Source organism: Carcharodon carcharias, chromosome 28 (genome assembly GCF_017639515.1).
Source record: "Carcharodon carcharias isolate sCarCar2 chromosome 28, sCarCar2.pri, whole genome shotgun sequence".
NCBI lineage: Eukaryota > Metazoa > Chordata > Chondrichthyes > Lamniformes > Lamnidae > Carcharodon > Carcharodon carcharias.
Genome location: NC_054494.1, coordinates 21525170 through 21655257, shown reverse-complemented (window position 1 = coordinate 21655257; position 130088 = coordinate 21525170). Strand labels below are relative to the sequence as shown.

General features: G+C 41.1%; 4 protein-coding genes and 1 pseudogene across 7 annotated transcripts; 1 reads left to right on the top strand and 4 right to left on the bottom strand.

Annotated features, from left to right (window-relative positions):
* Positions 1-10770: 10770 nt before the first annotated feature.
* LOC121270784 (dual specificity phosphatase 29-like) lies at positions 10771-17199 on the bottom strand. The gene is made up of 3 exons (XM_041176224.1): positions 17021-17199; positions 13195-13415; positions 10771-11015 (listed from the first exon to the last, which is right to left on the bottom strand). Exons 1-3 carry the CDS (start codon positions 17197-17199, stop codon positions 10771-10773), a joined length of 645 nt encoding a protein of 214 aa, XP_041032158.1.
* A 9935-nt stretch (positions 17200-27134) lies between these two features.
* LOC121270845 (dual specificity protein phosphatase 13-like) lies at positions 27135-38144 on the bottom strand. Its single transcript, XM_041176374.1, has 4 exons — positions 38010-38144; positions 33945-34112; positions 31504-31724; positions 27135-27720 (listed from the first exon to the last, which is right to left on the bottom strand). The coding sequence occupies exons 2-4, from the start codon at positions 34109-34111 to the stop codon at positions 27521-27523; spliced, it is 588 nt and encodes a 195-aa protein (XP_041032308.1). The 5' UTR covers position 34112; positions 38010-38144; the 3' UTR covers positions 27135-27520.
* A 1233-nt stretch (positions 38145-39377) lies between these two features.
* Positions 39378-67475, bottom strand: LOC121270783 (probable rhodanese domain-containing dual specificity protein phosphatase). Its single transcript, XM_041176223.1, has 6 exons — positions 67306-67475; positions 63625-63842; positions 52271-52464; positions 44042-44223; positions 41708-41925; positions 39378-39613 (listed from the first exon to the last, which is right to left on the bottom strand). Exons 1-6 carry the CDS (start codon positions 67473-67475, stop codon positions 39378-39380), a joined length of 1218 nt encoding a protein of 405 aa, XP_041032157.1.
* Positions 67476-78333: 10858 nt separating this feature from the next.
* Positions 78334-124407, top strand: samd8 (sterile alpha motif domain containing 8). Of its 4 annotated transcripts, XM_041176355.1 has the most exons (7): positions 78334-78673; positions 93254-93466; positions 98921-99505; positions 111530-111625; positions 115294-115411; positions 115892-116042; positions 119142-124407. In XM_041176355.1, the coding sequence occupies exons 3-7, from the start codon at positions 98928-98930 to the stop codon at positions 119444-119446; spliced, it is 1248 nt and encodes a 415-aa protein (XP_041032289.1). In that variant the 5' UTR covers positions 78334-78673; positions 93254-93466; positions 98921-98927; the 3' UTR covers positions 119447-124407. The 4 variants fall into 4 exon arrangements, with proteins under 4 accessions (XP_041032289.1, XP_041032288.1, XP_041032291.1 ...); XM_041176354.1 differs by lacking the exon at positions 93254-93466; XM_041176357.1 differs by lacking the exons at positions 78334-78673; positions 93254-93466 and adding an exon at positions 78800-78889.
* Positions 90877-90995, bottom strand: LOC121270952 (annotated as a pseudogene).
* Positions 124408-130088: the final 5681 nt, after the last annotated feature.

Here is a 130088-nt window from a genome sequence, read left to right as displayed (position 1 = left end):
TCCTCACACTTCGCTTCCTGTAAGGACTCCATCCCATTCTCTCAGTTCCTTCACCTCCGTCGCATCTGTTCTGATGATGCTACCTTCAAAAACAGTTCCTCTGACATGTCCTCCTTCCTTAACCGAGGTTTTCCACCCACGGTCGTTGACAGGACCCTCAACCGTATCCGGCCCATCTTCCGCGCATCCGCCCTCACGCCTTCTCCTCCCTCCCAGAAACATGATAGTGTCCCCCTTGTCCTCACTTATCACCCGCATTCAAAGAATCATCCTCCGCCATTTCCGCCAACTCCAGCATGATGCCACCACCAAACACATCTTCCCCTCACCGAGCCCCCCCCAACCCCGGGCGGCATTCCATAGGGATCGTTCCCTCCAGGACACCCTGGTCCACTCCTTCATCACCCCCTACTCTTCAACCCCTACCTATGTCACTTCCCCATGCCCACGCAAAAAATGCAATACCTGCCCCTTCACTTCCTTTCTCCTCACTGTCCAAGGGCCCAAACACTCCTTTCAAGTGAAGCAGCATTTCACTTGCATTTCCCCCAACTTCGTCTACTGTATTCTTTGCTCCCAATGCGGTCTCCTCTACATTGGAGAGACCAAACGTAAACTGGGTGACCGCTTTGCAGAACACCTGCAGTCTGTCCACAAGAAAGACCCAAACCTCCCCGTTGCTTGCCATTTTAACACTCCTCCCTGCTCTCTTGCCCATATGTCTGTCCGTGGCTTGCTGCATTGTTCCAGTGAAGCCCAACGCAAACTGGAGGAACAGCACCTCATCTTCCAACTAGGCACTTTACAGCCTTCCGGACTGGATATTGAATTCAACAACTTTAGTTCTTGAACTCCCTCCTCCATCCCCACCCCCTTTCCATTTCTTCCCCCTTTTGTTTTTTCCAATAATTTATATAGATTTTTCTTTTCCCACCTATTTCCATTATTTTTAAATCTTGTATGCTGGGCTAGTCTTTCCACTCTACTAGAGCTGTACCTTGAGTGCCCTGCCATCCATTCTTAATTAGCACATTCGTTTAGATAATATCACGACCTTCAACACTTCTTTGTTCCATTGTCTGTGACATCTTTTGATTATCTGCTCCTATCACTGCTTGCTTGTACCTACAACCACACCACCACCACCACCCCCAATTCTCTCCCCACCCCCGCACCTTAAACCAGCTTATATTCACCCCTCTTCTAAACATTCAATCAGTTCTGTTGAAGGGTCATGAGGACTCGAAACGTCAACTCTTTTCTTCTCCGCCGATGCTGCCAGACCTGCTGAGTTTTTCCAGGTAATTCTGTTAGGGACAATGATAATGGAGCCATGCTAATATCAGTCGTTATTTTAAACCCCATTTGTGAAACAAAAAGTGCCATTTAATTCTTATCTATGTTGCGTTAGTGCTGCTGATAATTATGAAAATAGAATTGAGAAAGGACTATCTCCATTGGAGCAGATAAGGATATTTAATGCAGATGATTAAAATTATTGAGGGTTTTGATGGGTGAGTAAGGAAAGACTATTTTCCCTGGTTGGGGAGTCAGCAAGAGCTTGTCAATTTAAAATCTCTTTACACACAAGCACTGAATGCTTTACAAAAACGAATAATTGAGGATGAGACCATTGCAAATTTTAGGAAAAAAATTGGCAAATATTTGAAACAAAGTGAACAAATGGGCTGTGAGATAAAGCAGGTCAATGGGACCAGATTTAATTGAGCTAAATATGCTAAAGCAAGCGTGAGTTACTTGGCATCCTCCACTGTGCCCCTTCCTGGCTTTGTAAACGTGAGGAAGAAAATTTGAGCTTAAACAGGTTAACCAAGTTTCTACATCTCCAAATTTAACCAAGAAGGTAATGAATGGAGTCAAAGTCAGAGACATGCAAATACTGGTGGAAACTGACGAGGATGACTTCTTTTTGCCATTAATACCCTGAAGAAATTTCAGCTCATCTAGGTGTTAGTACTGGTCAGGCAGTTTGAAAAGTATAGCAACAGCCGGTGATCAATGGAGCAGGCAGAAAATAGACAAACTGTTTTCAGGTGATATTGCCAAGAGCTTTTGTATGACAAGGAGAAGGCCAAAAATGGAGCTCAAAGGTATACTAGAAGTAACGCGAATGCAGGAGAAAAAGCAATTAGAGCTGTAGTGTACTTTCATTACAGTGCACACAAGTCGGACTGAAATAGAATAGTGCCACTGAGATGAACTGTGGAAGAGATATGTGGGAAGTGGATGGAGTGGTCAGTGATGCCAAAAGCAATGAAAATCAAGGAGACTTAGGAACAAACTACGATCTATGGTCCCATACATAAATGACATTATTTCTTTCACCAGATTAGTCTTTGTGTTGTGGATAGGACTGGGCTATTGGGACAGTGGGGGTATAGCTTACCGTATAATCATTAAAATTTTAATGAAATTAGCACTAGATAACTAGCTCCCAAAATAAGCAGCTGAATGCTTCAATTATCTTCTGCGTACTGTAGGTACAAGTTATGAAACCAGTACATTTATTGGATGTCTTTTTCTTTAAGAGAATCCCAGGCTTTACAAAGACCACACTTCCAACAATTCCTCCTCTTCTCTGACTAAGTCACTTACACTCCTATTCCTGCTCAAATGGTACACAAACTATAGCATTACATTTGTTTGTTATATGAAAAAATCTTTCATTTCATTCATTACCATTGCTAAAGAACAAAGATTGATCTGAAGATTAATATCCAAACACCTAACTATGGCCAAACATAAGCTCAATAAGTGTAATTATGGTTAACCATGAACTCAATAACCAATTTATCATCCGCAGTATTTTGCTTTTAACCTATTTATCAATGAAGCAAAAATCTACCTTTTTCTTAATTAACAACAATGTAAAACATGCCCTTTTCCATGGCAGCCCAATATAGTTCCTGTGTATGTGGGATATACCTTTTATTTAAATTGTACATCAATCAAGATTCTGAGCATATAATATGTGTACTGTGCCATCAATAATTACAGTTGCCGTAATCTGAAATCTTGTTCTCTTAAACTCCACTTGTGAAACAAAATACCATTTATTTCTCTTTGTGATTGCTTAGTGTATTGCATCAATGCTGCTGGATAATGGACTATTTTTAGGTGTTTGAATAATCCAGAGAAATAATTAGTAACATGTTCTTAGGCTGGATGTATATAACAAAAGACAAAATCCTAAATGGTGTTTGACATCATTAGTAAGGGGTGAGTCTATTGCTCAGCAGTTTATTTAGAACTATGGTTGACTGCATTTGTAGGGCATGTCCATTTGTTGTGCTTTTAAACTGATTTAATAGCATCTGTACATGCTGCCAAAGCAAATTATAAACATATTTGATAATTCAAACATCTGTAGGCTTTTTTCCCCCATTTCTGCAGAAGAGGATGTACACTGGTAAATAATTAGTTATACAAAAATGGTGAGAAAATCCAAAATTAATTTGAAAGATATTCAAATATCATATCGAACCAGGTTTACTTCAATAAATGTAATTAATTATGTAATTAGATGAGTTATATCGCTGCATGTGAAATATCTGTAAGTTTCAGAACCTCACTTTTTGTATCTTGCAGCTGCTGTGGATATTAACATGACTCTATTGTGGAGCATATCCACGTTTCTCTCCACTTCTAACCAATAAAAATGCATATATTAGAAAGGGGATAGACTTTCTGCCAGAATTTTTCAATGTGGCTCATGTTGGCTCAGGCAAGCTATGGCTATGGATCCTTTGAGGCCTCTGCAATACAGCCTGTAAAATTTGGTAATTTTCTTTTGTTTGCTGTACATCTCAATTCAGAGGCTTTGCCTGTAGTAGTTCTTGTTCATTGGAACTCAAGTGGCAAAACCTGCAGCAAAATATGAATTACATGGGCAGTGATTCAGGAAATCTGCCCCCACCATAATTTTGTTTCCATCATCTCTGCCCATGGCAGCTCTACAAGCTAAGGACACAGTTTCATTTAGGCCTGTTTAGTGGTTTGGGAAAATTAAAGCGTGTGAGTAAACAAGTATTTTCTGCATTTCTCATGGAACTATTTCCTGCACATTTTGTTTGAAGACATTTTCGCAAATTTCCTGATAAGTTGCCAATTGAGAAATGCATTGCAGGGCGATCTTGATTGCCTGCTTTTTGTTAATACCAGTTCCTGAAACTTTGGCCTGGATTTTCGCTAGTAAGGATGACTTGGGAGCCCTTTAATAATAGCAGGCGGGTCCTGATTCTGGGTTCCCAGGCTGTCTGATTTTTGGAAGTGCCTTTAAAGGGTGCGGGCTGAATCCTGCCAAAAGCCATCCAGCACTCCCGACCTGGCCGGCTCCACTGTGGGGACAGGCATGTCCTAGTACTCTGCAATTTTCATGGAGGCGGGCCAAGTTTCTAAAGATTCATGGTTCACAGCCCCTCGGGGCTGCAAGAGGGGACCTTTTAAAAGGTAAGTTCAAAAGGTCCTCCTCGTGTCCCCAGGCGAAGCTCTGCCCTTCCAAACGCTTACCCCCATGGCTCCTTATGCCCCCTATACCAAGCTCAGCTCTTCCACCCATCCCTCATGCCCCCATGCCAAGTTCTGCCCTTCCTTCCATCCACCCACCTCTCCATGGTTTCTTATGCTCCCTAAGCCAAACTCTGCCCTTCCACCCACCCCCATGACCTTCCGCCAAGCTATGGCACTTTTAAGCCCTTTGACCCACTGTACACTGTATAGAACCAATGAACCCTATAGTGACAGTAGTATGTGTCAAAACAAGGCTTTGAAGAAAAGTAATTCATTCATAACTCCTCATGTTGCAAGAAAAATAATTTCAGTAAAAGTGTGTCAATCATCCAGACACATTAAATTATAAGTAACAGAAACCACAAACCCTTGAAGCCACTTAACATTGTGAAATAGACAGCATAAATCAGAGAGCCTGAGCTGTTAGTCAAACAATGTTTTATCTGGGGCTTAGGTGTTTCAACAAGTTTAATGGATGTCTGGGCTCTCAGCCAAGCCTTATTTTGTATGCTTGGCTGAGGGCCCAGAGAACCATTGAAGTACTAAAACACCACTCCAGAGGAAACATTGTTTCATTGACAGTTCAGGCTGATCTCTGCTGTCCATTTCACAATGCTCGTCTAGGCAACCTTAAGTGATTTCAAGAGTTTGTGGATTTTGTTATTGAAGGTCCTGGATGATTGACACTTACATTAGCTTATGGTGAAATGACTTTCTTTTTCAACATAATAGGAAGTTATGAATTAATTTTTCCTGAAAGCTTTTGTCATGCATCCTACTGCCATTGCTGGGTTCATTGACCCACTCTGCACCATCTAGAACCAATGGGCATGGAAGTGCCATAGCTTAGCATGGGGGCCATAGGGAGTAGGTGGAAGGGCAGATCTTGGCATGGGGTGGGATGGGGCATGAGGTGGCTTGGAGAGTGTTGGGGGGTTGAGGGCTGCAGGGTCTTCCTATTTTTATTATAACTGGGACCAAGTCCTACAGCACCGAGGTGGGCCTTTTCAATAGCCCCGCTCTGCACCCGGCAGACTTGATGGCTTCCTCCAAAGTTCTTCCCGGGCCGGCTGGCTGACTCCAGCTTGCACCCACCGTCCGCCTGGCTATGAAGATCCCACCTTTGCAGGCATTTTCTCCCAAGGTGGGCAGGCTGAGCCAGGAATTTTCCTGACTCCCGCCAAACACCTCGAGGTTGAAATTCAGACCTTTGTTAGTAAAACGGATTGCACACACAATCTTGATTTGAGTTTGTTAGTTTCTGCCATATAAGGTCAATTGGTTTTTTTTGTGATATCAAATAAAATTATGTCTTTCACCATCATTCAGGCATTCCTCACAAATAGGAACTTTTCCAATCTTGTTTTGATTTTGAGAATTTTTGAGTCCTGATGTCATTGCACCCATCTTTCATGTAACCCTTTCTCTTTCTTTATGTCAAGATCCAGGATGTGCACCATCATTTTCACCTCTCTCCCATGCCCCAGATTTTGAGAACACTCTCCAAGTTTCCAGCAACCCTTTCACTTGACTTCCAGCACAAAACCCTGCAGATTTAGTGAGCTTTAGGGGATAAAATGCAATTTTTTAAAGTTCTTTTAAGTGCTTGCAGTGCTTTTAACCTGGTTTTCCTAGTTGATTTCTTGTGTGTAAACTCCTCAGGTACCATGATTATGATTTTATGCCTTAAATTTCTGCAGGGTGTTCTGCTGAAAATCCAGTTACACTGTTCCTGTGGGATTTCCACCAAGTGAAAGCGTCCCTATCGGACTTCACCCCATTGTTTTTTTTAAGATCTGTTTGGGTGTAGTTAGCTGTATGAGAACTGAAGACTGCTGTGTCCATATGCATTTAACATGGATCTGACCCATTGGATTTCTATTTATCACGGATGCTGAAACTGGCTATGAAATTAACTGTATCCCACTTCAATCTAAATGTAGATACCTCATTGATTCCAATCAAATCTATCCAGGCCTTATGAACCAAATTCAAGTTAACTTATTACAGAATCAAAATAGTAACATTTTTTGTGTACTTTTTAAATAGGTGATGAATTTGAATCCTTTTAGTTACTGAGTATGGAGGAATTTGGAAGAATGTACTGAAGCACCAATGGGCAGGAAGAGATTTTCCATACCCCAAATATCTGCTCTATAAACTTAATGGGTTAAACTTCATGGGCTTGAACAGCTCTTATCATTTTTATATTCTTAAGCACAATTGAGTTTGTCTGGTCTATCTGTAGAACTTTATGAATTGTATCTATCCGTGTATTTATTAGAATGAGAACAGAATATTACTCTGAAGGGAATGTTCAGTACAAATACTTGATCAATATTTCACCATAAACAAGAGGATTCAAGGAGACATATCCTTCAAATGAACCAGTCGCACAGAGAGCACGTGCACAGGCACCAAGTGACATTGTTTATTCAGCATTGACAGAGATTCATGTTGCAGCAAAACAAATTGCTGTTATCTTTTGGGACTGTATAATGCTAAAATTAGCAACTACAAGTCATTACAGACAAAGTTTGCAGACAAAATGGGAAATTGTAAAATTGTAACTAATTTTTTTAATCTGTTGTGCCATGTGTGACAAATCAAAAGCAACTTTTAATTATGTTCAATTTTAGTCTAAGATCATTGGTATACACTGACATAGCTCCTCTCCCCTGGCACAATTTCTCTTAGATCTGTGGTAGCAGAGAGTGGTCCCATCAAGGTACACTACATATAAAAATGGCCATATCTCTCCCCACCATTTTTCTCTTTAAATACAGGAGTTTATGTGTTCAGCCTATCAGTCCAGCATTCAAATTTCTGCAAAAGAGGATTTCATCCAGGAAGATAAGATGTGTTTTTCTAAATGCTTTTAAGCGTGGTCATGCACTGGTTCAACCAGGAAAGACTAAAATTTTCACACATGTTTTTCCCTCACCATGCTTTATTTCAGCCTTTTTTTCCCTCTGGGATCTGTGACAGCGATTTTCTGCCCTGTCACTATTCCTTGGCAGAGGCTAGCAATCCCATTTCCTGTAAATGGGAATATGCCTAGAGGCAAGTGGTTATACCCAGAAGTAACAGAGCTCCACCCCATCAGAGATGTGCTCCAAATAAGAGGAGTCAGAATACCTAAGCTGAAAGTGTCAGCAGCTCATGCATTTTATTGAAGCTGGATCTCGCTTACTAACAGTTAACCACAGGTGCTGTCTCCAGCGCATAGGCAGTATGCTGGTTTACCGTGGCAGTGTTATACAATTTCTCCCTGCTATGGCCTCAGCTAGGTTGCTGGTGGTGGTGAGATTATGGCCAATGACACAGCTGTGTTGACAGAGATCATGGCTTCGACAGTGTATGAAGGAGATGGTAGATAGGTATGCTCTGTGTAGAGGGACAACATCAGATACCCTGGAGCTTAGTGACCAACCAATCATAGACTCTATCTATCTTCCGATGAGTGATTTGTAAATGTTGTCTTGACCAGCCTCTCTCATTGCACCCTCCATAAACTTAAGCTCGCCTAAAACTCTGCCATATATATCCTGACTCTCCACCACCCACTAAGCCATGGCTCCTGATCTGGCAATGTCTTGATTTTAAAATTCTCATTCTTCTTTTCAAATCCCTGCATGGCCTTACCCTGCCCCCAGCTCTCCAAGATCTCTGTGCTCCTTCAATTCTTGCACAATCTCCTAGGGACACAATTAGACCAAGGCCAGGATTTTTAGGATGGCGGGGTTTCCCTTCCCACCATCTGAAGAGTCAGCGGGGATGTATCTGCCTGGTAGCAATTTCAAGCTCCAATGAGCATTAGTTGGCTGGAGAAGGGAATTCTGTCCTTCACTCAGGAGGAAGTACAGCCTTTGAGAGCTCAGATTGGCCAGCAGCTCTCTAGTCCCTGCAATGCAATCAGTCCCTGGAGCCTAAGTCCTAGGTGTCCAGGCAGAGATAAGTTTGAGGGTTGCAGGGCAGGGAGGGTAGGGAAGGTCTTTGGGGGTGGACTGGTCAGTGGTGGATTGAGGTGTCAGGGGAGAGGTCGAGGGTGGGAGAGGCTAATGGAACATAATGGGGGTGGGGCTGCCTGAGGTCAAAGGGGGATGCTGATAGAGGCAACTCCCACTTCCCACCCGAAGCCTGAACCTAATTATTTTTGGGCTTCCTCCATAACTGGGATGATCTCCTGCCAGCCTGAAAATTGAGGCTGGGTGGGAAATGGACCTTAAGTGGTCAGTAATTGGCCACTTAAGGGCTTCAATTGGGACAAGGGTGGGCCATCCAAGGGCCTTGCCTGCTCTAGCTTAAAATTACAGAGAGGTCAGGGCGAGCAGGAACCCAATGGGAAGGCCATCCGACAAATTTTACGCTCAATCCCCACCTACAAACCCACCGGAAGGGGAGTGTTAAATTCAGGCCCTGGTGTGAAGCAAAAAACAAATCTCCTTGTTCACACCTTACGATATACAGTGTCCCCACTTAAAGTTGTGGTCGCATTCCTGAAAAGTGTGACTTTAAGTGAATCAGATTTTTGCATTAAAAGCAATGTAAAAGCTGTCATTAGGTTCTGAAGGAACTTTCTCATCAGAAAAAAATATTATACACTTTATGAAACACTTTACTTTGCTAAATTCTTATATTGGTAAATGAATTAGCTTTTAAAATAAAATACATTTTAAAATATTAAAGAAATATCCTAACTTTCTACTTCCCTCCAACTCACTGCCCATCCTGCTTCCCAAACCTCCCACTCATCACACGTCCCACTTCCTGACCCCTGCTGCGACCATCTGGTTTGTGGCCCTGCTGACCCCCCCTTTCACTGCCGACCCTTGTGGCTCACAGCCTCTGTCACTTCCTGTCCCATCTCTCACTGCCAACCCTCCAGGCTCTTGGCCTCTGTCACTCCCTGACCACCACCTCTTGCCAATCCTCTCTCTTGCCAAATTTCCTGCTCCCCAACTCCCCTGCTCGCAGCTTCCTTCTCCTGAACCCTTACCGCGAGCAACAGACAAGGGGACCAGCTTTGACTTGTAGGAGGAAACCATGAACCGGAGGATCGGGTGTGAGAGGGAGGATCAGGAAGCAGCAGAGGCTGCTCCAAGATGCTGCTGATTGGGCCATGTGGCCCTATGTCAGAGCCACGCGCAATGACTTTAAAACAGAACTCAGGATGCTAAACAAGAATACAGGCCCTACTAAATGGCTGAAAATAAAGTGTAACAGCTTCAAACGGGGCAACTCAAAATGGGGAGTTACTGTACAACTTTGGTCTCCTTGCCTAAGGAATGAAATGCTTGCTTTGGAGGGAGGGCAACAGAGTGTCACAAGATTGATTTTTAGGATGACAGGATTGAGCTGTGAAGTAGGCTAGGCCTATGTACCCCAAAGCTTAGAAAAATGGATAGTGATCCCATTGGAAAATATAAAATTCTTGAGGGACTTGATAGGGTAATTGCTAGGAGGATGTTTCCCCTGGCAGGGGAGTCTGCAACTAGTGGTTACAGTCTCAGAGTAAGGGGTCAACCATTTTAGACTGAGATGAGGAGACATTTCTTCAATTAAATGGTTGGATCCTTTAAATTCTCTATCCCAGAGGGCTGTAGATGCTCAGTCATTGAGTTATATTAAGACAGAGACTGAATAGATTGTTGGATGCTCATGGAATTAAGGGATATGCATAAAGTGTGGGAAGGTAGAGCTGAGAAGGAAGATCATATTGAATGATGCAGTAGGTCCAAAGAGCTCAATAGCCTATTCCTACTCCTATTTCTTACCACCTTATGTAAAATTTAATTTATTTGCACAGCTACACAAAAATATTACAAACTCTACTGTACATTACATATATAATTCTAATTTTGGCAGTTTAGACATCATTTTGAAGCCTACGAGTTACTCTAGATTTTCTTTTGATTACTGCTTGAGTATATTTGGAACTTCAAAGTATAGACTTCTATATTTTTGTGGATGCTTGAGGACTTTGGATTAAGATAGTCAAAACATGGTCAAAAGTAAGAATTTGCACTCTCAGATTACTTGTCACTTGTTCAGGATTTTCTCAAATTCTTTCATATTATAAAATCGTGTCCACCTTTGGTATGCTGTATCAAGAACTATAAACCTGCTTAACTTGTTGAAGCTTTTTGTGCATCAGAAAATAACTCTTTTATTTACAGCTGTCTGCGCTTCTCTATTTTTAAAAAAAAGTTATATTGCGTACTTGTAATGAAAAAATTGTCAACTATTTTCTTTTTCATCACCATTTGTGCTGGTGCCATTATTTGCAACACCTCTCTCCTTCGCCAACTCTATATCAAGTGCTCTCAGTTGCTTCAGGAAGCCATGATTTGGTAAAATGCACCGGTGTTTAATTACTTGCTGAACTGCATCCACCACTGTCATGTTCTTGTAGATCATCAGGTAAGCCAGGACAAGTGAGGCCGACCGGCTCCGACCCATTGCACAATGGACTAAGAGCTTAGCTGGAAAAGCAAAGCAATATATATTACTTATAGGACAAACTGTTTTGAGTTATTACAAGCTATGGGGAAGGTACTTCTATAACATCAGAGCCACTGGACCTGCATGTACCACAGATCCCAGGCGACCAGCTGGAACTGGACAAAATTCATGTTTTTTTTAATGTCCAACTATAATATAGAATTTTAAAAATCTGCTTTTTAAGCATTCAAACTGAAACATAACACAAAACTGCCTCTGATAAGTGGCTTACAATTGCTGACAGTCCAAGCTAACCAATGATGAATAGCCACTGGATCAAGGTCCTGATGGTTGTTTGTACCCAGAACCACCATAGTATCTGACACACCTGGTGCATCATCCAAAAAATGGGCTTACTTATCATGAGCAAGACAGGTTGGTAAAATGCAAAAAAAATGAAAGAACCAGTTCTTTTGAAAGGTCACCAACCTAAAATGTTAACTGGTTTTCCCTTTCCAATTACGCTTCCTGACCTTCAGTCTTTACGGCATTTTCTGGTTTTATTTCAGATTGTGAGGAGCTGTAGTATTTTGCTTTGATGCAAAACACTTTGAGATCCTAGATAATTAGGTCCTGCCAGACCCAAGGCAAAAAATTGAGCTTTGTGAGCAATTTTAGGTGGATAGTTATGTAAAATCTACACCGGGTAGATTTAAAACACATACGCAGTGAATGGGAAGTGCTTGGTTTAAGTAAGCAGACAGCAAAAAATAATGAAACATTACAGGTAACAAAAGCACACCTTTCAAATGTTGGCAAGAATAATCTTGAATTAAACTTAAAGCTGAGTCTAAATTACAATACTGTGGAAAAATTGATATGAAACCCAGTGAACAGGAAGGAAATACAGTCTTTAAAAAAAAGACATGTTCTTGACCTTAAAATGTCAATCTGTGTGCCTGCAACTAATGAAAGATATCTTAACATTATCAGTAATAAAGCTACCATTGAACTTAGAACCAAAAACCCTGTTGAAATATCTTTCACCAGGGTTGACAGTGATATACTGAATGGTTTATTGCTGCTATTAATCAGATTATGCATCTTTTGGCTTTTAATCACTTGCATGGATTTCATATTTTGTCAATGGGTTGACAGGACTTGTCTCAGGGGAGTATCATTTTCTCATGTAAATAAAACCCATAAATGATCAGTATTTATAGATTGCATGACTAATTCTATGATCCACAGTGGTGTAATGTTACATCAGATCACTGTAATGACATAAAGTTGCACCTAATTTTAGAAACAATTTAAAACCACTTTACTGCAAACAGTCCCAAGTTGGTGGTGTTGGTTCCTGAGCACTACACATATGGCCTGTGAAATAGAAGCTTGAAACACAAAATCATACAGCACAGGAAGTGATTTGGCCCATCAAGCTATCCAATTCATGTCAATCCCTTACTCCATAGCCCTACAAATCTTCTCTTTTCAACTACTGATCTAATTCCCATTTGAAATTACTATTAAATCTGCTTCCACTGACTTCCAAGACAAGTCTTTTCCAGTTCAGAAGAACTTGCTTCATAAAAAAAAAATTCTCCTCACCTCCCCTTGAGTTCTTTTGCCAATTATCTTTAATCTGTCTTCCCCCTGTCATTGGAAATAACTTTTCCGTATTTACTCTATCAAAATCCTTCATCATTTTGAGCATCTCTACTAAGTCTCTCTGCTTAACCCTCTCTGCTCCAAGGAGAACCTTTTCCAGTTTACCCAAACATCAAAACAAAGAAAGGAAAGGCAAATGAAAACCAATAACGCTGACTTCTACCTGTAAAAAAAAAGATCTTTCCTCTTAACAAGAAATCATTTCTAGAAGTAGAGAATTCTGAAAATAGAGAATGTACATAACAGAATGAGCAGGAATCTTTGAGGAATTGGGGGAAAAAAGGCAGTATTTTTGACCTGTTCAGAGCAATATGTTCCACAAATTGAATTTTAGGTTGTGTGCAAGGTGTATCAATCACTTATTTAAATAACTTTGAAAATATTCATTTTTGTAATTTGTTACTTTTCAGACATGTTTGTGGAGTTGGTAAAGGTAAGTTGATGGAATTAATGAAAGAATATTCCTGAATATTTAATAAATATTTGCATCTCCATCTGTGGTATTTTAACCTGCAATGATTGTGGTCAAAGATGTCTGATATCACTTACATCCTGTTGTGCTTAGTGCACGGTCAATATATTGAGCAGCTGAGTAGAAGAATTCACTTAAATTAAATCTTGGCAGATCTTCAGCCTCTACACCATAGTAATCAATAGGCATGTCCCGATAGTATTCATCTCCTGTGTCCACGTTCAAGTGACCATGGGCTGCATTTAGTATGTGAGTGAAACCCATCTTTTCAATTGTATACCGGTCCAATGCTATTACTCTGTGATAAAATATACAGAAATTATTAATTTTAAGGAATATTTACTTAGTGGAAAGTGTTCAGATTTTGAAAACAAAGCACATTTCTCTTAGCTCCCTTGAACATTTTTTGGAAAAAGAAGTGCTCTTTCTTAACCATTTCTTTAGGATATACCATCTGAGCATGAGTCTGACCGCTGTCAGAGCCCCTGCTAATGTCACTGCATAATTAGACAATGGAAAGTGCAGCAGAGCAACCAAATTTGACTCTTCCCACATCAGGAGCTGCCTCGCCTACATTCTGTGCCTCCTTCCTGGCCCAGCTAACATGAAGAAAATCAAAGTGCTTTTGTGACCACAATTAATTTTTTTGAGAGAAGTAAGAAATATTTTGGGGTTGGGCCGGGTGGGGTTGGGGGGGAGAGTAAATAACTGTTAGGGGAGTGGCAATAAATAGGATCGCTCTTTCAAAGAGCCAGCACAGGCACAATGGAATGAGTGGCCTCCTTCTGAGCTTTGTAATTCTATGAAATGTAATGGGTGTGATTGCTAAGATTTAATTTTAGTCAGCAGAGTGTAGGTCTTTTTACTAAGAACTGGGAATATTCCTAATTAGATTCAATGTTCTGCATTTTATTCATTATTTCCTCTGAATACGTTTAACAATGAGAAGGGTTATTATTAGTCTGACAGGATCACCCACTCTAAAAGACAAAGCCACATTTTTAAAATTATTAATTCACTCTAGCTTGTGGTCATTTCAACACAGACTTACACTTTGAGATCAAATTGGCACTGCATTAGCAAGAAATGACTTTAATCTGTGCAAGCATCACTTTGCAATCAACGACAGCTAATTACAATGTCCTTATCCAGGAATGAGGACAACACCAGAACATGTTGTGTCCAGAGAGCTGGAATCTGAATCTGTTCTTTCCATGGACCTTGGCTTCCTACTCTCAGGCCAGATGCATAGGATGGGAGAACTGAAAGGCCAGTCATTCTGGGCTGTTTTGTCACTTCTAGCAGCTAGCAATACTCTGCAATTATAGAGTCTGAGAGCGAGGGTTGGAACAAATGGCAAAATGGCATTGCTCTCACACTAAAATTGTGCTTAGGGTTAGCCCAGTTGTTTCATATTGTGTCCATTACCCTTAACATCAACAATTGCTGCTTCCACTATAATAACAGCTGATACCGAACTTACCTAAAGAATCATCTGTCTTCCAACTAAGAGTGTAGCTTTTTAAAATAATTATTTTATATCTAAAATTGTCAGAAATATCTCTAAAATGATTAAACATACCTAATTAGATTTACCAATTAGAAATGAAGAATGGAAACTGTTTCATACAAACATAAGAACTAGGAGCAGGAGTAAGCCACTTGGCCCTTTGACCCTACTCCCCCATTCAATAAGATCATGGCTGAGCTGACTGGAACCTCCCGCCTCCTGCTGGTAACATTTCAACCCCTTGTTAATCAAGAATCTATCTACCTCGGCCTTGAAAGTATTCAATGTCTCTGCTTCCACTGCCTTTTGAGGAAGGGAGTTCCAAGGACTCAGAAAAAAAAATTCTTCTCCTCTGTGTTAAATGGGTGACCCCTTATTTTTAAACAGTGACCCCTATTTCTAGATGCTTCCACAAAATGAAACATCCTTTCCACATCAACCCTGTCAAGGCTACTCAGGATCTTTATATGTTTCAATCTAAGCCGCCTCTTACTCTTCTAAACTCCAACGGATACCAGCCTAGCCTGTCAAATCTTTCCTGCCCATTCCAGGAATTAGTTTAGTAAACCTTCTCTGAACTGCTTATAATGCATTTGCATCCTTCCTTAAATAAGGAGGCCAACAGTGTACATGGTATTCCAGATGTGGTCTTACCAATGTCCTGTACAACTGAAGCATGACTTCCCTACTTTTGTAATCAATTCCCCTCGCAATAAATGATAACATTCTAAGCTTTCCTAATTACCTGCTGTACCTGCAAAATAACCTTTTGCGATTCATGCAATAGGACAACCAGATCCCTCTGAATCTCTGAGCTCCGCAACCTCTCATAATTTAGATAATATTCTTCTTTTTTACTCTTCCTGCCAAAATGGACAATTTCACATTTGCCCACAGAAAATCTATTTGCCAGATCTTTGCCCAATCACTTAATCTATGTCCCTTTGTTAGCCTCCTTATGTTCTCTTCACAACTTATTTTCCTACCTATCCTTGTATCATCAAATTTCGCAACTATCCTTTCAATTCCTTCATCCAAATCATTTATATAAACTGTGAAATATTGTGGGTCCCAGCACTGATTCCTGTGGCACACCACTCATTACATTCTGCCAACCAGAAAATGATCCATTTATGGCTACCCTCTGCTTCCTGTTAACCAGCCAATCTTCTACCCATGCCAATATATTACCTCCTACACCATGAGCTTTTATTTTTCACATGGGAATGACTGTAATTCTAGTCAGTTTTTCTGTGCAGGGCTGTGAATTGAGCTTTGCTGGTAGTGACTGCATACTTTTGTAATGTGTTATATATTTTGAGGGTCAGCTAGCAGGACAAGACCACTTATTACTTCAGGATAGATAATCTGCATGCATTTAGTGTGTTGTAAGCAATTGTGCTGGGTAGGATGCTTCTAGCTAAAGATCAGTACCCTTAGAGTGCAAGCTATGGGTTCCCACTGGGAAAAACCATGTAGAAAGTATTTAAAAGAGATGGTGCACAGGAAGAAGAAAGTTAACTGACACCAACCTTAAGTGGCAGAGAGGATAGCACTGGAAAGCTTTACTTGTGCCTATAGCCAACCTAATTATTTGACGGGGTAACTATTTTGCTTTGTACATATAGCATAATATATTAGAACCACAGAAACAAACCATTGACTTTCAAGTTTGTGTATTTTTTCCATGAATCTGACTGCTCTAATCCACATCACTCTCCATCCACTATGCCTTAAAAGGCTTTGGCAACCATGGACTTCCATTGGATTGGTCCATGACTATGCTTGGAGTACTGCAGTGGTTTGCCGATGTCTTCAGCATAGCTGACCAGGAATCTCTCCTGCCCACCATCAGGCATATTGGAAAGATTCACAGGCTGATAATGAACCTGTTTGGTCATGTTTTGAATGTCCTTTCCATAGCAATCAAGTCCTGGAGGGGGACTTGAACCTGGAGTTCTAACCCAGAGGTATGGACACTACCACTGCACCACAAGACATCCTTCACGCCTCATACCATTTAGTATTCTTTTGATGACAACGTTCTAATTCCCTTTTGAAAGAATTTACAGATTAAGCTTCAACAGTAGTTTATGATGCCAAATTATATTCTAACCGCCCTCAGAGTAAAAGATTTTTTTTCTAATTTCCAGTTCATTGTTCTTTTGTATATTTAATTATTTCTTAAAATGTTCTGCCTATAGTGTTCACCCCAGCCCATTCAAACAGATGATTTAAGTCATATGATTTATAGCGATTCAAAATAGTCATGTTTAGATTTATTTTACTGCCCTGGTGCAAAGCAGGTATAATATATTTAATATACAAATATATATTTTACAGCCTTATCCGGCTACATACTACTGAGTTTTGCACTTTGATCTGCAACTTACTCATCTCCAATGTAAATGTCCGGCCAGACTTCATTGACATGAGCAAATTTTACAGAGCCTTTCCAGAAGAGACGCTCCAATTCAAATGCCCCTGGAGTAACGTAATCATTATTAGGATCCACTTTCACAGCCATATCGGCATTTTTCTTTCTACAGATCCCTGTATCTCCAGATGACATCCTGCTGCAGCAATGTTCCTGAACCAGAAATCTTCTCCAAGTATCACTGACCTGTGTATCTGATATTAAAAAAATCTACTTAGAAATCTTCACACAAAATGATGGGCCCAAAGTTATGACCTCCAGGATGGCCTAGCTGCTTACAAGCATCGTTTAAGGTGATATCCATAACTACTCTACTGATTACATTTAAAAAAAGAGCTTTATAAAAGGATTACACAATCAGTTTGAGAATAAACAATCCCATGCAACATGGAGAATATGTTGAATATTTAATTATATAAAAAGCACAGGAGGAATCTTTCCCTGCAGTTCACATCTGCCTTAAAAAGATTCAAAATATTTACATTGTGTTTAAAGCAATCTTGAAACATTCTCATCATAATTCTTCATGAACTACAGTAATGTTTGAGCAACGAAACAGTAAGGTGCAATGTATTCCACCACCTCCCCCCATCTGTGTTTTATTGATTAAACTCCTTTGTATTTATCTATATACCCCTGAGTTCATCTTGATAGATAACAATCCTGCAAGCACTATTCTCCAATTGGAAGTGTAGGTTGATGACCTGACCTTTTTTATTGCTCTGCTTTAACTGGTCACTAGGAGATGTGAGACAGGAACTGGGGTGACTGCACTTTACACCAAGCAGAGGAGGGCCAGGCTTCCATTCAGTTCTTTCCATTGATGACACAGCAGCAGCACTGAGATCAGAACGCGTGAGTAGCCAACAGTGTCAGCATTGGAAACAAAAACAGAATTACCTGGAAAAACTCAGCAGGTCTGGCAGCATCGCCGGAGAAGAAAAGAGTTGACGTTTCGAGTCCTCATGACCCTTCAACAGAACAGAGTGTCAGCATTGGCTCAGCAGTAACGATTTCATCTTTGAGACAGAACTTGAGGACCTAGTCTATTTTACACTTCATTGCAGGACTGAGGGAGTGCTGAAGTGTCAAAAGTGCTGCCTTTTGGATGTAACACTAAATCACAGCCCCAAATGCCTTCCAAGCTGGATGTAAGAGATCCTGAGGCTGTGTCAACATTTCTTCCTCAGCTAGCACATGTAAACAGTTATATCAATGCTATTTGTGATTAGGCTTCTACACTTGCCTATTTCAATGACTATACTTTTTTTAAAATTTGGTTATTAGATGTGGACATCGTAGGCTAGTCCAGAATTTATTGCCCACCCCTTCTTGCCCTATAAAAGGTGGTTGAGAGCTGCCTTCTTGAACTGCTGCAGTCTGTGTGGCGTAGGTACAACCACAGTGCTGTTAGGAAGGGAGACCCAGGATTTTGACCCAGTGACAGTGAAGGAACAGCGATATATTTCCAAGACAGGGTGGGAACTTGCAGGTGGTGGTGTTCCCATGCATCGACTGGCCTTGTCCATCTGGGTGGTTGAGGTTGTGAGTTTGGAAGGTGCTACTCGAAGGAGCCCTGGTGAGTTGCTACAAAGGCTATGGGCCCTGACAACAAGTACTTCAATGGCTGCAAAGTGTTTTGTGATATTTTGTGTATGAGGTCTTTGTTTTGTTTCTTTTTTATTCTTCCACTCGGTGCTTAGCGCCTCCATGCCAGCTTTGTTTCAGTTCAATATTCCACTGTTCAATATTAAGTGAATTTTAATTTATGGTTACATTACAGCAGAAGCTACAATTTTCATTATGTACTCAAATTCAATCTTCAAAGAGCTAATGAACATTGAATTCTGAATAATTCTTTGCAATTTAAAAGCTAAATTACATTCCAAAAATTCCTTTAGTTTAAAAAATGTTTTATCAACACAATTACTAGAGATTTTGTGTATCAAAGATACTTTTAAGTATCAGTTACAGGATGGCAGAGAATTGCTTGAGGTCAATATAATTTTTTTCTTCTTGATGTAGTGCCAAGCATGGTTTAGTTGGTAGCATTCTTTCCTCTCAGTCAGAAGATTGTTGGTTCAAATCTCACTCCAGGACTTTTTTTTAATGCATTTATGGAAAGTCGGTGTAGTTGGCTAGGCCAGCATTTATTGCCCATCCCTAATTACCCTTGAGCACAAAAAATCAAGAATGACACCCCATTGCATTACTGAGAGAGTGTTGCACACTCGGATGCAGCCTTTCAGATGCAACGTTAAAACCAAAGCCCTGCCTGCCGTCCCGGGTGGATGTGAAGATCCTATGGCACTAACCTGAAGAAAAATGGAGGAGTTAGTGGGCATCTTGGTCAATGTTTATCCCTCTATCAATATCACAAAAAATCGATTTTTTGGTCATTATCTTATTGCAGTTTATGGGAACTTGCTGTGCACAAATTGGCTGCCACATTTCCTGGATTACAGCTGAGAGTTCAAAACTACTTCAGTGGCTGTAAAGCATTTTAGGGTATTCTGTGGTCATGAACTGCACAAAGCTTCTGTCTTTTTTAGATGTCCAAAGGCCAAAACCAACATCAAATGCTCCCAGGGTACATCATTTTTCACCATGCTCTCAATAATGCATATTAATGTGATTTTTCAGGTCATTCACTGCTACAGATACCATCCTCCACATACAGATTTAACAAACAAAACTTGTTTGAGGTGTCACACAGGAGGTTTGTTGCAAAAATGAGGGTTTAATTGAGTAAAGGGAGCATGGCAACATAGAATCAATGTTGAAAAAAGGACAGAAAAGAGATCATGGTTAATGGATAGTTTTTGGGCAGAAGCAATATAAATATTTGTGGCTCCAAAGAATGTTTTGGGATCATTGATCCTTTCGTTATTTATATGATCTGGGCTTGGGCATAGAGAGTGCATCAAAATATGCAATGCAACATAGTAATAGGGGTATTGTTCACTGTGAAGAGGAGGATGAACTGCTTCAAGCCAAGACTGATGGATCAGTAGTTTGACCAGACTGACGTCAGATGAAATTTGATGTGAAAAAATGTGCAGATGATACATTTTTGGACGGAGAGGAAATATTCATTAAATGGTCAAATTTGATTACAAGGTGCAAATCTTTAAACATGGGAGGAGACGTTGATGAAGTTGCATTAAAAAGCATGCAAGATCCAGGTTACATAAATGATGATATGGAGTACAGAAACAGAGGTCATGTTCAACCTATTCAAGTAATCTGTTAGGCCACAGTCACAAGGTTGTGTCCAATTGTCAGTTACCTTTTTAGGAGGTGATGCCCATATCATTGAGAGTGTGCAGAAGAGATTCACAAGGACCATACTAGGAATGAGAAGGTTTGATTATGAGGAAACAGTAGAGAAAGTGAGACTCTTTTCATTAGAACAAAGAAGGTTAAGAGGAGATCTAATTGAGGTTTTAAAATAAAGTGTATTACAAATTTCAGCTTTACATTAAATATTCCCTTGCTTTCTGCATCCCTGGTTGCTCCCATTAAGTGAACTCAGCATTCTAATGCTGTAACTGACACGTAGATAAAGCAACCAGCTTCCATAAAATATCATACATTGATACTGATACATTGAGAGACACGATATTTGTTTAAAATTAAACCTGAAATAAATACATTCAAAAGAGCTAATTGTGACAATTTCATTTCATTTAAAAAGTGAATGTGCAGCCACTGACCCCCAATGAACTAATGGGTGATTACTTCCTTATTGCTACACATTAGTTTCAACAAAATAAACGAATATTAAAAAATAGTCAAACACAATCTGCCACTGTTACTTACAGATAGTTGCCGTACTTAGTGAGTTTGGATATATATGAGGTAAGGGGCAGGACCAACATCAGGATCAGAGTTCCCTTGTCTTTATATCTATTCCATTCTCTGTTCCTCAATCTCTTTAGTCTCTGTATATTTAGGATGTGAGCTGCTGACTTTGACCTTCACCGAGGCAGGATCATCATTGCACAGGTGCTTAGACTATTTTTAACCAGAGTCTGAAATCCTAACCTCAGTCCCGCATTCTGGCTCCTACTGGCACTGCACAAATCCACATGTAAGACAGCATTAGGCTAGTCGGAGGAGTTGTCAATGTGTAATACAGCCTGAGGCGCATTGGGAGGAATTAATATATAATACAGCATGAGGAATCATCAAATCATGGAAAATACAGCACAAATGGCAGCTCTTCAACCCACCATTAACCTGTGCTGGCTCTGTAAAAGCTACCCAAATAGTCCCACTCTCCTCTTCTCCAGAGACCTGCAAATGTTTCCTTTTCAAGTATTTATTCCCTTTTGAAAGTCACTTTTGAACCATTTTCCACCCATTCTTTCAGGCAGTGCGACACAGATCATTATAACATTCTACATGAAAAGATTCCCCTTGTATTGCCTCAGGATATTTTGCCAATTATCTTAAACCTATGTCCTCTAATTACCAACTGTTGTGGGGTGGCTGAGTTGTACCATTAATGATAGAGTTGATCCTTAGACACTTCTTGAGTGGAAACATTAAGTTTATTAAGTTTATTTATAATGTAGTCAGCAGCAACCAGACCTGTGCTTTCAACCCCAACTCTATCTCTACATTGACTGGTGAAGTAGCCTGGGCTACTTTCCTATTGGTTACTATAGATCATGTGATCTTCCTTGACAAGCATTATTCTTAAAGGTATATTGCACACTAAATAAAACCATAATTACTACACCAGACCTCACCAATTTATTTACTCCAACTAAACACTTTATAATTTTGAACTATTAAATCTCTCTTTAATCTTGTCTGATCATTGGGGAACAATATCTTTCATCTCTCTACATAACTGAATTCTTACATCTCTGATATAATTCTAGCAAAACTCCTCTGCACTATCTCCAAGGCTGTGGCATCCTTCCTAAGTGTGGTGCCCAGAACTGGGCATAATCTCTTGAGGGGGTCCCCAATAATACAGTCTGAAGTGTGTTGAGATGTGTTCTGCATGTAATGCATATTACTAACTCTGATCCATGACTCTTGGATGTGCTGATATTTGTTACTTATTTATTAATAACCAATTTATAAAGATACTTAATGTTATGACACAGCGGATGGTAAATGCTGAGCTGCTCAAATCCCAGAGGGAAACTTGAAACAACTGTCACAACTGATTTTCAATTTGTATAAATTTCGAGATGCATGCCACAAATTCAGCCTATTCAAGGTCTTATAGATTTTATAAAACCAGATTAAACATTTATCAATAAGAGAAATGATTTTAAGCACATACATAGATCCATAAATTACTACTATGATAACTTCTAAATCCTCTAATCAATCTAACTCCCAGTTACAATTTTGTTAAGGCAACACTAAGACACACAGATTTTGAAAGACCCAGGCAAAGAAGCATGACACCCTGAACAGGTGGAATTCCGAGTAGGTTTTCTTAATTTAAGTCCTTTGAAGACAGCAGCTTGAGGTATAGAGGCTGAAGGCATTTCACACATTTGTAAGATCTTAAAAATGCCTTCCCTTCCAAACAGTCTTCTCTTCTTTATACATATCTTCCTCTTTGAATGCAAATACCCATTGTTTCACTATGTCTTTGGACTTTATCTCCCTGATAATAAAACCCTCTCATAGCACCAAGTTTTACCAGTAATCTTTGGGGAAAATAAACACACTGTTTCTAAACTTCACCTGGCTAGCTGACATATTTCACCCTTCCTTTGAAAACAATCTAATCGGGTTTATTTCAAAATGCAAATGTTCCCTTGATGCCTACATTTTTAAACTTCCCCATGTTTACCTAATTAACATTTCAAACCCTTCAGACCAGCTGTCTTTAATCTAATTACGTCTTACACACACACAGGCACATAGACACATCCCACTATTACCCTATTTTACAATAACTTCCAATAACATTATGAGAATTATTATATCTTCTTGACACTTACTACCAAATTGCAAAGTGATTTAACAAAAATACAGTAGTATATTAACTAGAACTCGCTGGTATTGTCTCATTTCTACATTAAACTACCTATTGATTATTGACTTATGGGGATACAAAGAATGCCCGGCAATGAAGAGAAGTGCTCAATGCTGATTTATTCTTCCATTCAAATTAGAGCAGGAATTTGGCGCCAAGTCAGTACGTTGCAATGTGTGGAGATGACAAGTGGTATTTGTTTCCACAGTAACTGCAGACCATCATGTAGTTTTTTTACAATGATGTAATCAGTATTCCAGGAGCAACGCAGTAAGTGACATTCCCGGAGCTTTGCAAACAGTCATGTTTAGTGATGTGTCATTAATCTATAGCAAGCAAATCCCTGTTGCTGTTCAAATGCCTTGGCAGTGCTGACAGTGGCATGAGCTGACCCCAAAAACAACTCAAGATATCAGCTCCACAAGCTGAATGATCTCCACATCTCTTTCTCTTCATGTGCCCTTTTTTTCAAAGAGGATTCTGTCATTTATTTCGTAAGATCGTGAAGTGGAAAAAAATTTTAAAATATAAAAAAATCAAACATTCATTATATTCTGGGGTTATGGAAAAATCACATTGTGAGAATTCTACGATTTCCAGCCTTGAGAATGAAAGAATTGCATCTCTAGTTCCATCTCTGATGCTCTAGTTTTCATTATCACAAACACATGACTCTGTCACTTGGAATGACTTTTGTAAAGTTGCAACATTTAACTGAACTTCAATTGGATGAAAAAGGAGGGGTGCTGAACTGAATGGACTGTTACATTATACCTTTGATGTCTGGTGCAGACAGCAGTGAATAAAAATATTATTGAAATGTTCAGCCTAATCATGTTCTTTTAACAAAAAGCAGGACAACTCCAACCTGGCCAATTACTGCCTCATCAGTCTATTCTCAATCATCAACAATGTGATGGAAGGGGTCATTGACAGTGCTATGAAGCAACACTTACTCAGAAATAACCTGTTCACTGACGCTCAATTTGGGTTCCACCAGGGTCTCTCAGCTCCTGACCTCATTACAAGCTTGGTCTGAACAAGGATAAAAGAGCTGAACTCCAAAGGTGAAGTGAGAGTGACTGCCCTTGACATCTAGGCAGCATTTGATTGAATGTGGCATCAAGGAGCCCTAGCAAAACTGGAGTCAATGGGAATTAGGAGGAAAACTTTCCACTGGTTGGAGTCACACTGAGCACAAAGGAAGATGTGATTGTTGGAGGTCAGTTATCTCCGTTCCAGGACATCACTGCAGGAGTTCCTCAGGGTAATGTCCTCAGCCCAACCATCTTCAGCTGCTTCATCAATGACCTTCCTTTCATCATAAGGTCAGAAGTGGGGATGTTCGCTGATGATTGCACAATGTTCAGCACCATTTGCAACTTCTCAGATACTGAAGCAGTCTGTGTCCATACATAGCAATACCTGGATAACATTCAGAATTGGGCTGATAAGTAGCAAGTAATATTTGCACCACACAAATACTAGGCATCGAATCATCTCCCCATGACATTCGATGGCATTACTATTGCTGAATTCCCCCACTATCAACATTCCGGGGTTACCATTGATCAGAAACTGAATACAACCAGCCAAAAATACTGTGTTTACAAGAGCAGATCAGAGGCTGAGAATTCTGTGGCAACCTCCTGACTCCCCAGAGCCTGTCTACCATCTAGAATACACAAGTCAGGACTGTGATGGAATTCTCTCCACTTACCTGGATGAGTGCAGCTCCAACCACTCTCAAGAAGTTTGACACCATCCAGGACAAAGCGGCTGGCTTGATTGGCACCCCATCCACCACATACAACATTCCTTTCCTCCAACACTGACATGCTGTGGCAGCAGTGTGTACCACCTACAAAATACACTGCAGCAACTAGAGTAATCCACTTGGCCAAAGATGGAAAACCAACTTCACCTTCCACTAACCAACCTGCATGTCCATAAAAGCCCCAGCAAATGACAGGATGACCATTATGTAGCCTTTGTAAAGATAGAATCTTATCTTCACAACGAGAATCTAATGTGTAGTGTGGCACTACCGTAACCATGCAAAGTGGGACAAAGGACAAATCCAGCACCCAAATCTCTAAACTAATGAACTGTCCTAAGCCAACATCAACAATTGATAACCCTGTGGCCTGGCATATTCCTCATTGCACTCTCACCATCAAGCTGGGGGTCCAACCCTGGTTCAAGGGGCAATTCTAAGGGGATACCAGAAACAGTATGGGATCTTAGAATGAGGTTCCAATCTACAGAAGCTACAATGCATGAGAAACAGGCTGTAAATGGTTCTATGTAGCCCACAACAAATGGATGAGATAAATGTCTGTCGTCGTCCTTCATCTAAGTCGCTAATGGTGGTGGATCATCAGGCAACTGAAAACAAGAGGAAGTGGATCCAAGAGCATCCCCATCCTCAGTCAGCATGAAGCAGTTACTGATTTTTGTTGAAGATATTTGTAAGTAAACCATCACCTTAGCCCTCTTTTGTGGTCCCCACCATGACAGATGATGGTATTGAACAAACTCATAGCCTCAATTCACTCCACATAGCATTAAGAAGCATTGTGTGCACTGAACACGATGAAGCTATGAACCTAAAAAGTAGGCTAATGTCAAAGACATTTTGCATCAGAGCTGTCCCCTAGCCTGGCCAGTCCAGTGTATCTATCTGACAATGTGGAAAATGTTCTGGTTTTACCCTATGCACAACAAAGGACAAATCTAATTCTGCCAATTGCCAGCCTATATCAACTTTTCAGCTCCAGATCTTATCATTGTTTGATGCAGGCAAGGACTCTGAATGCCAGAGGAGAGGTGAAAGTTGCTGCCCTACACATCAAGGCAGCATCTTTCAGTGAGAGCTAAAGGGAAAACTCTGCAGTGGTTGGAAGGTAGCAGATACAAAGCAGGATGGCTGTGGTTGTCAGAGGTCAATTACCACAGCTACAGGTCAACAATTCAAATGTCCCTCAGGGAAGTTTTCTCAGCTCAACAATTTTTAGCTGTTTTATCAGTGATTTTTCCTTCAGTCAGAAGTGGAGATGTTTCATCATTTTATAATTTTGAACTCTATTCAAAAGTCCTCCAAGGCATGGGAATATTAGTATCCTTTCATCTTTGCTGGTTTAAAGCTATAAAATACCTATCTTTGTGGGAGAGCGCTCACACCTGTCCAAGGGGTGCACACCACAATAATCTAGAGAGCCTTGCCACATCATCTACATCCCAAAAGGCAAAAAAACTAATTAATTAATAGAAACAATATTTTGAAATGTTGACAATAAATTGGAACTATTAAACTTTTGACAATTGTTTATAGCTCATGGCAATTTATTAATACTTTTCTAGATAAACACATGCTGCAAACCAGTTAGAAATACTGAGGGAAAATGATTGTGGGCATCTTCATAAATGCTTGACATTCATAGGACACCATAAAAGCTCTCAAGCTTCTGTGACTCTTAGTGTAATGTCTACCTGTTGACATTCATGTTGTGTTGACAGAAAAACGGTTCTCTCTTGGAATGCTGAGTGGAGTTTCCTCACATTTCCAATCTAGTCAAAATTAACTTGAAACAAATATGGCCACCCACAAACAATTTCTGCTGTATTGGGTCAGCTGTGGCTCCGTTGTAGCACTCTTCCTTCTGAGTCACAAGGTTCTTGAGTTCAAATCCCAGTCCAGGACTTGAGCACAACAGGCAGGGCTAACACTCCAGTGTAGGTGTGTCTTCTGGATGAAGCATTAAACCAAGATACCCCTGCCCTCTCACGTGGATGTACAAAATCCCATGGCACTATTTTGAAGAAGAACAAGGAAGTCATCCCCCATTGTCCTGGCTGATACTTATCCCTCAATTAACATTACATAAACAGATTGTCTGGTCATTATCACCTTGCTGTTTGTGGGAGCTTGCTGTGTGCAAATAGGCTGTTGAATTTCCTACATTACAACAGTGACTACACTCTAAAAGTGTTTTGTTGACTTTAAAATGTTTGGGATGTGTGGTGGTTGTGAAAGGCACTATAGAAATGCAAGTTCTTTTGTTCTTATGTTAAGTTTTTATTAATTCTTCAAACACTTATAAACAAGACTGTCTTAGATGCATTACATCAAACCATCAATCTCTGAACTATTTACTCCACTACATTAGTGTTCAGGAATTCTGATTGAACTGTTGTTACTGCAAGTCCTCTACTGACCCAAGTGATAAAGAAAAACAGTAAGCCTTGGTGCTGATAAAACTATGTTAATCTAATTAATAACAGTTCATCAGTTTTCAGGTATCCAAGAAGGTGCTGAACTAAATTGAAAGTCTAGGGTTCATAAATCTCCATTTGTATTTGGTGCGTAGATTCCTTTCTATAGAGTTATTTTGTAAATGAAACCTCCATGGGGTAACCACATGTTTAGCATTCAATGTCCAGTCATCTTTTCCGTTCTCTCATTAGGGCTTTATCAAGCTCTCGGAGTTGACTGAGGAAGCCGTTGTTAGGTGAGATATTTCGATGAGTGCTCACGGTTTTAATAGCCTCAACAAGAGTCATCTTTTCACAGATCATTAAAAATGCAAGGACCAGAGTTGCTGCTCGGCTGATTCCCATAGCACAATGAACAAACACTTTTCCTGTAAAAGAGGATAAATACCCATATCAACACACACTGTGCACAGAACGTTGTATGTGAGAGTGACTGATTTTCTAAATTAGATGACCTATGATGTGAGATGGTTACTTTGCCAATTTGCTCACATTATGTCATAATAGTAACTCTTTAGTGGACCCAATTGAAATCTCTCAAAATTGTTTTTAAATTGTTAAATAGACAAAGGGGACCCGAGTGTGATAATGGGTTAGCTATGCTGGCCTTTCACTCCTGCAGTCTGCGTTTATATCCAGCCCAGACTGAGCAGTGACTGTTTCAATTTCACCAAATGACATTAATTTATACCGTCTCAATCCAGTTGCAAATTCTAACCAGAATTTGGCAGTGAATTGGTTACCTTACTCACAAAGGTGACAAGAATGGCTGGCGTGAAGAATGGATGTGTTCCAATGGTACAATAATGGATATTTATAGCTTGTGTGTGTTTGATTTTTAGGTCAATAATTACAGAAACTGAATGAATGGCTGCTGATTCCAACACACATTTTCAAACAGTCACTTCATTGCATGGTGCTGTGAAAGATGTTCATGTAGCTGTCTATATACATGTTGGAGAACAAATGAGAGAGCAACACACAAGCAGAATGGTATTATCTCCTCTTTATCCAAATTGTCAGGCACCATTCCTGGTCTTTCCTTCTTGGCTCATTATCTGTTTTTCCTCATACCTCTAAGAAGCAACTTGAGGTATTTTTCTATCTGAAAGGTGCTATAGTGCTTTATAAATGCAGGTTAGTGATGTAAGGTGCCCTTCTAGATCCTGTAATTTCTTAGGCATCCCTCCAATCTATCGTGTTCTCCTTGATGAGATGCTTTCTTGTTGAGCAAGTAAAGATGTTGTTTTGATATGTTGTAAATTGAATACATACTCAGTATTAGACATGTGCTGAGCCTCAAGACTATCCTGTCCGCCGGAAACTGAATATGGCTAAATTGTATTATCATTTTGAAGATTTCTTCGTAATTCCTTCATGGGATGTGGGTGTCGTTAGCAAGGCCCATTTTTATTGCCCATCCCTAATTGCCCTTGAGAAGGTGGTGGTGAGCCGCCTTCCCTAAAATGGTGCAGTCCATGCTGTGTAGGTACACCCGCAGTGCTGTTAGGAATGTTCAGGTTTTTGAAGTCTGTAGGCTAAAACTTTGAGCTGTAAGTTTGTAATTGTAGGTGTGCAGGTGTGAGAGGTGGGTCTGCATGGAAACAATGAAAGAGCAGTAGGATTGTGTGAGCTCATAAGCTGGACCAGCACAAAATTAGGTTGGCAAGTAGCATAATTTTGTCATCCACCTGACAAATGATGCTCTGGTGTAGCCATACATTGGGCAGTGCCCATAATGTGGGTCATCGTATTCTGCATCTGTACCCAGGTCCTACTGGTCAGTGGACATATTCACCCCATCCTCTGCTCCCCGCTGGAAATGTGACTCTGTTCCTCCTTGGGGAGGCCATCCTAGGTACTAAACAAGGAAACCCTCCTTGCATTGAACTCATGCAGAACACCCACTTTATCTGCCATTATATGAGGAACTTGGTTACTGTACAGTTCAAGTTCTGTCTCCTATTGCTGTATTCATTCAGCCACTCACGCTTTTCCCTGATAATCTTTTTAATTCATAGAGCCTTTGGCACATTAAATGCCAAAAGTTGTCCATTAACTTAAGCAGCTGCATTGATGTTGTAACATGCTGGTTCATTTGGTTTATTTAAGGATCAGTTGTGCCTGATATTTGTGAGATAGCTTCAGCTGTGCCACAGTTGGTATCACTTGGCTTCCAAGTCAGATGGTTATAGGTTTGAGCCCCACTCCAGAGACTTGAGCAATAAATCTCAGTTAACAGTCCCCAGGGAATGCTGCACTATCAGTGGTGCTGTCTTTTGGATAAGATGTTAAAACAATAGAACTTATGGCACCAGTTTGATGAAGACCTGTGACTGGTCAATATCTATCCCCCTATTAGCACCTAAAACAGATTATCCGGTCATTATGTTTGCTATGCACAATTTGGAGATTGTGTTTCCTACATTACAACAGTGGCTACACTTCAAAAGTACTTACTTCATTGGCCAAAAAGCACTTTGGGACATCCTGAGATTGTGAAAGGTGGTTTATAAACACAAGTCTTTCTTTATAGACTATCTGGGACGATACAATGATTATTCAAGAAATCCACATGGTTGAATAGCCCAGTAGAAGGACGTGGAGTGGTCACATCATATTATCCTAATCCTCCACACAGTAAATGGTCCTGTCTTCACCCTAACTCCATCTGTCAGACATTCCCTAGACTCCTGTGGGACAGACTCAGTCCTTACATTGTTTCCTCATTCTGGTCTCACATTCCCTGATACATCCTCTCATACCACGTGTCTCTCCCAGGTTTTATATCAAGAATCAGTCTCTCAGTCAATCTGTATTGGACTTGCAAAAAAGACAACACTGCATCAGTCAAGGAGTAACACTGCCCATCCCCTGATAAAACTTACCTTGTTGCTTGTGGCCAGGTTTTCCTGAGTGTAGTTGCCACTTGCAGCCTCAGGCTGTCCAACCTTGCAGTAGGAGTTTCAAATGGGTCATCGGCCCCTTATTTACATCTACAATGGGCCTAATGTTTGCTTCAGGTGCCAAGACCACACCAATTCTTTCACCATTATTAATAAAGTAGGCGACGAGCACACTTCCAATTCATAACGAATGTCTGCCTGCCATAGAGGGGAATTAGGAGGCCATTTAACACCCAGAAAATGAGTGCTGCCTGGCCAAATTTCCAGGCCTGTGACTCTCGTCAGCATGTAACATATACATTGAGACATACAAGATCCTGAGGGGACTCGACAGGGTGGATGCTGAAAGATGTTTCCCCCTGTGGAAGAGAGTAGAACGAGGGACATAATTTAAAAATAAGGGTGTCTCCCATTTAAGACAGAGATGAAGAGAAATGTTTTCTCTCAGAGGGCTGAGAGTCTGTGGAGCTCTCTTCCCCAGAGAGTGGTGAAGGCAGGGCCATTGAATATTTTTAAGGTTGAATTAAGATAGATTCTTGATTGACAAGGAAGTCAAAGGGTGTAGGGGATAGGCAGGAAAATGGTGTTGAGGCCACAATCAGATCAGTTGTTGTCTTATCGAATGGCAGAGCAGGCTTGATGGGCCGAATGGTCTACTCCTCCTAATTCATATGTTCGTTATATATGCATAAGTTCAGGAAGCAGAATGGTACAATCACTCATTCTATATTTCATAATTTATCCTGGACTTGAAGGATTAACAAATGAACAACTGTTAACGGTTATCCATGTGGACAGGAACATCAGGCTTACGTTTCCTTTTTTGATATAGGGTTAAGAAAGGACCTTGATGCACCTCAGCAACCATCCAGTTCAGATAAAAGCTGCTTTTACCTCCATCATCTCCTTTCATGTCAGTGTAAGAATTGGAGTCTGCGTTTCTCAGGTGCGCTTTTCATCCTAGTTCAGGCCCCATGGACTATCTTACCTCCCACTGGGACATCAGAAGAGTTAAAATAGCACAGTCAATAGATCTTCTTTCAATACACGTGGCAGGTGAAATTCCAATTTGTTTCTATGAGTTAAGAAGGACCTTTTCTGCCAAGGGGCCTGAAGTATTCCCTCATTATTTATTCCACCACAGATAGAAATGGGTTAAAAAAAAAACAGGCACGTCGGGAAGCAACCCATGTGAAAAGATAGACTCCTGATCTTACTTGCAAATTACACTGAATATCTACTTACCACCAACTGCATTTAGTCCAGCTCTGATGAATTTTGAAGCTGGGTAAAAAAAGGAACTAAGATTGAAATTTGGGTCATCAAATGCTTCTACTCCATAGTAATGTATTCCCATGTCTTTGTAAAATGTGGCTCCAGTGTTAATGTTGAACCTTCCATCAGCAGCATTGAGGATGTGTGTAATCCTCAATCTCTTTAGAGTTGCCTTATCTCGAGCTGTCCACCTGGAGAACATTAAATAATTACTTTAATCTTATTTAGAACATAAACAGCTTCCAGCGTCTTGTTTGAGTCTGATGATTGGCAATTTCAATTGCGGTGTATGAGCTGGATTTTCACCGATTCGGTGAAAATCCACCTTTAAAAATGGTGGGTGGGTCCCGATTCCGGAATTCCCAACCTCATTCCCAGGGCTTTGATTTTTAACAGGGCCCATAAATGGTGTAAACTTGTTCAGGTCAAAAGCCTGCCCTCTGCGCTCCTGACCTGGCCAGATCCATTGCAAGACAGGCACATCCTAGTCGTCCGCAATTTTCATCAAATTGGGTCAGGTTTTCAAAGGGTCATAGTCCATGGCACTTCAGAGGGGACCTTATCTTGTGTAAATAAACATTTGTGAAATGGGCAGCATAGATCAAAGCATCAGAGCTGTCAATCAAGCAATATTTTCCCTGGGGTTCAGGTGTTTCAACAGGCTAATAGCTTCCTGGGCTTTCAGTCAAGCATCAAGCTGAGAGCTCAGACATCCATTGGAGTACTAAAATACCCGACCCCAAGAGAAAACATTTACACAAGATTAAAAGGTCTCAAGTTCTTGCAGTTTCTGCTATTGATACTTTACAGGGTCTGGATGATAGCCCAATCATCTAGTGTCAATCATAAAAAGGAGGATTTTTGAAGGAAGTGGAAAGTTACCAATGAATGACTTTTCTTAAAAGCTTTTTTTACTCAAGCTACTGTCATTAGTTCATTGGTTCTATACAGTGTATAGTGGGTGAATAGGTGTGGAAGTGCCATAGCTTGGCATGAGGGGGGTGCCATAGGAAATGGGTGGGGGTCATCAGGTGACATAGATGGGGCATGGGGAGTGTGTGGGAGTGAGGGGGTGTGAGGGGTGAAGGTTGGAGGGCCTTTCTGTTTTTCTTTTATAGCATTGAGGTCGGCCTTTTAACCAGCCTGTCTCAGCACCTGGCAGCCCTGCGGCTGCCTTCAATCATTTTTCGGGGTCGGCTGACCCGACTGCGGCCCACATGTGCAAACCCTCACAATGAAAATCCTGTCCTTGCAGGTATTTTCTCCTGAGGAGGCGAGACCCCTGTTACTTGCCTCAAGGATAAAAATCCGGGCTCACGTTGACCCAGAATTTGCTGCGGTGGGTCATCTCACAGGTGTCAATTTTGTGTCTTCATGCGGCCCGCCAGTTGGGTCCATAGCATAATCATCTGGCTTTGATACAGGCAGTGGTCTTCAGATAAGCCCCTGGGGTAAGGCTTGTGGAAGTGAGTGGGGGGGGATTGGGGAATGTCATAGACTAACAACAGCCTGCATTCATCACTCCCAGTTCTCTATGCTCCACGTTAAGTTCAGTGGGGAAAAAAGACGTATTTGCCTTGTCTCCATTGGATAGGCTGTTGTGAAGCTTGAAAAGTTAATCTACTTTCTCACCAATTTCAGAACAGAGTTCTTAAACAGATGCTAGTGGCCTAACACCCATTTAAGGCAGCCCTGAATATTGCCTGAGTTAATATACAATCAGATGTATTTCAAGCACAATAGTTTGGATAGAACATGCTATTAACTCTTATGCACCTGAAACAAAAATAGACAAATTAAATTATAGATATGTAAAATATAAGTAAACCTTAAGATAATTGAAATTATCAGCAACATTTCAATGGACATCTCTACTGGTCCTAAAAACCAGGCAGGTGGGAGGCTAAAGACAAGCAGATGGTTCACCAACCAGATCCGGACTAGTTCCAATTTTAACAGGGAAAGTTGTGCAGGTGAGTGAGATGGCCACCTGAAGCTGGTGAGAACCTGATAATTTTATGCAGCATTAACCTGGCCTGTCATAAGGTATGAGGCCTGTAAAATAAGTTTTAAACATCTTTTTGGGGCTTGGAGGGGCATCAATGATCCTTTGGGTCCTACACTTGCCCTGGACTCCCTCCCCATTGCTCTGTCCTCCCAGTCACCACCCACCCCTCCCCCGTCATCCACGACTTACCTGGAAGTGGCTGACTTGGCTTGGCCAGCCGCTTGCCCCCTGCTGGCAAAGAATTGTAAATGAAGCCCGGCAGTTAAAATCACCAGACTGCCATTCACAGGAACCGTTTCCCATAGGAAACATGCTCCTTAATAAAATACCCTCCCCACTCCCCCCTATTTTGCACATAACAAAGGCAGATAATTGAGCAATCTTCTTTAGACTGTGTTCTTACGCATCTCCCAGGTGAAGGTTTGGCCAAACCTGATCCACATGTCCACTTCCACTTCCTGTTTTGGTCCACATAAGATGGTTGAGCTCTGATACACTTGGAGGCTCATAATCTTCACTTCTCCTCTTCAAAGCAGACAGCGATACAAAGTTCTTACTTAATGCTTCCATTCTGAAATGCAAGATCTTTTTTTTATTATTATTTCTTCAGAAATGTGTGTCAAACAGTTTGAGAGTCCTTACTTCTTCTCTTTCTACAATTCAGTTGTAAATTTGCAATGCAAGTTCTCCATCTGATACATGACTGCATATGAAGCTGGATTTCAGTTTTACTGTTGAGACATACCCTTGATGGTTAGGCCAAATAGTTAGGTTGTTGAATGCATTCTTTGACACCAAAAAAAACCCAAATACTTTTAGTTAATCTGTGGATATTTACCTTCTGAGCTTTTGGGTTTTCACTCCATGTAAACAGACTCAGGCATTGGGGCTGGATCTTATGTTCCTGTGCAGGGTGAGGGAGGTGTAACAGAAACTGAGGGCTCCGCTTGCTCCCATCCCCGCCCTTTCTGTGCATCTAATCAAGCACTGGATGGTCAATTAGTGGCCGTCTGGGGGGGAAGGAGACTAATCAAAGGTGCATAGGAAGCTTGCTACCTGCCCCAAACCCCCCTCCTTGCTCCCTTCTGGCCTTACAGTTATTATTAGGGCCAGTCTTTCATGCCACAATATAGTCAGCTCTTGTGACTTTGAGTTAATATGAAAAATAATATTGTGATAAATTTTTGTTGCAGCTACATTCACACTGAATCAGCGCTGCAGCACAGGATACCATGCGGCACTGGGGGTAATGCTGTGGTCATGGCTAGATTTCTGAAGGCCCCTGCTCTCAGAAACAGTCTATATTTTTTATGCCTTCAATGAATAATTAAAAAAAAGTAATTAAGAATCATACAGACACTGCCACCTTCCCCAGCAAAATCTGCAGCTACACTCAAACATGGTCCTGGTGACAAACCTTTTCTACCACCCCTGTACTGCCTCATTTTAGCCAGTGCTGCCTCAGGGAGATCGACTCCAATTCAACAGCCGTCAGAAAGGCAATAAATAAATTTCCCTGACATGTCCCCTCAGCTGACTCTGTCACATGAGTTGGGACATGTCCTTAACTTTTACTTAAAGATTTGATAAGCATTTAAAAGCCCTTATGAAACCTCATCCCATTCAGCCCGCCTGGGCTCACAGCCTGCCTGCCAACCCTGAGGTTGGACGGGCAGGTCCATCAATCAAGTTAATTAGGTTTTTTTAATGGCCTTAATAGGCTGTTGACAGTTTGGTGGGTGCACAGCTGATTCAGCTGCACGCCCGCCGAACTGAAAGCCTAAATGACGCGGGGTGATGTCGGGACGCACGCCCAGTGTATCCCCGAGTCAGTGAGCGGGCCCAGCACCCACTCACCAACTGGAAAAACCTGCCCTAAGTTTGCAAAGACTCAACACCTGTCTTTTGTCTGACCCTGTCAAATCTGACTCCCTTAAAGGATAAGTGGCTAGTCATAGGAAGAAACATTAGATCTGCAAATGGCTCATTCAGCCCCTCAACCTTGTTATGTCATTTTCTATTAGACCAGGGCTGATGTACACCTCAACTCTATTTCCATGTCTATGTTCCATAGCTTTTGATACCTTGTCTAATACGAATGGATCAATCTCAATCTAGTAAATTTTAGTTCACTCAGCATTCCCCAGCCTTTTGGGGGCAGGGTTCCAGATTTCCACTCCTAAATGGCATCAGCCTAATTTTGAGCTGCAAAACAAATCTAGTTTCTTTAAAAGGTTTTTTAACGTGTTTTGATGCCTATGTGTCATTGTGTCTTATTAGGATAGAGGGGAGTCCACGTTATGAAAGAGTATTTGATTCCCATGTGCCTCGTGGAAAAATCCGCATTGAGCTCCTTTGATTCAGCTCTACCTATATATATTTCTCTTTACTGATTTTCTTTCATTTTCCCCCTTTATCAGCCACTCAAACCCACAGCTGGGAGGCAAAGACAGACAGGGGTATATGGTACTCCATCATGTCTGCCATTGCTGCTCTGCCACTGGGCAGCAGTATCAGTAATTAAAGGAAGATGAGATAGAATCCATCTGTCTTGCCCATTCCCTGGTATGAGGATCAATGAGGACGTTAACCTATGTCCTTATGCCTAGACCTTCTGCCTGAGCAACAATTTGCCAGGAGTTAATGGAGCAAATTATCAATATCAGATTACTCAGTTCATGTGGCTTTTATATAAAAAAATATGTTAATTATTGTGTGAATCATTGCACAGACTTTTGTTGTTGATTGTTACCCTAGAAGTGTCTGTTGTTGGACATGGCATTCTAATAGTTAAAGTTACTCTAGATGCAGATATTAATTCTCTTGATGGAGGACACAAATGGAAATCTGGGTAGGTCCTTACTGTAACAGAACATCTACCCAGACGTAAGGATTTTTCAGAAAAGAGCAAAACCGCAAAAGTGTTTGAATGATAAATTTGTACCGTATTTCACAAGGGTGCATCTTAACCTGAACTTCAGAGAAGCAACTCTCAATCTACATTATTTTTCAAACCACCCATCCTTATAGGGACTCTGTCCCACTGCAGAGCTCCCTCTAGGCTAAGACACTAATGCAATGCTGAGGGACTATTGCATAGTTGGAGGTGTTGTCTTTTGGATGAAATGTTAAACTGAGGCCCCATCTGCCCCCTCAGGTGGGCACAAAACTGACACTATTCGAAAAGGAGCAGGACAGTTCTCCTGGTGTCCTGGCATTTATCCCTGAACTAACATCTAAAACAAGTTCCACAGAAGAGTCATAGTTGACTCGAAACATTAACTCTGTTTCTTGCTCCGCAGATGTTGCCAGACCTGCTGAGGTTTTCCATATTTTCTGTTTTTATTTCAGATCCCCAGCATCCACAGTATTTTGCTTTCATTAACCTTGAATAGATTATCTGGCATCCTGAAATTGTGAAAGGTTTATAATGTGTAAATATATAAAAGCAAGTCTTCTTTCTGAAAGAAAGCAACAGACAGTATTGTATCAAATTATGGGCTCTCTTGTAGGTAAAATTGGCCCCTTTCTGGGTCTGTGCTGAGCTTGGTCATCTCAGTTGGAGCTGGGGTCAGGGCCTACAACCGGCTTCTATTTATTGCATGTGCAACTTTAGAAGCTAGTTCAAAGATGCAGTAAGTGTAATTATAGCCAAATGCAGCATTCCCACCTTGATTTTCACCACGTCTAAAAATAAACCCATGATAAGAGACCAATGTGGATTTCTCCAGGCACTTCTGTTGAATAAGGTTTAAGCCATGTTTAAAAATTGTCAAAGAATAACTTGTGGAAACCATATCAATTATTTGTTTGTGAATAAAATTTACTAGAGTGAATATCTTGCTTACATTAGTCATTTTCTTTGCACCTTGCTATGCACTTCGGCTGGTTGAATGACTGTCAAAGTCATTGAGACATGGGAGTAATTTTATTCTCTGGCCTGCAGGTGCTTTTGTTCTGTTTTTATTTAGTCATATCTCAGGACATTAGCTTCTACATTACTTCTTTAATTATCATATGTTGACAGTTATATCAGGACATCCAGGTGGATGTGAATTTGCATGCTAATATCTTGTGACAGTAGGACAGTCCATCCTAGCACTGACCCATGGGCCACTCAGCATTTACTAACTTGCTTTATTCACTTGCTTTTGTGGGACATACTGGGCACATGTTTGCTGCCAAGTTTGACCACATAACAACAGTGACTGCCTTATCATAAGGTAACTCATTGGCTATTAGGAACTTTTGAGACATGGTAACAAAGATCAGCCTTTGCCCAAAGTCGGGAAAACCAACCACATTTAGCTTTCTAGCTGCTGAACATCAAACATTTGTTCCGCTAAGCAGGCCACTGTACCAGCTTCTCAAGTGCAGAATCGCTTCTGTCAGCAAACAAGCAAGGATTGAGCCGACATGAACATGGTCTCTATCCCCCATTCCAAAGAGAAGTTGTCTGTGAACTTACCGTCCTCAGTTCTTATGTAAGGCTGTGAAGGTGTTTTGCGGGCTCCTCTTTCCTACTCCGTTCCCCAGTTCAGAAGTGATACAGTGTACACTCCCTCCCCTATCAGTTTACCGAGCAAAACATGTGACGCCGTGTCTGTGGGCGATGTCATCTTCGATGTAACCCGCACAAAGGTCTCGGGTTACTGCCAGATGTCAGCCTGAGTTACTGCCAGGAAATAGAGGTGGGACTAAAGGCTGATTAAATCAGGCTAGCAGACACTGGGGGAGCTTTTTAAGATATGCAATGGAAGGAATTGTTAAGAGTTACACTAAGTTGCAAGATGGAGAAAAAAAAACGTGTTGGAAAAGCTTTCTTTTTGAATCGGAGAGGAGCCATCTCATTATCGTCACACTGACATTACAAACAACTGATCCAAAATGAGTTGCTTTCTTATGCTGCGAGTTGCAAATAACATTTAAAAAGTGTCACATATAAATAGAAGACACTGAATATTCCAAAAGAAATCAGCTGCCACGGAAAATCCCAGACTAAGCGTTAACTAAGCGTAAAATTCCATAAATAACCCATAAGTTTGATTAAAACAAAATACTGCGGACGCTGGAAATCTGAAATAAAAACAGAAAATGCTGGAAAAACTCAGCAGGTCTGACAGCATCTGTGAAGAGAGGAACAGAGTTTCGAGTCCGTATGACTCTTTTTCAGAGCAGATACGATCATTTAATAAGAATAAAAACAGCTATTTAATCGTTGGTATCGTTATTCTCTAAGTGTTCTACAATATTCTGACATATTCTTTAATATTGTGATGTCATTACACACCGAATCATTCACAATGAATTATACTTCAATTTTGATAGTTGTTTTTTTTTTTAAAAAAACAATCTCTTAATCCCTTATCCCCGAGAAGGTTCAGAAGAGGACATTTCCCAACAGGGAGGAGGAAACAATATGACAAGTTGCCTGCTGTCAAACATCATCCTGAATTGAAGCCCGGGATCAAGATACAAATGTTGACGACTTTGTTTCAGAGTTGCCTGACTTGGAGAGGAATCCTCTTGGGTGGAATTGGAGAGGGAGAGTAGGAAATGAGAGCTGCTGCCATTGCAGAGAGTGTCCTGTTACAAAAACCAAAACCAGCCGGATAGGTTGAAAGGACTGTCTGCTCCTATTGTAGTTTGCAAAGGGATGCAGAAAATATTTTTTGGAGTAAGCCATTGCAGTAAGTCCGTTTGACTGCAAGCTCCCTGAAAGGATTGTAAAGTCCCTTTTAATAAGTAATGTCATCAGACTGTCTCTGGACTTCTGCAGTGAAGAAATATCTAAAACCTTCAGCAAGAGGCAACGACACTATCAGCCGGTTGTCCCTCAGCAATCCGAAGGATAAATGGCACCTTCTGTGGACTGCAGGTTCTTCTCTTCATTTAACTTGATGTCCAATAGGCGCAATTGTTGCAGAAATCCCCAGTTGGGTGAAACAGGCCTGTATAAAATGAGGCGGTTTACTGCATCGAGCAGGGAGCGATTGTGATAAATCATAAGATAGGCCAGTACCAGCGAGGCTGATCTGCTCAAGCCAAGAATACAATGCACCAGTAATTTCGCTGCAAGAGAAAGATATAACGGCTGAGTGTTTGGATTCTTCAGCTGCAGGCAATCGGAATCGAGTCACATAAATGTTGCATTCTAACCTAGAAGAATGAGGGGTGACCTTATTGAAACATATAAGATCCGGAGGGGATTTGACAGGATAGATACCAGGAGAATGGTTCCACATATGGGAGAGTGTAGAACCAGGGGTCACAGTTTAAGAATAAGCGGTCTACTGCTTAAGACGGAGATGAGGAGACATTTTTTTCTCTCAAAGGTTCGTTAGTCTATGGATTTGCCTTCCCCAGAAAGCAGTGGAGGCTGGGTCATTGAACTTATTCAAGGCAGAGTTGACAGATTTTTGATAGACAAGTTAGTCAAGGGTTATGGGAGACAGATAGAAAAGTGGAGTTAAGACCATGACTAGATCAGCCATGATCTTATTGAATGGCAAGGCAGGTTTGAAGGGCCGGATGGCCTCCTCCTGCCCCTAAATCCTATGTTCCCCTGTTCCTAAATTTCAAATCATGGAAAAGATCTGTACCAGGTTCCCCAGTCGCTAAGCGTAAGGGCACTGGTAGGAGGGGCACTGAGCTATACCCAATTGGGAAGGCCCAGTCCATCAGCTGATTTTTCAGTCAAGATGATTATGTTTACCCACATCACCCCAGGACTGGGAGGGGGAAGTTCTGTGGGGATTCTTCATCTCAGCTAACGTCCAATAACCCATGCTACCAGGCTGACATGTGTGGACATGAAGTTGGGAAGGATCAGGTTTGGCAGAAGCATTCTTTACATTGGATCAAATTGCTGAGCTCACTTCAGCCTCAAACATGGAGAATGGGTGAAGGAATAGAAGCCTACTGGCACCAGTGAATGATGTCCCACCCTCTGCAAATTAAAAAGAAGAAATGAGAAACAAATTAAAAACAAAACTCCACCAAATATGTTCTTGTGAATTTCTTATTTTTCACCTTTTTGTTTAAAAGGTCTTTGTTTAAACAGGAGTCAATGACTTCATTAATATAGTTATCTTCAGGGAGTTATTAACCAGATTAATTAAAACTTGCAGATATCAACAGTTACCTCTGGTTTGTGTTAATTTATTTCCCTCAACATGACGTTATCTCCTGCTCAGGTGAATATTGACATCAAAACAGAAATCAGAAGGTTATTAACATTTGTCATAATTTTTTGTCACTGCTCTGTAAAGGGCTACTGATTGTGAAATAGGAAAGAACTATTCACAGTTAGAAAATTCTAGTGGAGCGTGAGCTTAGCACAGCACTCCATTAGTACAAGATGCAGGACAATGTAGCCTCTAATGCTTTTGGGAGTGTGCAGGTGATTTGTTTAAGTGCGTGGGCCCTTTAATTTATTTTTTGCAAGGCTGTCACACACAGCAACTTAAAGGGGCTGACTCGTGTGCAGCCTACGCAGGAGTTTTCAGGCTGCTGTGTGACCATGCAGCTTAGAGGGAGCATTGACACTGGGCCAAGCGAGGGATTCCATGATTACAATATAAAGCAATAATATTTGTCCGCATCTCTCTTTTTCCAACGTACTCACTGTGCATTTATATGAACAATTTGTGATTTTAATCTGTAGCATGTGTGAGCATTGTCCACACACACACACACACACACACATACACGAGTAAATTCTGCGATACCCTGTGCTCCCAGTGGAGCCTTGGAATTTACCGACTGAATAAAGGATAATTGCAGCCTCTCAAAATGTTGTCAGGTTTCAACCATTACTGGAGCAGGTCATTAATAGCTCCACAACTCTCACTGGGTTGACTTCCCTTCTAGCTCTGCTTCTCCCCCTAACTAACTGAACATCTAGCCTTTGCTCGGCACCTCCCTCTGATTTCAGAAGCTTCATACGGAGATGCAGCTTCCCTCTGTGGCACTTTGTCAGTCTATGATGTACCAATGGACCACACCACATGACTGTACCAAAAAGGTCAATGTTTATATTTCATAAACTAGGGCAGGCTACCATTCTTTACTAATTGGGTATTTCCATATAGCAAAGAGATTTACCAACAGCAGCACTGCCTATTTAGCACATCTAAATGCAATGAATGTCAAAACATGCCTTACCATCTGGAGTATTCAGTGTTTGATGTATCTGTTCAGCTGCAGTGTAGAAATATATACTCAGGTCAAATTCTGGGGAATCATCAGCCGCTATGCCATAGTAATTCATTTTCTTGCCGTAGAAGATTTGATCTCCCACGCTACCCCATTTGGAATGTGCAGCATTTAACACATGGGTGATCCCCATCTTCCTTAATTGTTTTTTGTCATGGGCTATCACCCTATAACGAGAACAGAATGATCATGTAAGACAACACTGTGATGCTGTACAATTTACTGTAAAGATCAGGAAAGCCTGTGGCACAGTCTCTGCTGTGTACTGAGTAGCACAGTCAGTGATACTTCCAGAGGGCTCAGTACTAGGTCCCTTGTTTTTCGTGGCATATATCAGTGATTTGGACCTGAACATAAGGGAATGTTAGGAGGTTTGCAGATGCTACAAAAATTGGCTGTGTGGACGATTATAAAGAAGAAAGCTGTAGACTGTAGGAAGATATCAATGGACTAGTCAGGTGGGTGGAACAGTGACAAATGGAGATCAATCTGGAGAAGTGTGAAGCAATGAATTTCAGGAAACCTAACCAGGAAAAGGAATACACAATAAATAATAGGATACTGAGAAGCGTAGAAAAACAGAAGACCCTTGGAGTGCATGTCCACAGATCCTGGAAGGTGGCTGGACAGATAGAGAAGGTGGTCAAGAAAGCACACAGGATACTTGTCCTTTATTAGCCGAGGCATAGAATATAAGAGCTGGGAGGTTACGCTGGAACTATAGACAATGCTAATTAGATCACAGCTGGGGTACTGCGTGCAGTTCTGATCACTGCACTACAGGAAAGACCTGACTGCACTTGAGAGAGTACAGAGGAGATTTACAAGGATGTTGCATGGACTGGAGAATTTTAGTTATGAGTAAAGATTGGATAGGCTGGGTTATTTTCTTTGTCACAAAGTAGGCTTAATTAAAATTGTGTAAAATTATGTGGGACCTGGATAGAGTGAATTGGAAGGCCTTATTGAAGGGTCCATAACGGGGCCTAGATTTAGGGTCAGCTGGAGGAGGTTTAGGGGGGACTTCAGGGGAAACTTTTCCACTCAGAAGCTAGTGGGGATCTGGAACTCACTGCCTGAAAGGGTGATAGAGGCAGATATGCACTTGAAGTGCCGTAAGCTAGAAAACAACAGACCAAGAGCTGGAAAGTGGGATTAAACTGGATGGCTCCATTTCAGCTGCCTCGAATGGCCTCCTTCTGTGCTGTAAATTTCTGAGAGGAATTGGCCAAGGTTCATGTTTCTGATTTTATTCCCAGTGAAAAATATTAGATGAGAGCAGGCTTACTTGTCATGCCCCCCACTGTCAAATCGTCAACAGACATTCACTGTCTAACCTCATGTACAAGGTAGTGGTGGCTTGCTGCGTTACTGGAGAATTGACACTGCCTGTGGAACCTCCAGATAAGGAGGATGGAAAATGGAGGAAAAATGTAATATTTTTCACAACAATGTGTATGTTTGCATTTCAGATTTGTTGCTGATCCAGAAAATAGAAGCTACTGTTTGAGTCTCAACTGAGTAACCACAAAATATCTTATATGCAGGAGAGGATTGACACAAGGGCAGGTCTTGTTATGAGAATTGAACTGTGGAAGATTAAGGGTGATTCACTGATGGAGAAATTCCAGTTGTTGTTCTCTCATCCCACCTCCAGCTTTGTTAGCTATGATCAAACTGAATGGTGGAACAAGATCAAGGTGTTGAATGGCCACCCCCTGTTGCTACGTTTCTGGTCCAGAGTTGTGTACATAAGTGCTAGCTTTGATAGATTTAGTGAACATCGTTGGGGAGGGAATGGCGATGGTTCTCATCTGGACCACTAGATGGATTCTTACTAACAAAATATTCATCAAAAGCCTCACTCTCCTCACAAGAAACAGGTCATTGTGCTAGAGTCTTACCCCAACAATCACCATGAATCACTAGACACCAAATGACAACATCGTTATCCCCTCCCATCATCACGGATTACCAATTGACAAGCTATCACATAGCTTTCAGAAGCTGGTTCTAGTGCAAACTGCAGTCAGCACCTGTGTGAACTGTAGGAAATTTGCAACTTAATTTGTTCTCTAACTTATCCATTATATCATTGACATAGAACTATCGCTGAGTATTTCCTTCTGTTTTAAACAGTTTAAAACAATGCGCTAAAGTAATTTAATTTGTGCCGATTTATAGCGTCAATGAATACACTTAAATAAATCTGTACTGAGTTACTTGCCCCGAGTGCTTTTGTTACAAGTGTGGTATCTCTATGGCATGTGTAAGTATACTTACAAATCTCCGATGTATAGGTTAGGCCATACTTCATCAATATGGTTTAGCTGGGCTCTGCTGTTCTCCAGGATACTCTCCAGTTCTGTAACAGAAGGAGTTTTTGAATCACAGATGGTGTTACCAATGGAGGGATCAGGACTGTCTCCGGATAAAGATTCAGTTGTTGACATGGTCCTCAGTTTCTCCGGAAATATTGCTTTTGCAGGCTTGTCAGTCCTCCCCAACATTCACTGTTTAAATGTTCATTACTGTGTATGCGATTATGCTGATCGCTTTGACATTTGCAAACAGCTGTGATTCCCTGCTCCATTTCATGCCGCCACATGTCTATTAACAGCAGTCTCCATTTTATCCTGTACAACATTTAAATTTCTGCTTTTAATACAAAGCATATCATAGAAGACTTAAATAAATTCCACTCCAGTTTAATTTAGAATAGGTGAGAAATGCTGTTGGATGCACACTGTGTGACTGGTCATGGTAAGTGGGACAGTCAGTCTTCCACCATGCAACATTCACCTGTTTAATGGTAGCACCCAAGTTGGCTTGCTGGTTAATGGGCAAAGCTTTTAACTCTTCAGGAGCTCAGCTAGCTGTCCATTATATTCCCACACTGAATGTCTTACCCTGGCTTATGGACAGTGTGATCTTTGATCCAGGAGCATTAGAGTAGGGGAAACTTGTAGTTTCTTTAAGATGTCTGTGGAATCTGTAATTGTTTTTAAGAATGTTGGAAAGGACTTTTAAGAGTCTGCATTAACTGTAAAGGGATCAATTTATTGATTTGGCAATTTATTTCTTGGATAATAAGAAATACTAGCATGTATGACCTGGTGACAATTGACCTGGAAGCACCACCAGAAAGGAAGTTAAAACGAAAAGCCATGTGGCCAGATACAAAGGAGAGCTACAAGCAGAGGAGCTGGAGAGTGAATGCACAGATGCAGACACAAAGAGAAAGCAGATAGAAAGAGGAACACAGAGAATCCTTGTGAGGAAAAGAAGCAACTCACCCTCAGGAAGAGGTCAGTTTTGCTGTTTGGCAAAAAAGGAAACAGGATCTCTTGGAGGTACTTTTCTCAGAAGTGGCCAAACCGTGAATCAGGATGTTATTGACTGGTTGATAGAAAACGAGCTCTGGGAAGCTGTACCATCAGGACTGTCATGACCCGTGGGAAACAGAGTTCATAGCAGTGTGCCTTGCTGATGATAATTACACACATGAAACTCAAGGGGTGAAACTTGTTGTTGGATAGGACTCCTGATCCCCCCTGTGTGAATGAAGAACCGCATATTGTGGAACTGTGCAGCTACATAATGCTAGACATGCTAAAAGGAAATGCTTGTGTTTGTGTAAGACATATCTTTGATGTACTAACTAGTTAAAGTGAATTTTGCCTTTTTATTTGAAGTATCATTTGCCTATTAATCCATGCTTAGTTTACATTGATTCTGATTCACGTTAAAGTAAATCTTGTTCGTAATTTCTTCATTTGGGGGTCATTTAGTTAATTTGGTTATTTTGCTTTACAGCTCCCCCTATGGCAAAGCCTGTTAATGCATGCAGCTCTGTGCTATCAGTTTCCAACCTCTACACCCAATTGTACTGTCCCTGGGATTTTATATATGACTGTCCAATGATATACAGCCATAATATGTCCTGTCTTGTACTGTACTAAATGATGCAAAAGTTAGAAGCTTCAGCTTTCCTCACAGGACCAACACAAGGAGGGTTTTTTCCCTTGGAAAACAAAGTGAACAACACCAAAGAACCAGTGAATTTACATTTCAGAAAAAGGACATTTGGACTATTGTGTCCATGCTGGCTCTATGCTGCAACAAACCAAAATTAGTCCCACTGCACAAGGACGTGATCATCCCTGTATTGTTTCTGCTTCAAATATATGTCCAGCTTTGCCTGAAACTGATGCAATGGACTCTTTTTTAAATTTGTTTATAAGATGTGGGTGTCACTGTATACCACTGTGCCATCACCTCTTCTGGGTCTGTCCTGCTGGTGGGGCAGGACATACCCAGAGATGGTGATGGTGGTGCCTGGAACATTATCTGAAAGGCATGATTCTGTGAGTATGACTATGTCAGGCTGCTGCTTGACTAGTCTGTGAGACAGCTCTCCTGACACTCTGCCCCAGCCATTCTTTCTTCCAAAGCTTTTGATGCGTAAAGAAATGTTCCGCCAACCCAAAGAGGCAGCCACTCAAGCCTCATAGTGATTTCTTCTCCAGACGTGTTACTCAGGAATGAGTTTGGAACATTCTACCAAGTGCAAAAGTGACCACAGATAGGAATGAGGCAGAATGCAGGATCATAGCTTTGGCTAAGAGGTTTGCTTTGCTTCTTGAAATTCTTGATAAATTTATTAATTGAAGGCTCTGGATCATATGACATAGATGTCAGTGAAAAAAATTGACTTTTATTTCAAACAATAGGTTTTATTGTGCTAGTATACATGACAATTATTTCTGTAACGTTCATTCTAAAGCTGGTTGGTACCAGCTCTACTCAAAATTCTCCATATGATTATTGCAAAGCTAGATATTGAATCAAACAGTTTCACCTGCGTAAGAAGCAATTGTGTTAATTCTATCATTTTAAAGGTATATTTTGGAGATACCATGTACAGTTTGCCCATCCATGATTTCAGTCAGCTCCTCAGAAAGATTATTCACCATAGGTAAAAAGAAGAAGATAATGCGGTTGTGAAGTTGATGTTGATGGGTTGGCTGGCGCATATCAAATTTGGCTGAGCCCCCGCTGACCTGAAAATTGAAATGAGGCGGGGTGATGTCGGGAGTTCCGCCTGATGTCATCCCGTGTCACTTTACGAGTCGGCGAGCGGGCCTCACCACCCCATCCCCCGCTCACCAACTGGGAAATCCTGGCCCCTATCTCTGAACCCTCCTCCATCCCTACAATCACCCAAGATCTCTGCTCTGCTCCAACTCAGGCATCATGCACATCCCTGATTTTAATCATTCCACCACTGGTAGCCATGCCTTCAGCTGCAGAAGCCCTAAGCTCAGGAATTCCGTCCTTAAATCTTCCTGGCTTCCACCTCTCTCTTCTCCTTTAAGATGCTCCTTAAAGTTAGTCTCTCTGATCAAACCAATGTCTCTCCATGTAGCTTGGTACCAAATTTAGTTTTTGTCTGCCAAAGCCTCTGTGAAGCACCTTGGGATATCTTACTATGTTAAAGGTGATATATAAATGCAAGCTGTTGTTCTGAAATATTAATTGCGCAGTTTTAAAAATGAATTAGATCAATTCACTGTTTGTTACTTTTGATCAAAGGTGTCTATTTCCTGTATTAACTAATCTGTGTGGAGAGGATTTTTAAAAATGTAATCCTTTTTGCTACTTGTGCTCTCCAGCTCTTTGGCCAGAGCTTAACTAAAATAACTTGCCTATATTTACATTATTTTGCTTTTAAGCATTTGAAAGAACTGCATCAGATCTTTGCTGAACCCTTCATTCAACATAGAAAATAGATTAAATAAAGGGTCTTCATATTCTAAAATTCTGTGTCCTGGATTCATCGCTTTCATTTTTCTATGAATGTTCTCTGAAATAGCAATGTCCTTTTGTAGGCATTTTTCCCAAATTACACTCACTGTTCTGAATGTGACTTTGCCATTGGGTTATATGAGCTTATAATAATCTATTTCACTTATAAAGTCAATTTTTGTTTTTGATTCATCCTGTTTTAGTTTGTTCTTGGGTGACATGGAAGAGGGGGTATTTATTGCCCATCACTAGTTGCCGTGAGAAGTCAGTGCAAGATGTGTTGTTTGAAGCATTTCACTCCTTAACGGTGGTGTAAGGAAGGGAATTCCAGGATCCCGACCCAACACAAATGGAGGAATGGCAAGATACGTCCAAGTCAGGATAGTGTGTGACTTGGAGGTGCCTGTGTTCCCACAGCGTTGTTGTTTCTGTCTCTCCTGATGATAAGATTACAGTGGTGGGAGATCCTGTTGAAGTGAATGGTATAAGATTGTATGGCGTTGTGTGACACCTTATTGCAACATATTGTATGTCATTACATTGTGTTACTTGAGACTGTATGGATGTGAATGTCAGGTAATATAACTGTTGATTTATGATTGAATATGGTATACCGAAGTGTTTTTAATAGACAGGGGACATATTAATGAATCATTTTTGCAAATAGTTTGCATTTTTAAGGTTTTGTGTTAAATTGTTTGTTTTGATGCAATGGCTGGACTTTTCTGGCAAACAGTAGAATAGACAAGTTTCAGGAGTTATTTAGAAGTTTATAATGCGTTTAATGAGTATAAAATGGAGGAAGATTGCAAAACTCTGCGGCACAGAGGGATTTAGTTGTCCTGGCACATGAATCACAAAATGTTAATATGCAGGTACAGCGAGTAATTAGGCAGGTAAATGGAATGTTGTCATTTATTGTAAAGGAAATGGAATATAAAAGTAGGTTTTTGGTATAGTAGTTATAAGTTTTTGTTACCATTGTACAGAGCCTTGGTGAGACCACATCTGGAGTACTGTGTACAATTTTGGTCTCCTTACTTGAGGAAGGATATAAAAACATTTGAAGCAGTTCAAAGAGGGTTCACTTGATTGATTCCTGGGATGAAGGGATTATGTTATGAGGAAAGTTTGGAGAGATTGGACCTGTATCCTTTGGAGTTTAGAAGAATGAGAGGTGATCTTATTGAAACACATAAGATCCTGAGGGGAATTGATAGAGTGGATGCAGAGAGGACATTTCCCCTTGTGGGAGAAACCAGAACTAGGGAGCACAGTTTAAATTTAAGGGGTCTCCCATTTCAGATGGACCTGAGGAGAATTTTTTCTTTCAGAGGGTATTTGGCCTGTGGAATTCTATTCCCCAGAGAGCAGTGGAGGCTGGGCCATTAAATACTTTCAAGGCTGAGGTAAATAGATTTTTGATCAACAAAGGAGTCAAAGGGTGATGGGGGTGCGGGGTAGACTGGAAAGTGAAATTGAGGTCACAATCAGATCAGCCATCACCTTATCAAATGGCAGAGCTGGTTTGAGGGGCTGAATGACCTGCTCCTGCTCTGAGTTCGTTTGCATGTGTGAACTATTTTGGAGAAAAAGCTAAGTCTGAATGAACCTAATTATGAGGCAAAAACAGAATTACCTGGAAAAATTCAGCAGGTCTGGCAGCATTGGCGGAGAAGAAAAGAGTTGACGTTTCGAGTCCTCATGACCCTTCACCCGTTTTTCCAGGTAATTCTGTTTTTGTTTTGGATTTCCAGCATCCGCAGTTTTTTTGTTTTTATCTAATTATGAGGCATTGTGTATGGATTTAATATATTTCTGGGCTTTAAGCTGCGGTATATACTGTCCTAAAAATATTCCCTGCTTTCTTTGTGTCTTAAAGGCTGGAAATAAACATTTTTACAGATTGGCTTTGTCATCTGCCTCCCTCTACGCGCTTGTCCTTGACAAGGCACAGAAAATGAAACGTAACCTCAGTGTGACGTACAGTCAAGGGATTCTGTGTTTATAAAGAGGGTTCACTTGAAGGCTAGGCTGCATGAGACTGAATCATGGTGGCAGGAGGCTGGTTTAATCGTCATTGTTTATTAAGGGAAAAAGCAATTCAAGTGGAAATGTTTTCTTAAGTTGGGAAGTGCCAGGTGCCCAAAGCAGTGACAGCGATTAGATAATTTGGCGGTGGTGCTTTAGAAAATGTTTTCTTTCATTACTTATTTAATATATGATGTGCATTTTAATGAAACCTGATTGGAATAAGACATGGAGATGGCAGGCCAGACAGAACCTGCAGTTGTATGAATAAATGATCTCGCATCAGCACAAAATGAGCTAATTACTGCTTTCTTGAGATGTGTTAAATGAAGGTTCAGTGCCTCACAGAATATGTCACGAGGATCTTGGGTGAGGTGCTGAAGTCCTGGAGCTGCCTTGAATCTTGAATCAAGTAACGACTGCATTCAGCATTACTCAAGATGGAAATAAGGAGGAATTCCTTCTCTCAGAGGTCGGTATTCTTTGGAATTCTCTACGCCAGAGAGCAGTGGAGGCTGGATCATTGAATATATTTAAGGCTGAGTTACACAGATTCTTGATCGGCAACGGAGTCGAGGGTTATGGGGGTCACGGAGGAAAGTAGAGTTAAGGCCACAATCGGATCCGCCATGCTCTTATTAAATGGCGGAGCAGGCTTGAGGAACTGAATGTCTTACTCTGACCCTATTTCTTAATATCTATATTCCTATCTGCCAGGAGCTGCAGAGGAAACAATGATGTGTGCTGAAGTCAATCAGTACAACCAGTTTGATAATGCTGAAATGGGAGCTGACGTAGAACAAAGGCATGTGCTTGATGGCAATGGTTCAGAATTTGTTTCCCACCCTTAATTGCCCTTGAACGGAGTGGCTACAGAGTCAACCACACTTTAGCTGTGGGTCTAGAGTCACGTGTGGGCCAGACCAGGTAAGGATGGCAAATTTCCTTCCCTAAAGGACATTAGTGGACCTGGTGGTTTTTTACAAAATCGATGATAGTTGTTGTGGTCACAATTACAGAAACTGGTTTTATATTCCATATTTCTTAATTAAATTTAAATTCCATCAGCTGGTATGCTGGGATTTGAGCCCATGTCCCCAGAGCATTAGCATGGGCCTCAGGATTACTACAGCAGTGATATTACCATGAGACCATCATCTCTCCCTCATTTTGGTGAGCGGCGAAACTCTCCCCAATGAAAGATCTCAGTTTGAGGTTGTATTCACAACCCTTGGATTATGAATCAAATATTTTGCCTGACTGCTATCAATGATGGGCATTTTCTCAAAGCAACAGCATTTCCCTCCTCCAATTTCTCAATGGTGGTGCATGGATGTTGGCAAGCTTTCTTGGTGTTCTTCCTGTGTGATGGACTGGGGTGGGGGGTAGTTATACATAAAAGTTTGGGTCAGAGGTCATTACCTTTGCAGGATAGGCTTCCAGTTGGATTCCCACCAGTAAGTGGCAGCTCACTTCTGCCAATAAGGGACATTCTGACAGTGCTGGAACAGGGTCAACACTTGTAGAAGCAGAACAGTTTAAAATAGGCAGAGGCCAACCCCCCCCACCCCCCCCCCCCACCCCCATCCCCCCTCAACCCTCACTCTCCCCCCAAAATCAAAGAGGAACAGGCCTCAGCCATGACCTAAAAGCTAAGAGTATGAAAAAGCCCAGTACAGGCACCCCCTCTCTCAGAAAGGGCTTCACAAGCAATTAATTACTTTTGAAGTGTATTTACTACTGTATGTGGACAAACAGGACAACCAAGTTGCACACAGCAGGATCCCACACATAGCAATGAGATAAGTGAGTAGATAACTTGTTTCCTTGAGTGTTGTTGATTGAGGGATAAACGTTGGCCATCAGTGGAACTCACCTACTCTTCTTTGAATAGGGCCATGGGGCCTTTAATATCCAAATGAGGGGACAGATGGAACCTCAGGTTAATGTCTCATATTAAAAAAAGGCAGGTCAAACATTGCAGCTCTCCATCAGTGCGGCGCTAAGGTGCTAAAGCCTCGGGTATGTGCTCAAGTCTTTAGAATGAAGGTTGAACCCACAATCTTCCAAATCAGAGGCAAAAGTGTTGCCCTGGGCTTTAAAAAAAGTCTTCACTAAAACCAATGGTTTTAACTGTTTGAGTGACAACAAACCATTGTGAACTGAGTTAAACACATAAAACATTCACCAAGTAACCTAGCTTCATAATCATGAATGACAATAACCCAAATGGAATATGACAGTCTGGGTGATAAGCTGAATATTTATTCATTTTTTTTTAGAGGCTGTACAAAGTTACTGATTATATTTAAATAGAATATTAAACAATCTGACCAAGTGACAGGGGGCTTGTGTGGTTACTAAACTGTGGATATGTTAATATACTGATGATTGATGTTGATGCAGGCCATTTTATTATCATGCTGCTAAGATAGTGGTGAAATAAAAAGTAAAACATTTACAAATCTGATATAAGTTCATTTTGACTGAGATAAGAATTGAGGTGAACCTGTATCTCTGTTGACAATGCGGTGGGATTTTAAACCACATTAGCTGCAATCCCAGTGGTACACAGAATGCCATAATGGTGAATGCTTGCGATGCTGCACACAGGTATCGTTAAGCATTTTCAAAAAGCTACAGTTCAGACTCAATAGAGGAAGAACATCAAACAATCCTTTCCTGTTGTAATTTTATGTCAAAATTCCGTAACTGCCTTAAAAAACCTCGATTGGGAAAGATACGTCGGTGAGCGGTCACAGTCTTAACTGCATCGAGCAGTGAAAGGTGATGATAAATCATCAAGTAGGCCAACACTAAAGAGGCTGATCTGCTGTATCCAAAAGCACAGTGTACAAAGATCTTCCCTGGGAAGGTGGGGTGGGGGGGTGGGTGGGTGGGTGGTGGCGGGGTGGGGGGGGGGAACAAAACAGAATGTTTAACGTCTGCACAGTTTAATTTTGCACATTGTACCATCTTTTGTCATTTGCAACACCATTTTTACAATATGACAGCACAAAACCTCCTAGTTAACAGATACTGAGATGCTTAGGCATTATTAACCAATCTCAACAGATGAAAATATGTCATGATTTCACTTTGTTTTACACCATAAACTACAATGTACAAAATACAGGACGTCAGTCAGTTGGCTGAACATTAAATAGTTCCTGTGGGATTGACTCATTAGATTGAAACAGAATGCTCCCCCCAGTGGGATAGCCTGTGAGTATTCGGCTGTGGATATCAGGAAGGGCCCAGGTTTTATTGACAGTCTGGGCTGAGATAGATCACGGCCAGGGCTGCAGAATGGGTGACGATAATCGGAGGAGACGAGTAAATTACTTGATCTTGCTAATAGGGAGGGCAGGGTCAGGCTTAACTCTGCTGTACCACCTTCTGCTCAACAGCTTGTCCATGAATAACGGCCACAGGGACAACATGCCAGTAGGCAACTGGTACCTGTGGAACTAACCCAGCCAGAGGTAAAAACCTTCAGGAGGTAAGGAATGGAGTGGGGAAAGATGACCAGGATCTGGTCTGTGAAATCCTGTGAATGTTGCTCTAGTGCTCCCTCTGCTGACCAGCAGGTGATTAAAAACTGCATTTCAATTACTTATAACCAGCATCTCAAGTGTGTCAACAGATGTTTGAAAGACTTTGGCCTTGAAAATCGATGTTGCTCATAATTTACAAGGGCGGCAGAATCCTGATGCAATGTTGAATCATCTGGATGGCTCCGTGGGATGGGACTCCCTTTATCAGGAGTGTGGCCTTAGTCCTTGTTAGACTCAGTGGGCTGAATTTTAAGTTGACCGGGTGGGCGTGTGCGCAACCCGATCAGGCACGAAATTGCGCGAGATGACATTGGGCGAGCGTCCCGACATCATCGTGCACTCACGCAATATTTCATCTGGCGGGCGCGCAAAGTCAGAAGTGCTCCCGCCAACCGCTAAGAGGGCGATTAAACCCATAACGGTGCAATTGTCTGCTATATTTCATTGCGTTTCCAACCTTACAGTTGGTGGACGTCAAATCGGCCAGGCAACTTGTACATTTTTCATGAAACCTCATCCATAAAATAAAATAAAAATAAAAATCTGTGGGCAGCATTTTCATCACCTATATTTTCAGGTGCCTGATTGTGATGCTCAAACGTTTTTTTTCTGTTTTTTAAAACCTTATTGGAACATGTTTGGGTTTGCAGCTCCCTGAGGCAGCTCTCTGCCTTCAGGGAGATTTCTCTCAGTGCCTGCCCGCCTGTGCCTGCGCTGACATCAGTGCCTGCCCTCTTCCTGTCCCCCCACCCCCCAGCAGCTCTGAGCTTCTCAGCGCCCGTTTCACATTGGCTGCCCGTTAATTGGCCAGCCAGCGTGAAATCACGGTCAGCAGTCCGGTTCCCGACCAACCCTGGGCCTGCCAATCACACCTGCCCCACCCCCACCCCCCCAGCTAAAAATTCAGGCCAGTGTATGTTCAGTGGCAGAACACTAAAGATATGGCAGGGCATTGGGAGAACTTTCCTGCTCTTCTTCAAATTGTGCCAAGGGACATGGGATCTTTTGCATCCATCTGAACAGGCAGGTGAGCCTCAGTTTAACATCTTTCCTGAAAGATTGGTACCTCTGACACTGCCATTCATGGTGTTAATCTTGAGACACACTGATTATTTTTGTACTCTTCCTCCTCCTCCTTGCTAGGGTTCACTATACTTTCCCTCCTACATTGTCCTCTGCCCTTTGACCCTGCTATGACCCACTTTCTGGCCCAGAATGAGACTATGTGTAAACACCACAATTTCTCTACATAAGAAATGTTGTAGTGTGTGCTTTATGACAGGAGCGATAAAACACTCAAGGAAGTAACCTGAGTGTTCCTTTAAGCCCACACGATATAATTGCTGTCCCTTCCTGAAATTTTGATTGGGCTAAATTTTATGAGGTGCTGTACCCCCCCACCCCCCCACACCGCATAAAATGTCAGTTGTGAGCCCGTCCACAAGAAAGCCAGCTGCCCCACAGCCATTTTATGCTTGGCAAGGTGTTAACTGGACCAGGGCAAGCTTCCACTCCCATCTGGGGAGCTAGCCCCACCTTAGAGAGCTGCTTCTGATTGGCCAGCAGCTCTGTAGTCCCAGCAACCTCAGGTCCGAGTGGTGATCACCGCTGGGACTAAGCCAGTCCCTGAAGAAGAGTAGGCTATGGAGGCCGGTTTGAAGATAAGTCTGGGATATTGATGGGTCCTGGCTGGAAGGTCCCAGCGATGGGCGTGAGGTGGGAGGTGGGTAGGTTCGAGAGACTGGCGCAGGGAGGGTTAAAGAGGGGTATGACTTGGGGGTGTGGGGGTGTGGGGTGACTGATGGGCACAAGCGACGCCCAAAGGAGTTGTTTTCGCCCCCTTGTCTGACACCAGCCCGCCCAGTAAAAGCTGCCGGCTTACCTACTTGGTGTGAGCCTCCCTCTGCCACGGCTAAGAAAAGATAGCAGGTGGGAGGGGGGGGGGGGGAGGGGTGTGTGAGACAATTAAGTGCCCATTAATTGTCTCCATTGCCCCCATAAAATGAGAGACAAATCGAGGGTGGGCGGGAAGGTCATATGCTGCATTTTACACAGCCCCCTGCCTTCAAACCTGCTGACAGGGGAGTGTAAAATCCAGCCTTGTCCTTAACCAGGTCCTTAAGTCCAGTGGTCAGGTTGGCTTTTGGATTTAATTTGTTTTTAAGTATGATTGCTGGAATCAGTTTGATGCTGTGGCCCTTTGGTGAGGAACTTTCTCTACAGAGCAGTAATAATTGAGTTCATTCCCTTTGTTAATACTATTTTTTAAAAATGTGACACAGAAACAGGTAATAGCGTAACACCTGTAGTGAGATGGAGACATTCCAAAACCTTTGGAAGTACCGTAAATGAACAAAGTGTAATGTGTACATGCAAATCAATATCACAGCTTCCAAGAACAAAGTTTACATCATAACACTAAAATTGACTCTTGTGTCTGTAGAATCGCACTGTGGGAGGCTCCTTAGTCAAATAAAACAAACTTCATTGACACGAGAGCTTCCATGGCTGCTTGTAACTCTTTTGAGTACAAACGTGTTTCCACTATTCCTATTCAGATGAAATTACATTGTTTCATAGTTTGCCATTGTGAGATTTGAAGTCTTGATCTTGGGGTTATAAGCCCAGTACCATAACCACTTGGCTATTTAGGCCAAGCCCCCTCCATGGCTACTTGCATCCAGCCAGCCCCTCACACAGCCATTTTTTTTTCCCTAGGAAACCCCGCCCTAGAATTTATTCCCCTGAGCTCGCCACACATTGGTTGAACAAATCACATGGTCCCCTACTCAGTTGAACTGGTCTTAAAGTGGCAGCCATCAATCACAGCCTCATATTGCAGTAATCCTTTGAAGAAATTGCTAACTTGATTTTTAATTGTGGTATGTAGAAATACGCGCCTTTAATTAATTACTTTGTGTGTGTGTGTGTGTGTTTCATGTACTTGACCTTTTGTGAGGTTTATATGTTTCCTTTCTTCTGACTGAATCAAAAAAGCTTCTGCTGAGATAACAAAACTCCTATTAAGATTAAAGTACATTTGTTAATATTAGTTTACAGAGTAACACCTGATGTAAAAATATTTCTAAAACCAATCACAAATACATGAGACAGCTTCCTTGTTCAACACCAAATGTGCCTCTTATTCCCTCTACAGGCACTTATGTGAACAATAATCATTGTTTTTTAAAAATCTATCAAACAGGCAAATGTCAAGCTTCAATAAGGAACTCTTCCACCTCTGCTGATTTGCATGTAATTGCATCAAAAATATGCCACCCCAAGGTATCCATGGAAACCTGTTGCCATGGAGATGCCCGGATTTCTGGTGGGCAGGAGGAAATGGAGATTGGAACTTGAGTTTGGGATTCAAGAAGTGTAGCTCAGCTTAACTTTGAGAGAAGAAACAAACATTTTCAACCAAGGCTGGGCACAATGCCTGGTTGGTGTTAACCCTGCTTTGTGTGAGATACACACAAAAACAGAGCTCAGTGTGATACTTCTTAGTGCCACCTGACTCAGCTCAGAGAATTGGCTAGCAGAGAGACCAGTGTGTCAAATTGTCTTTAATGTATTCATGCACCGTCTCCTTCGCTAAGCTCATGTGGATGACATAACTGGAGTAGAAGCTTTGTTATTCAAATATCTCTCTCAAACACAGAGAAGAAGAATTGAACAAAGTGAGTTATTCACAAGGGAATTAACTCATCAACAATCTGAATAATCCTGTTTCTCAATACAGCACAAAAATCAATTTTGCATAAATTTTGTACGTTTTGGGGAATTGTCCCATCCATGTTTGGTGTTTTCACACTTCGACTGCTAGGTTTTAAATTAACATTTGAGTATTGAGTCTCCCTGCCTGTTCTTACAGCTGAGCCATATTTTGCAATGCAAATTAATCATGAGCACTAAGCTTCGCCAACCAAGGGGCAGGTTGTCAATTAGTCTTTTCTTATAGCATAATTCAGGTACATTTGGGTTTGAGCTGAATTTTGCCACCCTACATGAGAAGTGCTTAGTCTTAAATCCACCCATATGTTTTCTGTTATATTTGAATGCTCTCTGATTAATGAAATATGAATGTATTGATAGTGCCTGCAGTATCAATACTCTGCTGTTTGTATGCTAACTTGTATCAAGTCCCATCCCTTCGTCACCCCTACATGGGCTCCCCGTCCAGCAACTCCTCAGTTTTAAAATTTTCATCCTTGTTTTCAAATCCTTGGCCTCACCCCTCTCCATCTCTGTAATCTCCTCCAGTCCTACAACTCCCTGAGATATCTGCACTCCTCCAAATCTGGTCTCTTGAGAATCCCCAATTTCTTTCACTCACCTTAGATGACCATGCCTCCAGCTGCTCTGCACTCTGGGATTCCCTCCCTAAACCTCTCCACCTCCATAACTCTCTCCTCCTTTAAGATACTTGTTAAAATTTATCTTTTTGACCAAGCTTTTGATCATCTGCCCTAATATCTCATAATATCACTCAAATTCTGTTTGATAATGGTTCTGTCAAGCGCTTAGGATGTCTTACTTTGTTAAAGATGCTGTAAAAATGCAAGACAATTTTTAAAGAATGGGTTGAATATGTTTTGCTTTGGCCCAGATAAAATGCATACAAACATATAAAATAGGAGCAGGAGGAGGCCATTCAGCCCCTCAAGCTGGTTCCATCATTCAATAAGATCATGGCTGATCTGATTGTGGCCTCAACTCCATGTTCACACCTACCTGCAATAACCTTTGACTCCCTTGTTAGTCAAGAATTTATCTACCTCTGCCTTGGATATATTCAATGACCCAGCCTCCACTGCTCTCTGGTGTAGAGAATTCCAAAGACTACCAACCCTCTGAGAGAAGGAATTCCTCCTCATCTCCATCTTAAATGCGAGACTCCTTATTTCTAAATTGCGCCTCTATAGTTATAGGGCAGAATTTTTAGATCGGCGGGTTCGGGTTCAGGTTTAGTTGGGGAACGGACCACCGATTGCGATTGGCCCCCGACTGCGATTTCACACTGGCTGGCCAATTAGCAGCCGGCCAGCGTGAAGCTCGTGCTGAAATGCTCAGCGCTGCTGGAGTGGGGGCGGGAGGAGGATGGGCGCTGACGTAAGTGCGGGCGTGAGCGAGAGCTGAATGAAAGCTTCCTGAAGGCAGAGAGCTGCCTCGGGGAGCTGAAGACTTGAAAACAATTAAATAAAATTTTGAAAATCAGGGGAAAACTGTCCAAGCAGCACAATCCGTCACCTGAACATATATATGATAAAAATTTTGTCTTTAGATTTTTATTCTTTCTAGTTTAATAACGGAAGCTTCATCCCGCCCTTGGGTGAAATCTCACGAAAAATGCAAAGGCCGCCTGGCCGATTTGCCCATCCGCCTTCTGTAAGGTTGGAGGGACCACCAGAAATCGGGGACAATTGCAACTTTAATTATACTAACTGGCCTTTTAATTGTCGGCAGGGGCGTTTCCGACCTCTGCGTGTGCTGGCTGACCGAAATATCGTGCAAGCGCAGGATGATGCCGGGACGCTCACCCGATGTCATCTCGTGTGACTTTGCATTCGATTGGGTACAGCACACGCCCGCACACCAACCTAAAAATTCTGCCCCTAGACTCTCCCACAAGGGGAAACATTCTTTCAGCATCCACCATATCAAGTCCCCTCGGGATCTTATGTTTCAATAAAGTCACCTCTCATGCTTCTAAACCCCAGTGGATACAGGGCCCAACCTGTCTAACCCTTCCTCATAGGATAACCCCTTCATCCCAGGAATCAGTCAAGTGAACCTTCTCTGAGCTGCTTCTAAGTTAAAATATTAAACTTCCTGTGAATTAAAAATGTTAAAATTATTCAGTTCTCATGTTCAGCATTGTGTTGAAAAGTTTCACTGAATAACAACGGTTCAGCATTTTCATAGAATCAGAGTATAGCCCAGAACGAGGGCATTCGGCCCATTGAGTCTGCACTGGCTCTTTCAAAGAACAATCCAGTTAGTCCCACTGTCCCAATCTTTCCCTCATATCCCTGCAATTATTTCTCTTTCAGATATTTATCCAATTCCCTTTTGAAGATAAATATTGTATCTGTACTCACCACCCTATCAGGCAATGCATTCCAAATCCTAACTACTCATTGCATAAAACAGTTTTCCCCATATCACCTCAGGTTCTTTTGGAAGTTGCCTTAAATCTGTGCCCTCTGGTCAAGCAATATTTCAGGCATTGGAAACAGTTCCTCTTCATTCATTCTTCTAAACCCTTCACAATTTTAAGCGTCCTATTTGTCCCTTGTTGTCAGTCAGTCTAATTCTTGTGATTACTCTGAATGCATTTTTAGATATCTTGAATTACTGCAGCGGTAAATTAAACCTTGATGCATTGCTGATGAATTTACTCTTCTGAATGCTCTGTGTCTCCAGAGGTCATTGTTCAGAAGAAGCCCTTCTGTTTGATATATTTGAACACATCAGAGATCAGTCTTCGTTATTTGAGCTTTCAATTCACTAAATAGCAGCAAGCCTTCATTTGAGACAATGGAAGTCGATTTTTTAAAAGTCTGTTCATACGGACTCGAAACGTTAACTCTGTCTTCCTCTCCACAGATGCTGTCAGACCTGCCAAAATTTTCCAGCTATTTTTGTTTTTGTTCCATTTTTTAAAAGGTTGACACCACTAACCTGCCATCCCACCTCGCACCCACCACCTCCAAATGGGATTTAATGGGTTTTTATTGGAAAAAGAGATGAAACAAACAGAGGCACAGATTGTGAAACATGTTGGATTTTAAGCTCTGGAATTCAAATTCAAGTGCAGGCAGTTGGTGAATTGGTGGTCTCTTTGTATTTTTGGTGAAACCCAGCTTTAATGCCCAATTTTTTTTTCAACCAATTATGACTAAAGTCTGAAACTTGACATTGATGTGTCACAGACATGGCCAGGTCAATCTTTGATACATAAAGATTGGTTAAACTTGAAAGGTTCTTGAACTCCCTAACTTGCAGTTCCAAAAGTAATCACTGAATATTCATCGGGAGATGGAGTCCTGATTGATTTCCCTGTCCTAACCAAGGGTGGTAAAGCCAAGTAGAGAGCCTCTGGTAGATGTACAAACTCAAGAGTGACTAATTAAGGCAGTTAATGGGGAGGCAGTGGCATTGTGGTATTGTCGCTGGACTAGTAACTGAGAGACCCAGGGTAATGCTCCTGGGACTGGGGTTTGAATCCCATCATAGTAGATGGTGGAATTTGAATTCAATAATATCTGGAATTAAAAGTCTAATGAGATGACCATGAACTGATTGTTGTAAAACCCATCTGGTTCATGAATGCCCTTTAGGGAAGGAAAACTGGCCTGCATGTGACTCCAGACCCACAACAAATTGGTTGACTTTTAAATGCCCTTTGAAATGGCCTCACAAGCCACTCAGTTCTATCAAACTGCTACAAAGTCTCAAAAAAGGAATGGAACCAGACAGACCACCTGAAACTAGGAACGACAATGGCAGCCTCAGCCCTGTCGACCCTGAAAAGCCCTCCTTCCAAACATCTAGTGTCAAGAGTGGAACAACTACCTCACAGACTAGTCAAGCAATAGCCTGACATAGACATCCTCACGGAATCATATCTTACAGATATTGTCCCAGAATCCACCACCACCATTCCTGGGTATGTCTTGTCCCACTGGCAGGATAGACGCAGCGGAAGTGGTGGTACAGTGGTATTCATCAGAAGGGAGTTGCCCTTGGAGTCTTCGACATTGAGTCTGGACCCCATGAAGTCCCATGGCATCAGGTCAAACATGGGCAAGGAAGCCTCCTGCTGATTACCATGTACCGTCCTCCCTCAGCTGATGAATCAGTGCTCCTCCATGTTGAACATCACTGGGTGGGGGCCTTCAATGTCCATCAGCAAGAGTGGCTCGGTAGCACCACTACTGACCAAGCTGGCCGAGTCCTAAAGGACATAGCTGCTAGACTGGGTCTGCGGCAGGTAGTGAGGGAACCAACAAGAGGGAAAAACATACTTGACCTCATCCTCACCAACCTGCCTGCTGCAGATGCATCTGTCCATGACAGTATCGGTAGGAGTGACCACCACACAGTCATTGTAGAGACAAAGTCCCACCTTCATATCGAGGGTACCCTCCATCGTGCTAAATGGGATAGAGTTTGAATAGATCTAGCAACTCAAGACTGAGCATCCATGAGGCATTGTGGGCCATTAACAGCAGCAGAATTGCACTTGAGCATAATCTGTAACCTCATGGGCTAGCATATCCCCCACTCTACCATTACCATCAAGCCAGGGGATCAACCCTGGTTCAATGAAGAGTGCAGGAGGGCATGCCAGGAGCAGCACCAGGCATACCTAAAAATGAGGTGTCAACCTGGTGAAGCTATCACACAGGATGATTTGTGTGCCAAACAGCATAAGCAGCAAGTGATAGAGCTAAGTGGTCCCACAATCAATGGATCAGATCTAAGCTCTGCAGTCCTGCCACATCCAGCCATGAATGATGGTAGACAATTAAACAACTCACTGGAGGAGGAGGCTCCACAAATATCCCCATTCTCACATCCTCAATGGTGGAGGAGCCCAGCACATCAGTGCAAAAGGTAAGGCTGAAGCATTTGCTACAATCTCCAGCAAAAGTGCCGAGTGGATGATCCATCTTGGCCTCCTCCGGATGCCAGTCTTCAGCCAACTCAATTCACTCCACGTAATATATCAAGAAACGGCTGAAGGCACTGGATACTGCAAAGGCTATGGGCCCTGACAATATTCTGGCAATAGTACTGAAGACTTGTGCTCCAGAACTTGCCGCACCCCTAGCCAAGCTGTTCTAGTACAGCTACAACACTGGCATCTACCCAGCTATGTGGAAAATTGCCCAGGTATGTCCTGTACACAAAAAGTAGGACAAATCCAACTTGGCCAATTACCACCCCATCAGTCTACTCTCGATCATCAGTAAAGTAATGGAAGAGGTCATCAACAGTGTTATCAAGCAGCATTTGCTTAGCAATAACCTGCTCAGTTTGGGTTCTGCCAGAGCCACCCAGCTAATGACCTCATTACAGCCTTGGTTCAAACATGGACAAAAGAGCTGAACTCCTGAGGTGAGGTGAGAGTGACTGCCCTTGACATCAAGGCCACATTTGACCGAGTGTGGCATCAAGGAGCCCTAGCAAAACTGAGTCAAGGGGAATTAAAGGGAAACCTCTCCGCTGGTTGGAGTCATACTTAGCACAAAGGAAGATGGTTGTGGTTGTTGGGGGTCAGTTATCTCAGCTCCAGGACACCACTGCAGGAGTTCCTCAGGGTAGTGTCCTTGGCCCAACCATCTTCAGCTGCTTCATCAATGACCTTCCTTCCATCGTAAGGTCAGAAGTGGGGATGTTTGCTGATGATTGCATGATGTTCAGCACTATTTACGTCTCCTCAAATACAGAAGCAGTCCATGTTCAAATACAACAAAACCTGGACAATATCCAGACTTGGGCTGACAAGTTTGCACCACACAAGTGTCAGGCAATGACCATCTCCAACAAGAGAGAATCTAACCATCACTGCTTGATGTTCAATGATATTACCATCACTGAATCCCCCACTATCAACATCCTGGTGGTTACCATTGACCAGAAACTGAACAGGACTAGTCACATAAATACTGTGGTTACAAGAGCAGGTCAGAGGCTAGGAATCCTGTGATGAGTAACTTACCTCTTGACTCCCCAAAGGCTGTCCACCATCTACAAGTCAGTAATGGAATACTCTGCACTTGCCTGGATGAGTGCAGCTCCCACAATGCTCAAGAAGCTTGACAACACCCAAGACAAAGCAGCCCGCTTGATTGGCACCACATCCACAAACATTCACTCCCTCCACCACCGACGCACAGTAGCAGCAGTGTGTACCACCTACAAGATGCCCTGTAGGAATTCACCAAGGCTCCTTAGACATCACCTTCCAAACCCACGATCACGACCATCTAGAAGGACAAGGGCAGCAGATAAATGGGAACACCACCCCTGGAAGTTCCACTCCAAGTCATTCGCCATCCTGACTTGGAAATATATCACCGTTCCTTCACTTGGCTGGGTCAAAATCCTGGAACTCCCTCCCTAACAGCACTGTGGGTGTACCAACACCACATGGACTGCAGCGGTTCAAGAAGGCAGCTCAACACCACCTTCTCAAAGGCAACCAGGGATGGGCAATAAATGCTGGCCCAGCCAGCGAAGTCCACATCCCCTGAATGAATTAAAAAAAGTTAAAATCTGAACTATATAGATTGAGGATAAAACCTAGGACTGCTCCAGTTTATATAGTTCAATTAATAATTACCTTAAACAGCTGAGTTACTGGGAGAACATTATGCACATCATTTTTTCCCTTTTATAATACAATCAAGAATCAAGACAGCTTATAAGATTATTTGAAATGTTAGAATGGTTTCTTACCTCCCAATGTATCAAGTGCCTGATGTATATAGTCACTTGCAGAATAGAAATATGCAGCAATGTCAAAATTTGGTAAGTCACGAGCTGCTATACCATAATAATCCACACTGGTACCATAGAAATCTTGGCATCCACTGGACGCAATCTGTTTGTGTGCAGCATTTAATACATGAGTGATACCCAACTTCCACAGGCGGAATCTGTCATGGGCTACTGTCCTAATGAGGCAAGATACATCAGAAAATATTTTATGAATGTACAATCATGTTTACAATGCAATTTGAGTACTGTTTCTTGTACAGTGGGTGAAGTGTTGTGCTTCTCAAGGTGAGGGACCTTGGTTATGAAAATAGCTCACTTTTCCAATTTGGACACAATAGTGTCAGCGTTAAATTCTCCCTTATCAGGTACAGCACACCCGGAAGTAAATTAATGTTCCCTTTACTCTCACCAGCCCAAAATACCTCTCAATGCACCAGAGAGGATTTTTGATGGTGCAGAGGAGCTTTACCAGAATGGATGCAGAGATGAGGGATTTTAGCTGCAAGATTAGATTGGAGAAGGTGGAGCAAAAGAGATTGAGGAGAGATTTGATGGATATGCACAAGATTATGACAAATTTGGATAAGGTAGTCAAGCAAAGACTGTTCCCATCAGCTGATGATGCAAGGACTAGGGGACATAGGTTTAAGATTTTGGGCAAAAGATATAGGGGGAGGGGTGCGAGGAAAAACATTTACTTAGTCTATGTAGTGGCCTGGGATTTGCTGCCCACGAGCAGAAGTGATGGATGGAGCTTTCCATTTTGCAGAATGATTTCAAAAGAAAATTGGATTGACACTTGAAAGAGATAAACTTGCAGGTCTACAAGGGTGGGGGAATGAGACTGCTGGCTCTCCATAGAGCAATCCAGTCATCGACTCTATGGCCTCCTTCTGTAAATGACTCCATGATTCTATATCATCATATTTAGCAGCCTCTCTGAAAGGATTGTCAATTTGTACTAAATTCTCCAATAGTTTCATGCCCACAGTGATAGGGGACTGTTTTAGAAATGTCAAACCATCACCACACCCTCTGGCTTGAATCAATTCAGCCCTTGGAGCTAAAACAACTGTCTTAGCTTATTCTGTCACCTGACACATGAATCAAAGTGTTTAGTGTAATGTTTCCGATCTCTGTAACCCATGACACTGCTACTTTGTTGAAACATAAGTTTGCAGGTCGTGGTTCATTGGGTAAGCAGCAAGCCAGGCAATTTACCTCTGTTGTTTTATTTATTGTTACTTTAGCATCCTGGTGTTCCCTTACTCACATTTGACATACATTAATTGCAAGGCATACACGAGAAATTACTTAAGGGAACCTCTGGGAATCGTTCATCTGCTTATCTCTCAAACTCTGAGTTAAGAGCCAGAATTTTTGGCTCGGCGAGCAAGGGCGGGGCCCACTCGCCAAGGGGTAAAATGATGCCCAGTGACATTGAGCAGGCATCCTGACATCACCGCACGGGATTTAGATTTTCAGTTCACCAAACTGTCAAAGGCCTATTAAGGCCGTTTAAATATCAATTAAAGTAATAAACTGAGCTGCCCGTCCAACGTTAAGGTTGGCGATGGGCAGACCAAGAGTCCAGGCGGCCCTCGCATTTTTCATGGAACCTCATCCACGGGCGGGATGAGGTTTCATGAAGGATTCATAAATTAAATAAACCTTTTCATTAATGTTAATAGACATGTCCCAGCTCATGTTACACTGTCACATGAGGGGACATGTCTTAAAATCTTTTCTTTTCTTTAGCTGCCTCAGGGAGATTTCTGCTCGAAAGAGCGCTAGCCCCGACTCAGGGAACCAACCCCCCCCCCCCACCCCCCGACCGCCCGCACAGGGAGCACTCATCGCTTCCGGGTGCATGTCGTGCTGGGTGGGCCTTAACTGGCCTACCCACGTAAAATGGCGGCGCGGACCCGATTGGGGGCACCGATCAGGTTCGCGCCCACCCCAGCACAATCACCCTGACAGTGGGAAAATGCTCCCCCCTGAAATTTAACTCCACTGAGATGTTCAGTTCAGGAGAATACAGCCGTCCAAGTAATGCTGAGAGTCACCCAAAAAGTATTTCTTCAGTCACATCCTTAGCTCATCATTTTCCTTTCTCCATCTTGCCAGCTTCAGCTGACCATCCGATGGGGTGAGCGGTGTTTAACTCTTCCTGCTTGGTGGGAGTGAAGCTGGTGGGCAGGTAAAATGGAACAGTTTAGCTTCCTCTTCCATTCCCGCCAACCTCTGATTTTAAAGCCGTTGGTGGTACCATCAGGTGAGATGTCCAGCTGACCCTAACAATTGCCTGATGCATAAGGTCCTAAAATATTGGAAGGGTAATGATTGCATTGTGACCGGGACCTAAGTGGGGAAGCCCCTGTGACTATCTCAACAAGCCGAACCATGTTGGCATGTTGTGGGAAAGATGAAGGTCAGTGTGAAACTTGACAATTGACCACAAGGCGAGTGAGAGTGACGGCATTGACTCAACTTTCTGACTATCCGTTTTCTTTGATAAAAAAGGTCTGGTCTAGGCTCAACTTCTCATTGGACTTCCTGGCCACACTTGGGGCAGCTCACCACATGAGGAATGCTGGAGCAGAACCCAAGCTTCAAAGTTCTGAATAAGTGTCATATTTGACTCAAAACGTTAACTCTGTTTCTCTGTCCACAGAAGCTGCCAGACCTGCAGAGTATTTCCAGAACTTTCTATTTTTTATTTCAGATTTCCAGCATCTGCAATGTTTTGCTTTTATGTTATTCATGCCTCAATGTCCAGTGTCCAGGCATTGATCTTAGGTTTATTGCTCTTTGGCTGAAGATCGTTCAAAGTTGTTTTCTGTCACACTGCTGAATTATTTGGATCATAGCAATCTTCTCATCATTTTATAAAGCAGTGAAGCTTTCTAGCAATGAGTTTCCAGAGATATTTTTTGAACACTGATCCAGGCAATCATGACAAACACAATTGCAGTCTCTGCCTCAAGCTGCATATGGCCAAACTGCTGCTGATTGACCATCAATTTGTGGCCACCAATCACATGGATCCCCAGACTGAGAAATCCTTATCCACAAAGTCAAAGGCTGGAGAGGGTAGGGAGAATTACACCCCCCTCTCGGTTACCTCACCAAGCCTATTGCCCCTCTAACTTTACCTACAGTTTTGCAAGTTACTTTTATTCCTCTTCTTCAGGAATCCATTTACTAATCATCAGCTTTCCACTCATTGTATGACTGGCATGGATTGCCTTGTTATTTTTTCTACCCTTTTTTTATCTCTACATAAAAGAATAGTGAGAATCCCCCTGATTTTGTGAAATAGACCATATTTGGCACGGAAACAGAGTTTAAAGCCCTTTGTTTCCATTCTTCTTTCCCCCACAATACAGCACATACCAGCACTGGGCAGTTTACAAAAAGATTAAGCCAGCCTTTAAATGAGAGTTTGGAAGGCTCCACCAGCTCACACTGAACACAATTTAAAATATGATGATTTAGACACTCTGTAGAGATCTTAGCTTCTTTCTCCTGCCCAACACCTGCACTCCCCCCACCACTTGCCCACTCACAGGTTTCACCTAATCAGTGTTTCTCAAAACAGTGACCTTGCCAGAACTATCTCTGCTGTTTGGTACTTACATGTCTCCTATATATAGGTTAGGCCAGACCTCGTCGATGCGGCTGAGTGGAACTCTGTTGTTGCGTAAGATTTCCTCCAGCTCTGTGACTGTGGGAGTGTTGACATTTGGGCCAGAGTTCTTAGAAAAAGTGAGATTGCCACTGGCCTGAGTTACGTCTTTTGATGTCATTATAACCTGGGTTTGTTTTGATATTTCTGTGGTTCAGGAGGACAGTTCAGTGTTCACTGTGTTGGAGTCCTTCCCTGCCAGCCTTGGATCATATCCAAATTTTGTGATCTTTATGAACAGGTGCAAATAGAGATTCTGCTAAGTCACACAATATTTTAATTCAGTATCTAAATTCAGATCTTACAGGTACCAAAGTAAAATACTATTCAGGAAACAATGGAAGTTAAAATTAAAGAACTATTTCTTACAAGAACTTTGTCTTTTCAGTTCAATATTGGAAAAAAAAATATTGGGACAAAGCACTCTCAAAAAGATTCTGTCTACCCTCTGGGAATGATATTGAATGTTAAAGTATGTTCCTCGTACAGACACAAGCTAGGTTACAGCTTCATAAGAATAATCATATTGTTAATTAGTCAACTGGCTTCTCTGAGATCAATCAATAACAGCAAGCCAAGACACTCACACGCCACGTTCATTTATTCAAAGTAGAATGCCTTAAACAAAGTATTTACCACCAAGCAAGCTTAGTTAGGAAACAACGGATTTAACAATGAGTTAATTTTAACACCCAAATATGGATGGGCTAGGATATAAAAACATTTAAAATCTCAAATCTGACCTCAATTTGTCTCCAGTCAGACACTTTTGGATTTAATGGAGGTGGAACAAGGGGGTGAACAGCCAAATGGCTCTTAAGAAGCATGTTGGTTATTTAATAATTTAGCATTCCAGAGACCCAGAGTAATGGTCTGGGGACCTGGGTTCGAATCCTGCCATGGCAGATGGTGGAATTTGAATTCAATAAAAATCTGGAATTAAAAGTCAAATGATGACCATGCTTTTTCCTGCCCCCGCAAAATTTTCAGATTTCAACAACCCTCCTTCTTCTCCCCATCAGAATCCCACCATCCAAGCTCTTCCTTCCTCCCCCAGGTCAGGGATCAGACCACCCAGGGACTGGATCACTGCGCCCCTGCACCCCCCACCCCGCCATCCCACTTCCTCAAGATTGGACCTCATCACGCACTCTCACTATCAGCTGCAGGCTCTGTACCCTTGGCTGGGACCTGCTCCGGACTGCTGCCCATTGGACTGGAAGACAAGCCTGTCAATCAGACTGACCTTTAGGCAGGGATCCTGAGGAAAAATAAGTCACATGCTGTGTAGTCAAAACCATACAGCATGTGAGGAATTCCCAGTGTCTGGACTGAAACTTGACCCACAACCTCCCTGGGGTTGGAAAATCTGTTCCTGTCAATCTGAGCACCCATGTCTCTTCAGTAACCTTCCTGCATTACAGGATTACATCTTGTTCACATTTATGTACATTTCTAAGATAGAGTGTACATGATTCAATTGTCCTATTGATAAGAATGAAGCTGACTCAACATTCAGTCAGCCAGTTATCCATTATCTTAATTCTGCCAAAGTGAGTGAGTTCCTCTTATCTTTCCTGTCCCAAAATATCCACACCATTCTTCTAATGAAGGTTTAACAAGGTTATTAACAGGCTGCTCCAGACATGGTATCTTCCTGAGGTTCCAGGAATGATATAAGGGTGCCAGGTGGATTCTGCCTCTCCAAATGATGATTGGGACGGAGAATTGAATGATCAATTACATTTGTGTGCCTTGTCTTTATTAAACTGGAGTGGGAATTTTATATCTTAATCCTTTACTTCCATGCAATCTAACAGCTTTATAAAGTAATGATCCAGTCCCAACATCTTGTATCACAGTATCACAGTATCTTTTACAGTGCAGAAGGAGGCCATTTGGCCCATTGAGTCTGCACTGGCTCTCTGAAAGAGCATTCCACCTAGTCCCATTCCCCTGCCTTATCTTTGTAACCTTGCACATTCTTTCTTTTCAGATAGCAACCCAATTCCCTTTGAATACCTCGATCGAACCTGCCTCCACCACCTTTTTCAGGAAGTTTGTTCCAAACTCCAACCACCCTCTGGGTGAAATTTGTTTTCCTCACATCACATTTACTCCTTTTGCTAATTATTTTGAATCTGTGCCCTCTAGTTCTTGATGTTGAGTGAGAAAATTTTCTCACTATTTACCCTGTCCATACCCCTTGAATACATCTATCAAGTCTCCTCTCAGCCTTATTTTCTCCAAGGAAAGCAGTCCCAACCTCTTCAATCTATCCTCATAGCTACAGCTCTTCATCCCAGGAATCATTCTTGTGAATCTCCTCTGTACTCTCTCCAGTACTTTCACATCCTTCCTCAAGTATGGCACCCAGAACTGGACACAGTACTCCAGATGAGACCTAACTACATGACCTCCTTACTCTTGTACTCAATGCCCCTATCAATAAAGCCTAAGACATTATATGGTTTATTAACTGCTCTCTCAACATGCCCTGCCATCTTCAATGACTTATGTACGTATACACCAAGGTCCCTCTGTTCCTGCACCTCCTTTAGAAGCTCTCCCTTTATGTTATACCGTCTCACCATATCTTTCCTGCCAAAACGAATCACCCCACATTTCTCTGCAGTGAACTTCACCTGCCACTTGTCTGCCCAATCCACCAACATATCTATGTCCTTTTGAAGTTCAAGACTGTCCCCATCACAATTGCCAATATTTCCTTTCTTCGTATCATCTGCAAATTTTGAAATCATGCCCTGCACACCACATTCTAGGTCATTAATACATGTCAGGAAGAGCAAGGATCCCAACACTGACCCTTGAGGAATTCCACTACAAACCTTCCTCCAATCTGAAAAACAACCATTTATTACTAGTCTCTTTCCTGTCACTCAGCCAATTTCTAATCCAAGTGCCTACTTTCCCTTTTATTCCATGAGCTGGAATTTTGCTCACAAGGCTGTTGTGTGGCACTGTATCAAATGTCTTTTGAAAATCCATATGCACCGCTTCAACAGTGTTTCCTTTATCAACCTTCTCTGTTGCCACCTCAAAGAACTTCAGCAAGTTAGTTAAACATGATTTTTCCTTGATGAACCCATGCTGGCTTTCCTTAGTTATCCTGCAGTTGTCTAAGGGATTATTGATTTTATTCCATACTGTAGATTCCAGAAGTTTCCCTAGCACTGAGGTCAAACTGACTGGTCTGTAGTTGTCTGCTTTATCCTTTCACCCCTTTTTGAACAAGGGTGTAACATTCACAATTCTCCAGTCCTCTGGCACCTCCACTAAGGAAGACTGGAAGATTATCACCAGTCTCTCTCCAATTTCCATTCTCACTTCCCTCAGCACCCTTAGATGCATCTCATCCGGTCCTGGTACCTTATCTATTTTAAGAAAAGATAGCCTTTCCAACACCTCCTTCCTCGTGATTGTAAGTTATGTTAGTGTACCAGTTACCTCCTCACTCACCTCGGCCTGGATAGCAAGTTCTTCCTTTGTAAAGACCGATGCAAAGTACTCGTTCAACACCTTTGCTATTTCTCTAGCCTCCACATGCAAGTCCTGTTTTTGTCCCTAATCAGCCCTACCCTTTCTTTCACCACCCTTTTATTATTTACATGCTTGTAGAAGACCTTGGGATGCCCTTTTATGTTCACTGCCAGCCTGTTTTCATCCTCTCTCCTTGCTTTTCTTATTAGTTTCTTCACTTCCTCTCTGGTCCTTCTATATTCAGCCTGATTCTCCACTGTATGTTCTACCTGACATCTGTCGTACGTGCACTTCATCCTTTTCATCTTTACCTCTACCTCTCTCATCACTCAGGGCGCTCTGAATTTATTTGTCCTACCTTTCCCCGTCAGGGGAATATACCTTGACTTCACCTCCAATATTGTTCAGCCACCGTCTTTTCTGCCAACATTTGATTCCAACTCACTCGACTCAGATGCATTCTCATCCCATCGAAGTTGGCTTTCCCCCATTTAATTATCCCTGCTCTGGATTGTTCTCTGTCCTTTTCCATGATACAATGGTCACTGTTGCCTATAGGCTCTCCCATTGATATCTGATCCACTTTGGCCAAAAGTGCATGTCCTATCGTTGGACTGGAAACATACTGCTGTAGAAAATTATCTTGAATGCATTCCAGGAACTCTCCCCCCTCTTGTCCTTTTGTACTATTCCTATCCCAGTCTATATTTGGATAATTAAAGGACCCCATTATGATTACTCTATAACTCTTGCATCTCTCTGTAATTCCTTTGCAAATTTATTTCTCCACATCCCTTCCATTAGTTGGTGGTCTATATACTACTCCAATCAATATTATTGCACACTTTCCCAATCTTTACCTCTAGCTAGAGAGATCCTGACCTTGACCCCTCTGGGACATCCTCTCTCTCCAGTACTATAATTCCATCTTTAACCAATATTTCCCCACCCCCCTCCACAACTTTTCTTCCTTTCCTGTCTCTCCTAAACACCTTATACCAAGGAATATTTAATGCCCAGTCCTGTCCTTCTTTGAGCCAGGTCTCTGTTATAGCAATAATATCATAATTCCATTTGCCAACCTGTGCCTGTAGTTTACCAATCTTATTAACCATACTCTGTGCATTCTCATACATGCACATTAGCCCTGGTTTAGGCTTTTTTCTTTCCCACTTATTCTGACCCCATCTAATGACTTACTGTTACCTACTCTAATTCTATCAAACTGTCCAAGTATTCTATCTACTTTGATGTAACTCTCTGATATACCCTCATTATCAGTTGTTACTTCACTACTTCCCACTACCAGTTTTTCTCCTCTGCAATCTGAATTACCCCCCAGGTTCCCATCCGCCCCCCCCCGTCAATCTAGTTTAAACCCTCCCCAACAGCACTAACAAAACTCCCTGTGAGGACACTCGTCCCAGTCCTTTTAAGGTGTAACCCATCCTTCTTGTACACATCCCATCTGCCCCGAACTGATCCCAATGCCTCAAAAATTTAAAACCTTCCCTCCTACTCCATTTCTCCAACCATGTGTTGAACTGCTCACTCTTCCTATTCTTATGTTCACCAGCACGCGGCACTGGGATTAATCCTGAAGTTACTGCTCTTGAGGTCCTGCTTTTTAATTTCCATCCTAACTCACTAAAATCTGCTTTCAGGACCTCATCTCTTTTCCTACCTATGTCATTGGTCCCAATACAAGAAATGGCCTCTGGCTGTTCACCCTCCCCCAAAAGAATGTCCTGCAGCCGCTCTGTGACATCCTTGACCCTGGCACCAGGGGGGCAACATACCATCCTGGAGTCATATCTAAGGCCACAGAAACACGTGTCTGTTCCCCAAACTATGGAATCCCCTACCACTATCCTCCTGCCCTCCTGTGCAGCTGAGCCACCTGTGGTGTCACGGAATTAGCTCTTGCCACAGTTCCCTGAGGAACCCTCTCGCTCACCCATATCCAAAATGGAAAAACGGTTAGAGAGGAAGATAGCCTCAGGGGATTCCTGCACTACCTGCCTGTTTCTCTTAAATTCTCTGGGGTTCACCCATTCCCTCTCTGCCTGTGTACTTTTTAGCTGCAGTGTGACTACTCTCTACATGTGCTATCTACATAATCAGCCTTGTGGATGCACCACAGTGACTCCAGCCGTTGCTCAAGCTCTGCAACATGGAGCTCAAGTTTCTGCAGTTGGTGACATTTACTGCAGATGTAGTCATTGAGGGCACTTCGTGCCTGCATGACTTCCCACATCCCACAAGATGCACTGACATACCTTATACTTTATATAAAGTGTTTACTACAGTACTAATTTATTTTAATTTAGAATAATTCGATTTACTGTGTTTATCTCAGTTGCGCTCGATCTTGCACTCATTTAACACTCCGACTCTGCTCTCAGTCTCACTCCTTCTTGCTCTCTTTTAAGTCCGCTCTCAGTCTCATCCCTTCTTGTGCTCCTTTAACTCTCTGGCTCCGCTCCTGTGGAGGCAGATGATCATCTCCCTAGGACCTATGACGGATGAAGAGGGTGTATTTTTTTTTGTAAAGTATATGGAGATATACTCATTGCTCTCGCTAAAAAATTCAAACTGGACAAAGACCTAAAATGGCTGAATTTACATCTGTCTGTGATCCTGAATGAAAGAAGCTACCTTGCAGTATCGGGGAAACTCACACATCATTATCCCTGAAGAGCCACGAATGACCCCTTGTGGGTTGCACAGACCAAGTTCAAAGAGAGCTATACAAAGGCCATCTGAATTTCATAACCCAGGCTGGCCAACAGGAGTCTGCTCGACTGCTAAGACAAAGGGCCCCCAACCTTCCTTTCAATTCTTAATGGTTGCGACATATAAAAATCTCAGGAACCCAGACAAGGGATGCATATCCTTTGTTAAAGACAGTTGGAGTCACGTGATGTGGGCCTCTGGCTTGTGGAACCAGTAATATTGCCTTGCTGAACTGCAAAGTCTCAGTCTGCTTTTTTATCATCTGACTAGCAGCCTCACAGACAAAGAGCTCTGGCCCAGGTCGGACACCTGGCCCCATTTACACTTCTTTTGCTGGAAATTCTATACCATCATCTGTAAGACCGATTCATCTCTACATGGCTATCTTATTGTGTGAAGTCAACACCAACAGAAAAGTGAATTATACAGCATTGGCTTTCAACCCGCTGACCTTTGAGAAGGAATACCTCATTGGACTGTGATTCTGGAGTCTGGAACCCTTGTAAAACAATATTTATTTTCTCTGTGGTCTCTGTATTGTGAGTCTTACTTTTCTCTATCCCTCTTTTACTGTATGAATGCAAAAGAGGCAATTTTGTCACCCCCGTTTTTAGTGTGTGCAAATAAACTAACCCCATGAGTTCATCCTTCTCTGAGTTTGCTGTGGGGTTATTAATAGAAAACTGGATCATACCAAAACCGAGGGGTTGGGAAATAAGCACAGCTTATATAGGGGAAATCAAATCAAAAACACCTTTCTGTTAGTGCTGTTTAAATTAACACCCCTCCTGTCTGTAAAGATTATTTATGTACTTTCTAAATGTTCATAAATTTGATCTTGGATTATTTATCCTAAGGGCCTGATTTTAACTCACTGAAAACTCATTCAATTAGACAGAATTAAACTTAGGCTTTGAGAGTCTGCCCACAACTGACTGTCTTTGGTTAGCCAGTTTCCTGTCTCCTATCTGGAACAGTAGTGTAACATTGCCTGCCCTCAATTCCCACTGCAACTTGTAGATCTAATGTATGGGGAACCTTGCCTTCCAAGAGCACATAAGCTAAGCTCCCAAGGCAGTGTAGTACTGAAATGATGCTGCACTGCCAGATTTGCTGCCCTTCAGTTGAAACCTTAAATTGAGGCTTTGTCTGTTGTCTGAGGTGGATGGATGTAAATGATCTCATGACGTGATTCAAGGAAGAGGAGGGGAACTTTCCTGGTGGTCTGGCCAGTACTTATCTCTCAATTAACATCATTAAATAAAAATTATCTGTTTATTTCATTACTGTCTGTGAGACATTGTCAAAGGCTGCAGGTAGATTGAGGAGGATGAGGAGAGATGGTGCACTCTAGTCACTGTAACAGAGGACGTAGTTTGTGACTTGGATGAGGGTTGTGTCAGTGCTGTGACATGGGTGGAAACTCAACTAGGAAGATTCAAACATGTATTTGTAGGAAATGTGTGCATGGCTTTGGGAAGGCGATGCTCAAGAAATTTGGAGAGAAAAGAGAAACTGATGATGGATCGGTAGTTTGCAAAGACAGAGGGGGGAAAGGATGGGTTTATTGAGAAGTGGAATAATGTTGATGGCTTTGATAGGGAAGGGTAGAGTACCTGAGGAGAGGGAACCATTTACAATGTCAGCTAGCACAGGGGCCAGAAGGAAAGTTGCATGGTCAGCAGTATGGTGGAAGTGGAGTCAAAGGAGCAGAAGGTGGGTCTGTTGGACAACAGGCAGGAGTGGCGATAGAAGAGAAACTAGAGAAAGAAGTGTCAGGCAATGACCATCTCCTACAATGGAGAATCTAACCATTACCATCACTGAATCCCCCACTGTCAACATCCAGGGAGGTGGGGGGGGAGGTGGTTGCCATTGGCCAGAAACTGAACTGGACTAGCCATATAAATACTGTGACTACAAGAGCAGGTCAGAGGCTGGGAATCGTGCGATGAATAACTCACCTCCTGACTCCCCAAAGCCTGTCCACCATCTACAAGGCACAAGTCAGGAGTGTGATGGAAAACTCCCCACTTGTCTGGATGAGTGCAGCTCCCACAACACTGAAGAAGTTGGACACCATCCAGGACAAAGCAGTCCACTTGATTGGCACCACATCCACGAACATTCACTCCCTCCACCACCAACACAAAGTAGCAGCAGTGTGTACCATCTGTAAGATGCACTGCAGGAATTCACCAAGGCTCCTTAGACAGCATCTTCCAAACCCACAACCACCTAGAAGGACAAGGGCAGCAGAGAGATGGGAACACCACCACCTGGAAGTTCCCCTCCAAGACACTCATCATCCTGACTTGGAAATATTTTGCCATTCCTTCACTGTCGCTGGGTCAAAATCCCAGAACTCCCTTCCTAACCACACTGTGGGCGTACCTACATCACAGGGAATGCAGCAGTTCAAGAAGACAGCTCACCACCACCTTCTGAAAGGCAATTAGGGATGGGTAATAAATGCTGGCCCAGCTAGCGAAGCCCACATCCTGTGAATGAATTAAAAAAAATACTTAAAAAGGGGAAACAAAAAATCAAAGAGCTATAGGGAAAGGGCAAAGAAATTGAAAGATCCGTGCAATTAATCCAAGAGCCAGGAAGGCATGATGGTCTTCCTGGGAAGCATAGCCTCTTTGTGATTCAAAGTGTCTCCAAAACAGCACCAGAAATTGGAGTAACTGCACTGCTGCCAGTTTTTCTGGAGTTTCCTGTTCCTTATCAAAAAGAAACTCAAACATTGCAGGGCGCAAGAGTCCCTTGCAGAGTCTCACTTAGGCTTGGAGCCGTACTCTAGACATAACAGGAATGAGTGATTCAACACCAATTAATGTGTGAAAACAATAATTTTATTAAACAATTATTAATGATAAAAGGAAAGAAAGGTAACTTTATTCAAAACAAAAAGAAAAAATTAAAAGAAAGGAAGGAAGACAACTTTATTATAGCACAAATGGCACCCCAATTAGTCTGTTCAAGATGGTTCTCTAAAATAGTAAAACAGCAGGCTGATAGTTCCCCTTGATACATACATCACCAAGTCTATGAACAACATTGCACAGGGATAGACTCTCCAGTCTGTCACTCTATTGAAGTCCTTTCCTTCATTGTCTTCAGTGGTTGACTAATCCACTCTGGCTACAGCCCTGGACACTGGACGCTGTACGCCTATAAGTCCAATTTCTGGCTCTATTCCAGCTTTCCGAGGCCACCATCCAAACTTTCTCAGAACAAGAGTTTGCTAACCATGAGTCCTTATCAAATTCTTTTCACAGGCACTGAGAGGTTTAAAGACTCTGCAGGACCTCTTTTTGATGGTGTCTTCCACTTGCCATTAATCAGGTTATATAGTCCATCAATCAAATTCCATCACCTTATTCCACACCATTGTCGACCACCCCATGTGCAAGGCTATCCTGGTTGTCCTGGCATGTAGTTCACGCGTCATTGAATGCCATAAGAACTGACTCCTGTTAGACAATAGAAAACAAATCACAGGAAGAGAAAAAAAAAAGTAGCTTAGACAAAACAACAGCTGTGAACATGGCCTGCTTTGACCAGGATGATAACAGAGCAAAGGGGGCAGGGGGGGGAGGAAACAAATCCACAGTTATTATTGATTACATAATTCATTAATTACTTGACTTAGTCAATGCACATTCACACTTACTTTGTGGATCTCGATTTAAAACTATTTGAAGAGTCATTCGGACTCGAACCGTTAACTGTGCTCCTCTCCGCGGATGCTGTCAGACCGGCTGAGTTTTTCCAGGTATTTTTATTTTTGTTTTAAAATATTCAAGCTGGGTCCAGATGGAAGCATTCCCCTGAAACTCAGATTCTCTCTCCACAGAATGCTGGCTGACCTGCTGAGTACTTCCAGCATTTTATTGCAGGCGGGAAAAGAGCTATTTGTGCAATCTGGACCTTGTGCTAAGGAAGATTAAAAGCACAAATATTGAAAATACAGATCAGGTCAGTCGGCCTTACCTGGTCTGGCCTACAGGTGACTCCAGGCCCACAGCAACCTGGTTAACTCTTTAAAACAATGTCCTCTGAACAAGGGCAATTAGGGATGGGCAATAAATGCTGGCCTAGTCAGCGACGCCCACACCCCATGAACAAATAAAAAAAAACACCTGTAAAGATGAAAGATAGGTTCACATTTTGGGCAGGACCTTTCTTCTGCACCTCCACTGTTGAACATCCACTGCTGCAGGTGGCGCTGTTTTTGGAGCCGAGCTCTCTGTTGTGCGGGGCTGCAGGTGGCGCTCTGCCTGGAGTCCGGGCTCCGTGTTCGGCAGGGTTGGCTGTACCTCCCTTGCTGCAGGTGGCGCTGTGTCTGGAGTCCGGGCTCCGTGTTGCGCGGAAACAAAAACAGAAATACTTGTAAAAACTCAGGTCTGGCAGCATCGGCGGAGAAGAACAAAGTTGACGTTTCGAGTTCTCAATCTAGAATTTCTACTTAGTTCTGTTGAAGGGTCATGAGGACTCGTAACGTCAACTTTATTCTTCTCCGCCGATGCTGCCAGACCTGCTGAGTTTTTCCAGGTATTTCTGTTTTTGTTTTGGATTTCCAGCATCCGCAGTTTTTTGTTTTTATCTCCGTGTTCGCGGGGCTGGCTGTGCCTCCATTGCTACAGGGGGCGCTGAGTCTGATATCCGGCTCCCCGCTGTATGGGGCTGACTGTGCCTCCACTGCTGCAGGTGGCGCTGTTTCTGGAGCCGAGCTCGCTGTTGTGTGGGGCTGCAGGTGGCGCTGTGCATGGAGTCCGGTGTCCGTGTCGTTCGGGGCTGGCTGTACCTCCGCTGCCGCAGGTGGCGCTGTGCCTGGAGTCCGGTGTCCGTGTCGTGCGGGGCTGGCTGTACCTCCACGGCCGCAGGTGGCGCTGCTTCGGGAGCCGAGCTCTCTGTTGTGCGGGGCTGCAGGGGACGCTGTGTTATGTTGCCGTGTGCAGGAGTTGACGATGAAGCACAGTTGGGCTTCCCTGGGCGTACATCTGACATAGGGGCTGGGCTTCGGCTTTAGCAGAAGAAGCGGAATCTGCTCCTGAGACGGAGCGGGTCTGTGGGGTAAGTAACAGCCGCCAAGAGTTTTTGAGCTAAGCAGCAGCGGGGCTGTTGTGATAGGCCCAGCAGTGGCGGGTATGAGCAGGGTTGCTGCCAGACCCAGACCCAGACCCAGACCCAGAGCTTCATCGCTGGCTGGGCTGATCAGTGCCTGAGCAACGCTGTCTGTTAATTCACAAGCCTTCACCGAAAATAAACACGCCGTGTTGTGGGAAGCAGGTCAGTAAGAAATCTGTCCAATTAATTTAATTTAGTATATCTGGTTGAAGGTCAATGAAACCTGACGCAGATAAATACTATACCGACTGGCAAATAAGTTTCAGGATCTGCTCCCATCTGATCTGGTTCCAGTGAGTAGCTTGTTTTCTGGATCTGAATTGCTTCATCCATCTAGCTATCTGTTTGCTTGTGTACTCCAATTATGTATTCTGTGAAGTGGCAGTTGTGTTCGTTGTTGCTCCAAACGGAAAATATAATTGATATGGAAGGTGTTGATGCAGCAAGCTTGATCAGACAGTTATGAATGATAATATATGTAAATTAGTTTTTGGAAAGCTTGTTTTTTTTCCATTTGGATTGAATGGGCAGTGTCATTCACAAATATACTAAATTACGTTATTTTGTTTTTAAAAGTTTGTGTGTGGCTGTTAATGGGTTTAATTTGAGAAGGCAATTTCTCAAAAAGTGAAAGATCAGTAAGCATAGTGTGGAGAAGTGTAACATTGGCAAATTAGAGTGTGTAAGCTAACATTTTCCAGTGAAAGATGACACATTGTAGTGAAACTTTGTGACAAACATTTCATTGACTGAGTCTTCGTGACAGTTTAAAATTCATATCCCAACAGATAACTTGAAATTGATAAACCCCCACATGGTCAAATCAAGGTACTATATTCTCTGTTTCTTCCTGAGACTAAGGCTACACTGGAAGGATTCTGATATAGTTTACATCAAAATGTACAAGACAACTGCAGCCCATCTTGCTAATCCTGTAATTAGGAAATACTGATAGGTATCATGCCCATTTCAGGTACTCATCCAGTTCTCTTGAATTATGCAGCCCGTCCTGTTGAAGCTTGCAGTGTGACGCTGTGAGGCTGATTGCAGCCAATCTCTGCCCCACTCTGGGCAGACCCATTTGTTCAAATAATGTAAGTGACCTGAAATCAGAAAGTGAGCTGTAGTCAAGGGTACATCTGTGGAAGGTGAAGCCACACTGCACTGACATTTACTCAATTCCTGCCAAGATTGAATATGTAAGCCAGTAGATCATGGGCCATAATGCTCCATGGTTTGCATCTAAGTGGCCTACAGGGACAAAAAGCTTAAATGCTTTATAGAATGATTAGCTTTATGGTTGAAGGGACATTATTTCATTTCGCATTTAGAATTGCATTTTGTGTTACCAATCTCTCATTGAAAAAAGGATTCAACAGCAGAGTTTAGCTCGTGATTTTCCCAAGAGAACTGGTTTCATGATTCCTATCCATCTGCAAACTGGCCATGATTCTTGGGCATTGGTGGACTAACATCCTGATGAACATTTAGCAATGGTGTGGTTTTTTTTTCATTGCTTAAGTGATAATGACCTCATTGTGAGCTTCCTTATTCTGACTCATAGTTTTAAAGCTTGTGACTTGTAAATGACATGCTGACTTCAGTCTCTTAATCACCACCCTCAGTGTGCTGTACTGGAATAGATTTGCCCTGTTGTCAGAACTAAAAGCAGCTCTTTACCCACACTAACCAGTGTTTACAAAAATGTTGTGGAGAACTTTTACGGCTTTGAAAAATAATATTTAGCATTTCCAGAAGTTGTGTAGCAACCAACCAATCCTGTGCTGCTGGCAGCAGCCACTGATCTTAGTCACCATCAACAGTTGCCTCTGGAGGTATGCAGTGAAAGCCCTTTGCTTTATGACTAGCTGTAGCTCTGGAGTAGTATAGGCAGTACCATATTAATAGTGAGTCAGCATGGACGCCTTCAGATGTGGCTGATCAGTTAAGAAATTAGTCCATTCCCACCCCGCCTCACACTAACCAGAACTTTCTCCCTGTTGTCTTGCCTGAAATTGTGTACAGAGACGTGCGTGTAATGTCACATAGAGGATGCAGAAAATAAATGGAGATTGCACAACATGTACTCTATATAATCAATTTAAACTCTGCAACCAAAGTAATCAGCTGGTGTAAATGAATGAACATGTGAAGTTTTCCTTATAATAATTCTAATGCTATTACTGGGCATTACTAAAAGCAATACCATCCTGTCTAACCTTCTAGACTTCGAAAATAGTGAGCACTGGTAAATGGAATGGCTATATTAGATGCATATTTTGCTTTATGTAAAACATGTATTAGAGCAAAAGAAGTCTTTTATAAAACACTTATAAATATAAAAACAAAGTGTTGTTTGGTAGTACAGAACTTGAGTATTGCTGAAAAAAGAGACATGTCTAAGCTTAGACAAGTCTCTTTTTGCAGCAATATAGAAACACCAGTACCTATAATTGCATTTTGTGCTTTTTTTTCTCATGTCATCGTTTGTCTATAAATAGTCAATTGGAGGCAGATCCATATAGCAACTAATTAACTTGGATGTTAATAACAGGAAACAGTAAAATAAGGAAAATGGGGGAATTAATGATTATGGGACCATTCTGGATGCACGGTAATGTAAGAACTTAAATAACAAGGGTAGATCGTACCTGTTCCACTGTTCAATATGATCACGGCTGATCTTCTGCCTCAACTCCATTTCCCTGCCTGCTCCCCATATCCCTTGATTCTCTGAAAGACCAAAATCTGCCTATAACAGCCTTAAATATATTCAACGATGGAACATCCACAACCCTCTGGGGTGGGGAATTCCAAAGGTTCACCACACTTGGAGTGCAGAAATTTTTCCTCATCCAATCCCTTATCCTGAGACTGGACCCTTGCATTCTAGATTCCCCAGCCAAGGAAGCAACCTCTCAGCATCTACCTGATCAAGCTCCTTCAGAACCTTGGATGTTTCAATGAGATCACCTCTCATTCTACTAAACTCCAGAGATATAGACCTAATTTACTCGGTATCTCATCACAGGACAACCCTCTCATTCCAGTGAACCTTCACTGTACAGTCTGCAGCTTTCTCAGACCTTGACTTTATGCAGCGCTTATATCAAATTTGTTACAAGTTACTATTTAATTTAACTGTGCCTTACGTTTTACTTTGTTGTGGTCTTGAGTTTTACTGACGTCCCAATTGATAGTGATTGTTTGATTGAAAGTAGCTGGATCAAATCGCTTTTGCTACTGCACCCCCCCATTCCCGCTCCACCTTAATTTCTTCCTATTTTCTTAGTGTTAAAAATGGGATGTATCTCGAATATAAATAGGATATTAGACATATTTTACTTAATTCATGAGGGCTGATGACCAGCCTTGAGGGAATTTGCTTGCAGCAATTAGAATGTAACCTTTAATGGGGACAAAATTATCATTTATTCTAGTGCACTTTTGTCCTTGTCTCCTCCTTAGAAAAAAAATTACCTTCCGTCTATTTCTTTAAGCCAGTTCTCATACTTTAATATTTTGATTTGAATAGTCACTCTTAGAAAATTACACTGTTTAGCAATAAAATAATTTTTATAATAAGTGGAAATGCAAGCATACCTTGTAAGCTATCCTACAGAATTATCGGAGGCTAAGGTATAAATATTGAGATAAAAACAAAAAAACTGCGGATGCTGGAAATCCAAAACAAAAACAGAATTACCTGGAAAAACTCAGCTGGTCTGGCAGCATCATTTGAAGGATCATGAGGACTCGAAACGTCAACTCTTTTCTTCTCCGCCGATGCTGCCAGACCAGCTGAGTTTTTCCAGGTAATTCTGTTTTTGTTTATAAATATTGAGGTTGTGTGTCATATTATATCCAAAGATCTGCCACAATTATGTGACAGTTCAGCTGTTCCAGTAGCTATTGGGCAGACAGTGTCCTATTCAGCTCCCTGAGTTAGCATCTTTGAGACGTTTTCTGGGAAGTTCAGACATTACCTGTAACATCCTGTGGATATTTTGGGAGCATGGTGCAAGCAGGAGAAATGCAAGTTTGTTCGCTAGGTGAACTTCAAAACAATTAGAAAGTATGAGTCGCACTTTTTGACCCAATTCACCAGTTATTTAGAGCTATCAGAGACCAGGTCTAAAATTAGCAAGGCTCTCTCCCCTCACATAAAATAAGAGTCAAGTTTTACATTAATGTTTTAGTGTAGTAGATGTGATTGATTCTCTATATTCCAAGGTGCAGGAGCTGGACCCTGTGTATCTGATTGCCCTTTGCTACTGTTTACTTAACTAATTACTATAAATAACATTAATATGTTAATCTATTTGGTAGTTTAATAGCCTTGGCTGCAAGTTAATTTGGTCACTTTTTTGAAGACCAGAGATTCACGTAAACCAAAATACAGTGCGTTTTTAAAAAATTCCCAAAATGTACTCTGACCCAGATATTGAGCATGTAAGGCTTACTCTCTGGGTATGTAGTGAGTGAGGGCTCACACACAGATATGGTCTCTGCTCCTGATCATGAGGAAGCAACAAAGGTAAAAGGCCAATAAACTCTTGTACGAATGACTACTTACAGTACTACTTGCTCAGTCTGCTAATAAGACTTTGTCATGCATGTTGTTTACATCTTTAGAATGTGCCCCCCTGCCCTGCCTGCTGAACAAGCTTTCCAAGCTGGTCTTCAAGACAAGAGTCTGATAGATTGCACTGACTCTAATAGCTTCACGGGATAAATGATATTCTAGGATGCTTATTAAGGCCAAAGGTGCTGAGACATTCCACTTGTGCAATTTGTTTTGTGGAATAGAAAAAATGATATTTCTTGCTTTTGTTTAGTTGAAATTATGGAGGTAGAAGTTAGCTTTTAGGAGAGATTAGAATATTATGTGTTCCAGGGACTTTGGAGCAGATTGCCAATTGTTGCTGAGATTTGTTGGCATACGCTTTAACAATGCCCTGAATGTCCTGGGCATTGCTATGATTATACTGTATTCCACTTTCAGCTGTAGTTGAGAGTGGGATTGCAGCATTCGGCACTGTAAGCTGCAGTGTAACATGAATAAGTGACATGGTGTCCAATTACTCTTTTATTACAGAGATAAAACCAAAAAACTGCGGATGCTGGAAATTCAAAACAGAAACAGAAACACCTGGAAAAACTGTTCTGTTGAGAGGTCATGAGGACTTGAGGCGTTGGCTTTGTTCTTCTCCGCCGATGCTGCCGGACCTGCTGAGTTTTTCCAGGTGTTTCTGTTTTTGTGTTACTCTTTTATTATGTTCCTGTGAAGCACCTTGGGATGTTTTACTACGTCAAAGGTGCTATAAAATATAGGTGGTTGTTCTGTGGAATTTTAAAATGCTTTTTGAAAATCTAAATACGCTGGTTCCTCTTTATCTGTCCTGCTCAGTACAACCCGAATAACCCTCTAACAGATATGTCAAACATGATTTTCCTTTCATAAATCAATGTTGAGTTTGCCTAAACATGTGATTTTGTAAGCCCCCTGTTACCCTAATAATAGATTCTAACATTTTCCCTACTACTGATGTCAGACAAACTGCCTATAGTTAGTTCCCTATTTGCGCTCTCCCCACTTTCTTATGCCTGCTACCTTCAAATCCACAAGGTCCATTATAAAATCTAGGGAATTCATGAAGGTTGGATCCATCTTCTCTGAAGCCACCTCTTTTAAAGCTCTAGGATGTAGGCCATCAGGTCCAGTGGATTTGTTGGGTTTTAGTTCCATTAATTTCTCCAGTACTATCTTGCACTAGTACTAATTTCTTTAAATTCCTCATTCTCATTCAACCCTTGGCCCCACTTTTCCTAGAATGTTTAAATTGTGTTTGGCAAATCTGTTTGAGGGATTTGATGTTGTAACCAGTTGGATAAAGGGGAATTAATGGCTGTACAGTAAGTATTTGGATTTTCACTGTGAAGACAGATACAAAGTATTAGTTTAATGTCTCAGCCATTATTCCCATTATAAATTATTTTGTTTCTCCCTATAAGGGACATGTTTACTTCTGCTGATCTGTTACTTTTTACTTACCATAGAAGCTATTACAATCTTTTTTGTGTCTCTTGCTAGTTTACTTTCACCTATTTCATTCCTGTCTATTGATTTCTTTGGTCATGCGTTGTTAAATTCCCAAATTCCCTGAATCCTCAAGCTTACTACTCTTTAACTTCCCTTGGCCATAGTTTGACAGCTTTTTTCAATGAGGGTTTTTATTCTTTAATGGAATGTAAGTTCATTGAATTATTACTTTAAATATTTGCCACTGCTTCTCTGTCATCGTATCTTTTAATCTAGCTTCCCAATCTACCATAACTAACTCGTGCCCCATACCTACATAGTTTACCTTAGTTTCGGACTTGGTTAAATCCATCTCTGTCTTGATGTACATTTCTATCATATTATGATCACTCTTCTTCAGAGGTTTCTTTATTTCTAGGTTATAAATGTAATGAATCCCCTCCAGTAATGCACAATACTAGATCTAAAATACCCTTTTCTCTAGCTGGTTCCCTGATGTACTCATCTAGAAAATTATTTTGAATTCATTTCACAATTGTCCTCCACACTATTGCTGAAAATTTGGTTTGCCCAGTTGATACGAAGATTAAAGTCCTCTGTGTTTACTGTATTACACTTGACGTATGTATCTCTAATTTTCTGATTTATAAGTTGCCTGACACTAAAGTAGCTATTGGGATCCTAAATACAACTTCCATGAGTGCTTTCTGCCCCTCGTTGTTTTTTAACTTCACCCAAATTGATTCTACATCTTGATTTACCACAGTAAGATGCCTTCTCTACTGCTTTTAACCCATCCTTTATTATCAGGGCTACCGTCCCCACTCCTATCTCTTCTAAAAATCAAGCATCTTGGAATATTTAGCTCCGAGCCATAGTTGTTCTGCATTGATATTTCCAGAATGACTTTTAGAACAAACCCATTTATTTTTATTGTGCTCTTAATTTATCTATTTTGTTGAGTGCATCATGCATTCATGTATAGTTGTTTTGGCTTTAACTTTTTTCTAATTTCCTTTGATGTCACGTTAGACACTAATGCTCTATTACCTTTGTTACGCTTCCTGACCCACTCTGCTTATTTTTTACCAAAGTCGTTAGCGTGCTCTGTAGCCTTGACATTTCTCTCACCACCTTTGAATTTCTCCTTTCCTGATTTCCTTGCCCCTACCCCTTCATTAGTTTATCTAGTTATTTGATTCACCAGGACATTGTTCCCATCCTAATTCAAGTGGAGCCCATCCCAGCAGAACAGTCCTACCCCAATACTGTGCTCAGTGCACCGGGAATTGAAACCTCTGCCTCCCACAGAACTCTTTCAGCCACATTAATCTTTAACCCTAGGTCAGTTTGCACGTGGTTTGGGCAACAATCCAGAGATGATTACCTGTGAGGTTATTTGTTTTAATTTCAACCCTAGCTGCTCAAATTCTCAGCAAAACCCCAAGCCTAGTTCTACCCATGTCATTGGTTCCTACATGGGACATGAGAACTGGCTCCATCCCCTCCCACTCCAAATTTTTCTCCAACCGTGAGGTAACGTTCTTGATGCTGGCACCGGGCAGGCAACACCACCTTCGGAACTCCTAGTTGTGGCTGCAGAGCACCATATCTATTTCCCTGACTGTGATGTGCCTCACCATATCAAATTCCTTTTCACTGCTTCCACTTATATGGCCTCTAGTTCCCCGTGGCCAGTTTTCTCATGCACCATGCCCTTATCCACGAAGGCGGCAAGAACCTTGTACCTGTTGAATAAGGGCAAATGCCAAGGCTATCCAGCAGTTTCCTGAGGTTCCCTTAGTTACACCTAATGTCCCTGACCACTAACCTGACCTCCACCAGCATGTAACCCAAAGGGTGTGGCTGGCTCTTGAATCAAAGTAACCAGGTAACTGTCCCCTTCTTTGATGCCCTGCACACTGCACCTTGGAGTTTAGCTTGACAGATCTGAGCTGAAGTTCCTTGGGATACAGATCCTTACTGTGGATGTGGTTCTCTGGGATCATGCTGCTGTTTACACACTCACTCATGCTGCATTTCTGGCACATTGCCTGCACTGCCATCCCTATCTAACCTTGTTTTATTTATTTAGTTAATTAAATTTCATGTATTTGATCAACTAGGCTTAAATTTTTAGATTTTTAAATAACTACTCAATGTAGTTTAAGTCACTGGTGGATTTACTTTAAATATTTACCTGTAACTTACCGCCATGTTGTCACTTTGTGAATTTTCTTCCATGCCACTCATACATCTTTTTACCGCTTGGCCTTATCCTTTTCTCTAGATAGTCATAGATATTGAAATAAACTTTTCCTCTCTTCCACCATGCTTCCTTTTTATCAATATTGTTGCTAAGCTGTGCACATTTTCACCAAGTCATCGAGGATCCACAAATAGAGAGGGAAATACCTTGCCTCTATTTATGCCAGGGCAAACAAAATGTGCTGCCACATAGTTCAGGCTTTTAGTATGTGGAGTGAAACTATGCTAGTGCAAATTTGCTGTATTCGTACTCCTGATGTTTGTTCCGAGGTGGTTAGCTAATTTATCTCAACCAAATTCTAACTCCTGCAGGAATCTGCTTGTTTCTCAAAATCTTGATGAGTGTGGACATTGCACTTTTGGAATAGCAAAATTTTACTAACTGAATTTGAGGACACCTTCCAGAACTTTAAAAGCTGGATGCATTTATCTAGTTGAAAATTTTTTTTATGGCTTTGGAACTACATTAACATCAAGCAGATGTTTAGAGTTAGTTAAGTTGCGGTGAGCTCCTTCTTGGATTGATTGCATCCATTTTGCCCTAAGATAATTGTGACTAGAGACTGATAATCTTATCTGTTTTCAAGGTCCATCCATAATTGTTACAAGAATACACTTAAAATTAATAACATCATGGGACTTGTATTGCATGTTATTGTTGTAAGAAATGCCTCAGGCACTTCATAATGGGGAAGTGATTGGCTCTGAGGAATCTTTTGTAATTGGAAAGACACATAACAAGGGGTAAGTTTTATGAAGAACGTAGGGCATGATGGCTGAGGCTCAGTAACTGATGCTGGAGAGCAGAGAAATAATCCATAAACCAGAATTAGTGGAGCAGAAGGTGTGAGCTCAGTCACAGGGTTGGAGGAAGTTGTGGATGATTCTGTTGGAAAAGCCGATATAGTCTTGGGTGTTCTGTGTATGAGACAAGAGATTTGAAGCTGAGTCCATCTGGTTCTTGCTGAAGAATGAGTCCTGCATTCTGAATATTTCCCAGTGCTTGCAGTAAATGTTTGGTTAAAGTGACTTGCGTTCATTGACCTTAATCAACATTGTACAGTTGTATTTTATCACTCTGTTCAATGAAAACTGTTACAATCCAGTAGGTCGAACTGGGCCCTCTGCTGAAAGAACAACAAACACTGTTCTGACCTAGGGTTTAAATCTTGCCTGAACTGACATCCAGAGGTTGAGTTTTTGAGGCTATTGGCCAAATATTGCTGCAGATTACTTGAGCTGTCATGAAATCCTTCACATTTTGAGAGTGAAAGAGAGGAGAAAAGTCCTGTAAGGTATACTTTTTGTTTGCTAATTGTAGTGGTGGAGCAATATGTATCCTTGAACTCTGTCGGAACCTACTGGTCGTAGTATGATACAGTGTAGGTGAGAAGAGATTGGAAATGGCAAACATCAAGGTAACGTTTTTAAAAGGCATGTCCTTTAAAACAATGAAACACAGTTGTTTTATCCATAGATGGGCAACCTAGTTTTGTTATTTGGCATATTAATAATATGCTGTTACTCTCTGAATCACAAAAAATATCATACAGGTACAATAATTAATTGGGAAGGAAAATGGAATGTCAGCCTTTATTGCAAGGGGGATGGGGTAAAAATAAGAAAGCCTTTCTACAACTGTACAGGGCATTGGTGAAATCATACCTAGAGTACTTTTTGGTCTCCTTACTTACGGAGGGATATACATGCATAGGAAGCAGTTCAAAGAAGTTTCACCAGGCTGGGGAAGGGTCGCTGCCTAAGACCTTTCTGCCACAGTGCACTGAGGGACTGGGAACTGTAAAGAGCCCCTCAGGCTGTACAGCTTAAAATGAATGTCTGCCAATGATTGTAATATTCATTGTTTGTACTGATACACCTTGTGATTCATGTTGTAAAAGTTGAACCTGATTGTATTTTTGTAATGGTGATTTTGAAATGGTTTGAAATGTTTTTGAAGATTTATGAATAAAGTATATTTTTGCAAAAAAAAAAGATTTACTAGGCTGATTCCTGGGATTAAGAGGTTGTCTTATGAGGAAAGGTTGAGCCTATACTTACTGGAGTTTAGAAGAATGAGAGATGATCTTATTAAAATAAAAAAGATTCTGAGAGGGCTTGACAGGGTAGACGCTGAGACGATGTTTCTGGGAATCTAGAACTAGGGGTCATCTAATTAAGATTGAGATAAGGAGGAATTTCTTCTCGCAGAGGGCCATTAGTCTTTGGAACACTCTTCCCCAGAGAGTAGTGGAGTTCAGGGTCATCGAATATATTAGTTGGACAGATTTTTCATCTACAGGGAGTGGAGGGTTACGGTTTGCAGGAAAGTGGAGTTAAGGCCGCAATCAGATCAGTCATAACCTTATTGAATGGTGGAGCAGGCTCAAAGGGCTGGAAAACCTACAGTTGCTCCTATTTCTGATGATCTGTCATTATCACTCAATTGCAGCCATTAAATATTTTAGGGGTTAAAGTTCTTACTGTGCACAAAGTGTGAGAGACATACATAGTTTGGAAAGTTACGAAACCTCTGTAATTAGAAAATATTTACTGATAAAGCCTGAAATATTCACCAGTTATGGGTCATTGTACAAATTTAACCCAACTTTGTATTGTGAAATCCTGAATACAAGGTCCAGGTTCGAGCTAGGCAGACTTTGGATAACAGTGCCAACATGGTAGATGTTGAGCTACAGGTTCAGAAATCACAAAGAATGGAGCTAATTAGGAGTGCTTTTATTGTAACTTTTAAAAATTACAGTCAATAGCAAAGGCTGCTGCCAGATTGCTGGTTCAGCTTTTTAAAAGTGCTTTATAGTGATAAGAATCCTGCACATCTTGTGCCAGCAGTATGTTATCAGTGAAACCTGACAAGTTCAGGTAAGTGACTTTTACCCCATTTATACCTTTGTTGTACTGGCCCTACCAAGTTCTTCCTAATTACTGGGGGAATTCTGAGGGTTTCTCATATTGATATCAGTGCTTCTAGGTCATGGGTATTGATTTTGGCCACATCAAGCAAGTTCTAGCATTGCTGTTCCCTGCCAAATTCAGTCACTACTCCAGGATCATCCTGGAGAGTAAGGATAGCCCCTGACCTCTTTTCTCAATACATCTACCAAACATATGCTTGTCCCACCACCTTTGCATGCAAAGAGCTTGTGGATTTTTTTTTTGGTCACCAAGATTGAGACCATCTGTTCATTGCCTCTGCTGCAACTCTGCCACCCTTGTTCACTAAGGATGGTATATATCTCCTCGCTAACCTTAAGCCTTTGTCTTTCTCCAGTTTCCTGTTTTCGTTCGTCCTCTGTCCTGGTGAGGGACCTCAATTATGTAGATAGATTGGAGAAGCAGGAGCTGTTCTCCAATCTAAGAGAAGGTTGAGAGGAGATTTGATAGAGGTATTCAAACCATGAAGGATCTGGACAGAATAGATAGGTAGAAATTGTTCCCATTGATGGAAGGATTGAGAACCAGAGTAAGCCACACAAAGGTGGCAGTGGAGACTGAGTGCTTAAATCTGGGAATTTGATAAGTGCGGAGTTTTAAGGGTTGATCTCTTTTAAAATCTAGTCAAAATACTAGATTTGCATTTCGCATTCAGTAACTCTTTCGAGTACAAACCTGTTTCCATCTGTTTGAGATGAAGTTACATTGTTTCATAGTTTGCCATTGTGAGCTTTGAACTCTTGATAACTCGTTCAAGTACAAACACATTTCCATTTGTTCCTATTCAGATGAAGTTACATTGTTTGCTATTGTGAGATTTGAACTCTTGATCTTGGGGTTACAAACCCAGTACCATAACCACTTGGCTATTTAGGCCAAGCAAAGCCGACTGCACCTGGTATTCCCAGGCGGTCTCCCATCCAAGTACAAACCAAGCCTGAGTCTGCTTAGCTTCCGAGATCAGACGAGATCGGGCTTTTTCAGACTAGTACGGCCGTATAAAGAAGATGTAACTCTTTTGAGTACAAACCCATTTCCATCTGTTTCTGATGAAGTTACATTGTTTCATGGTTTGCCATTGTGAGATTTGAACTCTTGATTCTCTTTTGAGTAAACCTGTGTCTATCTGTTTCAGATGAAGTTACATTGTTTCCCATTGTGAGATTTGAACTCTTGATACTCTTTTTTTTTGAGTAAACCTGTTTCCATCTGTTTCAGATGAAGTTATATTGTTTCATAGTTTGCCATTGTGAGATTTGAACTCTTGATCTCAGGGTTACAAACCCAGTACCATAACCACTTGGCTATTTAGGCCAAGCCCCTTACATTCAGTAACTCTTTCAAGTACAAACCCATTTCCATCTGTTTCAGATGAAGTTACATTGTTTCATAGTTTGCTATTGTGAGGTTTGAACTCTTGATTCATAGTTTGCCATTGTGAGATTTGAACTCTTGATCTTGGGGTTACCAACCCAGTACCATAACCACTTGGCTATTTAGGCCAAGCCCCTTACATTCAGTAAATTGTAGTTCTTTTTTTTGGTGTTAAACAAAGTCATTGCTAGAGACAGCTGTGGTCAGTTAATTAGGTAACTAGCTTGCACTGGTTTCCTAGCCAGCAGTGGCTAACTCAGCTCACTGGAATTGGAACTAATATAAATACAGGAGGTTTCGCAGATGCACAAAGTAAGTCGCATGAAGGTGGCAGTGGAGACCAGGTGCTTAAACCTGGGAAGTTGGTAAGTGAGGGAATTTAGTGCAGTGAGAAAGGAGGTGCTGATCTAGCCTTCACAAAAAGGAGTAGCCCAAGAGGGGGAGACAGCGAGAGCTGCAGCCCGGAGGCATTAATTAGTTGTATAGGTAGGCGAATGATGAGTTTTAAGTTTTTCCCCCTCTTAAAAAAGGGCAATAGTTTAAACTGGTACTGGGAAAATATAGGTATTATACTAAATTTATATATAGCATTACTAGTTTAATTCCTTAATATAACTCTGCATAATCATTCTCTTAAAATTGAAACCTAATTAGTTCAATAAAAAGTTAAAGATGGAGGGGAGGTAATGTGTGGCATCTGTAGCATATCAGAGGTGATGGACACCTGTCTGATCCATGGCAAGCACTTCTGCAGTAAGTCAGGCAGCCATTCAAGTCGGGGGAGCAAAAAGGAATGTACCTGTAGTCAGAGACAGTATAGTTAGGGGGAAAGCCGCTTTTTTCTGTAACCAGGAGTGTGAGTCCTGAAGGCTGCATTGCCTGCCTGGTGCCAGGGTTAAGGACATCCCCTCAGGAGAACTTGGAGTGGGTGGGGAAGGATCCAGTTGTCATGGCCCATGTGGGTAAAACGATAAAGATAGGGCTAAGAAAGGTTCTGCTGAGAGAGTATGACCAGCTAGGGACAAAATTAAAAAGCAGAACCACAAAGATGATAATCTCGGGATTATTATATGAGCCACAAGCAAATTGGCCTAGGGGAAATAAGATCAGAGAGTTGAAGACATGGCTCAGATTGTTGTTGGAGAACCAGTATTGGGGAAAATGGAAGCTTTTACCTGACAAGTGTATAAATCACAAATTAATCTCTGTGACCAGATTTGTGCCTCTGCTACAGCTCTGAAAAATCTGGAATCAAAGCTTTAAATGACATCCTCCGTAACCTTTGATGCAGTTGACCATACCATTCCCTTCCAATTCCTACCCTCCATTGTGCAGCTCTGTAGCAGTGGCCTTGCTTCATTCCAAACTTGCCTATCCAGTCATTGCCAGAGCATCTCTAGTAATGAGTCTCTTCTTGCCCCTGCACTGTTACCTCCAGAGTCCCTTAAGGATCTGTGTTTTGAGCCCACTTATTTCTCATCTCTACGTTGACCCTCCTAAAAGACCACCTCTTGGTCCAACCATTTAGTCACCACCTCCTTTGGCTTGATATCCAGTTTTGCCTGATTGCGCTTTATGAAGTGCCTGGGATGTGTTTCTACATTAAAGAACTTGTGTTTAGACAATACTTTTAGTTTCTCAGCATCTTTAGAAGTGCATTTTTTTTGCGTTTGTCAATGTTTTTGGTTTTATCCACTCCTGTTATTGCAGCTGTTTGGTATACATTATTCAGCACCAAACTGTACAAGGTATTTCGAATCCTGTATCCATAAGCGCAAACAAATCTCTGTTCTATGTATGATGTTTTGCTCTGGAGTGATGCAATCTGGAACTCCTGGTGTTTAGCCAGGTCTTATCATACCTAATTCAGTTCCCTGTCTTTTCAGAGCTATTGATGCTGAAACCACCCATGGCACTGTCAAGAATAGCAGATGTTCTGGTTTTCTGTTCATTATTCCTCTTACGACAAATATCACCAAAAACAAACAGACTGACAGGTCATTCATCTTCGTGCCTTTGCCTAATAACAGTCACTACATTATAAAAATAAATCGCTGTGGGAAGCAGTTTGACTAGAAAAGATGCAGTACTCTGCTTTGGTAAGTATTGCCACCAGCAGCAAGTCGGCAGGAATCATTTTGGTTAGAATTCTGAAGTTGCCACTTGTTATACTTAAATTTTTGTAATGCCTCCGTTGTCTTTTATTAATCTTTGTGTTTCTCGTCTTTATTTTCATTGGAAAATGCCCATTTCCTAATCAATTCTGCAGTCCTTGTTCACATTTTACAATTGCAGCATGTATTAAATAAGGAGTGTCAGGATATTACTGTAGTTTTTAGGGTTATCACAGATTCCAATTTTCATCTGATTAATGCAACGTAGAAATATTGTTCCTTTACAGTTCCTTCAAAAGTGTCAGTTAAACCAATTGTCTTCCACTTTGAGTTGTGGCATAGAGGGGAAAGAAAACTGACTGAAGGAGGAGTAACAGTGACAAGTGAAGGGAGTAGAAGAGAAAAACAGAACCTGTGGAGAAGTAACTTGTGCCACAATTGACTGAAACATTCAGTCAAGAGTAGACTGTATAGAAATTAGTTAGATAATGCAATGAGCTAGAACTGAAGAAGTGTCAGTTGCCTATTGAGTGGATCCTAATGAGATCAAAACATTCAGGAGGAAATATCAAAGTTTTTATTAAACGGTAGATGAGTACTTTCTAAAACCAAGGTAGCAAATGTTATATAATTTCACTGAGGACAATTAGCGCTACGAGGAGAACAGCATTACAGCACCAATGTAATGTAGGATGTCAGGATGTAAAGTCACATGTGCTGTGGTTAAGGTGGATGTACTGTACTTAGATTTCCAGAAGGCATTTGATAAAGTGCCATATCAAAGCTTATTGCAGAAAATAAAAGCTCACGTTGTGGGGGTAACACATTGGCATGGATAGAAGATTGGCTAGCTAACAGGAAGCAGAGAGTTGGCATAACTGGATCTTTTTCTGCTTGGCAGGATGTGACGAGTGGTGTGCCACAGGGATCAGTGCTGGGGCCTCAACTTTTTACAATTTATATAAATGACTTGGATGAAGGGATTGAGGGAATGGTGGCTAAATTTGCTGACAACAAAAATATAGGTAGGAAAGTAAACTGTGAAGAGGATGTGAGGGGGCTACAGAGTGACGTAGATAGGTTAAGTGATTGGGCAAAGATCTGGCAAATTTATTATAATGTGGGCAAATGTGAAATTGTTCATTTTGGCAGGAAGAATAAAAAAGAAGCATATTATATAAATGGTCAGAGATTGCAGAGCTCTGTGATTCAGAGGGATCTGGTTGTCCTCGTGCATGAATCGCAAAATGTTAGTATGCAGGTACAGTAAGTAATTAGGAAAGCTTATAGGATGTTATCATTTATTGTGAGGGGAATCGATTACAAAAGTAGGGAGGTTATGCTTCAGTTGCATAGGGCATTGGTGAGACCACAACTGGAGTATTGTGTACAGTACTGGTCTCCTTATTTAAAGAAAGATGTAAATGCATTAGAAGCAGTTCAGAGAAGGTTTACTAGACTAATACCAGGAATGGGCAGGTTGTCTTATGAGAAAAGGCTGGACAGGTTAGGCTTGTATCCACTGGAATTTCAAAGAGTAAGGCGACTTAATTGAAACCTTTAAGATCTTGAGGGGCCTTGACAGGGTGAATGTGGAGAAGATGTTTCCTCTTGTGGGAGAATCTAGAACTAGGGCTCACAGTTTAAAAATAAGGGGTCGCTTATTTAAGACAGATGAGGAGAAATTTTTTCTCTCACAGGGCTGAGAGTCTTTGACCTCTCTTCCTCAAAAGGCAGAGGAAGCAGAGTCTTTGAATATTTGTAAGGCAGAGCTAGCTAGATTCTTGATTAACGGGGGGTTGAAAAGTTATCGGGCTGGCAGGAATGTGGGACTGAAGTTACGTTCAGATCAGCCATGATCTTATTGAATGCAGAACATGCTCGAGGGGCCGAGTGGTCTACTCCTCCTAATTTGTATATTCGTATGTCGATGCAAATTAGTTGTAAAAATAAAAGTATTTTTCTTGCATTGAAAACTCTGTGGAGTGCCTTAACAGCTTTACAATTTAATCCATGCTCAGCCCCTAGTTATTGAATGCCAGTAAGTAGTTTGGGCATTCAAGCAATGAAAATAAAGACTTGTCTCATCTGCTACAAATAATTAGAAGGCCCTGACTGAGTTGTTGAACCAGGAAGCTGCTTTCATATAGCCCTTGTGTTGCAGACTACTGATTTGATTGTCTTGCGCAACCAGCAGGAACCTAAACTGGGCAGGTTTAAGACTGGACTGAAAGGCTCTTTTTATTTTTAAACTGGAACTTTCCCATTGTTGCAGCTATGCCATTTCTTAGCAAATGAACTCAACAACCACCTAATTCTCTGCAGTTATATCAATATGCAGTACCTTCAAATCAACAACAAATGTGTGTGCTGCTGGTTTGAAAATGATGTGAACAGCAGTTTGCCCATATACTACATGCCTTGTAACTGGTTTACACAGAATGCCTCTGCTTTATTTGAGCAGATGCAGGGGAGAGCAGTGTACTTGCATTGCTTTCCTGAGACTCGGCCAACATTACAAAAGAAAGCATTGTATATCAAGTATTTGTATGGATCATAATCACAAATTCACTGCTGTGGCAGATTTTACACTTCTTGGTGAGTTATTTTCTTGCCCAAAGATATCAGTCATGGATTACATGTTGCCACAACTATTATGGAAAAAGCTATCTTAAATTTTTGGATTTTGTTTGAAGATTCAGTTGATGTTAGTTCAGAAGAACTTTGACGACAGATCTCTACAGAACAGTTAGACTGTGCTCATGACTAAGTTCACAGATTGTGTTTAATAATTGTATAGCTATTAGAAATGTGTCTTTAAGTACGTGCAGGGTGCTAGCTGAAGTCAGATAAAGATTCCAGATGGCATGTTGAAGGCATAAATCAGATCCCAGGAACAACACATCACAAAAACAGAACGGGTAACTCAGTATATTGCAGCAAAAGTTGGATCTGTTCTGCTATGGCAGTTGAATTATTTGGTAGGTACGAACTTAAATTGATGAGGATAATTGGTGCTTTTTAACTTGCAATGTGTAAGCCAAAAAATACTAACCTTCCTTGTTCTATATTTTGTGCATCCCATTAAGATTGTAATACTGTAACTTATACCATGTCACATTGAACACTACTATTGTATTGTTGTTATTGTCAAACCTGTTCTGTTTGTGTTGGCTAAATTAATGGTTGCTTTATTCTTAATTACAGCAATAATTGGTATTTACAGCTAAATAGCCCCTGTAATATTGAAAAATGTTTTACGGTGCTTCAGATGCCTAGTCTGAAGTAAGTGGATGCTGGGTTAATGCAGGCATGGTTGCCAAACGCTTGAGAGGTGTAGCTTTTAAGAAATGTTTTGAGGGAGAGTGTAGAGGATGGGTTTAGTCAGGTAATTCCAAATAACAGATTCTAGATGGCTAAAGGCATGACTGCAAATGTTGGGGCAAAAGGCAGGGGGTGGAGGGTTGCACATGCATTCAGAGTCAGAGGAAGAGAGAGCAGAACAGGGCTAGATGAAGTTGGAGATTGAGAGAGGCAAGGCCATAAAAGGATTTAAGCATGAAGATCAGAATTTTAAATTGGTTCCTGGTTCTCCAACATCTCCAATCAGCAAGGATGGGGGTGATGGCTGAGTGAGACTTGGTGCTAGATGGGATATGGGCAGCAAAATTTTGGATGACCTGATGTTTATGGAGGTTGGGAGTCTGATCAAGAGAGCATTGGAACAATTGAGATTGAATGTGATAAATGCATGGCTGAGTGTTTAGGCTGCAGGTGGGTTGAGGTAAGGGTAGAGGTGGGTGGGTGGTGGAAGTGGGCAGTCTTTGTGCTGAGCAGGAAAAGGGGTCAGAACCTCAGCTTGTACTTGAACAGGACAATGAAGTTGCAAACATTCTGCTTCATTGGAAGTGTTAATTGGAATGGGGCAAGGGTACTGTGGGCAGTGAGAAATACAAAAGTGGCCAAATATGGCCTTTTCTATAATAGGTACAGTGGGAGCAGAGATGCCACAGAAGATGACAAGGTTAGGGGGTGATGGTGAATATGGGTAGGAGAGTTTATATAGGAGAGATTTAGGGAAGAAAAGGAGGCAGTGAGTTCAGTGGGTAGATTGCAAAAAGATCTGAGATGGAGATTAAAATTGCCAAGAAATAGTAGTCACTCAGTGTCAAGGTTGAGGGGGAGGCCAAAACTTGAGGACAAGTTTTGGGAGAGTTTCATGATTATATTGTCTGACCATTAAATGATGTATCTTTTTTCACTCTTTTTTGAAAAGTGGAGAGTAAATTAGTCTCTTTGAGTTGGATATGTAGGATGGGCATAAAGGTAAATAATTAGTTTTTCCAGCAGCATTACTGTAAATCTTGTATGGCTGTGATCATAGCTTGACTTGTATTGGTGATCTCAGCATCTTCTGTTATTTCGGGAAGAACATTAGTTACAGTTTGATGTTACTGATTTGGCTCTGCTTTCTTCCCTGGTGTAGATTATCTCCTTAATGTTCTGGAACACATTTAATGGTCTGAGGAGAACTATTCATTCTCTTTTACATCCCCAGTGGTCACAGGATAACTCTGAGTTCTTAATGAAATTCTTGATCAAGATATTTATTTGATATTGGTAACAATATTTCAGATGCTTGTGTTTGCTAGGTTTTATTGTACGTTTTATATTTGAGGAGCAGCTTGCTCATTGTGCAGGGTTGGGTTGAAGGCATGAGTCACAAAGGGCAGAGAAAGCAAGAGGTTGACATCAGTTTTTTTTTTCTTGTGCAATGTATTGAGGGACAGGGTTTCATCATTTACCTTCGACATGATTACCCACTCGGTCAATTGGGATATTTTTGTGTGAATAAACCACTTGCAGCTCAATTGTGTTCCTTGCAAAATGATTAAGCTCAAAGGTGAATTTAAAAAAAATATCAAATTTTCAGTGAAGTACAGTCACATCTCGTTAAATTCATCTTTTTTGCGTAATGGGAGTGGTTGTACCAATTCTAATGAAACCATGGTCTTGGATTTAAAACATTTCAGAAAGGTAATGAATCTATTTACCTATGGACTCAGCTTTATGAGGAATATCTGCATCAATAACCTTGAAGCCTGCACTAAAATTTGAGCAAGAAAAGACTGAATTATTTCATTCTGAGACTGCAGTGCAGGCCATTATTATTAGCCTATGTTTCATGAACTAAAGATTGGTCTCTGGAGTTATTTCCATTTATATTAAAGGGCATTCTCACTTCAAATGGTGTAGAAGACCTCCTGGGGCAGACAATATCTTGCGTTGAATTGCCCAAGTAAAGTGAGGAATCTTTATTCTTAGAAACATTCCCTAATACGTAGTAAAAATTATTTTCACACTACCAGATATTCTGCCAAATAATGAAATATGTAGTTCCATCCAGTTATTCGACATTTTGTGTTTTTTATTTTGCAGCTGAAACATGACGGGGAGCCAGTTTAATATCAGACGCTGGACCAGCAAGCACGTGGCCAAGTGGCTAAAGGAAGAAGGCTTCAGTGAATATGTTGATCTTCTATGTAATAAGCACAGACTGGATGGTATTGCCTTGTTAACTTTGACTGAATATGATTTACGTTGCCCACCTTTAGAACTGAAAGTGTTGGGTGATATTAAAAGGCTTATGGTATCCATTCGGAAGCTACAAAAGCAGCATAAGGATATCTTGGTGGAGATGGGCTATGCCAGTGACGAATTCCTTGCTGGTACTGTTGCACATGCTGGTAATTCATCACAAAGCAAAGACTGTCAGTGTAATGGTGTGGATCATTCCAGGGACAGTGGTGGCTCAAGTGGAGACTTGAGGACTGAACAATATCAGAACGGTAAACACTGCAAATATCAAACACGAAGACTTGACCCAGAGTTTTGGAAGACAGCTCTGAGCTCTGTTTATGTATTTGTAGTCTTTGGGTTTACATCGATTGTCATGGTAGTAGTTCATGAACGTGTGCCTGACATGCAAACTTATCCACCCCTACCAGATATATTCCTGGATAGGTAAGTATTCAGTTAATATTTTATTTTATACTTTTAAAATACTTCACTACTAATGACTAGAGTATATACATATAGACACTGGGATACAACCAGAGAAACTATTTCTGTAGCCCAAACTCGTGTTGATCTGCTCCTCTGAAGCTTTTCGGGCAATTTTCTGGAAACAGTCAGCAGGTCAGGCAGCATCTGTGGAGCGAGAAACAGATTTAACTTTCCAGATCTGTGACCATTCTTTATGTTTCTCTCTCCACACATGCTGCCAGACCTGCTGAGTGTTTCCAGCAGGTTTTTATTTCAGATTTCCAGCATCCATAGTACTTTGCCTTTGTAGGGCAAATTTCTGTTCAATTATCATTCCCATAATGCTTTTAATATTTGATTTTGTCTTTTTCTGCTGTTGCCTTCACTTACTATTTACTATTAAAGAGGTATGGAAATTGAATTAATGTAATAATCATTCCTCTGTGGTTTTACTCCGCTTAAAAATTTATTTGGGCAAAAAGCATGATTCTAATATGTAAGCTTCAATTTCTTTTAACATTTTGGGTAAACTCCCTCTTATTCCTCTCCAGGTCTGTTAGAGAGGGCTGAGGCAGAATTTGTTCACAATACACAAGAGCTGCTTTGCACATTGCATGCTGAGAACCCATGTTAGACTCTCCTGATAATTTCTCTCCATTTTTATGGTGATCCACTTAGCCTCGGCTTGTTACCATTCTATCAAAGCACTTTGGAGATTTTCAAGTGTGGTGGAAGTCAAACTGCTTTCATCTACTCTATAGCATCTCACTTTGTAAAATTACAAAGTGCAAAATCGTGATGCACCCCAAATGAGAAAGGGCAAATTAAAAAATCCCTTTGGGTTTGAGTCTCCTTACTCTATACGGCAGGCGCCATCGTATACTGATTCATGTTTGAAGACCCCAAAGATGTGCTGGAGGACACCATGGAAGTTCCCAGGTAAGGATTGCACAGCAGTTGCCTGGGAAGTTCAATTCCTGTGCACTGGGAACCATCCGAACTCCAATTTAAATCGTAAACTTTAAACTTCAAGTGCTTCTGACTGTCTTACAATAATACTTACCCAGAAAAAGATAGAATTAAAACCACTTCTAACTCCTGGGTAACCATAGTACTGACCCAACTGGAACCCCTGTTATTATAAATAGGGGCTGTGGCATCCTTACCTCCGACTCAGCTGCCCTTGACACAAGGCTGTGGGAACCTGCTGCACTCCACCTTTCTCACCCGGCCCGAGTCAGAAGGTCAGTGAGAAGGATGTGGCTGCATTTCAGGGTAAGTAACTAGGAGCAGAGTGGCAACCTGACTGTGATTGCCGTTCCATGGAAGTTACGGCCCATTCTCTTAAGTCATATAACTGTTTTGAGTCATCATAAATCAGCATTTTCTATGACTAGGATACAACTGGCAGGTGACAGTGCCAAAGAACACACTGAATTGTGACATGGAGACAGCTTCAAAATTTTCTTTAAATAGTTGCTGATTTCTTGTGAGTTTGGGCATCAAATTCAATTACCGCCACCACAATTGGTTTACTGTTGGACTATTTCTAAAAGATTAGTATATTGATCAGAGTTCAGGTAGAAGTAGAGATGATCACATGGCATTTTGCCATGAAGATCAGGAGGATTCTTTTAGTATCCTGGCCAATATTTATCCTGCAATGAGCAGAATAAAACTGGAATAGCTGGTCACTTTTATCTCATTCCTGTTTGCTGGGCATAAATTGGCTGTTGTGTTTGCAAACATTCTAACAGTATTTTTTACGAGGAATTAATTGGCTGCAAGCCAAAACAGTGACGCCTTATTCATGCAGAGCATCTATCCTTTTCTTTGTCACTTTTGCCACTTCTCTTCATCCTCTGCTTTACTATCTGATAGGAGAACACCTCTCGGACCATCTGAATTCCTGTGTAGCTTTAATATGTGTGTATGCATATCAGTATATTTAGAGCTGCATCTCCTTTTTAAAATTTTTTTTTTTAAATTCCTACTCTGTTGCTGGGAGCAATCTGCCATTCAGTAGTGTTATAAAGCACCTTTTCAAAGAAGAACAATTGGATTTAATTAAATTTCATGGTTCTAAGCTTCACACAACTGATTTCAGTAGAGTGCAAACAGACCTCTGAGACTAAGAGCAAGAAATATTACAACTTCAGATTTCCACTGTAATTATAAGTTAAACTGTTTCTACCAATGTAAACAGCAAGGGAACGATGACCAGGTCTACGTGCATTAATGACAGACTGGATGAAAAGGGCTTCAAAATATCTCTATAATTTCCAATCAATGGTCTATAGCCCAGTTGATTGCGAAGATGCCTTCTCTTTAAATTTCAGTTGACACTGCAGTTAGAAACAAAAATTTCAGCCAGCACAAAGACTTCAGTAAGGCATAGCGTGACATTCTGAAACCAATTTCAAATTCTCACGTCATGTGTAGTGTAATTTGCTGATTTGGCACAGACTCAGAGTTTGTGAAAACAGCTGCATCAGAGTCATAACCAGTTGTTTACCCTAGATCCAGGTGATGAACAGAAATAAAATAAGCAATTATCAACTCTGTTTAAAAAAAAAATATATTCCCCACAGAATTTAGTGAATCATGAATAGTGAGTGACTGGTCAGAATGGTCAGTTTTTACCATTTTCTATTCGGCCTCTCCACAGCTCTTCATAATAGACTCAGTGTTACTCTTCTGACTGTTGAGCAAGAACATCAACATTTTGAAGCTTTGTGTTGAGCTTACACAGGGTTATGGAACATTTGCACTTGGAAATAGAAAAATGAATAAACGAAATAATGCAGCTTTGATATATCCTGGATGAACGAGTTGATGAATGTTTGACTTGTTCAAAGAAATTCGTTTTGTCTGCTATTTCGACTGAGACATTAATCTGTTTATTTTAAGCCATTAAGATAGCAAACAAATGTATTTCATAAAATCTAATTAAGCATTGGTACATTAATAGTCAGACATTGTAATTTCAAGACCTGTGTGTCTCCTGCTATTTGGTGACCTTGGGCATAACTGCCCAGGTTCGTGATAAGGTATATCCCCCTACACAGTTGCTACCAATCATTGCATTATTTTTCAAATTCAAGGGTGCTAACTGTGTCCCTACAGCCCAAAGCTGTTATTGGGGTACTACTTGGTTGGAAGCTGGAACATGACTACACTCGTGAGCCAGTAATTGAAAGCTATTGGCAATGTAAATGAAATCAAATGACCTCTATTTATCAAAATCCAAATAATGGTAACAGACATGGCAAGGCACAATATGCACTTCAGTGGTCCAGTTAAAATAATACTTTAGTGTTGATGTAATATAAAATCTACAGTACAGGTAGGAATGAAGTCACCGACCTGGCATACCAGGTTTTGCAGGTGGATTTAGGACCAATTCAAGCAGTGTCAAATTGCATGGACTTTACAGTGACTAGTATGTAACCACATGTTGTGCTTTGAATTATCACTGACTGTTCCTTGGATCTTCTATTAACTAGCATCCTGAATAATGTTCCATACATACATGTACAGAGCCTCAGAGCGTGATTCAATGTTGCCAACATCACTGTATAAAGCAAGTGCCGGGTTAAAGTATATACATTAAGTATAATAGAGCCCAAAGAATAGTAATAATTAAATGATTCATTATAGTGCTGAATGCTCACCATTCTGTTCAGTGCTAGAAATATAGTATGTTTATCGCTTGTTAACTAAAGTTTCTAGCTTGGGGTTTGTCACAAAATTTTTTCCTGTGATTTTTGTCCATTGGATTTTTCAATCCTGTCAGTGGACAGCATTTTCCATAATCTTGGATGATCATCTGAAAAGGATCTAAAGAGTGAAGGTGACCATACTGTTTTTCTGCGATTGACAATTACATGTGGGGTGAAATCTCAGGTGGCCCTGATGCAAATAAACAAGTTCAGCATAAGATGTACTACAGTGGTGTCTCCTATTTTAAACAGTGCCCCTTTTTACAGATTAAGCTTCATCTGTGTAATTTTTCTCTCTTTCTCCCCAACCCCACCAACCCTAGCCCAGTCACTTTGTGCTACACACCTTTAGCTAGTGATCTGAAGTGCCACTCATCACTGGTATGTTAAACCTGTGATGACTGGCTTTCCACATATCTTCCTGTGTGGGATCGCTATTTACTGCCTCTACACTGGAGTGCTGGTTGGAGATGGGAGTGTATTGGACTGGAAAAATCCATTTGATTAATTGAAGTGGTGAGGAAATAACTCTTGTATCAAACTTTGTGACAAGAAGTCCGTTCTTATGGGGAAAGGTTGAAGAGGTTGGGTCTACGTCCATTGACGTTTAGAAGAATGAGATGATCTTATTGAAGCATAAGATTCTGAGGGGTCTTAACTGGGTCGATGTTTCCTCGTGGGTGAATCCGGAACTCGTTTGCACGGTTTAAAAAATAAGGGGTCTTCCATTTAAGATGGAGGTGAGGAGGAACTTCTTCCCTTAGAGTTTCTAGTCTTTGGAACTCTCTTCTACAGCAGTGGAAGCTGGGTTATTGAGTATATTCAAGGCTGAATTAGACAGATTTTTGATCAACCAGGAAGTCAAGGGTTAATGGTGGCAGGCAGGAAAGTGGAGTTATAGCCACAATCAGATCAGCCATGATCTTATTGAAATGGCAGAGCAGGTTCGATGGGCTGAATGGCCTACTCCTGCTCCTATTTATTATGCACTTGGTGGTCGTGGTGAGGCTGAAGAAGCCAGGGAAGCGGGGCTTAAGATGACCATTTGCAGTGAAAAGAGAAATTAGGAGTTATCTCTGCATTCCAGGATGATCCTGATATAATGAGCAATTTTGGCATGAGAGCAGGATTCAGTAATGCCTTATGTGGTCCAGCCAAGGTACAAAGATTGCTATCTTCCATTTAGCTGCCTCTGCTGCTTTCTCTCCTTTCCCTATCCTACCCAATCAAACTTCCCTACGGTTCCCCTCTACCCTAGCCCTGAACTTATGTTTTTCTCTAATTTATCTCCCATTTCCCCATATGCCCTTTCCAAACTCATCTTGTTCATGAAATCACCTCCTGCTCCCTCAACCCCATTCTTACCAAACTGCTGATAACTCAGCTTCTCTTCCTTGTCTGCACATTAGCCAATATTGTACACGGTTCCCTCTCCATGGGTACTGAGCCCCTCCTCTTCAAACTGCCATCACCACCCCTCTTGAAGAAACCAACTCTTGATCCCACTGTATTTTCAAGCTACTTCCCCATCTCTAACTTCCCTCAACATGTTCGAGGACATTGGAAAGTAGTCATCTCCCAAATCCGCGTCCATCTTTCCTGGAGCTCCATGTTTGAATCACTTTGCCCTGTCACAGTACTAAACAGCCCTTATCAAAGTCACAAATGACATCCTATGTAACTGTGGTAAACAATGCCTCCTCACCCCTTCTGCAGCCTTTCACACCATTGACCTTGCTATCCTTGTCCAATACGATTCCGGCATCATCCAGCTGGATGTGATTTTCCTTGTCTGGTTTCATTCATACCTATCCAATTGTAGTCAGAGAATCTCCTGCAATGGCTGCTGTTCCCACTCTCATACTCTTAACGTTGGAGTTTTTGAGGATGTATCCTTGACACCCTTCTATTTTTCATCTATGTTCTATCCCTTTGCAACATCATCTGTCAACACCATATTGGTTCCCCATATACACTGACCACACACAGCTCCACCTCACTACAACCTCTCTTGACCCCTCCATTGTCTCTGATTTGTCACACTGCTTGTCTAACATCTGGTAATGGATGAGCAGAACTTTCCTGCAGTTCTATTTTGGGAAGCCATTGTCATTGGTCTTGACTTCAAACTACGTTCCTTGGTCACGGACTCTTTCCCCCTCCCTGAAACCGGTCTAAAGTGAACCAGACCATTTGCAGCCTCGTCATATTTAGTATGGAAGTGAGCTTCCAATCATACATCTGCTCCAGCACCAAGACCACGTACTTCTAACTCCATAACATCACTTGACTTCATCCCTGCCGAAGCTCATCTACAGCTGAAATTGTCACCGATGTCTTTGTTATCTGCCTGTTTGTCCAAGCTTTTGGTCACTATCCTAATTTCACCATATGTTGCTTGATGTCAAATTTTTGTCTAATAATTGCTCATGTGAAGCACCTTGGAACATTTTACTACATTATAGATGTTATATAAATGCAAATTCTTGTTGTAAAACGTCTTTGCACTTCTGCTATTCCAAATTTGACTATTCTGACTGACCTCCCATCTTCCAACCTTCATAAACTTGAGCTCATCCAAAACTCTGCCAGTATCCTGACTGACGTCAAGTCATGTTCACCCATCACCGCTTTGTTCACTGACCCACATTAACTTTCTGCTTGGCAGAACCTCAGTTTAAAAATTCTCAGCCCTGATTTCAAATGATTTCATAGCCTCACTTCTCCTTATCTCTGTAGCCTCCTGTAGCTGTATAAGCCTTCTAGTTCTCTGCACTCTTCCAATCCTGGTCTTTTGCCCATCCTTGAATTTAATTAGTGGTGTGCCTTCAACTGCCTGAGCTCCAAGCTCTGGAATTCCCTTTCCAAACCTCTCTGCCTTTCTACCTCTCTCTCCTCCAATAAGACAGTCCTTAAAACCTGCCTGTTTGTCCAACCTTTTGGTCACTATCCTAATTTCACCATATGTTGCTTGATGTCAAATTTTTGTCTAATAATTGCTCATGTGAAGCACCTTGGAACATTTTACTACATTATAGATGTTATATAAATGCAAATTCTTGTTGTAAAACGTCTTTGCACTTCTGCTATTCCAAATTTGAGGCTATGAGGTGGAACACAACGTGAAGAATTCCAATTGACCATTGCATCCTGTGGCATTGGAGCTCCAACAAACTGTGATTTTAATCCAGTGAACTTTTATACCAGACAAGGAATGGCTATGAGTTCTACTACATCAACAACTTGCACTTGCATCCCACCTTTAACATAGATAAATGTCCCAAGTTGCTTCTTATATAAACAAAAATTGGCACTGAGCCCAAGAAGTTATGAATGAAAGTTATTACAAGTTTGATCAAAGCAGTAGGCTTTTAATTAAATCTTAAAGGGAGAGTAAGGTGCAGAGGTTTAGGCTGAGAAATCTAGAACTGAAGGATATTTCACTGCATTAACTTTGGTGGTAGGGAAACTTCTAGAAACAATAATTTGGGACAAAATTAATAGTCACATGGGCAACTATAGGTTAATTAAGGAAAACCAGCATGAATTTCTTGAGGGAAAATCATGTTTAGCTAACTTGTTGGAGTTTTGAGGTAACAGAGGAGGTTGATGAGGGCAATGCTTTTGATGTGGTGTACATGCACTTCCAAAAGGCATTTGATGCAGTGCTGCACGACAGACTTGTGAACAACTTTATATCTCATGGAATAAAAGGGATGGTAGCGACATAGATGCAAAATTGGCTGAGTGACACGAAACAAAGAGTAGTGGGCAATGGATGATTTTTGTGCTGGAGGAAAGTTTGTAGTGGAGTTCCCTAGGGGTCAGTGTTGAGATTCTTGATTTTCCTGATATACATTAATGACGTAGACCTTGGTGCACATGGCATAATTTCAAAGTTTGCAGATGATGCAAAACTTGGAAGCATTGTGACCTGTGAGGAAGATAGTGTAGAACTTCAAAAGGATATAGACAAGGGTGGAATGGGCGGACAGGTGGCAAATGAATTCAATGCAGAGAAATGTGAAATGATTCATTTTGGTAGGAAGCACATGGGGAGACAATATAAATTAATGGGTACAATTCTAAAGTGGGTGCAGGAGCGGAGTGAGCTGGGTATATAGGTACATAAGTCATTGAAGGTGGCAGGACAGGTTGAGAGCGGTTAATAAAGCACACAGTATCCTGAGCTTTGTTAATAGAGGCATAGAGTACAAGAGCAAGAAGGTTATGTTGAACTTGTATAAGTCACTAGCTTGGCCTCAGCTGAAGTATTGCGTCCAGTTCTGGATGCTGCACTTTAGGACGAAAGTAAAGAGATTAGAGAGGGTGCAGAAAAGATTCACAGGAATGGCTCCAGGGATGAGAAACCTTAGCTATGAAGATAGATTGGAGAAGTTAGGAGTGTTTTTCATGGAGAAAAGAAGACTGAGAGGAGATTTGAAAGACGTTCAAAATCTTGAGGGATCTGGAGAGAGTAGATAGGGAGAAACTGTTCCCACTTGTGAAAATATCGCGAATGAGAGGGCACAGATTTAAAGTAATTAGTAAAAGAAACAAAAGTGATATGAGGAAAAGTTTTTCACGCAGCAAGTGGTTAAGGTCTGGAATGCACTGCCTGAGAATTTGGTGGAGGCAGGTTCAATTGAAGCACTCAAAAGGGAATTAGACTGTTATCTGAAAAGAAAGAATGTGCAGGGTTACTGGGAGAAGGCTGTGGAATAGCTGTAGGTGAGTTACTCATTTGGAGAGCTGGTGTAAACGTGATGGACCAAATGGCCTCCTTCTGCACTGTAATGATTCTGTGATTCAAAGCACCGTATAAATACATATTGTAGGGATTAGACAGATGAAGACATGACCACCAATGGTAGGTCGAAGGGATTTCCTTATGCAAAGGATGCACAAGGGACCAGAGTTGGAGAAATGGACTAGAGCAAGTATAAGATGCAATTTTACCAACCGTCAGGGCAGTAGATTTTCATTCTTTTCCAAAGCTCTTTTAATTCTGAATTGGTGAGATCTGAATTTAACTTGTTCTTTTTCCAATTCTGATCAAGTTTGCAGTGTACATAAATTCAGCAAATATTGAGCCTATTATTTAGCAGTGAGCATCCACCCTGCCCTAAGACAAAATGAAATTCAACATTTTATGTAGGCTTAGTTTGAATTTGAAACTAGTTTGCATGACAGAGAATATATTGTTTGCCCAAATTAACATCATTAGCATTGGTCATGGTGGATTCTTTCATTTAAATTGACTGTGTCTATGATTTTGCTTTAATGGTCTTCAAGACTGGATTATTTGGGACATTCAGCCTACAAAGGAAAGGTTCAGTCGTAGGGTTGGATTATAAGAGATGTGAACAGTGATTTAAAATTTGGGATGTCAAAAATATTGATGCAAAATATTGTAGAAAGGAAAATGAAGAGTTTCATGGGCATGCTGTCCCAAGAAACAATAAAGTTGGGATGAGGAATGGCAGAAAGGAAATGTCAAATACTGATTTACACTCCAATCTGAAGGAAGAATCCTGTCTTCAGCATTTGCAAACATTGCCTCATTTTCATAAATGGGTTTGTTTCCTAACATGAGAGGATGAGAGGCAGACTGTTCATTTTTCACTTTGTGAATTCCAGTCTGGTGCCTAGAACTTTCTCCCTGATTTGTTTTTAATATCAGTAGAGTGACATAACATTTTAGGTGCAAAAGGGAGCCAAATTATCACTCAACATGATTAAAGTTTGACCAGAACATTCTTAGTTGGCTGTAAGAGATATTTTCCTTCTGTCAGTGATTTTTAATGCAAGTGCTAATAATGAATATTATTCTGGGGATATGAATCTGGGGAAACATTATAAGTGAACCAGCCAAGAATACAATGAAGTAGTCGGTATCTTTGCCCATTAGTTTCCATAGCTTGGATCTCCCTTGACTGGGTAAAAAATTACCAGATTTCATTAGAGCATGAAGGTTAGTTTTCACTTGTGTCTCAGAAGTTACCATTGACCTAGTCTGGTCACTATCAGCGCTGTATGATCACTTGCATCTCTATAACCTTCTCTAACCATACAGTCCTCCAAGAACTCTGTGACCCTTCGAACGTGCCCTTTTTCGCACTCACCATTCCCTTTGACCCAACCTTGGTGGCTGTGCTCTCAACTGTCTAGGCTGTAAGCTCATAAATTCTCTGCCTCTCCAACTTCCCCCATTTTTTGTAAGACCCTCCTTAAAGCCCACTTCTTTGACCAATCTTTCAGTTGTCCCAACTAATTTCTTCATTTTTGGCTTGATGTTGATTTTTGTCTGATCAAACTTCTTTGCAATGACATGGGACGTTTTTCCTACCATGATGGTGTTATATAAATAAACATTGTTGATATATTCAACTGTAAAATTATTTAGTGACCTTTAATGGTAATGCTTTCATTGTTTTCTACATAAACAAAGAGCAAAGGATTATGTCTTGCTTATTAATAGAGTGGTGTGTTTCTCTCCTCTCAATGGATCCTCCATTTACTGAGCGTCTTCAGTTGCTGTGGCACAATGTTTTTGTCTTGTGGGAACATCTTGTTCCTTAAGTTGCTCATACTTTTTGCTGCTGATGGTGGAAGTTGTTTCTACTTTACGAGGAGCTCCATTTTAAAATGTGGGTAAATTGAAGAAATGTTTCATTTTTATCTTTTGCCCTGATGCAGCATCCTAGGTGGGTCACAGACACTAATGTAAATGGCTCACTATCCTACCGATCACTGTATATTAATCACAGGTAGGAGGGAGGGTGGATTCACTGTATTAAGGAATGCTACCTTAAAAATTTCAAATTTATTTACAAGATTTGATCACCACTCTTAGCAGAGATAAGCAGAAAAAATTACATTTTTAAATAAGGTAAATTCCAAATGAGTTTAGGTAGCACTTCGTCCCAGGTACAACATTTGAGTTGAAAGGAACAACAGTGTGCATTTATATAGCACCTTTATTGCAGTAAGGCACTTCACAGGATCGTAATCAGAATCATATTGACACGGAGTCAAAAGAAGGAAATATGCAGACTCATGACCGGCAGCATGGCCAAAGAGGTCGGTTTTAAGGAACATCTGAAAGGAGGTGAAAGAGGCAGAGAGGTTTAAGGAAGTTTAAGATGGCATTACACAAGAGGCCAGAGTTGGAAGGCTGCACGAGTTTACAGAGATGGCGAGTACAAATACCATGGAGGAATTTGAATGTGTGGATGAGAGTTTTAAAATGGAGATATTGCTCTACCTGGAAGTCAGTAAACAAAGCCAGATTGTTGTTGAGCTGTATTACAGGTGGAAATCCTGATATCCTACAGTGAACATCTCAAGTGTAACTCTTTTATGGTCTGTTATTGTACTCTGCTTACAACTAATCTGGGTAGAGTCTCTTATTTAGAAATATACCTCTTGTGAGCTTTCAAGTTTTGCAGCTCTCTATCGCAGCCTTTTCTTTCTATTTTTCAAAGTTAATTTTGTTGTTTGTCATTCTACCAAGCTTCTGAGCTCATGTGACTTCCTTTCTTTTTTAGCTCATCTTGAGATAGAAGCTTTGTTTTTTTAAGCAGTGGTTCCGTTCTATATTGCCTGTTTGCCTAAGACATCTGGTTTGCAAGTGACGTAAGGGACAGTTTTTTGAGAAACTGCAGCAAACAGAAATCATGAATTGAAGGGATTTTTTTTGTGTGTTGTACATATCCACCTAGTTAATGTAACTATCAATCACTTATAACAACAATGTCTTGAGGCATTTCATCTGTCTTCATAACAAGAGTGGACCCAATATAGCCCTACAATATGACAATTGCTCAATTCATTCATTTCATTGCGACAGTGGCCTGAATTCAAATGTATTTATTCAATCCGATCCTAGCCATGACTTGGAGAAGGCTCTCTGTTGGAGCAGCCTGTGAATCGAATTCCTGATTTACCGTTCTGCTTCCTCTGATTTCTGCTCCAAATTGCATTTCTATTGAATTGAAGCACCTATTTCTTTGAAAGGAAGGGGTTATGTTCTAAACTTCACTTGCCTTGGATTTCTGTACTGATTACTGGTGGAAAGGTGGAGGAGTGTTGTGTATAGCTAGCCCTTTATGTTGAATGGGCTTTAAACCTCTGGAACATGTGTGTTTGTTGTGCCTCATTGTACAACCAAGTCCATAAATTGCAAAGAAAAAATATCAAAATAAAACAGAATTCTACTTGTCCAAATTAAATATGTTCCCAATTATATAATTTTATATTGTGCTGTTTTTGTTATCAGTGTACCTAGAATACCTTGGGCTTTCGCAATGGCTGAAGTCTGTGGCGTTGTGCTCTGCACTCTTTGGCTGTTACTGCTGCTACTTCATAAGCACAGGTAGGTTTTAGGGATCCTTATGTTGGGTTTTTGATAATGATAAGCAAGTTGTTCAACTTAATTGTTGAAATGTTGATTTTTACTGTAGACAAATTGGAGCTGGGCAAAGAAAGAAACTGGGAAAAGAAAAGGGGGTGTCAAAGAGCTCAGAGCTCCCATTCTAAAAGCCATATCAATGCAAGTGTTGAATTGAAATGTATAAACCAGGTAAATGAATGTTTCATTGCTTTGTGAGACTGAGGATATTAAGGAAGCAGCAATAATCTTCTGGGAAACAATCCATTTTATTTGTTAAAGAAGCAACAAAGCTATATATCTGCAAACGGAGTCCTGCACCCCTTTCCTGGAGAATCCTGCTATAGTTTAGTCTGCTGATCCTTCATGATTTGTACCCGCTCTGCAAAAGTGGAGAAGGAGGCTGTATTTAGGATGTATTGCATTAGAATTGGTAAGTACTTTTAAAAATGCACATGTCGTAACTTGGTGCCGACTTTTCCAAGTTGCTATTCTCAGCCAGATGCAGCATTCTTCACAGAAGCTCTATTTCAGTATTATGGTCAATTTTGTCAGATTAACTTCCTTGCAAAATAACTGACAATATTTCAAATCTATATTTTTTCAAATATTTGTTCCTGCTGCCAAACCTATTTCAAAGTGAAGTATAAAATCACAACTGAGGATTAGCATTTTAAAAGGTATTAAAATATTTAAAATGGTCTATTCTAAGCAAGTGACTTAGCTGATAATGAATATTTTTGGAGGTGAATAATTAATGCAGTATTTACCTCTAATTGATTTAAAAAAATCTTTTGCCTGAAACAGAATACCTTTGATATGACACTAAGCTTACTGAGCTGCCCAGATCACAAAGGCCCTGGTTTGATTCCAGGTCTATTATCCAAACAGGGCTAAAGTGAGGCACAGCAATTAGTGAATGGAATAAACAGTGAGGCTACCCATTCCTGATGACTATTAGTGGTTTCGCCTGGAGTGCATTAATGTGTGAACACAAGCTGGGATCAGGCTTATTCTGTTTTTTCTTGACCTCCCCGCCTAACATCCTTATCCATGGTCCGGGAGAGGGGGCTGCATGTAGTGTTAACCACTGGGGCCCATTCTCTAGGGGGGCCCGAGCTCATTGGCTGAGTAGCCTATCAGTCTGGTTAGTGTCCAAAGCAGCCAATCAGCTGGAGTGCAATTGTGCAAGATAAAGTAAAGTGCCTAGTGCCTCTATGAACCTTTGAGTTTACCTCCCCCTTGAACCAATAGCTTTATCTCGTAATTAACTCTCTTAACTTTGGGTGAAGTTGTCCAAATAACTTGCCCCCCTTAACCACAACTTCCAGAACTTAAAATTATGTCCATCGGTATTGGCACATTTCATCTTAATGAACATCCGGCTGGAGTAGTTTTTTTTTATTCATTCATGGGATGTGGGCTTCGCTGGATGGGGGCCAGCATTTATTCCCCACCCCTAGTTGCCCTTTGTCAGTCCATTTTCTAACCTTCAATACTTCAATTAACTTCAATTGAAGCTTCCTCTTTCCTGAGGAAAACAAGCTTCACACCATGCTGTTGGTGTTTTCTGGAGCTCCATTATTGGGTCTCTAGGGTTAACTGGGGTGATAAAGGATCCTGGAAACAAGAGAAGCGCCAGGGTCCGTGATTTCTCTTCCTGGCCCTGCCCTCATCACTGCTAACCCTCACTATCTGGCTCGTGCATGAAGACTTGGCTGATGTACCAGGGCCCTGTGCTAGCTTGCATATTCCAGAATTACTCACTTATTTAGGAGTGCATGGGGAGCAACTGGGGGAAGAAAAGAGCACCTCTAAGGTAAGAAGTTAAAATCCCAAACAAAGTGTGCAAAATGTTTTAAGAGCCTTTGAATTTAATCACACAAAATCCTTCCAGGAGTATACCATAGTAAGATTTATGCACCATATTTAAGTACATATTATAGGGTGGACTGTAACAATGCTGAACCTGTCACCATATGTTATTCCTAGGTGACTGGTGCTTGGCCACCCTGATTCAGTAGCTGTCCAATAGAAAACACCACTAATATCATAATGGGAGAGATGTTTCACTGAAATTTCTCACTAATTTTTATTTTAGGCTGTAAAATTAGTAAATGATCTGTTTCTGTTCCTAAACTTATCTCCCATGTAGAAACTTATTTCAAGTGTTACATTGGAAGTCATGGTCAGCAATGTAGTATATGAAGTATTCAATAAATGGGAAACAGAGAGGCCAAGCTGTGTATTTTAGCACGGAAATTTCACCTGTGGGATCTGAGTTTGAATCCAGCTCAGGAAGGGATGAAGGACTCTCCTCTTTGCCAATTGCATAGTTATAAAGTTTGTCCAGTGTTACTGATAATGAATTTAGCATCAAGCTCATTCTGAGGCCATGAGGCTGACTGGTGAGGGGGACTGAAGTAGGAATGCTTTTCAGTTGGTTTTGAGAAGGTTATTGGATTAGCAGAGGGGATGTTTGCTTCAAATCTGTTCAGTAATAGCATTAAAAGTGAAATAATTGACCCATCTCACTTCTTCTCAAAAGAAATTGATAAACAAAAGCAAAAGTCTGATTGTTTCAAAGTGTTTCTTAAACTTTGTAGACTTTCAAGTTCAGAGAAAAAAATTATGAGTTGGATGGATTGTAAATGCAGTAGATGTTTTGAAATGAGTTGGCCTACTCATTCTGAACTGTACACCGGAACAGTATTTTTTATTCTTTCGTGGGATGTGGGCGTTGCTAGCAAGGTCAGCATTGTTACCTGAATTGCCCTTGAATTTAGTAGATAGGGTTAACTGCATTGCTGTGAGTCTGGAGTCACATGTTGGCCAGACCAGGTAAGGATGGCAGATTTCCTTCTCTGAAGAGCATTACTGAACCAGATGGGTCTTTACAACAATCAATGATAATTGTCATGGTCACCATTTCAGATTTATTACTTAATTGAATTTAAATTCCGCCATCTGCCATGGTGGGATTTGAACCCATGACCCAGAGTGTTAGCCTGGGCCTCTGGATTACTATAGATAAAAACAAAAAAACTGCAGATGCGACATTATCACTATGCCACCTTCTCCCCCTATTTTGTTGATGCTCTGACATACTATAAATGAGTTCACATCTGCAGTCAGAGTGAGTTCTTTATCTTGCCTGTGCTGCAGTGCCAAATGGATGGTAAATTTGAATACAAATTTTCACCCATGTACCTTCTCATAGAACATGCAGGTTCTTGGGAATAGGTTGCATGCTAACCTATTCTCAGGTGCATAAGACAGAAGCACCACTACAAGAGGGAGAATAAAGAAGTTTTAAAGGGAACCTATCTAAAAAGTATTAGCAGTTGTCATATAATCACAATTTTATAAAAATGTATTTACAAATATCCCAAAATGTACTCTTCAAAAGGTTTTTCTCTAAAGGGCCCCTTCTAGTTATGGTGCTTAAGTACAATGTGCAGGAAATCAATAGTACTCAGTGCTCTGTTAACTTATCAAGGGAATGTGTGATTTTATCTTCTAAGAGGAATGGGAAATATAAATGTGTTTTGAATGCAATGGTAAAAAGTTATTTCATTAAAGTTAGCATTGTGGACTGAACTGCACTGCTTATTAACTGTATTTTTGGCTGTTTTTTTTTCACTACACTGTAGGTCTATCCTTTTTCGTCGCATGTGTAGCCTGATGGGAACAGTGTTCCTATTGCGCTGTGTTACTATGTTTGTTACCTCACTCTCTGTGCCTGGCCATCATCTGCAGTGTTCTGGAAAAGTAAGTTTGTGTAAACCGTGCTGACCAAAAAGTCAGTTGTAAAATAAGATGGCTCATGGTAGTAATGTTTTTTAAAAAAGCATTGCAAGATTTCTGGTTGATAATCAAATATCTGGCCTTTAAGTTGCACAGGTTTTATTTTCATATGATAAGGTTATAAATTAAAAGTGAACACGTCAAATTTCTACACTGTTTGCAAAGTTGAATGTGAAGGATGAGGTTTATGCATTTGAAAATGGCCTATGTACAAAGGAATCTATTATATCAGTAAAAGGGGCACTGTGACAATTCACTTGATGAATATTTAACGCATTGCGTAGGGTCACTCTAGACCAGACACCCACCATACATATCATAATGATACAATCATCTAAACTCATACAATTTTGAAGAGATTGTAAGTTAACCACTGGATATCTCGAGAAAAGCTGTGGAGCTAACCAGTGGTCTTTGTTCAACAATGTATGTTTTATTTTTCAGCTGTATGGCGACATATGGGCCAAGTTTCAAAGGGCACTTGCAATTTGGAGTGGTTTTGGAATGACGCTAACAGGCGTGCATACTTGTGGAGACTACATGTTCAGTGGCCACACAGTTGTCATTACCATGCTTAACTTCTTTGTCACAGAATGTAGGTATAAAAATGCTCTTAACCATCATTAGTTTACCATAATGGGCCAAGGACTTTTATTAAGAAAAGGCAATGATTTGTTATCAGTAGTGATGTTAGTTCAATGACTCAAGCTATTGTGTACTCTTAACCTACTTGTGACAAAGATCTTGGGAACAAGTTATGTAAAGAGTTTCATTTTTTAAGTGTGAGAAAAAATCCACAAATGAATTTACTGTGTGAGTAAGTATCAAATGTTACTTCTGAAGTCTCAAAGAAGGCCAAGTACAATTGTTTAATTATGTACATTCTTCCTCTAATGATATAAAACAGCTACCCACAGCTCATCAGACTGTGGTTATGTGCCTCTAACTACTAACTTTTGAACTGTATGAAACTTAAAGTTTTATTCCACAAATTTCAAAGTAACCCTTTTTTTTGTTTTATGCAATGTCTTTCAATATAGTGTATTGCCTGAGTAAACATGGTTGTGTACTTATATGCTTATCAAATTAAATTCATTTCCCACAGTTAAAACTTTACACACGCTAGTTCTGTTTTCTAAAGTTCCTGTTAAGTATCTGAGAGAGGATTAGAAGGATAGGCTGATAGGGTGAGATGAAGTAGAGTGGGTGGAGGCTCATGGAGCATAAACCAGTTGTGCTGAAATGACTTGTTTCTGTGTTATAAATTCTATGTCATTTTATGAAATTGTCACGTAATTAAGTTTATTTTCTTCAAACTTAAAATTATTTTATTGAACCTGTGCAGTTTCATGAAGTCACCATTAATCTTTAAACTGTCAAACATCAATTTGTTTGTAGAAAAGCATGAAGGGGTAAAAATTTAGCTTGGGACCACAAAATGGACGGTATCCCATTAGGAACCTATTCTACTCGGTGCCCAATAATGAAATCAACGGCATAGAATGTAGGTTGTGGGGGGGGGGTTGGTGCGGTGGTGGAGCGACATGTAATGAACACATTTTGAAACTCAAGAGTGACACTGTACTGAAATTGTATTTTGTGTCATGCCAAACCCAAGTAGTGTTGAGCCTGGGTGTTATGACACAGCAGTTGTTAAAAGCTGAGTTATTTAAAATCCCAGAGGGAAACTTTAAATAACTCTCATAACCTATATTTTCAAGTGGCATGTTTGAGATGCAATTCTAAATTCAGGAATAAGACCACCAGTTCTCGAGAGGTTTTTATATCAAACTACATGAGACATTTATTGATTTACACAAGTTAAACATATACACATGACTACGCATTACTGCTATCATAACTTTTTAACAAATTCCCAAATTAATCTCCACTAAGGCAACAACAACCCATAGACTTTAAGCAGAGACCAGGCAAAGCATTTTCACCTTACAAATTCAAAATAGGGCTCCTTTCACTTTGGTTTCTTTGCAGACAGTTGTAGGTTTACAGGCTTTGATGTTACATGCCTCTGCTCTGCACACACTAAACTGCCCTCTGTTATTCCCAGCACATCTCATTGAATGTAAATTCTCATTGTATCACCAGTACCTTTGAACTCCACCTCTTCTAGCAATAAAACGTCTTTCATAGTACCAATTTTATTAGTAGTATAAACATTGCTTGGTCTCTGCTAGCTAGGTGCCAGATTTCACTCCCCTTCTTGAATACTCTATTCAACAAAATGCAAATGCACTCTACCTTACTGTTCACATCTCAAAAGTACTATACATCAAAGCACCCAGACTAGCTGGCTTTAATCCAATTAAGACATAGCCACAGGCTAAACCTCTATTTTAAAAAAATCTCCAATAATTGTATATACATTAATAGCTTCATGACATTGGGGAACATAGTCTCATGTCTCTACCCCCTGGTGTCAGATCAGGATCTGATTCTAGATTTTGTAGAGTGGAAAGTGCAGTGATTTGAAGTTGCAGTATAAATGTATATGCCCTGTAACTAGTATTTATTCCTATTTCATGTCAGAAGTGACTAACATCCTCAGGAAACCTAATGAATACTATGAAGTGATTTTAAAAATCATTTTTCTTTTGACTGTATAAATCTATCAGTGCAAAATTTAACTCTTTTGTCCCCTGATCTTTTTCACCATATTAGCGTGTCTGTGCAGCAATAGATAAGCAAGGTTTTTAACATTGTGCTATAGGAGCTCTGAAACAAGAATGCCCTCTAGTGGTAAAGAAAAATTAAAAAACTGCTGATGCTTGTTTTTCGATTCATGGATGATGCCTACTCAGGGTAATGAGCTTCTGCCATGGGTCTTCATGAAGCTAGTAATCTGAAACCAAACAGAAAATGCTAGAGGCACTCAACAGGTCAGGCAGCTACTATAGAGAGTAGTGAAGTTCATGTAGCAGATGCAGATCCTTTGTCGAAATGTTCTGAAAGGTCCTCATCTAAAATGTTGATTCATTTGTTCTTTCTACAGAAAATCCTGGACCTGTGGAAAGAACAAATATATTTTGGTTAGATTGGCAGCTAGGTTGATTCAATACCGCTTTCAAAAGGAAATTGGATAGATATTCAAAAGGGAAAAATTTGCAGGGCAAAGGAGTGGGACAGATTGGATAGCTCTTTCAAAGAGCCGATACAGATACAATGGGCTGAATCTTTGGGCTGTCTGATTCTGTGTCTAGACAAAGTTTGGGAGGCCTCGTGGCACAGTGGTAGCGTCCCTATCTTAGGGCCATGGAGGGTGCATTTATAATTTTATAATACAGGTTGATTATCAGCCTGTAAATCCTTCCAATACACCTGATGTTTGGCGGTAAGAGCGGAGAGTTTCCTGGTCAGCCATACTGCAGAAGGCAACGGCAAACCACTGCAGTACTTTGCCAAGCATCATTGTGGATCAATCCAATGGAAGCCCATGGTCACCAATGCCCTCTTAGGGCCTGGTACCTGAAAGAGGAGGAGGAGGTAAAGTTTAATCTGGAGAATTTTCTAAATTAAGCAGATTATAATGTATGACAGGCTCTAAAGTGATTGCTCAAGATCAATATTGTACTTGATATATTTGCTTTCATCTTATGGTTACTGGCGTTGGTAACTGGGCTGAAATGGAAAATTAAACATAACTCCTAATGTTTCCTCTTCTTAAACTCTCAATTAGATACACCAAGAAGCTGGAACTTCTTGCACACCTTGTCTTGGGTGTTGAATCTGTTCGGGATCTTCTTTATCCTTGCTGCACATGAACATTATTCAATTGATGTCTTCATTGCATTTTATATCACCACAAGACTCTTTTTGTATTACCACACACTAGCCAATACTCGAGCATATCAGCAAAGCCGAAGAGCACGGATTTGGTTCCCAATGTTTTCATTCTTTGAATGCAATGTCAACGGCCCTGTACCAAATGAATATAGTTGGCCACTTTCTAGACCAAGGTTATTGAAAGCATTAATTGGATAAATAGCCATCCACACTAATGAGTTGTTTGTTGGACAAAGAAATTATTAATTGAACAATAGTTTGTTTTATACCCAAGATTAGTACAAAGGCTTGTGTCAAGCCAGGTGCAAACATGAAGGGGAAGGAGACTTTGATATGCAATTGGTGGTTTGGTTGGTTCTTGATTAGTCCACCAAGTTGGAAATGTGCTCTTTTTTCCCCAGATGAGTCAAACTGTCTTAATTTGGGAAACCTTACTCCAGTTGGTGGCCTTATACAGTGTGCATGTTTTGAACATTTGGGCATTTCTCCCAGGAGCATACCTGTACCTGATGGGCCTTTAGGCAGCCAGTCTCGGTAGCGGTGATGATAAAGCAGTAGGATTCCCACACAAATTAACGCTGCTAAATTTAAAATAAGTTTTGTTATCCTCAAGAGAAAAATTAATACTTTTTTTAAAAGCCAATGAGACACTGGGATTGTTCAGAACATCTGAGAGCTTTGAAAGCGTTTTTCTAAGTGGCAGGTTTTTAAGAATGCTTGCTTAAAATAAACCTGTTTTTTGCAGTGTTTTTCATGAGGTTTTATTTCAGGGAAGTGTGGTTTCACGCTTGTTTAAGGAAACACTGCGAAAACTTATGGGAAATCTGAAAATAAGACCTTAAAAAGCCGATGGAAAGCATCTTTGTTATACCGCATCATCAATATTCCCCTGAATACCACATGGGTGTTTAACCAAAAATTACCCAAAGTATCTGTTCTTGAAGCAATAAAAATATGTTTTCCAATACTGCACCTTTGGGGATATATCTAATACTAGTCTTAGCCGTTTTTGTTTTGAGATGTTCGGTGGTTAACTATGACTTCACTTCATCTCATTACACACCTCAAATCTTTCATGCAGTATTAACAGTGTAATGTGATTTTTGGAAATTAGCCCTCATAATGCATTCATAAGCAAAAAAACTCAAAGAACCACTTGTAATTTGTTTACAATTATGTAGAGTTTATTAGAATACACTATTTGCAATTAATATCTATTTGAATTATCTAAAACATAATTAGGCACAATTTCGAAAACCATTTGGTAGTTCTTATCAACCTTTAGATGGCATTTAGCATTGATCCTGTTGGATAGTTTACTATACAGAATTCATTGCAAGTGGGTAGAATCCTTCCTGTAATGTAGGTGGTGTTGTGATGGCACTTATACTTTAGTGACCTATCATAAGCACTTTTTACATGTTGACTTGCAGGCTTTAGTTTATTTTGCCTGGGTTTGTTAGTTTTCATGAAGCAGAACTTTGTGGTAATAAGGCAACAGGCATACATTACTGTTCTAAAAATGAACATATTTTAACAGCTGTGTCAAAAAAAACCAACAACAGTTTTAGTTTTCTTCAATTAGCCATTATTAGCATATTATAAATCAATTTGACTAGATGATATAACAAGCAGAGTTCCACTATATTTCAATGCAAATATTTACTCATAGTTTATTTGTCAAATAATTTGGACAAATATGTGAAGGTTTCTTGCTATTGAGTTTACAAGTTAAAACATAAGAAAAAGCTGAGGCTTGATGTATTTGTTGGGTTCTTTTATCACTTTTAGAAATTTTTTTGAAGCACGTGTATGTCTCTTGATGCTGATAATTATATTGTTAGAAAATAGATGGCATCAGCAATACAAATGGCCAATTAAACAATCTTTATTTTTAGGATCTGCTCATCATTGGCACTGCAGATCCTTGAAGTGTTTTATTCAACTCACTTAGATCAGCAATTGAAATATCACAATTAGTTTGAAGTATTCTAATTTATATCTTCATGCAGTGGGTAATGACTAAATTCAATGTTAATTGACATTGGGGCAATACCTACCAATTTTAGTTTGCTGCTCAAAGTGTGTTGCAAATCAAATATTCATTCTCCAAATTGTCACTGAAATTGTATCACTCCCTGGTTTAATGTTGGTGTCTCGCATGGTAATGTGTTGTCATTGCACTAAACAACCTCAACACATTCAGATTTGGCTGTTTTTGTCTGTAGCATAAGTCAATTGTCTAGTTATTAAACCGAAAAGCAAAGCATTTCACTGCATGTGTGATTGATTGTATGAATCTTCTGTATAAAGAAGCCACCTGAAGCACTGGATCTGAATGAGGTGACTGTACCATGCTCACAACCAGTTGTGTCAATAATTGTTTACATTCCGTTCCTGTTGAAAGATGCCTAATGATGCAAAATTCAAATTCTGCTCAGCTTTAATGGTCATTCCCTGAATTGTATGTATTAGAAGCCTTTCTAGCAGACTTTACAGAATCTTAGCTTTAGAATGATGAAATGACCTTTACCAATGAGAGTGATTTTGCATGCACTGGAAACTTAAAACTTTAAAATTATTGATGGCAGCAGACTTTATAAGGCAAATTCTTAATAACTGGTTGTGTTATCACATGGCTAGACTAACAAAAATTATCTGTAATCATCCACGAACCCTGCTAAATATTTTTGATATTGAATGTTATTTCCCTGGTCTTCCTGGGTCAGTTGCTCCTGTTTCCTATTTAAATTGAGAAATGAAAGTCTCTGTGGCATTGTATTAAAATCTTTTTCTTCCCATTTGTTGCAAAACGGTGTTTTTCTATAGTTCTTGAATGACATTGCAACATTGCATGTTTAATACTACCTCTTTTCTGCAGTTTAATTTCACCCTCATGCACAGTTGCAGACAGTAACCCAGTGCCACTTTTGAGAAGTTTGTAGGTGTCTTGGCCTGTGTTGTTCCTGCTTGTTCTGCCATTAGATTACTTATTTAACAAAAATTTAACTTACTGTCATTTCCATATCACATCAGGCTGGCTGATGCAACATCCGTCCCTTTGTGAAATGGCAGTAAATTAGGTTAGATTGTGAACAACTAAAGCAATCTGTTCCATCTTGTACAGTGCATGAGTGAAACCCTGCCAACTTGCAGATGTACCCAATGTTGCTGGGTGGTAATTGATGAATGTTAACTGTTTTATTAACTTTTATGCTGTAAATATAAGTATTAAAAACATGCATTTGCCTGATAACGCAACAGTTGCATTGCAAGAGACCAGGAAATGTGGTCCAGTTCACTGCCCAATAGCTCCAACAAGTTTGCAAAAGGGGGTACCCGAGAGAAGCTTATTTCTCACTCCATGCTTATTTATCCTTCTTTAGAATTATTTATTAGTGGCTGATTTTTGTGTAGAACCACTGAGTTTACCCCGCCCCCCCCTTGCAGTTTCCTCATGTAATGCAACTAAAGTTAATGTCACAGGAACCAAACAGACATAGAAAACAGGGCCTTTATACATATTATCTGCTTCCTGTTGTTTTACAATAAAAAATTGCCATGAAGGATAGTGGTATGTTACCTGGGAATTGTGTGACCATTTAAATTTATTGTCGTACTGTGCATATCCTTGGAGGTTGTGATGAGCTTTGAAATGTGTGTGCTATTCATTAGTTTGCTGGCATTCTGATATTGTTACAGTATCAGTTTTATCACTCCAAATATTTTTCCCTTCTCTCTTGCATGATGTGCCATTCTCTTTATCAGGATGGTGAGCTGATAACCTGTTTCCAATGATCATCTTGAGTTGGATGTTTAAGGTGCTTAAGGCATGGGGTAATTCTGATTAGTTTCTCATGGCTATCCTCCCATTGGGTTGGGGGGAGTGCTTGAATCCATAGCAATACATAACATCAGCCATTTCCAGTGAGAGGGCAGCTTAATAAAACTTTATCTTAAGGAGTGTAATGGGGGACCATATTGCCATGTGAGTTTTCTTTCTCTAGTATCAGTGCAACTAGAAAAGGCAAGAGTAAACTAGTTTCCTTGTCTCACAAATTTTATTGGAAGATAGTTATAATGGTATATCAACATCCTGCCAGCTGACACATTGATGCTCTTGAAGAGCAAAGCCTAGTAATATTTGCCAAGGAAAATTAGAGTTGTTAATGACTATAAAACTCAAAATGGGAAAGCTTGAAAATTATATTAATTATTCCAAAATGATCAACATTGTATTACCATTTTTAATACTTGGGTTTGGGTGACTTCTTGTGCTTTGTACCACTTTCAATACCTCTTCTCAACTCTCTCACCCCCCACTCCCTTCATGCCCTAAATGTGGCATCGTCACATTTCACACTTTTGTCATTTTTCACATCTGGTGATATTGTACCAATTGTTTGAAAAATTAATTAATTTAACCATTGTGGAGGCGACCTTGGAAAGATGGGATAAACAAACCTGAGAGGTTTTGAGGCAAAGAAAACAAGCCAGTGCATGAGAATAAAAGCCACTCATATTTTTGTAAAGCAGAAGCTGCACATACCAGCTGTTCTGAGTGAATCTGATCCTTGTACTTCGAGGACATGGCCAGTTATTTGAGGCAGAGTGGAAAGGTGTCCTTCTTGTATGGTTCTAAAATAGCCTTATGCTGTATAAGATTGTAGGTTTTTAGAATAAACATTCAATGTCAAAAATCCCGAAATTTAGATGGCCTTGAATCTTTGTGTATGACTGTGCAATACACAAGTGTTTGATGCAAACCAACAACAAAATTAGAAAAGAAACAAACCATCAGCACGTTATTTTCACAAGCGCCCAATTATTTCTTCTTATAAAAATATAGGTATATATCTAAAATGAAACACTAAATTAAAAGAACTGTTAATGGGCTGTTTTCTTTTGGGTTTAAATGCTGTTCAGTATTAATGTTATTTAATGAGTTCAGATCAGAGGTATTTAATGTTTACATTTGTATTGTTTGTCCTATTAAAATTAATAAAGTAAACTAAGTAAAACAGTAACGTTTTGCAGATTTCTGTGCTTTAGCTCAGTGTAATTCCATCTTTATAATGGTGCCTTTTGTTGATGGCATCCAGTATGAATTCCAAAATGTTTTTGTGTACAACTCCTGAATAAATTTGTTCGATACTGATTATCAATGTTTTTGTGTTGTCTCTCTTCCACTTCTGTCCCCTGTCTTAACTAGACTGAGAGCTGGCAGAATACTGCTGATAATTAAGTTCAAGTATGTGATGATGGTTAGGAATGGAACTTGCTCTTGGCTCTTCAGCATCTGGTTGCAATTCTACATGATGAATACGTCATCCGCCCATTCAGCTAATGGGCAGAAAATCTAGCTGGATATGTTGTTTGGCTCAATTTTTCCTTTTACCATAATGATAAATGAGATTTTATGCCTTGATGGTGTTGCTCTACTTGAATTCTTTGTTATTTCTCTTATATATTTGCCAAATCCTAAATTTAGATTCACTTGTTTTTCTTTTTAATTTGTTATTGTAATTTATATGTTTTTAAAAGGAAATTTCCTTTGTGAGAAGAGTATCTACAAAAGATGCAATACGTTTTAGTCATTATGAGTCAGCTTGGCTCATTTTAGAACACTTTTACCTTTTGAGTTAGAAAGTTGTAGTTTCAATTCGACTCCATTATCCCATATGACATTTCAGTGTAGCGCCGAAGTAGATCCAGAGATGCTGCTTTTTGGTTGAGACATTAAACCAATGCCCCGTTGATCTGCTATGGTGTCTGGAAAAGATCCTTTTGGTACTATTCAGAAAAGAGTGGATTGTTCTTGCAGCTGAACCCACTGAACTTCCTTCAACTCCAGATGAACTGCTATTTATCTCGCTTTGGGTGATATTGTGTGCAAATTGGCTACCATGTTTGGTTACATAAGTGCCCACATTTAAAACAGTTTGGAGTGTCGATATTTTACGAGACGATACCAAATATTATCTCCATAATATATACAAACAAAAACATTTGTATTGGGTAACAAAAATGTTAAAAATGATCAGCAGTTGATGGCATGAGGAAATAACATTGAATGATTGTGAAAATCTTGAAACACAAATATTACTTCTGTGTGTGAGGAGTATGACACATCAAATAATCATTTCTTGCTGCAGCAGTGTTGAATGTTTATTTATTATCTGAATCCACATCCTCTGGATTCAATGGAAGGACCGACAAACAAATGCAAGTGCTTATCTTTGGACAAAACTGCAAAATCAACTTCAATGGACTGGTCATTGTGTCTACATGGCTGAAATATATCTTTTCCGCTTGGTCCTGTTCTCTCTTAACTCAAATGGCCAACATTCTGGGGAGGATAAGGAAAGCACTTCAAAGACACTCTGAGGCTCTTTCTGAAGCACAGCAACATTGATCTTAATATCAGGAGATTGCTAGCAATCGCTCAGAATGACAACAGTTGTCCTTCAAACTGTATCATGTTTCAAGTATCATTTTGTCAATGATGAGGCAGAGTGATGGCAGAGAAGGAAAGAACAGGAAGTAAATCCTGCACTCTGGATCCCACTACCTCATGGGACCTCCTGTCCCATGGGCTCAAAGATCTGCAGGTCAAAAATTGGCTTGCTCAGTTACATAAAGATCCATGACAGAAACCTATGACCCTGAGTAGATGTCATCCTTGATTTGAGGGACAGCCGACAATGATCATCTGAATAGTCATGTGGCACTTGGGGTTCTTTAGATAGGAGCTTTGTCATCTCTCAAATCATTCATGACTACAGGAGCATGAGTGAGGAGATGAGTACTGAGTCAGAGACTGCTGTCCATTTCCTTGATTATGATTGCTGAGAACTATGTTTTTTCTGATTTGAGTTTTGAGTCAATAACTGAACATCCTACTGCACTTAGTCACTGTGTTCAACTATACACCTTGATTCACATGCTTCACTCAAATGCTTTCATTCTTGGTCAATTTCCTGTTCAGTCTTTCACTTAGTAACTCATCCATTCACCAATTTACTCTCATACACTTTACAGCCTCACTCTGGGCAGAATTTTCCCAAATTTGCAGTAAGGGTGGTAGCGGGTGGGCAAAATGCTGTCCAACCTGCTGACAGCAATGGTAGGTTTTCACATGGTATCATCCCAAACCCGCCACATTATTTGTGCATTCCTGGGAAAGATATCTTTTCCATAGCGGGCGAGCTCTCATTCGCCCTCCTGCCATTCCATCACGTCAGCCGCTGTGTTTAAAAGGCGGCCGCCTCCAATCAAGCTCCGAAGAAACCTTTGAAGGGTAATCTAAAGGCACCCCCTTGAAGCTCCGTCACAGCGCTCACCCACACCCTCCACCAGTGCAGAGACACACAGCTCGGTAGGCCTAGCTTAAGAATAGACATGGGATCACAATCTGGTGAACACATCTCACTGTGATCCACAGCAGGCAGCGACAGGGACTTCGCAGGCCCCCGGCATTCGGAGGATTGCTGGAGGTCAGAAATTTGCTAAGTCTAAGTCAGATGACAAGCCTCTGGACCTGGTCATGTCACAGTTTCTGGCGCTGCAAAGGCAAGCTCGGGAACACCAGGAAGGGATGTCCACTGCACTCCTCAGATTGTAAGGCACGATAGAGGAACCTTCAGGTAAGGTGAGGTGATAGCGTCAGCATGCCAACACACCAAGGGCATCACTGGTAGGATGGCGGCCGCCATGGAGACCTTGGTCCAAGAACTTAGTCCAGCATTGCTGCTTGGGCTCAATTCCATCGCTGACGCCCTAGTTGGCCTACAACAGTGTATACATGAGAGGGGTGTGGGACAGCTCGGTCTCACTCCAGTTACCCCTTCCCCTCAAGGAGTCAGCCAGGGGCCCACGGGCACCCATAAGGAAGAAGATCAGCAAGGTCACACTGCTGGCCCATCCATCCAGGTGACTCTGGGAGTGACCGGCCCATCCGAATCCCCTTTTCTTGTGACCTTAGCAGCTCCAGCTCCACAGGCTGAGGACGGTGCCTCTGCCACTTGGCAGGACCCCGAAAGCAGGCAGGGCCCTTCAAATCTCAGCCCTCCAGAGGACATCTGCCAAAGTCATCACAGACAGGGCGTAGCAGTCAGCAGGCTGCCTCCACCTCCACTGTGGATGTCTGGGGAGCACTAAGACCTAGAGGCATGGTTCGGAATGTTAAGAAGAATTAGCTGTTTTAAAGCCAACCTAATAAAATAAATTAGCAAAATGAAGGATAAAGTAAACACAGCCCCTAAGTTAGGTTAGCTGTAAAGCCAAAGACAAAGTTTAAAGAAAACTTACAAACATCAAATCAAAATGTGATAAAGCACCCCAGCCCCTGTGCTGCCCACCGGGCATGGAAGGCCTCGAGGGTGCTGGCAGACACCGCGTGCTCCCTCTCCAGGGACACCGGCCGCGAGCATAGCTGCGGAAGAGGGGCAAGCAGTCAGGTGGGACAACCCCCTTGATCGCCTGCTGCCTGGACCTGTTAATGGCCAACTTGGCCAATCCCAGGAGCAGGATCATGAGGAGGTCCTCCTCCTTCCCAGCCCCCCTCCGCACCGGGTGCCCGTAGATCAGGAGCGTGGGACTGAAGTGCAAACAAATCATTAATAAAAGGTTTTTTAAATAACTGAAAAGGGAGTGCAGCCTACAACAATTAATATAGACATGGTCCACTTCCCTCACCTCCCTTGCCCCCCCACCTCAATTTCTTGTGCATGGGATCCAATGCCAGGGTAGAAGTTGCACTGAAAACAGTGACAGTCACCTCCGAGGCTGGGCAGCAGTTGTCTTCCTGCCCTCCCCTTACAACAGCAACAGTCGCCTCCAAGGCTGGGCAGCACTTCACCTAGGCACCCCCCCCCCCCCCCCCCCCCCACATACACACCCCACCCCACCCCACCCCGGCACCCCTGAAGCCTGCAAAGCAACAGGCGGCTGTGGAGAGCTGTGGAGAACGCTGCTGTTCACTCACCCCAGTTCCCCAAAAGTGAAGGCCACTAAGTGCATGTTGGCTGTGTTGCTGTTGTGAAACACGTCGACATGCTTTCCCGCTGTGGACAGACAACCCGGCAGGGGTCCAAGAGCCTGGTGGGATGGCCTTTTAATGAAATGCTGATGTATTACAATGAGCTCCCCGACAACTGTCGGTGGGAAACGCAGCCCACCGTTAGCGGGCTGAGCGGAAGATTGCGACCTGCCTTCCTGCCATCATGAAACCAATCGTGCCATATTGTCAGCACACGCCACCTATCACATCCACTGCCACAAGCATGGAAAACTCTGCCCTCTATTTCTCACTCCCTCATGCTGCCCTTTTACTTCACTCATGCAATTATTTTGGACAGTTACATTTGTGGAGATAAATATCTCAAATCCTGCTTCTATAGAAACGGCAAATATATTTAGGTCCCAGTCCATACATTTTCAGGGTAACTTTTTGAAAAAAATGCCTGACTTGAATTTGTCAGTGCTAGTGCCTGGATATGTGATTGGAAGCCTTCTGTATTAAACCAAAGAAATTCCCATCATCTATTATGTGTTGATCTAGATTCCAGTTAGTAGGAATCTTTTCCATTCTGTTGGTTGCATTTTTGAGATCAAGAACAAAACTGATCAGGAACTCACACGGAATTTTTATTTTCAGAAAAACTGAGCCAATTTTAAGGTGATGTAGCATTGTGTAAAATACTGATTTAGTCCCAATGCGCTGGAGTAGAAAATTAGCCAATGTTCCTACCACTACTTGCTGTCAGTGACCTGTTGGAAAATCAGAGCACACAGTCAAAGTGGCCTACCTACATTGATTGTTGAGATTCAAATCAGAAATAGCAATTTCCATGTAGTGTTGCAGAGAGAGAGGAAGAAAGTACCCACAGTACCATTGCTCAGGATGGTGCCTGGAGGGGATAATGTGGGGAGGGAAGGCAAAAGTGTTGGTCTGTGATGACCAGTTATGGTCTATTTCAACAACTGCATTTATATTGTCTTTAAAATGGTGACATGCTCCAAGACTCTTGCACAGAAGTATTATCAGACAAAATTTGACACCAAGCTACACGTAATGTTGGGACAAATGAGTAAAAGCTTGATCAAAGAGTTAGGTTTAAGGAGCATCTTAAAGGAGGAGAGGGAGGTGGAGTGGTTTATGGAAGAAATTCTAGAATTTGGGGCCTTGACAGCTGAAGGTCCAGCTGTCAATGGTGGGGTGTGGAAATTGGGAAGGTACAAAAGAATGGAAGAACACAACGCTCTCTGGGGGCTGCAGGGCTGGAGAAGGGGGAAGAACATGGAGGTATTTGAACACAAGAGTAAGAATTTTAAAAGTGAAACATTGCTGGATTGGGAACCAATTTAGGACATTAACATCCAGGAAATAATCAGGAATGAGAATTGTGATCCAAGTGAGTGACACAGATCTGTTACACATATGGATCTATGTTTATGTTTTAACAATAAAGGATTGGGTGGCACAGTGTTCAACTCTGGCAGATTTGCATCTTGATCTAATTAATGAGTTGACTGCTTTCACTTAACTGATCCAACGTAAAAAGAGTTTGTCATCTCAAATTCAATATCTGTAGTGGGAATGGCCTTATAGAAAAAATGTCCCCATAATTTAGTAATAGAAGAGTATTCTAGATTTATCCACTAAACGCAAAAGAATTCCTGATACATGTCACAGATATGTAACTGGTGTAGGGGTTGTGTCTCTGAAGTGTGTTTCATACTTTGCTGTGCTTATAACAAGGAGGCTGTCAGTGCTTATTTTAATTACAGGATAAAACTGACAGCACCTTCTGATGTCTGCATAAGTGGAGTTAAATGC

Excerpts from the sequence above, each read along its gene's own strand:
- samd8 (XM_041176354.1), top strand. The coding sequence starts at position 98,928 with ATGACGGGGAGCCAGTTTAATATCAGACGCTGGACCAGCAAGCACGTG. Across the intron at positions 99,506-111,529 it reads CCAGATATATTCCTGGATAG|TGTACCTAGAATACCTTGGG; the intron begins GTAAGTATTCAG and ends TTTTGTTATCAG. Across the intron at positions 111,626-115,293 it reads CTGCTACTTCATAAGCACAG|GTCTATCCTTTTTCGTCGCA; the intron begins GTAGGTTTTAGG and ends ACTACACTGTAG.
- LOC121270784 (XM_041176224.1), bottom strand. The coding sequence starts at position 17,199 with ATGTCATCTGGAGATACAGGGATCTGTAGAAAGAAAAATGCCGATATG. Across the intron at positions 13,416-17,020 it reads GACATTTACATTGGAGATGA|AGTAATAGCATTGGACCGGT; the intron begins GTAAGTTGCAGA and ends ATTTTATCACAG. Across the intron at positions 11,016-13,194 it reads TGCACTAAGCACAACAGGAT|CTAAGCTCTTAGTCCATTGT; the intron begins GTAAGTGATATC and ends TTGCTTTTCCAG.
- LOC121270783 (XM_041176223.1), bottom strand. The coding sequence starts at position 67,475 with ATGACATCAAAAGACGTAACTCAGGCCAGTGGCAATCTCACTTTTTCT. Across the intron at positions 52,465-63,624 it reads GGCACTTGATACATTGGGAG|GGAAGATCTTTGTACACTGT; the intron begins GTAAGAAACCAT and ends CCACCTTCCCAG. Across the intron at positions 44,224-52,270 it reads AATTACAACAGGAAAGGATT|AAACTGAGGACCATGTCAAC; the intron begins GTTTGATGTTCT and ends ATATTTCCGGAG.
- LOC121270845 (XM_041176374.1), bottom strand. The coding sequence starts at position 34,111 with ATGGAAGCATTAAGTAAGAACTTTGTATCGCTGTCTGCTTTGAAGAGG. Across the intron at positions 31,725-33,944 it reads AACCTTCACCTGGGAGATGC|GTGGACAGCTCGAGATAAGG; the intron begins GTAAGAACACAG and ends AATGTTCTCCAG. Across the intron at positions 27,721-31,503 it reads TGGACTAAATGCAGTTGGTG|GAAAAGTGTTTGTTCATTGT; the intron begins GTAAGTAGATAT and ends CCTCTTTTACAG.